At 39.5% G+C, this 122,514-nt stretch overlaps 1 protein-coding gene across 1 annotated transcript; it reads right to left on the bottom strand.

Annotated features, from left to right (window-relative positions):
- Window positions 1–12,905: 12,905 nt before the first annotated feature.
- On the bottom strand, window positions 12,906–114,932 carry MRC1 (mannose receptor C-type 1). Its single transcript, XM_070432422.1, has 30 exons — window positions 114,789–114,932; window positions 99,757–100,158; window positions 96,160–96,333; window positions 91,856–92,020; window positions 83,708–83,821; window positions 80,902–81,048; window positions 76,211–76,396; window positions 72,641–72,798; window positions 71,842–71,952; window positions 65,538–65,653; window positions 61,023–61,171; window positions 58,619–58,818; window positions 55,645–55,772; window positions 55,049–55,136; window positions 53,344–53,488; window positions 51,724–51,765; window positions 50,127–50,290; window positions 48,990–49,057; window positions 47,472–47,572; window positions 46,649–46,791; window positions 46,146–46,260; window positions 42,136–42,302; window positions 39,803–39,905; window positions 30,038–30,270; window positions 27,085–27,250; window positions 25,737–25,886; window positions 17,314–17,427; window positions 16,628–16,792; window positions 14,750–14,791; window positions 12,906–13,862 (listed from the first exon to the last, which is right to left on the bottom strand). Exons 1-30 carry the CDS (start codon window positions 114,847–114,849, stop codon window positions 13,603–13,605), a joined length of 4,377 nt encoding a protein of 1,458 aa, XP_070288523.1. The 5' UTR covers window positions 114,850–114,932; the 3' UTR covers window positions 12,906–13,602.
- Between the last annotated feature and the right edge of the window lie 7,582 nt (window positions 114,933–122,514).

Here is a 122,514-nt window from a genome sequence, read left to right as displayed (position 1 = left end):
ATGGTCACCATTCTTGAGTTGGTCGTCTGGGCTTTCTAACAGCTGAATTCCTGTTGATTGAGTGGTTGGCATCAGCTGGGTGGGCCTTGAGGCCGGGGCTCTTCCTAGGTTCACCCAGGAATGGAGACTATAATGTATACTAAAAACTTTTAACATATGAGCTCTATTTTGAGAGAAAATTCAGGTTATAGTAATAAGCGGGGTTTAACATTTACTACGATTAACATGGGTAGCTTTATAAAAATTTTATAAGTTTACTTTGTTTGTATATTCTTATTTTAGTTCTACTCCATGGCTAGTCAGGCTAATATAAGTAGTATATCACATTCATTCCTGTCACACAGAGATTAAGTGGAGTTAAGAGTCCAGAGTGGTCAGTTTAACAGAGGAGCAAGGAGTTGGCCAAAACCTTACAGCTGTAGATCCAGTGGAGACAGAGAAGCAAGGAGGGAACAGGCTCAGGACCTTGTTTCTGGAATTGGACCCTTGCTTTCTGACCCAGCTTCAATGAACAGGTCCTGAAATTGGCCATCCCTGCCCAAGTCCCAGTGTAGCACCTGCCTGGTTGCCACAGAACTAGATCCTGATGTGCTCTGACCAGCACTCACAGGACAGTGCCCCTGCTGTGACTTGGGGACCTTTTTCCTGGTTGCCCCGTGCTGATGTCCACCTGGAAGCCCCATATTTCCTGGTGTCAGATTTCCTATGGTTCCTGATTCCCTTGTAACAGAGGCCGGCGAGTTATCTCCCCCAGGGATTCTTGAACACCATTCACTAGTCTCAAGGGCTCCCAATACCTCTACCCTTCTAGCCACAAACCCCAAGACGCCCAAAGTGAACTTCCTCTTATTGTCACCAGCCAGTGCCAGCTCTGTTTGCCCCCAAGTTTGTTCCACCCTCACAGTCAAACCTACAATTCAACCACCAGCCAGGTTCCTTTTCCTGTTCCAGGGTGAGACAGGGATGGAGGGGCAGGGAGAAGCCCTGGATGTAGGCTGTAAGGCCGGCAAAGCCAAGAAGGGCTGGCAGGCAGATGATTAAAAAAAAGGAGTAAGAAGGAGATAAAATACTTAGCGGAATATGGCAGCAGCATCTTCTTTGCTTGACTTTGAGCTGTAGCTCTAACTCCAAGTGCCTACCCTGCCGCTTCCCCGGCAAGCCTGAAATCAGCCTTCCTTCAACATGGCTGCATTTGCAATCCAAGCACCTTCTGGGGGTAATGAGTTTCACATGTTAACTCACCAGCTGTGTAAAGAAGGAGCTAATTTACTCCTGATTGATACTCACGTGCCCGTTAACCCCCAGGTGGGGGCAGTCCCATGGGAGGCAGTTTCTCCTGCTATGCCAACTCTTATTGTGCTATCACAGGAAGATAGAGTGGCCGGGAGGCAGGAGGGAAGAGGGGAGGGGGGCACTGACCAAGCTGTCCTTCATTCAGTTTTGGCTCTTTGGCTGAGTTTCAAACGTCTTCCTCATGCCCACATAGGAATGTAGTTACATACCCACCCTGCCTTGACCTAGAAAGAATTTAAAGGGTCCCACCAGGAAACATGAAATACAAGACGGCAGCAATTTAGGAAGAGATTAAAGCAAGGGTAGAGCCGTCTTGTGTGTGCAGTGTATAGTGCAGGGCTGCCTGCCCGTACCGTTTGGCAGGTTTGGGCACTGTACAACTCCAGAGATCATCATTCATGTCTGTAGTCATTACAGATTTATGTATTGACTTTCATGACAATGTACTAAATTATCTTATTTATTTATTTTCCAGTAAATGTGTGCTCTGAATCCCGCCCACCCCTATGGGATCCTCTCTGGCAGTAATATGAGGTCCTACAACTCTGAGCTACCTCTGGGTCTCGCTTCTCCTTGCATGCCCCTTCACACTGACTTCTTCCCTCTTTCCAAGACACGGACCTCTCTAAACAATTCGTACAAAATGTTTATGAACATTGTGTAGTGTTTTTTATACCTAGGCACTGTGCTAAGCAATTTCACATATATTTTCTCCTGTAATATCAGTTGAACCTTTATTAATGAACTTCTCACTGTACATTTCCGAAATACCCAGGTTCACACAGTCTATAGGTGCTACCAGAAATCTGGGCCTGTGAACATCAAAGTTGGTGCTTATACAGTAAAACCTTGATATAACAGACTAATTCAGGTAAGGTGTTCATTAAAGCAGGTAGTCCATTATATAATAAAGTAGGTTTTACAAATGCATATATTAAAAGATTGACAAATTAGTTTACCTGTTTTTTTTTACTTATGTAGACACATTTGTGTAATTAAAATTAAGTATGAATGAAAAGTTTAATTTCACAGAAAAGTTTTCTATATGTATTACAGTAATTGTAATTTTTTAATACATTTTATTGATTTTTTACAGAGAGGAAGGGAGAGGGATAGAGAGTTAGAAACATCGATGAGAGAGAAACATCGATCAGCTGCCTCCTGCAAACCCCCTACTTTGGATGTGCCCGCAACCAAGGTACATGCCCTTGACCAGAATCGAACCTGGGACCTTTCAGTCTGCAGGCCAGCGCTCTATCCACTGAGCCAAACCGGTTAGGGCAGTAATTGTAAATTTATACTGAATAGGTCTGGTAAATTCATGCATTCACCAGTCACTGGAAGCAAGAAAAATGCACACAGCTGGGGGGCGGCTTAGCCCAGGTCGGAACATCAGTGGCAGCATTAAAACTGCTGCAGAAAGTCATGCCACGTGACAACAGAACCAATCAACTCACAATGAGGTGTGATCACCAAACATTCTTTATGAGCGATGACTATTGGCGTTAAATATGTAGATTATAGTTGTAGATGTGTAATACTTATTTATGGCAATGAAATGACTACAGTGTTTTTACCAACATATGGTCTATTTGCTGAAATTTGTTAAAAATAATAGTGAATTCATAACAAAAAAGAATAACCTGTTGATTTAATTATAAGCAAATCTTGGTTTAAAGCATTTTAAAATTAACAGGGTGTTAATATTCACATAAGACATACAGACCGGAAATTTTGTCCATTAAATCCAAAGTCCGTTAATAAATCGAGGTCCACAAACTTGAAGGTTTACTGTCCTACTAAGCAACTGTCTGTTGCGATACCATCCCGTGTTTTTATTTGTAAGTCCAAGCCTCATTTTACAGTGCAGCACGGGGCGGGGGGGGGGGGGGGGGGGGGGGGGGGGGGGACACAAAGGAATCAGCCAAGAGCCCATCATCAAGGAAATAGTCTTACATTTTGTTTATTGCTTTCTCCCCAAAGCCTCTTCAGCCCAAAAATTCTCAGAGAAAAGAAATTGAAGAAAAATGTAAGACTTTAAACCAAATAAAACCTTAGGCTCTCCTCTTCGGTGATGCTTATCAACAGCCTACTCACCAGACATTGGAAACAAATGCTACTCCCTCTCTAACCTATTTCTTATGGGGAGAAGCAGAGGGTTCCACTGAAAAGGCAGCTCCCACGGGCAAGGGACTCATGTGCACATCTTCTGATGGCAACATCCCTGGATTTCCAACAATTTGAAAATGCCTGTTGTTTTGAATTCAGACCTTTACAGTCTCTGATTTGGAAGCTAATAGTAAAAATGATTTCTAGAAGATATTTTATGTGCAATTTTCAAACAATATTTTTCTTCTCCTTATAAAAGTCATGATCACTAACTTTAAAAAAGCTGAGAAAATACCTGAATATTAAAAAATTGTGGCCTCTCCGCCAGAGAAAACAGATATTAATATCTGTCGTAGCTTGTCTTGCTTTATTCTTTTAACATCGTTTGGATCATGTTGTTACAGGGTAGGGGATTGAGTCATGAAAAAGTTACAGAATGTTACAATGTTATAGAGTAAAGGGTTACGGAATGTGTTGGGGGGTGGGGGGGGGAATGAGACATGAGAAATTGAATGTGCTCGGTGGGAGAGGGGGGATGTATGAGTAAGAAGTGCGTCAGGGTCAGTGGAAGAAGGATTGTTAGATTGTCTTAGAAAAACAATGTGTTATGATATGCTCCAGCCAGGTGTGACTGTTTAACCTTAATGGAATGCTTTGTAGTTAATTTTTCTTAACACTGTCTTGCTATAAAGGATCATACTGCACCCTTGGTCTCTACCACATGCTGCAAACCTTCCCAGAGGGGGAAGGTGGGGGCTGTGGTCAGCTGGCCAGCTTAATAAACGACTTTTAAATTTAAATTCTGAGTCGGTGGTCTATCTCGTTGAGCCAACCCATAATATTGTCATAGGCATTATTTTAAAGCTCATAGTTTTTACTCATTATATTGTCAGTCTTCCTAGAGATGGATTTATTTTATTAGTCATTTCAAAAATTCACCTTTCGGTTTGGTTTCAATGATCTTCATTAGAACTTGCTTTCCATGTCATTAATTTCTACTCTTTTTTGTTATTTTCTCCCTTAATTTTTTCTTTGTCTTTCTTGGTTCTTTCTGTGGCAGACTTTGCTAGATTCCACCCGGTATTCATTCCTCCTTATTCCATTTATTTGGGGCAGCAACGTGCCCAACTAAAACCCTTCACTTTTCCAGACTCATTATAAGTGAGGTTCACATGGCAGCGTTTGAGATCAATGTGAATGGAAGTTTGCCCGGGACATCAAAGAGAGGGCATCCTACCTGGAATGTAGCAGTGACACCCCATGTGGCCCCAGTGAGGTAAGGAGCAAGAGACCAAGGCTCCTCCCCCTCAAATTGGAGGAGCAGGAAGACAGGAGGAGGAGCCTAGGCCCTGAAGGTATCATCCAAGGCACTGGAGGATCCTGGCTGCCTGTGCTTGGAGCTCTGGTTGAGTGAGATCGTGTTGTCCAGTTTTCGGTTGACTTGCACCAAAGGCGAGCCCCTGTACACCTTGGCACAACAATGACATGTCTCGTCATCTCAGACTCATAAAAGGTCATCCTGATCCCTGTGGCCTGCTTTTGTTCACTGCCTCTGCTTCCCCACTCGGCACGTGGGGCTCCGAGTCTTTGCCAAGACCAGCACCCACTGTCTTGGTTTTAGGCACTTCTCTGAAATCTTGTCACCCCAGGGCACCATTTCAATGCAGCGAGTTAGTTTGTCGTCCTCCCTGGACCCAGTGCCTGTGAGAGTGATATTTCCTTCTTTCTCCGTCTTCTCCCGGAGATCCTTGATTCTCTCCTCTCCTCGGGGACTCCTGGCATAAGGCCACTGATGCAAGTTAGCGCTTCTAAAAAACAGGAGGAGCCTTTGATGTCATACAGTTCGGCCTTCTCTGTGCAAAACCCCTGACACAGGAACACGAAAATGTTAACTTCTGGTTCAGAATAGGGCAGGAAATGCGGAGATGTGGTGTTTTTTTAAATAAATAATCCCAGAATAGTTAATAGAAAGTTATCCTTACCATTTCTTAGAGAAACAGTTTCCTTAACAGTACATTTTCCAGAAATAATTTCCAGCAAACCTTTAATTCAATGAGTAATACAACTTAATTCAGCAAGCACAGGTTTAAAACCTGTTATGTGCTAGTTATTGTTATAGTTTGTGTGAAATACACAGATTTGTGGTATCAAGGCCCTGCTCGCACATGTGCTTGGTCTAAGGCGGAGACCCTGGCCCACCCCAAACAATCCCAATTCAAAGCGGTTAAGGGTGTGTTCTGTGTGGGAGAAGGAATTCCTTGGTCTGATTAAGAAGAAAGGGTAGTGCTTCATTTTTAGTGGACAAAATCCAATGAGAAAAATAACTCAATCCAGGGATTTCCATTTTAATTAAACTTTGGAGAACTGAAAGGAAAATAAAAAGATAATCTCAACAAGGGGTTTGTAAAGACTGGGAGCCAAAAAATGGGGCAGCCCCATCTTGGGGCCTTTGCACCGTCCCCACACACACTCTTCTGGGCCCACTCCCCTCCCCTCCAATGATCAATTTTCTAATCTCTCTCTCAGTTTTCTCAACCAGGAAGTGAAGATAACAACAGAAACTTACTTTCCTGAAGCTGTTGTGAGGATTTACATAAATTAAATTAAATGGCAATACAATTAACGACTTCCATACAGCACATACAAAGTGCTTGATGAGGGTTAAGTGCTGGTGTTCTGGATCCAGCATCTAGAAGGGTTCAGGAATCTGGAGAAGGTGCTGTGTGTAAATTAAATAAGAGTCCAGAGACGAAACATAATTTTGGAAGGCATTTTGGGGAGCCAGAGAAGACTTAGCTAAAGAAACTAAGTTCTAAGTTCTCCTTTGTCTCAGGACCCCTTGCTATTTATTAACACAATTTGTCCTAAGGCAAGGTAGATATACACACCAAAGGGTAGGATTAGGTACAGAATCCATTGTCAGATGGGGAAAATCTGCCTACGGCTGTTCAGGTGTTTGGCCAGTAGGAGGCAATAACATGTAGATTAAAATGCCCTCAGTTGCCTGGCAGCAAGCAATTATTTTATGCATCCTTTTCAGGTTTGGGGAAATGCCCTCAGCCATTTCCAGATGATTCTAGCCCTGCTGACATGCTGGAACTGGCTTCCGGCAGTTAAGCATGGTTTTATATATTTTCATGGTATTATACTCAGATATTTATTTAGTATCTTCCTATGTCACTATATGTTAGTGATACAGTAATGAACGGGACATGACCACTGCCCACAATCACAGTTTGTCAGAGGAAGAAAACCTGGCAAACAGTTCAACTGAATGCACCGAGGTAAGTGCTATGATAAGGTATGTATAGCATGTGCTGTGTGAATCCCTAACCACAAGTTGGGGCCCTGGAAGGCTGATGGCGTCTTCAGCATCTTTACAAGCTCTGCTAAGAGTACTGAGAGTGGCTTCAACCCGAGATTTTTTGTCATCAATCATCTGCATAATATGTCAACATCTTTGTTGAAAATTGTGAGGTTTGCTGTTCTCCATATGATAGGGGGGGTGGCCCTCAGCTCCATAGTCAGAATGGGTGGGCACTTGTTGTTGGCTCGACTCTTCATGCCCTAGTGGCGATCATTGCCTTAGACATGAATTCTTAGAGGTGATGGTGTTGATCAGGGGTCCTCAAACTACGGCCCGCGGGCAACATGCAAATACAAATATTGTATTTGTTCCCGTTTTGTTTTTTTACTTCAAAATAAGATATGTGCAGTGTGCATAGGAATTTGTTCATAGTTTTTTTTAAACTATAGTCCGGCCGTCCAACAGTCTGAGGGACAGTGAACTGGCCCCCTGTTTAAAAAGTTTGAGGACCCCTGGTGTTGATCATCCCTGTGATAATGGTTTTGGCCTCCAAGCTCAACCAAATCATTGTAGTCAGCTTCCTATGCTAGCTATGAAATAGCTTGCTACTATCTCCGGGGTGATGCCTTTTACAGCTGTGTCAGATGTTTGGGGAACTGTGATGCTACAACTGGCATGCTCAGAAGAACAGTGTGTGGTGTGTAACCACTTGCCCTTGGCTAGGTCCCAGCAACAGCTTTTGAGTTTGTAGCTTAGATTGTTGTCAATTCTGTTTTGTGTTTTTTTCACAGAATTTTACTGCTTGACACTTCAATATCAGAGGCAGTAGAAACTGAAATTGCATTAGTTGAAGAGAACAAAGTCAGAGCTGAAAAATGCATGAATTACAGATGTTGATAGCTACCGTGTTGTATCTATTATAGTCATTGAAACACCACCTTTTTCACTTTGTCATCTTTTCTGTGACCTCAAATTTCCTTTGGTTGGTTGATAGCGAAGGAGTGACTGTGGCTGTATCCACCAAGAACATGCTCTCATTGTCTTTAGGCTTTTGGGGGGCACGGGGTTTGTCTCAGCCCATGTGATATGTATTGGCTGGGATGCCCTCTTGGCTAAATCATTCTGCTTCTTATGGGAGAGGCAGTATTTTGTAAGCGGTTCTTTGATATCCTGAGGCTTGGCACTGGGGAATGCACTTGGTTGAAGATAGTCCAAAAGAATACAGCGGCTTGGATTCTCCGAAGATCAACCTCAGGAAAGGTTAGCTGATACTTCCTGGCTTCCCTAAACTTGATCCCTGCTCTTCTCTGCCTGCATGGAAACCTCAGAGTATTGATATTTTGCTGACTTTCAAGGAAGAAATCTGGCTTTTGGACAAGAGCAAGGAGGAACTAAACAGGCACAATGACTAGATACATCCTGAGGGGCTGCTCAGAGGAAAGCTGTGGCTTCAGAGGTCCCGGTTGGCCGAGGCCGCTGGAGATTGTGCCAGACTTTCTGTTTCTGGGCAGTGACTCCAGTCTGTGTCAGCTGCTCAGGCAAAGGTCCTAAACTGAGTCTTCTCCCATCATGCTCTGCAGCTTTGGATTTGCAGTCCACACTGGGTGGTGAGTGGCCCAGTGGATAAAGAAGGAGCCCCATTACCTTCTTTGTGACAAATACACCACAGCTGCTTGAGACCAGCACAGGTGTGTCAGCCGGGCTGCAGTCCCCATGGGGAGGAGGCTCAGAGCAGAGGTAGAGGGCTGGCAGGGCCCATAGGATATGCGAACAGACTCTTCTAACAAAACCATCCATGCATTATCTGTCTCATGTTCCTGCCTACTCACTCCTGGCAGCAAGGTCCCAAGAAAAGCCTCGAAATGTCCAGAGAAAAACCAGGTCTTCTGATTATGAGACCCAAGTCAATAACATAAAACATATTGAGACTGTCGGGGTTTGGCCCATCTCTTAGCCCAGTTTCTCCTTGAGGGAGTCAAACCTGGCCAGATGAACAGACTGTCCTATTCAGAGAAATAGGTTCCTAGAGACTCCATCTCCTACCTTCCCTTCTCCTCCACTGGAAATTCTAAGTCCCTTCTCTCTGTCACCTATGAGTTTTAGAATAAACCCTCAGGATGGCACGTGGCAGTCAGCAGAATGCACTCAGGATCATCTGGAATTCATTTGAACATGCGCCACTGTGCCTAGCATCTGATAGGTACTTAATCAGTTTCCCTTTTACCTTTAGAGCCAAGCTTGACTCTGATTTCCAGAAAGTTAAGGAAAAATAAGGGACAATTCTCTTTGAAGTACTTATTACTATGCTTCTCAAAGAAGTTGATGGGGTTTCTTCTGCTCTTTCACTTCTCAAGAGAATAAAAGGAATTACAGTTATGGTGGTCATGAGCACTAGGGTTCCCTTTGCTCGCTTCTATAAGATGAGCCAGCTCTGACCCAGGGAAGCTGACACTTTCATGAGATGGGAGTATCTATGAGATGAACAATTCTCTATTACTGCACACAGCATGGAAAAAATGGTTATTTTCACAAATATCTAGGGTTCTACCCAGAACCATATCATTTCTGGCCTTCCTCCTCCTGGATTATGTGTATATTTTAAGATTACATAAGAGAAATAAATCCTCAACTTACACATCCTTATTAATGGTGATTATAAAGGGGATGTGGGAACAGCACAGCCTTGGGAGAATGTCTTAGTCCACTCAGGCTGGTATAACAAAATACCACAGGCCTTCAAGACAATAGAACTTTACTTGTCACAGTTCTGTAGGCTGGAGGTCCAAATCCAGGAGTCAGCAGTTCAGTGTCTGGTGAGGCCCTCATTTCTGGATCATAGACAGTTGTCTTCTCTCTATGTCCTCACAGAGGCTTTAATCCCATTAGACTCTAACACAGCGGTTCTCAAACTGTGGGTCGCGACCCCTTTGGGGGTCAAACGGCCCTTTCACAGGGGTCGCCTAAGACCATCGGAAAACACATATGTAATTACATATTGTTTTTGTTGATTAATCACTATGCTTTAATTATGTTCAATTTGTAACAATGAAAATACATCCTGCATATCAGATATTTACATTACGATTCATAACAGTATCAAAATTACAGTTATGAAGTAGCAATGAAAATAGTTTTATGGTTGGGGGTCACCACAACATGAGGAACTGTATTATAGGGTCGTGGCATTAGGAAGGTTGAGAACCACTGCTCTAATGGGACTTATAAGGACTCTAATCCCATTCATGAAGGTTTCATTGTCGTGACCCAATCACCTCCCAAAGGCCCCACCTGCTAACACCATCACATATGGGGTTAGTTCTCAACATAGAAAGTTTGGGGGAGGTCACAAACATTCAGTCCATAGCAGAATATAAGGGAGTCCAGGAAAAAAAGTGCAGAAGTAGATTTTAGCATCTACAGTTCCTGGTTAATTAGCAGACAGAATGGAAAACTGCAGCTTTTGCTAGCTCCCATGCTATTTGGCTGTACTTCCTTTAACCCATGGATTATGTAAGATTTCTAACAGCTTTGGAAAATGCTATCTCAGTTTAAAATGCTCATCAAGTGTTCATCAAAGTCAGAGCCTGGTGGCACCAGACTCTCCTGGGTACTTGTTGAAATGCAGATTCCAGGACTCTGACCCAGCTCTAATCAGAATCAGAAGCACGGGCCCCAAAGACTCTGTATTTTGAACAAGCTCTCGGTGTGGCTCTTATCCCTCATCAAAGTTTGAGAATCTATGCCAAAACCCCAAATCAGGAGCAAGCCCAGAGAGTCTTGAACTCTCTTGCCCTTAAAGAAAAAAAAAAGTTAAGAAAACAACAACAAAAAATGTCCTGGCCCCTTTGTATGGTTCTTTAAATCTGCTAGAGAACTCTGTGTACCAGAGCTGTGATCAGAACCGTCAGGAGCAAGCTGTGATAGAAAAGGTTTTCACTCAACCCGCAGAGCTAGTTGAATGGGATCAATAACCTTTGCCAAAACCTAATCATGCAGAGATGCCATGAATAACTTTACTATTTTAAAGTCCCCACAGTACAGCCAGGATCTCCAGCCAATTCAGGGGGCTTTTCAAAGTCAGTGTCGATTGATTTGAAATACTGAAGAGACTCTTCAGTTATATTGTAAGATAATTAATAAAGAGAATGGAGAAAAGTGAATCATACGAACGTATCCTAGAATATGAACATACTAGAAAAGGATATAAAATTTTAGCTGATTTGACAGAAAATACCAACCCCACCAAAAATTGTAACATCCTATATAATAAAAGGCTAATATGCAAGTAGACCAAACAGTGGAACAATCGGAACAACCAAACAACCAGTCACTATGACGTGCACTGACCACCAGGGGGTGTGTGCAGAACATGGCGGGCGATGGCCCTGGTGGGATGGTGGAGCAGGTGAGCACAGGGCACCAGACCAAGGCAGGGTGCCGGTCGCTGTCAATGGGGCGAGCCTCTGGTGGTTACGGAAAATTCTTTGCTCTCACACACCGAGGTCCCACCTGGCACTTGCACCTGCTGCTGGTGCCAGCCCTGCTCACAGCTGCTGCTGGCGCCTGCCCCGATTGCCCCTGAGGGTTTCTCCACCTCCCCCTGCTCCTGAGGAGCGATTGGGGCAGCAGCTGTTACTCAAACCCACTGATGGCGCCAGCCCTGCTCACATCGCTGCTGGTGCCAGCCTCAATCGCTCCATGCTGTCAGTGGGTGCAAGTGGGGCTGGCATCGCCAGCATGTGGGAGTGGTGGCGGCAATGATAGTGGGGCTGCCAACACACAGGGGACAGCGGGAAATGGCGTGAGGGGCTGGACAGGGGTGCGGAGGATGGGCCACAACCCGCCCCTATGCCCACCTCAGCCTTGCGGCCCACAGTACCTTTCAAGGTGCACAAATTCGTGCACTGGGCCTCTAGTTCCATTATAAAAACAATGTCAACAAACTGATTAGTGTCATCAAATTCAATAGTATTTAAGATTACTCACTGCACATAAAAAAAAAAACCCTACAAAACACCTCAAAATCAGTACCCTGAAATATTAGTACTTGTATGTGAATGCAATTCAATAAAAGTTTTTCTATATTTCACCATGATCCTAAAAATTTCACCATATTTTCAGTAGGAAGTTGTTTAGGATCTTTTCTAAACTATCAAAGATATCTTAAATTTGTGATCAATCATTCTAAAGTCTGCATCATCCTTCTATTCCCTCTATAAAAATAATTACAAAACCATTACTATATAAAGGAGTGTGATACTTAATTTTATATCTCAATTTGACTGAGCCACAGTCCCCAGATATTTGGTCAAGCTTTATTCCCAATGGTGTCGTGAAGGTGTTTTATTTTTGTTTATTTTTTGTTTTTGGATGAGAATAACATTTAATTAAATCAGTGGTCTTTGAGTAAGGCCTCCAAAATGTGGGTGAGCTTCATCTAATCAGTTGAAGGCCTTAATAGAACAAAGAGCCAGAATAGTTCTGCCCACAGACTGTCTTTGGACTCCAACTGCAGCTCTTCTCTCACCCTTCAGCCTGCTGGCCTAGTCTGTACATTTTGGACTCATTAAGCCTCCACAATAGAATGAGCCAATTCTTTAAAATAGATTGATCAATAAATAGATGATACCGAAGATAGATAGATAGATAGATAGATAGATAGATAGATAGATAGATGATAGATAGATGATACATAGACAGGGAGAGAAAGAGGGAGAGAGAGAGAGAGAGAGAAAGAGAGAGAGAGAGAGAGAGAGAGAGAGAAACAACCCCTTGGGCAAGGAGGCAAGGATGAGCTGGCAATATGGTTCATGTGTCACATGTGAAACCTCTGATGTATTTCACAAAGGACATGAATCTTAAAATTATTGAGCAAAAGTAATTTGTTAAATTGAGAATAAGACATTTAGAGATCTAATTCCCAATAATAGTGCCTCTGATTGTTGAATTCTGAGCTGGGTCAATGTTTTGAGGAAGATCTGGGGGAACTGCGCAAGTCATTATGGTAAAATTCATTTTATACTTAGTGTTTTAGCACCCTCTCTATTCTAAAGAGATGAAGAGTTTAATTGAAAGAATTCCTCTACTAATAAGATGATTTATTTTAATGGTAAACTTAAATGTAAAGTAAATAGATAAATATAGCTTTTTAAAAAAAAAAAAATTTACACTTACCAAAATCACCAAAATACAAACCTTTTAAAAATAGACCTTGTCTTTGATGTTTATTTCACATTATCAAAGTACATCCAGTTATGCAAATTTACACTCTTATTTCACATGTTTGCATTCCTGATATACATATAACAGGACCAAGAACACCTTTGCAATATTGAACCTCAAAATCCTGCTTGGTGAAAACAACATTCTCAGCTGCCTTATTCTTCCTGCACAGGTACAAATACAATTCTAAATAATTGGAGTGAAAACTCAAGATTGGCAACAACAAAAAAGTGACTAAATTTTTATGCCACCTGAGGTTATTTGTACTTAATTTTTAAAATGGTCTTCTAATTCCTGAATTATTATTTAATAGGTAACATTTCTTGGGAGCTTCTTAAAGTATTTCAAGAAGCCTAGTTGTTTCTGGGATTCTTATAATCTACATGCAGTTGACAATAGTTATATACCAATGACGCTTAAATATTGGCATTATTGTGCTATGCATTCACCTAAGATATTGTTTAAGGTGGTAGTCAACCTTATCTCTCTTTTGTGAAAACATCTTGCTAGGCTAGAAAATGAGCAATTATTTCTGCAATTAGGCAAAGAAAAAGGACAGGCCAGTGCAACACAGTCCTAATTTTAAACAAAGTTATCAGATTGAATCAAAGACCTTAACATTTTAGTTATAATCCTATGAAATTCAAATATACCTAAATCACACTGCGGTTCTAGATGACTGCATGCTCATTCTGTTCAATGTTGCTCACGAGATCTTTCGTGTCACCAGTTCCTGTGCTCGGTCTACTGTTAAAATAGAGGGTGTTTTCAAAAGTGCTCTCCTGAGGTAAATGCACACGTCTCTTCTTATAAAACATATACGCCGCGAGGCCAGCGCCCACGGCAATCAGGAGGATCACCACAACAACTCCTCCTGCCACCCCGGAAGACGGCTTAGACGGCTTAGACGGCTCCATCTTCCTTGGGTCAGCTAGAAAGAAACAAAACCATTAGGAAGAGCGGGGAGGGAGGCGGAGGGTAGGATGCTATGCAGAAAACACAAGCTCCTTTTTTTGAAAAACTAAAATACATAAATATTCTTTCCAGTGACATTTATCCAACAGAAATGCAGGACATGAAAAGAGAATAGAGGATTATTTTAGATGTTAAGATTATTAGTCAGTTGCAAGAATTTTTTATTTATCTATGTAGCATAGAGCTACATAGATAAGCAATGCTTTAAAATATTTATACCTGTTTCAAAATAATTCAGACTGCTTACAAATACATTATATGAAGATAAATAGAATAGTAATAATAATGATGATGACAATAAAAGGCCAGTGGAAATATTAGGGGGAAAATAAAATGAAAGTAGTAGAAATCTGGGCTCATGAGTGTAATTAGTTAACAAACAGCACTCATGAGGTAATAAGGGGGTTGCAGCAAACCATAAATCTCACTGAGCTTTTTAGCAGCCAACCAAATGAGTGAAATAGGGTGCTACCTAATTCAAGTTATGTATAAAATTAAAATTAAAACCATTACTTAAAAAGAGAAAAAAGCCACAGGGATTATTGAGAGAAATTTCTTCTATGGGTTGTTATAAGGCAACTCTTCATAATGGAGAAATCAATGTCTTTAAAAACATCAGCGGTAAAACCACCAATCTGACTCCAACACTTGCTTTTCGAGAGCATCAATCAAGAGAGGCTGCTGCCATAATGACAAAGTTTTTATATAAAACCCAACTACTCATCTATTCAATTTAACTAACTACTGTCAGAAAGGAGTATAGGAAGGGATTATTATGGTTTTTTAAACAAACTATACTGATACATTACTAATGAGGAACTTGAAATTTCATAATGGCCTTACCTTTTTCTGTCATTAACGTATGGGTAGGCTCAGCATCAATAACTGTTTATAAAAAAAAAAATTTTATTAAATACTTATAAAATCCATAATAGTTGCATATAGATAGTATCATTTGGTTCACAGATACATAAAATCCTCCATGTTTGGATTATGGTAATATCACCATAATATATATACTATTTATTATATATTTTATATATATATATATATATATATATATATATATAACCTATATATGAGAGATAGATTTGATATACAGATATAGATTTATTTATATCTATTTATGCATATTCTATGCATATTCTATAGCAGTATCATACAGTTGTATGATGAGTTTGAATATATTGAAATATCTGAAAATACAAGGGTAGGAAAAAGTAGGTTTACAGCTGTAATACAAATAAATAATGCAATAATCCTATCTAATAAAGAGGGAATATGCTAATTGACCCTCACGCTGTCACAAAGATGGTGGCACCCATAGCTAATAAGGAGGGGATATGCTAATTCAGTACCCCGCCCTCAAAGATGGCGGAGCCCACTGCCACAAGATGGTTGGCAGGGGAGGGCAGTTAGGGGAGACCAGGCCAGCAGGGGAGGGCAGTTGGGGGTGACCAGGTTGACAGGGGAGAGCAGTTCGGGGGGACCAGGCCAGCAGGGAAGAACAGTTGGGGGGGACCAGGTCAGCAGGGGAGGGCAGTTAGGGGTGATAGGGCTGGCAGGGGAGCAGTTAGGTGTTGATCAGGCTGGCAGGGGAGTGGTTGGGAGCCAGCAGTCCCAGATTGTGAGAGGGATGTCCGACTGCTGGTTTAGGCCCGATCCCACCTAAACCGGCAGTTGGACATCCCCTGAGGGGTCCCAGATTGGAGAGGGTGCAGGCTGGGCTGAGGGACAACCCTCCCCACCAAGTGTATGAATTTCGTGCAACAGGCCTCTAGTTAATAAATAATAATACAAGAATAAACTGTTTCACATACTCACAACTATAAAACTACTATTGCCCATCCCTGTACGTCCTCCAATTTGCATTTGAGTCTCTGATACTGACCCTCAAAAATCTACCCAATCTATCCATACATGTATTCTAGGCTAGCAATTTTAAAACTAACCCATGGAGGCCTTATGTATTACAAAGCATTTAAATGAAAGTGAAATAAGACTCCAGCATTTCACCAAGGGGTGGATAGTATCTTAGAACAGAGTTTTAAAAGACTGAAGAACTACAAAATTCTAAAATAATAAAATCTACAGGGGATGGAGTGATAATTCATCTAATTCGTTTATTTAAATCTATTATAAAATTAACAATTTTATCTGTTGGGAAGGATATTATGTGAAGTGGGATAGATAAAAATATTATTAACATCCAGATAATATCACATCATGATATTATAACACTATTTTCCCAATCCCTGTCCTTCCATGGGCTGCCACTCGGTTTCAGTAGGAGGCTTACTCCGTCTTAGAAGAGTTATTCCTTAAACCTTACATGATTTAGTCTTATACATGACTTGCTGTAATAAATCCTGTTTCCCTTCCAGAACCTGGCCCCTTCTGGTTTGCCAAGGTGACTGTTTCACCCTTTTCTTCTCATGCCATAAGGTTTTTGTGGTCTGGCTCTCCAAACTGCTGCAATTTCACAAATCCATATTAATGGATATCCCATTATAAATCAAAACCATTTTGTCAGCTAAGCAGGCAGGGAGTGTTTTTTGCTCCTTCAGAGCTGCAGACCACAATAGACTGAATTTTTCACTTATGCAGGGGAGAGCTCACAAGGAAGCTGTACTCACATTATAATCCTACACCTGACATCTTAATATTAAAAAGCAATGGTATCCTGTGAACATATGTGCTATTGGGCAAATTCTTACTTACTTTTTGGTCTTTTACAAATATATCCTTTGTAGGAAGAACAGTGAATACTACTCCAAAATCCAGAAGATGCAACTAAAGAGGCACAATCATTTCGTTCACCAGTGGGCTCTCCCGCGATCCAGTTGACAAAGGAGAGTGGGTTATTGTTTATCCATTGCCACTTTCCTGTTTATCAAATGCAGCCAATAAAAACACAAGTTAAAAATAACCTATCTTAAATTAAGTTCAACTCATCCAAGTAAAACTTGTAAGCATATTATACACTATAATTAATAATTGTTTATAGTCAGACTTTTAATAGGCAAGATTATAAGGACTAACTATTTCAGGGAAGTAAACTGAGAATATGTTTTTTATACAGCTTTAGGTGAAAACTTATTCCTAATTAATACAAATATGAATACTTATCCTTCCCTAAGTTTTATTCTGGCAAAGACAGAAAATATTTTTAAAGCTTCTTAAACTAACTTAGCTACTGAACTTTTTTTAATTAGCAACTTTTAGGATAGCATAATATATGGGTCATTTAATATTTCAGTTCTTATATCAAATGGAAATATGTTTGTATATTCAAACTCTTTACAAATTAACCATTGTTTAAGGCAAGACTTTCTGGAATGGAAACCTTGTTTACCACACAATGGTTTGAAATAATTGTGCTTAAATAATCATCCTGCAAAAATTACCTTCCACATTTCTGTACAATCCTATCCAAAAATTGGTTTTGCTTTGAAGTGGCTCAACTCGGTATGACAGGAAACTTGATTCAGCAGCACTTTCAACAGAAACCAAAGAAGCACCTGCAAAATATAAAAGAACAAATACGCTGGAAGTACATTTAAGTAGCTGAAAATATTTTTATCATGATAGTATTTATATTAAGACCAATATAAATCATTCGAACATGTCCACTTAAGGGGAAGATTTTAAGGAGTAGACATTTGTCTTTTCAGAATTTCAGCTTCTATTCTGAAAGTACATTTTTTATGCATCATTTGTGTACACACACTAAGCGAGTTGTTGCGGGATGTGCAAAGGTGAGCAGGACATAGAATGTGTTAAGAGGGTTATGATAATATGGGTAGCTATGAGTTGAGAGTATAAAAGAATGCATTAAAATATAACATAAGTACAATATGCTATTGACGTGGCAAAGTGGGAGAAGATTTGTTTTAGGTGAAACAGCTAAAAGGCAGCATGGAGGAAATAGAATTTAAGATATTAAGGAGCACTGGATTTCAGGTAGAAACAATAGAAAATAACCCTAGGAAGGAAAAGAATAAAAGAAAAGACAAGGAAAAGAGGGAAGCAGAGAGCTTCTTCAGAAACAGTGATGGCTCACAAACACTGGAGTCCTCTATATTGGTTTATGGTGATATGATATAGCTAGATGATAGATGATAGATAGATAGATAGATAGATAGAGCGATCTATTGGGAGGAATTAGTAGTGTTAACAGATAGTGCAGTTTGGCTTGATTAATATGATAAGTGGGTGAAAAAAGACATGGGTTAGACCTCACTGCAGATGGCAGGAAATGGGTATTTAGGGCAATGTGGTAATAAAGATCATTTAGTTTTTTCAGGCAACAGAATGGTGCAATGTACTACAGGAGTATTAATCCCCCAGCTGTTATATAAAGGACTGTACAAAATAAAAAGAGGGAAAACTGAAAGACTGGTTCAATGATTATGATATTGACAACATACATTAGATTACGTCTGATTTAGTGTCAGCATTATATTTTATAGTAAATAGCTACTAGTATAGCTTTTTAATAATGACAACTAATATAATTTAAGCACTTCATGCCAGACATTTTGCTTCGGGCTTTATAAGCATGATCTCACTAAAATTTTACAACAACCTTATTAAATGGGTACTATTGGTACCCATTTTATAGTTAAATGAAATATAAATAAAAGAGATACATAGCATATTACGCTTTTATTATATAGGGTATGCTGCCTACAAAAGACACACTTGAGATTCAAAGACACAAATAGGTTGAAAGTAAGAGCATAGAAAAGATATGCCATGCAAATAGTAACTAAAAAAAGAGTTGGAGTGGCTATACCAATATTACACAAAATAGACTTTTAAACAAAACATACTAATAGAGACAAATAAGCACATTTTACTGCGATTAAAGTTTCAGTTCATAAAAAATATGTGATAATCATGGACAGATATGTACCTAACAATAAAGTCCCAATATACACAAAGCAAAGACTGAAAAAGCAGACTTCATCTGACTTAGGATTTAAGTCAAAATTCATAGGGAGAGACAAAGATGGCAACATAGAAAGCTCCTGAACTTTTCTCTTTCAATGGACACACCAAATGAACAGCTGCACATGGAACAATTCCCTCAGAAAAATCTAGAAACTAGCTGAGTAACTACTTCCTATTGGGTGACAGAGAAAATGTCCACATCTAAATGAATAAAGACTAAAACATACTTTCTCTATAAAACCTACCCCTAGCGTAGTGCTATATAATAAGGAGGGAACCCCCAACTTCCAGCTTCTCCATGAAATGGAGTGAAGGGTTTAGACCACACATCTAGCACCCCAAGTTTTAAAGCTCCCTTCTGAGGGACATTCTCCAAAAACACATTTTCTAAAGTCAATGGTACATGCAGCCACACAACCCATAATAAGACTGTAGACAATAAAGAAGCAATGCTTAATGGTACCCAAGGACTCATTGCAGCTACTCCCCCCTTCCCTCCTCCCAGGTTTAGCTAAAAGAAAGCAGTCAAAAAAGCCCATCTCCAAGTCTTTCCATGAAAGAGGATTGACCATATACTTTATAACCAGCTGCCCAAGGGTTTGACTGCTAATTTGCATGCATCTAGGGGCTAGCTGTGTTCTTCCATGGAGCCTGCAGGAGCTGAGGAACACTTCTGCCACATTTTCCCTCTGGCTTGCTGCAATAGTAAAACCAGGTCATCAACATCTCTCTGGAAGGAGCTTGTACACATACTTTCTCAACTGCTGCCTGAGGATTCAGCTTCTAATCAGCCTGCATTCCCCTTTGGAATACTGTCAGGTCTTGGCACACCTCAAATACTAGGAGTTACGTAAAGCAAAGCTGGTGGCTTGGACAATCACAAAGGTCTGAGAGACAAACAGGGCTTAACATCAGGCTGACTGATGAGGCTCATCTTCTGAATGAGACCAGTCTTTCAAGACTGGGAGAGGTCTTTCAAGATTCTGCACATTCATCTAATGTGCAGAAACTAATGCAGAGAGTCAAAGAAAATGACGAAATAAGAGAAGATATTCCAAACAAAAGAACCAGATAATACTCCAAAGTTATGTTAATAATACAGAAATAAGTGACTTACTTGACAGAGCATAAATCACAGAACTAAAAATTACAATCAATATACTAAAAACTTCAATAGTTGGGTTCAAGGGTTAACTAGATACATTGGGAAAAAGGGACAGTTAATTCAAAGAAAGGACAGTCAAATACATCAGGGCAAGAAAAAAGAAAAAAAAAGAGTGAAGCTATCTGAAGGGACTTGTAAGACAGTAACAAGTAAACCAATATAGAAGTCCCAGCAACGGAAGAGAAAAATAAGGGGGCAGAAGGCTTATTCAAAGAAACAATAGCTGAAAGCTTCCTTAACCTGGAGAAAGAAACATTTAGATCCAGGAAGCCTACAGAGTCCCAAATACAATAAATTTAAAGAGACCCACATTGAAACATATTATAATTAAATTGTCAAAAGTTAAAGACAAAGTGACATTCTTAAAAACAGCAAGAGAAATGTTACTTGTTACATACAAAAGAACCCCTATAAGACTGCAAGTGGGTTTTTAGCAGAAACTATGCAGGCCAGAAGAGAGTGGGATAATATATTTTAAATGCTTGAAGAAAAAACTGCCAACCAACAATACTCTACCCAGCAATGTTTTCCCTCAGAATTAAATGAGAGCAACTTTTCCAGACAAATAAAAGCTGAGTTAATCAACAATAAACCATCTTATAAGAATTGTTAGAGAGTTCATTACGCTGAAACAAAAGGACACTAATTAGTAATTCAAAAACATTTGAAAATATAAAATTCACTGATAAAGGTAACTATAAAGAAAAATTCAGAATACTCTGATATTAAAATGGTGGTTGGTAAATCACTTATAACTCTAGTATAACAGTTAAAAGACAAATGTACTAAAATGAATTATAAATATTAATAATTTGTTAATGGATACACAATATAAAAATGTAAATTGTGCCCTAGCCAGTTTCCTCAGTGGTTAGAGCATCGGCCCACAGACTGAAGGGTTGTGGGTTCGATTCCAGTAAAGGGCATGCAGGTTCAATACCCTGTGCCAGTCGGGGCACATGCTGGAGGCAACCAATCAATGTGTCTCTCTCACATTGATGTTCCTCTCTGTGTGTCTTTCCCCCTCCCTTTCATTCTCTCTAAAAATCAATGGAGAAAATATACTTGGGTGAGGATTAACAATAAAAACAAAAAAGTAAATTGTGACATCAAAAACATAAAATGGGGGGAGGAGTTTTAAAATGTAGAGCTTTTTTTTAAAATATATATTTTATTGATTTTTTACAGAGAGGAAGTGAGAGAGATAGAGAGTTAGAAACATCGATGAGAGAGAAACATCGATCAGCTGCCTCCTGCACACTCCCCACTGGGGATGCGCCTCAACCAAGGTACATGCCCTTGACCGGAATCAAACTTGGGACCCTTGAGTCCGCAGGCCGACGCTCTATCTGCTGAGCCAAATCGGTTAGGGCAAAATGTAGAGCTTTTGTATGCATTCATAGTTAAGTTATTATCAGCTTTAAATAGATTATTATAACTATAAAATATTTCATGTAAGCCTTGTGGTAACTACAAGGCAAAAACCTAGAGTAGATACACAAAAGATAAAGGAAAAGGAATCTGAGCACACTGCTACAGAAAATGATCAAATCACAAAGGAAGTGAACAAAAGAGAAAGAAAGGAACAAAGGAACTATAAAGCATCCAGAAAACAAAGAACAAAATGGCAATAGTAAGTCCATACCTATCAATAATTACTATGAATGAAAATTGACTAACTTCTCCAATCAAAAGATATAGAGTGAGTGAATAAATTAAAAGAAACAAGATCCAACTATATGCTGTCTACAAGTAATTCATTTCTTTATGGATACTCATAATCTCAAAGTGAACAGATGGAAAAAATTATTCCATATAAATGGAAAACAAAAAAGAGTGGGTTGGATACTTATATCAGACAAAATAGACTTTATCCAAACCTATAATCAGAGACAAAAAAGGTCATTATATAATGATAAAGGGGTCAATTTGTTAAAGTATGTAACAATTGTAAACACATGTGCACCCAACATTGAAGTACCTTGATATATAAAGCAAATATTAACAGATATGAAGGGATAAACAGACCTCAAAAAAATAACAGTAGAATACTTCAATACCCCATTTTCAACAATAAATAGGTCATGCAAACAAACAAAAATCAATATGAAACAATGGACTTAAACTACACATTAGGCCAGATAGACAGATATATAAAACATTCCATACAACAGCTGAAGAATACATATTCTTCTCAAGAACACAGAACTTTCTCAAGATAGATCATATGTTAGGCCCCAGAAAACGTCCCAATAAATTTAATATTGAAATCATATCAAACATCTTTGCTAACCACAATGTTATAAAACTAGAAATCAATTACAAGAAGAAAACAAAAATTCACATATATATGGAGATTTAAAAACATGCCACTGAACAATCAATGGGTGTGTGTTATCTATACTAATAAAAGAGAAACATGGTAATTAGCATACGACCGCTACCCTTTTCATTGGCTAATCAGTGAGTATATGCAAATTAACTGTCAGCCAAGATGGCGGCTGGCAGCCAGGCAGCTGGAAGCGAACATGAGGCTTGCTTGCTGCAGTGAAGGAGGACTCCAATGTTCCCCGCCTGCCTTGCCGGCCTCTGAGCCGGCAGTTTGAAACATTCTAACAAATATAGAAGCTAAACAAAAGGCCGGGATCTCAGAGCTGGAGTTATACATTGTTTTGATTATAGAATGCTCAGCAGCGGAAGCCTCAGAGCTAGAGCCAGAGCTAAAGCTGGCCCAGAATAAAATTACAAAAAGAGAAAAAAAGGAGCGGTTGGGAGCTTCAGTCAACAACCACCAGCCTGAAAGCAGCCCTCAGCTCCTCACCCAGACTGGCCAGGCACCCCAGTGGGGACCCCCACCCTGATCCAGGACACCCTTCAGGGCAAACCAGCCGGCCCCCAGGCCTCTATCCTATATAGTAAAAGGGTAATATGCCTCCCAGCACCGGGATCAGCGTAGCCGTGAGGCCTCCTGGCACCGGGATCAGCGTGACAGGGGGCAGCGCCCAAACCCCCTGATCGCCCTGTGGCTCTGTGTGTGACAGGGGACGGGGCCACAACCTCCCTATCCACCCTGCTCTGTTCGTGACAGGGGAAGGCGCCCCAATCCCCTGATCGCCCTGCGGCTCTGTGTGTGACAGGGTAGAGCCATAACCTCCCCATCGGCCCTGTCCTGAATGTGACAGTGGCAGCGCCCCAACCCCCTGATCTGCCCTGCTCTGTGTATGACAGGGGGCGGTGACCTAACTCCCCTATCAGCCCTACTCTGTGCGTGACAGGGGGCAGCGCCCCAACCCCCTGATTGGCCCTGCTCTGTGCGTGACAGGGGGTGGTGCCACAACCTCCCCATCGACCCTGCCTTGAGTGTGACAGGGAGCGGTGCCCCAATCCCCCAATCAGCCCCACCCTGAGTGTGACTGAGGGTGGCATCTCAACCTCCCAATCCGCCCTGCTTTGTGCATGACAGGGGGCGGTGCCCCAACTCCCCAATCAGCCCTGCTCTGAGCCCAACCAGGGGCTGCACCTAGGGATTGGGCCTGCACTCTGCCACCCAGGAGCAGGCTTAACCCAGCAGGTCATTATCTCCTGATGGGTCCCAGACTGCAAGAGGGCACAGGCCGGGCTGAAGGACCCCCCCTGCCCCCCCGAGTGCACAAATTTTGGTGCACTGGGCCTCTAGTGTATATACATAAAATGAAATGTTGCCCAGCCCTTAAACAGACAGAAAACCTGCCATTTGCAACAACATTGATTAACCTGGAAGGCATTATGCTAAGTGAAATAAGCCAGACAGAGATAGACAAATTCTGCATGGTAACAGCTTTATATGTGGAATTAAAAAAAAAGAAAGTCAAACTCACAGAAACAGAAAGTAGAATGGTCATTGGTAGGGGCTGAGAGGTAGGGGAAATGAGGAGAAGCTGGTAAAAGATTACAACTTTCAATTATAAGATGAATAAAGCCTAAGGATCTAATGTAAAATATGGTGACTATAGCTGATAACATTGTATCATATAATTGAAATTTGTTAAAGAGTAGAACTTAAGTAGAACTCACCAAAAAAGAAAAAAAGTAAATACAGTGTGGTACAAAAGTATATTTACAGTTGTTCATATGGAAAATAATACAATAATCCTATATAATAAAGAGCTAATATGCAAATGGTCATCATGCCCTCACGCTATCGTGCCATAATGGCTCAGACACTCAACACTGGGAAGAGAGGAATGGGGACCAGCCAGGCACAAATGAGCTCACAAGAGAGGAATGGGGACCAGCCAGGCTGCAGCCTGGGAGAGGGACAAGCAGCCCGCCCTGTGGTCCCAGGCGCCTGAGGCTGCGGCACAGGCAAAGCCACCTGCCCACGGTCCCCTGCAACTGCAGCCAGCCTGGGGGTAGCCGGCCCAGGTCCTGGGTGCCTGCGGCTGGCCAGAGGGAGGGAAGCCTGGGTCTCAGGTGCCTGCAACTAGCTGGAGGAGAGAATCCTGGGTCCCTGATGTGGGGCAAGGCAGAGGCAGTTAGGGGCAATCAGGTCAGCAGGGGAGCAGTTAGGGGCAATCAGGCTGGTAGGGGAGCAGTTAGAGGCGATCAGACAGGCAGGCAGAGGTGGTTAGGAGCAATCAGGCAGGCAGGCAGAGGGGTTAAGGGTGATCAGGCAGGCAAAGCAGGCGAGCAGTTAGGAGCCAGCGGTCCTGAATTGTGAGAGGCAGTCGAACACCCCCTGAGGGGTCCTGGATTGGAGAGGGTGCAGGCCGGGCTGAGGGATACCGCCTCCTCCCCCCAAGTGCACAGATGCTGTGCACTGGACCTCTAGTTAATAAATAACAATACAAATATAAACTCCGTGTTTCATGTACTCACAACTGTAGACCTACTTTTGCCCCCACCCTATATGTGAGATGATGATGTATTAATTAACTTGATGCTGGAAGTCCTCTCACAATGTATGTATGTCAAATTATCATGTGGTACACTTTAAATGTATTATAACTTTATGTCAATTTTACCTCAATAAAACTGAAAAATATAAACATAAAAGTCAAAAGTCAAGGTTAACTTTTGAATGGACCTGAGGGGAATGAGGCTACAATTCTTGCACACCATTGTTGGATGAAGAACACTGATTTAGGGCATAATCAAAATTTAGTAAAAAAAAAACAAAAAACACCGAAAACCAAACAAACAAAAAACAGTAAAATATTCAATGAAATTTAATTAAGTGAATTTTTAGACATACCCTAAAAAATAAACTTTATTTGACATTTTTATTTCAAGGGGAAAATTATTCACTTATGTCATGTCTACCTGAGTTTTCTTTTGTTTTTCTTTACAAATAAGATACCCAGATATAAATGCTTCTCTGTCAATGGCAAAGCAAAATGGTTCTTGTGAAACCTGAGCGTATTGGTGATAGGACATGAACACAATACTCTGAGTAACTGAGGATAAGAATCCTAACAGTTTAGTATATTAGGTCAGAAAGTAAGCAAGACTTGTTCAGCAAGTGATTGTTTTCTACAGAATTCTTTAAGATTTTTGAGGCTACAAATTAGAAATTACATTTGGGGAAGGCATGATGTTGACTGTCCTGTTACAATATAAATTATTATGTATTTTTACATTCCTTGTGCTTTTAATGCACAATGTTAGTCGTTTCATGGTAATCCAGAATAGATGGCTGTGGGATTTTCGTACAGTAACTATGGCACTTACCCATTCGAAGACATTCCAGAGACGCTTGGCCCCAGTGCCTCGTATACGAAGACTCAATATAGTAGCAGTGACCGTGGAAAGGAATCCATGCTGAGGGCTCTGACTCCGGGCATCTTCCAGGCAGTTGAGGAGGTTCAGTGGCAGGGATTTCTGTTAATAAAAAGACATTCAAAATAAAGTACAACCTGAAGTTTCTTTAATGTGTAGAGTAATATATCAGCTATGGGAAATTTCATTACCTATCATTATCTTTTTTAATATATATATTTTTCATTTATTTCCGAGAGAAAGGAAGAGGGAGAGAGAGATAGAAACATCAATGATGAGAGAGAATCATTGATTGGCTGCCTCCTGCACTGGACCCACTGCAGATTAAGCCTGCAACCCGGGCATGTGCCCCTGACCAGAATCAAACCTGGGACCCTTCAGTCTGTAGGCCGATGCTCTATCCACTGAGCCAAACCGGCTGGGCCTCTATCATTTTTTTAAAAGTTCTAATGGCAATCATTTGAATCTACCGTTTTGATTATTTGGTTTTCTTTTTATTTTACCTTCTTTTTTAATTTTAAATATATTTCAATATAATGTAGTAAGGCAGTGGTCGGCAAACTGTGGCTTGCGAGTCACATGCGGCTCTTTGGCCCCTTGAGTGTGGCCACGAAGTTTCAATCGCACTGTATGTGCATGCCCGCACGTGGTATTTTGTGGAAGAGCCACACTCAAGGGGCTGCAGTTTGCCGACTACTGTACTAAGGTATTGTGATAATCAATCACACTCATAATTAAGAAAGTAGATGTTAAGTTCAAAAGAACAAAATCACCAAAATTAATTTGCAAAGATAGTCCCCCTTCAAGACACTCTTTTTTGAGGGGTGTGGGAATCCTAATCCCTGTAAGCTTTTCTTAGTTATGACTGACATCTATGGTATAACGAAGTACTATAGTTAGAACTATAGGACTTTATCACCTTTATCCAATTCTAAGACTGCATTCTAGGACACTACCACCATAATATCACTGACTGATGAATCTACAGGCTATCAACATCAAAGTAATCATAATTCCCTAGGGAATGTGACATAGATGCAGAAAAAATCTCAATAATAAGAATTCAGAAATTTATAAAGAGCAAATAAACTCTTGCAAGGAAGGAAATTTGTATCTCCACTATTTTGATCTATGTACATTTGTTTATTACCAAGTCGGTCTTTTGTTAGGTAAAGGAATATGTTTTACCTTATTCTTAAGCTACCCAAGGCATGTTACAGTTTAATAATATCAACAGTGTTATATGGTAGCTTATTGAGAAAATTGAAAATCCCTAGATTGTTTTTGTGTATTCAATTACCATCTGATCTTTTGCAGAGAAAATAAAAACTTTCATTGCAATGTGCTGTCTTCCAGTAGCCATCAGGATCCAGATAAACACATGCTGTTTTCAGTTTGGGCTCATCAGTAGCCCAATTAGTGTATCTCACTCTCCATTTATCAATCCAAGCATATTCACCATTGGTCTGCAAGAACAGAAACAACCATTAATGTGAAGTCTTGCTTCACTGAGAATATATCAGAAGGACCAAGTGAAGAGTATATTTAAGACTATGAATTTGCAAAGAGCTTTCGACATTTAGGAATTTTAAAAAACAACATGAATCATTTCTACCCATTCAAATTCAATAAAAAGCCCTTCTTAAACAGGAGGCTACAATAAGTACATCCTTGGAAGATAATTTTAAAAACTGACTTAAAGAGCTATGTCATAGTCTATGAAATTCTTCTTGTTTGTAAGCTTTCAGTGCCAAACAAAAGTTTTATCTCCTGAACAAATCAAATATTTATTATATCACCATTAAAATATCAATAAAACTTAAGTAATTTTCATTGAACTCACGGACCCTGGAAAGAAACATTTCTTCTAATCTTATTGTTTGGCTGTTGAAACAGGCCAGTGACAAATGACTTAGGTAGGGTTCCATGGATAAAGAATAGAGGGACGTAGGTCTTGCCTTCTAGTTATGTGGTCTTTCAACTATAACTGGTCATGATGGCATTTTTTAAAAGCTAATTGCTTTATTCAATTTGCACACTTACTTTCTTATTAAATTTAGTCAAATTCGTGGCCACATAAAAGTTAATTGATAACATGAAAAATATTACTTATCAATAATATCCTTTTAACCGTCTAAAAGAGATTTCATATGTAATGTGTAAGAATACATGGTATATAACATTAACCAGAGAAAATAGAATTTTTAAACAATTCAAACAATTGTCTTATTTCTAAATGCATTATTTAATTTACCAAGGCAATTACCATAGATTTAATGAAAAAAAAATCAAAAGCCTATGTTATCTCAAGCTAGAATTTTGTAGTATCCTACCATGTTTAATCAAATAATCTATAATAACAAAAGCGTAATATGCTAATTAGACCAGACATCCTTCTGGATGTCCTTCTGGACAACCTTCCGGATGAAGCAGGGGCTGCAAGGGAAGCCCTGGTCCTGGGTGCCTACCGGCAGCCGGGGGAAGAAAGGCCTACATTGCACGAGTTTCGTGCATCGGGCCTCTAGTGCTTATATAATCATTAACTCCATAGATGTAAGGAAAACAATAGTATGTTTTAGTTATAAATACTTGTATAGTAGAAAGCCATTTAATCTTTCTAAAAACAAATAAAATTCTCATAAAAGAATTATGACTACATCTGTAAGAAGAAAATGAACGAATTATCAAATGAATTAATTACTAAAAATAGTCAACACAGACATAAAAATGTCTTGCTAAGTTTAATAACAGAAATCATTATGGAACTACTTACTTTTAAATATTCACTTCCCTACTTAGGAAGTACCCGTGGCATGAAGTGTAAATTTTAATCTCTGCCTCAGGACACTAGACGCTCTATAAAATCTGACACCAACCTACTTTCCAGTGTTATCCGCCTATGCTTTTCTTTCTTTTTGGTACTCCTCCCTTATGTTTCACATCCCAGACTACGTTTTACTTTTTCTGAGAAGCTCTCCTGGTCCTCTCTCATGGCCAATTGACCACTTTTCTTTCCTATTGAAGCATTTTTTATAGCCTCTCTTTGACTCTTCATGTATTATCTCTTAATTACTTCTTGACACCTCTGGTTCTTCCACTAGGAAGTTTGCTGGTTGACTAGCTAGATGAATAGATGTATGGACGGAGGGTAGGTGGATCACAGGGCATCAGAAACAACTCGTTTTAAGAATGTTTTGGCAATGCCATCACCACTCTTGGTTCTGTGGCTCATCTCTCACTCCACCCTATTCTCTGTCAACATGGAACACAGGGAACTGACTGCAATGATAGTTCTTACACATGGATGGGAGCTCCACAACTTCAGGACTAAAAACTACTCTGGCATGGCTTGACCCAAAAGATAAAAAAGATCCTCATCACCCAGGAATTATACCCCTGACCTGCTTTCTTAATTCCCATGCCATAGTTGCCATCGCCACATAAATTAATAAATAAAACTGTTTAGATGCAGAATTTAATTTTAAAAGCAAATTAAAAAGCAATAGGAGAGTTGTCCATCAATAGATGAATGAATAATGAAGATGTGGTACATATATACAATAGAATATTACTAATCCATAAAAAAGGACATTTGCAACAACATGGCTAGACCTAGAGGGTATTATGCTAAGGGAGATAAGTCACAGAAAGACAAATATTATATAATCTCACTTAGTCATATGTATAATATAACATACATTACAAACAAATAAAACCAGGAATAAACTCACAGATGCAGAGACAAAACTGGTGGCTGCCAGAGGGGAGTAGATCAGAGATGGGCAGAAAGGAGAAGGGAATTAAAAAGTACAAACTCCCCATTATTAGATAAGTCACAGGGATGTAATGTACAGCATAGGGAATAGAGTCAATATTCTAATAACTTTGTACAGTAACAAATGGTTACTAGACTTATTGTGGTGATCACTCTGCAAGGTATATATAAATGTTAATTCACTATGTTGTACACCTGAAACTAATATAATATTTTATGTCAACTATAAATCAAAATAAATTTTTAAAGCAATATAAGAGTTAATATAAGTTAGATAAGTCTTTGTTTAATTTCTGACATACATCACTAGCTTACTAGATCCTTGAAGGCATTGGATATTTGAAAGACTGGGTCTTGTTCATATACCCCGGCACAGTTTCTTATACATAACAACTGTTTCACAAGATCAATACAAAGAGAATCATATTCTATCACAATTTATCAATCATGTCAAGTCAAACATGTATCCACATCTTACCAAGTTACTGTTTAGGCCGATCCACACAGGTTCATTAAATGCTTGCATTTGCATCCATGCAAATGCGTTACTATAGGGATCTAGAATGCTAGCCATAAGAGACGTGTGAAGCTTGCAATAATTTTCTGCTTCATGCCATTGTAACTTTAGCTTCGTGAGAGAATAGCTACTTTCACCATACTTAATAAAGCCATCTGTTGGAACTGTTGCTGGAGAATTATGCAAGGAAGAGTCTGGAGTACAAAGATTAATTTCATTAGTATTATCAATAATCATTACTTGAGTGCCATCACTACACATCTACTATATTTCATACATCATAAAAACAATCGGAATAGCACAAATCCAAACCATTGGGTGTTAAAAATATTTTCATGAGCCATTTCACACCTAAAACAAAGCTCTATTTTTAGTCAGTGTGCCTGATTGAATTAAATAATTTCCAAACTGGGAGAAAAAAATGGCGGAGGCTTAGACGGACGTGTTGGTCCTTCGTCCCGGAGCAGATAGGGGCGAGCAGCTGAAACGGGTAACAACCAGCCCGATCAAGCTGGGGAGGTTCAGCTGAGAGACAGTCTGCAGCCAGGAAAGACAGAGAACTCCTGAAAAATGCGGATGGTTAGAGATTGAGGCTGAAACTTCCCCCTGGGCGCCAGCGCAGCGGCGAGACCACGCCATCTTGGGAAGCGGTTACCTACCGGCATCCAGAGATCGGCTACTAACCCAGCGGCTACTAACCCGGAGGCGGCAACTTGCGGGCGGCGCGACTGCGGGAGCCCAGAGGAGGCCTGCGCCCCTCCACGGAGGGGCGGACACTCCTGGGCGGCCAGCAGAGGCACAGCGACCACGCCATCTTGGGAAACAGAGCTGCTTGAGACTAGGATCCTGGCCTCAGCACCACCCAGTCTGATCTCAGACGCATACCAGGACCCTGCAGCCACTGGGGACAGAGACCTGTGACCACAGCTACAGACCTGCAGACACGGAAAGTTCGGAGATCCCTGCTGCAGATCCGTGAGTAGCAGAGCCCATCCCCCCTTCCCCCAGGATCGCGGGCAGTGCCAGAGTAACTAACTGATAGACCTACCCCTTGCCGGGGCCTCAGCGCTGCAGAAACTTTGGCCTGAAAGTGCGCGAGCACCTTAGAACTGATCCTATGCGCACTTCGGGCTTCAGAGCCCTGGGCTGGGAGCAAAAACGCGCACAGCACCAGGAACTAATCCTGTGCGCACTGCTGGCATCAGAGCCCTGGACTGGGAGCAAAAACGCGCACAGCACCAGGAACTAATCCTGTGCGCACTGCTGGCATCAGAGCCCTGGGCTGGGAGCAAAAACGCGCACAGCACCAGGAACTAATCCTGTGCGCACTGCTGGCATCAGAGCCCTGGGCTGGGAGCAAAAACGCGCACAGCACCAGGAACTAATCCTGCGCGCACTGCTGGCATCAGAGCCCTGGGCTGGGAGCAATCGCGCGAACGGGAGTTTGTCCGCCTATCACAGGCCCAGAAACCCCGTTTCTCAGGGCAGGAGGCAGCACCAAGCACCAGTGACTTGACTGTGTTTCTTATCACCTGCGCCTGAGATCCTGATTTCCTGTGCATTCATACTAAGAGCCAGTGAATCCAATTCCTGGTGCAAGGGCACACAGGGACCCTGATTCTCAAGGTGAGGTTGCGCGAAGCAACAGAGACTCTGATACTGAACTCTTGGGGAACTCTGACTCCTGGCGCAAGCTAGGGGGCTCTGCTCTGGTGCTAAACACGCGTCAGGGGGGCCTCTATTTCAGCACAGTGCAGGCAGGGTCCCTAATTCTAAGGGCACGCGCGAGGCCACATTGAGTGTTGGCAACACTGACACAGAGCGAGCCTGGTTCCCACCAACCAACAACAACCACACATCTTAGTGTCAGAGCTCTTCAGTGACACTAGGGTGGTGGGAGCCTCCCACTGCGCACGGCCCAGGCCCACGCAACTCAACCTTTGAACCATCAGGAGATAATCAGAATGAAGAGACGACACAATACCCAGAGGAAAGACAATGAAGAATCACCAAGAAAGGAAATTAATGAAGCTGAAGCGTGCAACATGACAGAAAAAGAATTCAGAATGATGGTTGTACAATTCATTCACCGGATGGATGAGAAAATCAACAACCTATGCAAGAATCAGGAAGAAATGAAAAGTGATATAGCTACAATCAAAAACACCATGGAAAGTTTCAACAGCAGACTAGAAGAAGCAGAAGACTGAATTAGTGAGTTAGAAGATAAGGCAGAGAAACAAGCTCAATCTGAACAGCAACTGGAGAAAAGAATTAAAAAACAGGAGGAGAGCCTAAGGGAGCTTCAGGACAACATGAAACGAAGTAACATACGCATAATAGGGCTGCAAGAAGGACAAGAAGAGCAGCAAGGATTAGAAAATCTATTTGAAGAAATAATGACAGAAAACTTCCCAGATATGGGGAAGAAAAAAGTTACACAAATACAGAGAGTCCCAGGCAAGATGAACCCCAAAAGACCGACACCAAGACACGTCATAATAACGATGGCAAATGTACAAGACAAAGAGAGAATCTTAAAGGCTGCAAGAGAGAAACAGAGAGTTACCTACAAAGGGTCCCCCATCAGATTATCAAACGATTTCTCAACAGAAACACATCAGGCCAGAAAAGAATGGACGGAAATCTACAAAGTGATGCAAAGCAAAGGACTGAATCCAAGAATACTCTATCCAGCAAGGCTATCATTCAAAATTGAAGGGGAAATAAGAAGCTTCACAGACAAAAAAAGTCTAAGGGAGTTCATCACCACCAAGCCAGCAATGCAAGAAATGCTAAAGGGACTGGTGTAAAAAGAAGAAATAAAAAGCCCAGAAAGAAAGCAGCCACAAAAAAATAGAAATGGCTACAAACAAGTACCTTTCAATAATAACTTTAAATGTAAATGGACTAAATGGCCCAATCAAAAGATATCGAGTGGCTGAATGGATAAAAAAACATGACCCATACATTTGCTGTCTACAAGAGACCCACCTCATTAGAAGGGACTCACACAGACTGAAAGTGAAGGGATGGAAAAATATCTTTCAGGCAAATGGAAATGAAAAAAAAGCTGGGGTAGCAATACTTATATTCGACAAAATAGACCTCAAAGTGAAGGCCATAACCAGAGATAAGGAAGGCCACTTCATAATACTAAAGGGATCAATACAACAAGAGGATATAACCCTGATAAACATATATGCACCCAATGCAGGAGCACCCACATACATAAGAAAACTCCTGGAAGGTATCAGGGGAGAGATCGACAACAATACAATCATAGTAGGGGACTTTAATACACCACTAACATCACTGGATAAATCCGCTAGACAAAAACTCAGCAAAGAAACAGCAATCCTAAATGACTCACTAGATCAGATGGACTTAATTGACATCTTCAGAACACTTCACCCCACAGCTGCGGAATATACATTCCTCTCAGGTGCTCATGGGACATATTCAAAAATAGACCACATATTGGGTCACAAGCAAAGTCTCCACAAATTCAAGAAGATTGAAATCATAAAAAGCATCTTCTCAGACCACGATGGCATAATGTTAGAAATAAACCACAATAAAAACAACCCAAAATACTTAAACACTTGGAAGCTGAATAGCATGTTATTAAATATTGATTGGGTTACCGATGACATCAAAGAAGAAATTAAAAACATCCTGGACACTAATGACAATGAAAACACAACAATCCAAAACCTCTGGGACACAATGAAAGCAGTCCTGAGAGGGAAGTTTATAGCTCTACAGGCCTACCTCAAAAAACAAGAAAAAATGGTAGTTAATCATCTAACTCTACAACTCAAAGAATTAGAAAGAGAGCAACAAGAAAAGCCCAGAGTGAGCAGAAGGAAGGAGATAATAAAGATTAGAGCAGAAATCAATGAAATAGAGACCAAAAAAACAATACAGAAAATCAATGAAACCAAGAGCTGGTTCTTTGAAAGGATAAACAAGATTGACAAACCCCTAGCCAGGCTCACCAAGAAGCAAAGAGAGAGGTCCCAAATAAACCAAATCAGAAATGATAGAGGCGAAATAACAACAGACCCCAAAGAAATACAAATGATTGTTAAACAATACTACGGACAACTCTACTCCAACAAACTAGACAACCTGGAGGAAATGGACAAATTCCTAGAAAAATACAACATTCCAAAACTCAATCAGGAAGAATCTAAAAATCTCAATAGGCCAATAACGATGGAAGAAATTGAAGCAGTCATCAAAAAGCTTCCAGCAAACAAAAGCCCAGGACCAGACGGCTTCTCAGGGGAGTTTTACCAAACTTTTAAGGAAGAACTGAAACCTATTCTCCTCAGATTACTACAAAAAGTCCAAGAGGATGGAACACTTCCAAGCACATTCTATGAAGCTAGCATCACCCTAATACCAAAACCAGGTAAAGACAACACAATGAAAGAGAATTACAGGCCAATATCCCTCATGAACATAGATGCCAAAATCCTCAACAAAATCTTAGCAAATCGGATCCAGCAGTACATCAGAAGGATCATACACCATGACCAAGTAGGATTTATCCCAGGGATGCAAGGATGGTACAACATCCGTAAATCAATAAACGTGATACATCACATAAACAAATTGAAAGAAAAAAACCACATGGTCATATCAATTGATGCAGAAAAAGCATTTGACAAAATCCAACACCCATTTTTGATAAAAACTCTCAGCAAGGTGGGAATAGAAGGATCATACCTCAACATAATAAAAGCCATATATGACAGGCCCACAGCCAACATCATACTCAATGGACAAAAACTAACACCATTTCCCCTAAGAACAGGAACAAGACAGGGATGTCCACTCTCTCCACTCCTGTTCAACATAGTCCTGGAAGTATTAGCCATTGCAATTAGACAAGAAGAAGAAATAAAAGGCATCCAAATTGGAAAAGAGGAAGTAAAACTGTCCTTATTTGCAGATGACATGATATTATACATACAGAACCCTAGAGACTCCATCAAAAAACTACTAGACTTAATACATGAATTTGGCAATGTAGCAGGATACAAAATTAACCCCAAGAAATCCGAGGCATTTCTATATACCAATAGTGAACTTTCAGAAAGAGAGATTATAAAAACAATCCCATTTACCATCGCACCCCAAAAATTAAGATACCTAGGAATAAACTTAACTAAAGAGGTAAAAGACCTCTACTCAGAAAACTATAGGACGTTGAAAAAAGAGATAGAGGAAGACATAAACAGATGGAAGAACATACCATGTTCTTGGATTGGTAGAATCAACATCATTAAAATGTCCATATTACCCAAAGCAATCTATACATTCAACGCACTTCCCATTAAAATACCAATGGCCTTCTTCAAGGATCTAGAACGAACTCTCCAAAAATTCATCTGGAATAAAAAAAGACCCCGAATAGCTGCAACAATCCTGAGAAAGAACAAAGTAGGTGGGATCTCAATGCCAGATATCAAGCTGTATTACAAAGCCACTGTTCTCAAAACTGCCTGGTACTGGCACAAGAACAGACATATAGATCAGTGGAATAGAATAGAGAGTCCAGAAATTAGCCCGAACCAATATGCTCAATTAATTTTTGACAAAGGAGGCATGAACATACAATGGAGCCAAGATAGTCTCTTCAATAAATGGTGTTGGGAAAATTGGACAGATATATGCAAGAAAATGAAACTAGAGCACCAACTTACACCATACACAAGAATAAACTCAAAATGGATAAAGGACTTAAATGTACGACAGGAAACCATAAAAACTCTAGAAGAATACAAAGGCAGCAAAATCTCAGACATATGCCAAAACAATTTCTTCACTGATACAGCTCCTAGGGCAGTTGAAACTAAAGAGAAACTGAACAAATGGGACTACATCAAAATAAAAAGCTTCTGCACAGCAAAAGAAACCATCAACAAAACAACAAGAAAACCCACCTCGTGGGAAAACATATTTGCCAACGTCATATCTGATAAGGGCTTAATCTCCAAAATTTATAGGGAACTCATACAACTTAACAAAAAGAAGATAAACAATCCAATCAAAAAATGGGCCAAGGATCTAAATAGACACCTTTCAAAAGAGGACATTCAGAAAGCCAAGAGACATATGAAAACATGCTCAAAGTCACTAATCATCCGAGAGATGCAAATCAAAACAACAATGAGGTACCATCTCACACCTGTCAGAATGGCCATCATCAACAAATCAACAAACGACAAGTGCTGGAGAGGATGTGGAGAAAAAGGAACACTTGTGCACTGCTGGTGGGAATGCAGACTGGTGCAGCCACTATGGAAGGCAGTATGGAGGTTCCTCAAAAAATTGGAAATGGAACTCCCATTTGACCCTGTGATACCACTACTAGGAATATATCCCAAGAAACCAGAAACACCAATCAGAAAGGATATATGCACCCCGATGTTCATAGCAGCACAATTCACCATAGCTAAGATCTGGAAACAGCCTAAGTGCCCATCAGTAGATGAATGGATTAGAAAGCTGTGGTACATCTACACGATGGAATACTATGCTGCTGTAAAAAAGAAGGAATTCTTACCATTTGCAACAGCATGGATGGAACTGGAGAGCATTATGCTAAGTGAAATAAGCCAGTCAATGAAGGAAAAATACCACATGATCTCACTCATTCATGGATAATAAAGACCATTACAAACTTTTGAACAATAATAGATACAGAGGCAGAGCTGCCTCAAACTGATTGTCAAACTGCAGTGGGAATGCCAGGGAGGGTTGGGGGGGAGGGGGGAGGGGATTAAGAGATCAACCGAAGGACTGGTATGCATCCATATAACCATAACTAATGGACATAAGACACTGGGGGGTAAGGGAGGGCAGGGGTCTGTCAAGGGCGGGGGGGAAAAAAGGACACTTATGTAATACACTTTGTAATACTTTTAGCGAAAAAAAAAAAAAAAAAAAAAAAGAAAAGAAAAAAAAATAATAATTTCCAAACTGTATTTAGAATATTAAGGTAATTATAAAATTAAGTTTCTAAATTAAAAAAAAAGCTTGCAAACTGAATGAGATATAGTATCTGGGTGAAATAAATGACACAGTTTAATCCCATCAATTAAATAATATCTATCATCCTATCATTCCTAATCTTTATTTTTCCATGTTGGTCAAATTTCAAGGTCAAGAACAGTCTTCCTCTTCCTCCCCTACTGTTCCACTCTATCCATGAATTTGCATCTATTTGTATCTCAGTGAGCCCTCCCGTGAGTAACACCCCTTCAAGAGACAGGTTTAAGTTCTGGAATAAAGCCATACATGAGCGCCTGCTTCATTTACCCTTGATCTCAGGATCAAGCTGTCCCTACTCGTGACTTCCTGTGCCTGTCACCCAGCAGCCCATATCTTATCCAAAATGACTTGGGGACTGGAGCCCTTTTAAGTCAGAATCATTTTGGCTTTCTGAACTTCCCTCTTCCATCTTCAGAGTTGAGTAGTTGGCAGTTGATATTGTGTGTCCTGCAAAGGCTAAAATATTTACAATTTGTTTCTTTACATGAAAAGCTTGCCAAGCTCTGGTCTAGGGTTCTAGATAACCGTGCCTATAGGTTTTGTCTTGGCCACTTTTCTGCCTGTTCCACTGTGTATCAGCCCAACCTACCATCTGCCTTGTTCTGCTCTACACAAAGGCCAAACTTTCTTGTGATTACACTGGGAAGGCAACAACTCCAATTCAGCAGGTGGCAGCAGCTTCCTCTTTCTTCTGTTGTTGCTGCCACCTTGTGTTGGTAGAATATCATTAAACCAAGAGACCTAGGCCAGGGTCCCTAAAATGTTACATTTCCCAGCTTGGGTTTGTCTTAAACGTTGTTGGGAAATTTTTGGGTCACAAAAAGTAGAAAAGGAGGCTTGAGATAGAGAAAAACAGCAACAACAATAACTAGACAACTTTGCTCATCTGTCCAATTTGCTTGTTTATGAAAAACTTATTTTAAAAAATCTAAAATATTGAGAGGCTAGATTGTGGGCAATATTTTATCTTCTTTATATATTTTGTATTTTATAAATTTTCAACAGAGAACATATGTATTTTAAAAGTTTTTTATTTACATATGTTTTATATTTTTTATTCATATATTTGTATATGTTATATATAGAGAGAGATTTTGAAAAATATGATAAATGAGGACACTATCATCCTAACCCCACCATTCAAATATAGCCACTATTCTTATTTTCATTGTCTTTATTTAAAAGGGAGTTCATAGCGTCTTGTTTTGTTTTCCATAATTGACAGTCTATAAAATGTTATGGTCTGCCTTTTTCACTTTAATACTTTAACACCTTTCCTTAAGCCTAAATCTTCAAAAATATTTTCATTGTTGGCAAATACTCTATCACTTACATTTATAATAACAAGAAAAAAGATTTTAAGTAAGCATGGGAATCATCATTCACTCCTAGAAGGAGCCTCTTCTCTTTGCCCAAATAGCAGAGGCACAGATGGCATTACTGGGCCTAAGACTCTGGTCCTGTGGGGCACAGTGTAGAGAGAGAAGGGACATGGCCTCTTTTTTTATAGTACAGGTGTTTAATTAAATTGTAATCATTAATGCAATAGCTGCCTCAATTTCGTTCAGATAATAAAAAATGATGACATAATGATAGTTTAAAGCCGATGCAATCGCAATTCTACAAGCTAATTAAGAGTGAAACTAGAAGACTATTAAAAATCGCAAAAAAGATAACATGTTATAGTGCTTAAAGTTTCTGTAACTGTTGGTGAGGCTTACAGCTAAATCTGGTACAGAATTCTTAATGACATTGAAAGAGTTCTTTTCTCAGCCCCATGGTACATATGGGTACTTTGATTCCGGAAGAAACTGGCTTGGGGATTAATAAAGGTTAGAATGTCTGCAATACTTTTCAATCATCAGCAAGTACCTGAAGTGATTTTCAGTCATCATCGGCATTACTCAGAGCTGGTGCTAGTTCCCTGATTCCCCAGGAAGTAGAAAAACATTTTAGTTCTGGAAGAAGTACCCTTTAACTCAAACTGATCCCCCAAGAGCTGTACTTAGGATGACAGCAAACCCCACCTCAACCCTTATCTCTAGTTGATTTTCTTAATTTCTGGCATTCTTCTTGTGTAGCTAGACATTTTTATTCCAGCTTCGCCAGAAAGCAAAATGCGTATAACCATAATCTTGAATCTCAGTAAATATCCACATACTCTGTTTTATTTTCATTTAACTATAGTCAGGCTTTCTAAACTGACAAAAGGAACACAAGTCATGTAGCTACATTTTTTAAGAAAGAGAACATATATGTATATATTATGTTTTGTGTCCCTGTTTATCAAATTATGCAAGTTGAAATGAGACATTCTTACTCTTTGTTTTTACAAACAAGTAGGCAAACATCCCAAGTTTCTAACAAAATTAGAAAGAGTTTTAACTTCACGTTTAATCCGCACAAAACTTTCTGGTAATGGAAGAGAGGGCACACTCATGATTTACAGAAAATATCACCCATTTTGTCTGCCACAGGCACGCACGGATTACAGTGAGAATCAAACCCGCCGGGGTGTAAGGGGATCCTTTTTTAAAAATAAGGCTTTAGTTTTCAGAGCAGTTTAAGGTTCCCAGGAAAAAAAAAAACGAGGGGGTCATTAAAAAAAACATATTTAAAAGCTCCAGCTCTTACAGGTGGGGAGACCGTAGAACTCACCGGGATGTGTCTGGCATATGTAGCCTCGCTTACTGTCACAGGTGTCGTCCATCCACTTTCCTGCCTCCTTAGACTTCGTTCCAATGATAACAACACAGTCAGCCTGCATATTTAGGGAGGGGGAGAGTGGGAACCAAAAATTATTTAAATCAATTCATTATTAAGCCAAAACTCCAAGTTTTAACATTGTCCTCATTCATTTACAGCAAGTTCAATTCATCCCTATTTTCCATGCCCTGCCCCAACTTTCCAGGTGGATCCCTCACAATGAACTCTTGCTATTTAACTGAAAAATCAAATAGAGTTGGATACATTTTAGATACAGTTCCGAGGAACTCTGCTCTCAGAAATTTCATTAATTTCTATATCCACAGCTAATATCGCTATGGTTGTCTTCTCCACCTCCCTGCCTCCACCCTCACTATCCCAAGAGTCTTGACTGTTAGGAACCCCCAATCCTGTATTTCAAAGGTTCTTCCCTCATCTCCATCTCCCTTCCGTATTTCTCTTCCATCATCCTAGTTCAGAATCTCTGGCGTAGTCCTGAAAACCTGTATACAATAAGCAGGTTTCCACCACAAAATGCATATGGAAAGTTCTCTCCCACTCTCTTTATCAAACTGTATTTCACCTTTCCATTTTTCAAGTCCTGAAACTGTAACATCACCATACATGTGTTTCGATTTCTTTCTCCTTTTTTTTGAAATATAAATTTTTAGACACTCTAAGAACAAGTCTAGGAATAAAATCAACAACAAGTAGCAATGCTTTTTAACTAAAGGGTGAGATTACTGATTTTGTTTGTGTTGTTTCTGCTTTTCTTTATGTTCTAAAAAACACTTGTACAATAATAATTTGTTTTTGCTTTACTTGAAATTCACCTCTCGTCTCAGAAATCTTGCTAAGCAAAACCTATCCCACTCCATTCTACTTTAATTTCTTCAGTAAGTTTTCAGGCCTCATTAATGTAAAGAGGAGTCAAAGGACTTCTCCACAGAAAATGACTTACCCGTCACCAAAATGTACCCACTCTGCAAATTAATTCTCATAAAGAAGTCATTTTGATCAGATCATTTTCCTGCTCAAGCCTTTCCCAAGGCATTTAAATTTCTCTAAATTCTGTTTTCCACCTTTCAAAGCTTACTCCTATTTCTTTTTTTGCATAAAACCCCTGCTATATCCAAACCACGTATTCCTGAACACACCTACCTTGTGCCTTTCTCTGGAAGACTTTACTCACCTTGCCCACCTAACAGGGCCTTCCCCATCCTCCCACCAAGTGCCCCTCGCATTACGTTTGAAACTTCTCGAGGAAAAGACCCCTAGCGATTCTTTCTCATATTCCTTCCCTCCACTCAGTGAAGGGCTCCACGGGTAAGTGTTGACTAATTAAACCAGTCCATCCAATAGTCAATTCCTTTCCTCCAAACTACTACCTGCTTTAGAGCTGGTGCTAATTATGCACTTGCATTTCTTTGCTGTCTTTTTTCTTACATAATACTTGTGGTCTAGCTTCAGTGTGAGCTTCTTTAAGAACAAAATCTTAATGTTTTTCACAATGCTCAGCGCGGTGTTTAACACTGATTAGTTGACTGTTCGATGATATGAGATTAAAAGCAGTAAAATAAAGAAGCAATCTTCTGTCTCTTAGGTTATTGTACTAAAGTCCTTAGCACCGTGTTTGGCACATAGTAAGCATTCTACAAACATTCGCTCAGTAATGATGATGGGGAGGAAGAGGACATCGTTAGAAGTAGTAGTAGCTTCCAGACTACACCCCAAACACTACACCAGCTTCAGGAGTTCGGGGCAGCTGCTAACGCTGGGTCCCAGTTCCCTCCTGCCTATCACCGAGGCCAGTGATGGCGAACCTATGACACGCGTGTCAGAGGTGACACGCGAACTCATATTTTTGGTTGATTTTTCTCTGTTAAATGGCATTTAAATATATAAAATAAATATCAAAAATATAAGTCTTTGCTTTACTATGGTTGCAAATATCAAAAAATTTCTATATGTGACACGGCACCAAAGTTGAGTTAGGGTTTTTCAAAATGCTGACATGCTGAGCTCAAAAGGTTCGCCATGACTGACTAGGCTCACCATGGAGCTGGCTTTCCTTGTCCCTCACTGCTGCCACCCTCACACTGAAGAGTTCTTAGCTGAATCTGTACCCCTTCTTTCATGGCTGGCTTGGTCTGAAACAGTTCAAATCTGCAAGAATGAATCAGACCAAGAAGCACTCTGGTTGATTTTTCTCAGATTAATCGAGAATATGATGACTTTAAACAAACTGATAGGGTATAGAGAGCTGACTTGAAAGTGATATTTACATCTTCATACGAAAGACTGCTCCTTCTTCCGCCGGGGTAACCTTTCCCCCAGTTGGTGTAGTGAACTCCTCGCCCATCCGTCCACAGGAACGTATGCTCTGAGTTGACATCATTCAGCCCAATCCAGGCATTAAAAGTGGAATCTTTCATATGATAGGTAAGAAATGCTGAAAGAAAGTATCACAAGATAATTTGTAATTTCGGCGGGAAATACTGAAAATATGGAAAATATTCAAAATACATTAATTTAAAAATATCAAGCATGTGAACAGTGTCTTCATTATTATTTAAAAGTGCATACCATGAAAACACACGCTTTCTAACCTTGCATTGTGTTATTGCTTCAGCTCGGGACTTTAAAAAGTTTCATACAATAGAAGTCGAGGTTTTATCTGGGCCACTACAGACAGCTGCACAGGTTGTGCCCTGCCCAAGGGCCCTGGGGCCCTGGGACAAGGGAGCCTAAAGTCTGCCCCACCCCCCGATCTGCGTTGCAGCTGCCGACAAGCCTGCAGAAGAGGTACATTTTCCTAATTCATGCCCTGTCACCTGAGTTAGCAGACATCCTGATTCCAGAAATAAAATAATCTGATTAGAACGACTAGGCACAGAGAGGGCTCTTCATCCAGAAAAGTTTTTTCAATGAACACTATTTATCAAAACAAGACACTTTGGACTGTCAAATGATCACATGCCTTGCCAAACCAGAAGAGCTGCCCAACTGGAACGCGCCCTGGGCAGCCAACTCCTAGGGCTCAGCAGCTGTCCAGGGAGTGTGCTTGGACCCAGAGGGCACCCTGATGCTAAGCACTCACATGATGAGGAGAGAGCTAGAAAAATTCAACGGATGTAGAACAAATATGGCCTCTTGTATCCTTATCAATCCCGGGGCAGAAGGGATGGTGGAAAATATCCAGAAGCAGTAAAAGGCTTCAATGTGCAAGCGCCCCTCCCGCCTCCCTGAGGCCTCCCCACGTTTCCCACAGCAGCTATCTTCTGGGCCGGGAACACCTGCCGGCACCTGTGGGCGCCTCGGCGGATACGCACCAATTCCACAGAACAACAATTTCTAAATATTTATGTGCAAACACGACTCCTGAGTGCAAATAGAAAACTGAATGACTAAGCACTAAAGTTACTAATAGAAAATGCAAAATACAGAGAAGCCTGCAGAGGCACAATTATCTGTTTATTCAAGAACAAACAATTCCGCCCTAACAGGTTCGGCTCCATGGAGAGAGCGTCAGCCTGCGGACTGAAGGGTCCCAGGTTTGATTCCGGTCAAGGGCATGCACCTTGGTTGCCGGCACATCCCCAGTAGGGGGTGTGCAAGAGGCAGCTGATTAATGTTTCTAACTCTACATCCGTCTCCCTTCCTCTCTGTAAAAAATCAATAAAATATATATTTTTTTAAAAAAGAACAAACAATTCCATAGAAAGCCCATTGCTCCGTGATTACTCTTTTGCAGAGTAGTAGATGCTCAGGAATGTGCCTATTTTTCAATTAATTAAAGGTTAAAAAAATTGTTTTGTCTTCTAACATTTTTCAGAGAGAGAGAGAGGAGAGCATGGGTAGATATTTATTTTAGTTTTATTTCCTAAAGAAGATCATAACTTTTACCCTATCCCCAACTCAAAATTAAATGTGGAAAAGCTCTACTGCCAATATTTCAGCACTGACTTTTTTTTTTCTGCCAAAAACCACAATAAGAATTCAACAACGTGTGCCTGTTTTGCCAGGAATAATGTTATTTTATGTGAAAATTGTTTCCTTCTGCACATCTCTATTACCCAGGTTCTAATTTTGTTATGCCAGGAATCAGCCCTTTGTGGTTAAGAGAGGGATCAATTATTGTGTTCCTCTGCTGGGTAGCAAAGCCCAAAATGTGGTAGGCTAGTTGGAGAAATGTGGATATTATAGTCTTACAATTTTTTTATTGTATGCTATGGTTTGACCCTCTTGCTTTAGTGTCTGGCAAGTTACTGAACTTGTCAAAAGTGCTCAGGGAACGCGTGGTTGGTTTAGCATACAACGTGTTCCAAGAGAGCAGTCAGCACATCGACGGAGCAAAATGAGCATTTGGGAGGGTGCCAAACAGGGTCTAGTGTCTTTCTTTCTTCTTGTATTTTTTGAGATAATACCATTTATACAGAATGTGATTTTAGACGCCAAAGAATCTTGGGACCAAAAAGGAATTCAGAAATTACTCAGACCACATCTCTCACCTACAACATTGCATCCATTCACTTGTACAACAAACATTTATTGAGCTTCTTCCACACTATGTACTAGTCAATAGATAGGACTCTATGGCATCCATTTGAGTACCTTTCAGTTTAAGCGTTTTCACAGCCCTTTAGAGAACATGAAGCAGCCCATCCAATCAGTTCTAATTGCTAGAACGGTCTCCTAAGTTTAAGCCTAAATATATTTCCCTGTAACTGCCACTCATTGGTTCTAGGCCTTCCTTCTGGAACCACATAGGAGGATCCTTGAAAAGCCACATCCTCTCTTTTCTAGGCTGTGAAACCGGCGGGGCCTCTCAAACATTCCTCACTTGCCACTTGCTGTGGTTTCCAACCTTTCATCAGTTTAGTCACTTTCATCTGAATAACCTCCAGCTGGTCAACATCCTCCTTAAAGAGGCAAGTCACAAATTCAACCTAACATCTATTTCAGATAAGGTGGCTCGGAGAGGTCCATGCAGAAGTGGTCAAGCACCTTTCATCTGAGAGCAGTGAATTTTACAACCTGCCATATGGTTCGGGTATGTTTTCTCCTTCAGTGCTCTTCTTCAGAGCTCTGGCTTATCCTTATATTTTATCAAAATACATTTCTCAATTTATTCAAAGTTTATATTCCAAAATCAATTTTATTGCATTATAAGTTATGTGGTAACATGACTAGAAAAGCAGTAAATGGGAAATCAGCAATTTCTCATTTACTACTAGAACGACTCTATTGCTTTGCTTCTTTGGGGAGCAAGCTGGTTTGGTGGAAACAGAATGGGATGTAAACTGGGAGACCCAGCTTGATTCCCAACCCTATTGTTTACTCAGCAAGCTCCTGATTCCAGGTTCTCTGAACACCACTTTCCCACTCACAAAGTGGGGTAGTGATACCTGCTTCACAGAGTTGTTCTGACAATGAAGAGGGACTTATATGCAAAACAAGAGGCCTACTGCATGAATTCATGCATGGGTGGGGTTCCTCAGCCTGGCTGGTGATAGGGGCCAATTGGGGCCGGTCAGGGCCGGCGGGGAGGGGGGGGGGTGGGGTGGGGGGGGGGGGGACTGTGGGAGGTTCCCCACCACAGGAGGTTGGCTGTGGGAGTGCACTGACCACAAGGGGGCAGCTCCTGCATTGAGCATCTGCCCCCTGGTGGTCAGTACATATCATAGCTACCAGCTGGTCATCTGGTTGTCTGGTTATAACAGTCGCTTAGGCTTTGATATATATAGATGTCCAGCATGGTGCCTACAACTGAATAAAATAAAATAGTTCTCACTATGGACTTGATTTTTTTCCCCTTTCTACTTTTTCCTATTGAAAACCACAAACTCATTTTCAATCACAATCCTATATAATAAAAGGCTAATATGAAAATCGACCAAACGGCAGAACGACCGGTCGCTATGATGCTCACTGACCACCAGGGGGTAGATGCTCAATACAGGAGCTGCCCCCTGGTGGTCAGTGTGCTCCCACAGGGGGAGCGCTGCTCAGCCAGAAGCTGGGCTCACAGCTGGCAAACGCAGCAGTGGTGGCAGGAGCCTCTCCCGCCTCCACGGCAGCACTAAGGATGTCCGACTGCTGGCTTAGGCAGGGAGTGGACCTAAGCTGTCAGTCAGACATGCCCTGAGGGCTCCCAGACTGCGAGGGGGCACAGGCCAGGCTGAGGGATCCCTCTGAGTGCATGAATTTCATGCACTGAGTCTCTAGTATTCCATAATTTCATGAAAAAATTACATGTTCAAATGCATGATTGAATGTACAATGGCCTGCATACCTTGCTCTCTTTCATTGCGTATGGATACCAGATTCCCTCCAAATCCTATGCAAGCTTTTCGTGCCTCTTGCCATGTTTTTCTTTCTTGTTCAACAAATCCAAAGATTTTGAGACACTGGGATGAAAGGAAAAAAATCCAGTGATTAACTAAAGATACTACTAAAAAGTCTACTGAACTACATCAAAATTATTTATAAAGATTATAGCTAAATATAAATTCCCTCACAACCAAATAGAGATCTAAAATATTGAGTAAGTTTTATTACAAACTTTTTTTGCAAACCTCTTTTCTCTTTTTGGACAAAGGGTACAACCATTTGGACAATATATTCATATATACTCGTAATTTCCATAAAGAATTTGACATGGGAATCTCCACCAATTCTTGCCTAAAAATTACTAAAATGATGAAGTAAAGAAAAAGCTAATTTTCAGCTGAAAGATTTGCATTGCCACTCTCCATAGAAGAATCAGTGTCAAGATTGCAACTCATTTTTTCTCACCTTGTTGTTGTAGAAACTCCAACCTTCCTTGCAACCTCCTGGGGCCGGGGGCGTGGTAGGAATCACTGTGGCATTGATGCTGCTGTTATGTCGCTGGCAGATGAAGGGATTTGGATAACCACAATTAATGTCATTCCAAAGCCCTGGCAAAGAACAAAATAGTTAAATTAGATTTGCATGTTTAAAAATGCATATATACATATATATTTATATATATACATATATGAAAGGTTCTCAAAAGTGGTTTAGACTACAACCAAACTTTAATTCATGCAAGTGACTCAAAAAGCCAATGCAACATCCTTTCACTCTTTCACTTGAACTAATAATAGTTCAACTTTATAAAGAGCTTCCTATGAGCCATGTACACACTTGGAATTACAGATATAGTATCTAAATAGCCAGTCACAGCAAATGGTAATAATGTTATAACAAACTCTCTATATACCAAACATTTATTTAGTGTTTTAGAAGTATTATCTTGTTTAATTTTCTCAACAGATAGGTTCTATCTTTATTCCAATTTAGAAGACAAAGACTGGAGAGAGAGATAAAGGAGATAAACATTCTGGGTATTTTCTTCAAATAAGAACATAAAAAAATATTTCATAAGATGAGAAGTGAGATGATTGTGTAATTTAATAGAATAAATGTTAAGTACCCCTTTGCTTTAAAAATTCAATGATTAGATGGCTAAAATTAGAACTCTCCTTTATTCTCTCTTCTTTCTGACTTAATTGCACAACCTTCTACTTTTAGCCTAAGGAGGTAACAAATGACACATCACACCACAAGCCAAACTCAAGATACGTATATTGTCTACCTGAATTTGCATACATGACTACACAGTTTTCATCGTCATTTGCAAAATTGGGTTCACCTGGGGCCCAAGCCACAAAATTCACTTTGCTTTCATCCATCCAACTGGAAAACAAAATTCAGGCATTTAATAACAGTCCGATCATTAGAATAACTAGCTACACTACAGCCTAGTGGAGGGAACAGGCAAGTCAATCAAGATGAAGGAATCACAGGATCCTAAGCTAATAGAAGAGAGGATTCTAGAGAGCCGTTCTAGAGAGAGGGTCCTAGAGAGAGGTTCTAGAGAGACTAGCAAGAAAACCCCAAAGGTGGTTGGTGCTTCTGGTACATTGTGCTTCTGTGGCAACCTGATGCTTTGGCTAGTCTGCTTTCTTTGCCCTTCCTGGAAGAAGCTGCCTTTCGCCTTGAAGTGGGAGAAGAAATGGAGATGCCCATTACTTTGGAAGTGGGTCAGAGCAAAAATCCTCCCATAATACTTCTTTTTATTTTTTATAAACAGAAATTTATTTCTCACTGTCTGGAGGCTGAAAGTCCAAGATCAAAGCTCTGGCAGATTTGGTGTCAGGTGAGAGCCTGCTTCCTGACTCATCTCCCATAGTACTTCTTAGGCATCATTGCCACGAACACAACCACCATGGAGAGGCTGGGAATGTAGAGTTTCTCATGAAGCCCGTCCTCTAAATTTCATGTTTTCTCTGGTTTATCTTAAGTGATATGGACCAATATTTATTTTAATAAATTATAGGAATTCAGAGACATTTAGTAGGAAAAGGACCAAGAGATCATTGAAGAGATCTCTCATGCCTATCCAAAAGAGATTCAAACATTTCTGATCTTTAAAAATAATAAGTGTGAGTTTAGGTCTCATTACACAAAAATGGCAATAATAGCCAGAGGGAACATATGTGGCTAAAACATCTGTGCATGAGCCAGAAAGACATATCTGCTCTTCAGACTTAGGAGAACACGTATATAAATGAACAAGCGAAGAAACCCCCCAAACTTACTAATTTCCTCCCTCCCATAGCTTTCCTGGCCCCTGTACCCTAGGGAAAATGGTAGAGTCATTTCTTTGAAGGGAAAGCGTCTCATGCAGTTAACATCGTTTTTCAAAGTTGTGATGTTAAAGCAGTGAGTGGAGGAACATAAAAGGACCCTTTAGTTCTGTGCGCCAAGGCGTCCAAGTGGAAATTGTAATTTTTAAAATAAATTCAGTGTTCATATGTATATAATACATCTTCTTAGAAGCTGATTTACTAACAGGTGACAGCATTCGAAAACAAAGACAGGTAAAGTTTTGCAAGATTAAATCAGATTTTGAGTTATTCAAAAATTAGAATGCTGAAGACATTTAACAGGATTATTTCTAATTCTTTTTGGTTTTATAAAAGATGCTTTTTAGGTTAAGAACCCTGGTGGATTTTTAAAAATGCATTCAGCAAAATAAAATCCTCAAAATAACTTAGGTGTTTATCCAATCACTATCTTAAGCAAAGTCATTTTATTTTTATTTACTTACGAAAACTTTCTATCCAAGCTGATCAATAAGCCAATAAAATATGCTGGCTGTGCATCCATCCTGTTTACCTAAAACATGGAAGTTTACATATAGTTCAATCTATATTTACATAATAAGAAAATTCTTACATAAAACCTATACATTAATGAAGCAACCAATTTGGAACTTTTTCAAAGGAAGAGATTCATATAGAAATCTTGTGGTATATCCAATGTTATGTTTTTCATAAAAATAAAAATAAGTGGGGGTTAAGGGGGGGATGAGGACACATTTGTAATACCTTAACTAATAAAAAAAAAATAAAATAAAATAAAAATAAAAATATGCACATTATATAACAACTTGCATTTATAAAGCAAATATCTAAAGTAGCTCTATAGTAATTAGGTTGTTGAAGGCCATCTGTTAAACAAAGTCACCATTTAGGATTATGTGTCTAAGGAAAGACTTCTTGATCCATGCATATATTTGTGCAATTATTAGAGAATTTCAAACCAAGGTATATCTACAAAGATGAAGATAAGTCAGACTACACTCTTACTACCTTTGTAATCAAATAAATCTTTATTTCTCATTACTGTTTAACTTTTTTTCCTGCTCTCTTTCCTATCCTTTTTCTGGCAACAAACAAGAATGCCATGAAGATTTTTAAAGAGAAAGATTGAACCAAGAACTCTTAGAAAAAAACAAATTACACCTTTACTCTTAGTTGACAAGAAAGATTTTTATATGAATAATCAAGATGTACTACCTATTAACCAATAATTTGGTCCAACTAAAGTAGATTTTTAAATTAATAATCAACCTGCACTATACACAAAGAATCGATATAAACAACTAGTTAGATATTACAATCTTTGAAAATCAAATGAGTGAACTCAAAGCCATGAAGTCTGGATCCTCACAAAGCCCAGACTACAAACTGTCGATGGGTTCTGTGATTCTTCACTGAATATTCAAGCAACAGGTCATTCCTTTCTATTATGGCCAACATCCCCACATTTATGTCTTTACCCTGACCCTAGAAGGTGAAAATTCATCACATAATTTAAAATTGCAGCACAGGGTACCAACTATAGACATTATCTTTGCTTAACACATGTCAGTGGTCCATTCTTAAATTAATCATTTTCTTACATATTTCCATAGAAACTTCTTTTCACTTTCACTTTGAATGGAAACAAGATCACCAAAATTCCTCTTGCAAAATTCTCGTGCATTGTCCATTGTTTCCGACTCTTTACTAAAATAATACTGGTAGTCTTTGTAAATAACCCACCCATCTTCAGTGACCGGTGGATCTGAAAAATTAATGGAAAAGGGTGATGGATTTTACTTTGGTGAATACAAGAATCTGGTATGTATGGTACACACAAATGAAAAGGGCAGAGTAGCTACTATATCAGAAGTGTCTGCAACTCCGAGAGCCCAGATTAAGCAGGATGCTTCTTCTAAATACAGACTGAAATACCTAAGGCCAGATTGCCCCTTGCCACCAACTCTGTACAAGCTCACTACGTTCTCTCCAACTAAGTTCCATGAACTGGTATCTCTATCGGGTAAAGCAGTGGTTCTCAACCTTCTGGCCCTTTAAATACAGTTCCTCATGTTGTGACCCAACCATAAAATTATTTTTGTTGCTACTGTTATGAATCGTAATGTATCTGATATGCAGGATGGTCTTAGGCGACACCTGTGAAAGGGTCATTCGACCGCCAAAGGTTGAGAACCGCTGGGGTAAAGGAACTTCCAGCTTTACCTTCATCAATAGGATCACATAGCTGGAAGGATTTACATCCAGGCACCAGTGATGTTCTGGATGTAAGAAGTGGAGGCCGTGAGAAAGCATCTTTTATCTCAATAGAACAAACAACTTGTAATGGATGGGACTAGGGTGCTTTCGTGTATAACAGGAAAACCAAAGAATTCACAAACCAGGAAGACTCCTATGGCTGTTGCCAAACCTTAAAATTCTATGATTCTGCTCTGGTGTAGGCTAAATAGAAGCTCCCAAAGATATCTAGATCCTAATCTCTGGAATCTGTGAATGTTGCCTTACATAGAAAAGGCACTTGGTAGATGGGACTAAATTAAGGGAGATGGAGAGACTATCCTAGATTATGTGGTTGGGCCCTAAATGTAATCTCAAGCATCCTGATAGCGGGAGGCAGAGGGAGAGTTGACTCCAGAAGAAGAAAACAATGTGACCAATGAGGCAAGATGCCACATTGCTGGTTCTGAAGATGAAGAAAGGGGCCAGGAAATAACAATGCCAGGAATGCGGCTCTAGAAGCTGGTAAAGGCAAGGGAATAGATCCCCCCTTTGAGCCTCTGGAGGGAGCATGGTCCTGCCAATGCCTTGGTTTCAGCTCAGTGAAGCTGAGTTCATATTTCTTACTTCCAGGTCAGGGAATAAATGGCTGTCACTTTAAGCCACCAAGTTTATGGAAGTTTGTTACAGCAGCCCTAGGAAACTAATACCTGTGCTAAAGAAGGAACGGTGATCTTGGATTTGATTTGTAAACATTCATTGTACTAATATCTGCTTGATATTTGTGTTCATGAACATCTGTCTGGAGAGAAAGATCCAAACTTGCATGAGATTTTCAAAGATATTAATAACTTCTGCTCTCCACCTTCTTAGGGCAAGTTTTGTTTTGTTTTGTTTTTTATTGTGAGAAAAAAAGAGCAGAGAAAAGCGATCAATATAGAGATCAGAAAATAAAACACCTACTGTCTTCAGGAGTTGGTGTTGGCTCGGGTTTTGGTGTTTGGCCTGGAAAACAAACAAAAAAATTAATATAAAGTATGCTGCCCTTCTGCTATTACATATTCTTCTAGTTTCACAATTTTCATATAACTAAATATAGCTAAATGTAGCTAAAAAATTAATTGTTCTCTTTTCTTTTCCTCCCCCTCCCTTCTACACTCCAATTCTCCTATCATGCTATGGAGGAGGAAAGTGAAGGAAAATAGAAGTAGGAGTGAAGAGATAAACAAAGTAGGTACAATAATGGCCACCAGAAATCAAAAGAAAGTTTTCAGGCACAGCAAGCAGTGTCATACAAAGGAAAGAAAAGAGAACCAGTTTTTTGAATCAGAAAGCCTAGGTTCAAATTCCAGACCTGGGTTTAAAATGCTTGCCCTTAGTTTTGTCAACAGTAAAAAGGAGTTAGTAATTATGTGTAAATAGCTGAGGTAAAATACGTGAATTATTTGTATTTAGAAGGTGCTCAATAGATGTTAATTTTATAGTCACACATATTATTATTATTAGCTATGAAATTACTTCAAATTTCATTATTTGAAATTACATATGAACTACTTATTTATAAAATATACTTTCTTTAAAGAATCTTATTTTTATTAAATGTATGTTTTACTAAAAGTTAAATAAAATAATTTTCTTTTCAAGTAGTTGTTGATATATCTGGACTCTGTTGGAATCTGATAAAAGGACTCAAGTTTCTCAGCTTTTGGTTTAATATAGTCAACATCCATAAGAATAAAAGTACCAATGACCCATAAAGAAACAAGACATAATAAAATCATTGGTAGCTAGAACTTTAAAGAAAAATCAGCCACTACTTATTCCTCTATTTTGAAAACACTAGTCTAAGCAGCAGTAAGGAAAATAGGCAGACAAACAGCAACAGTGTCTTGAGCAGTAGACTTGAGACAGTGGCCAAGGTTTCCCCACAGCAGAGGGCAATGTGGTTCCATTTATCTGTTTACGAAGAACTAGTTGATGTATATTTTGGTTCAAGGGTGGGTCTATTTGTGTGTTTTTTTTAAGCATAAGAATCTGGATCCTCTGACCTCCCTGCCTGACTTGGATGTGTGGACCTTTCTGAGTCAAGATCATGACTCATAGCATCACTGCTACTTTTTGACCAGTAGTCATATGGTGGATCCTCCAAATGGTGTCTGTTCTCTGTGTTGAACATTTCCTCGAGAAATCAATATTTCAAATATTCGGCCTTAGGAAATTTTTCACCTAATGTAGGTCAAAGGGTGACAATTCCAAAAAAGAAATGGCATAGTCATTGCTCTGCTCACGGGGTAGAACATCCACTCCTACCACTGAGAGACTGAGCCAGAAATCAGAGCTCATGGGAACTATTCCCAGGGACGTGACTCGAGTCTAGGATTCCCAGTGGCCTTTTGATCTTCTGTTCCTTTGGAACATTTATCTGTGTTCAGCGACTTCATTCTCATCCTGTGAAAGGATGGCTCCTGCCAGTTCCTTTATTTTTTATGTTGTTTGTTTGGTTCTGCTAATAAAGGGAAGTTATTGGGATGTCAGAAGGTTAGTTCTTCGAGCTAAGATAAAGGAAAGAACAGGTTATCATACCTTTACGTATCTGGCAAATCCAATTCTTAAGATGTTCACAGTTAATATCATTCCAGGACATACTAGGGTCACCTTTCAGCTCTCCACAGTATTCAGCATTTCCATAATTATTAGGTTCTCCATAAGACCAATTTTCATAGGAAACCTATGTTAGAAACATTATACACCCACCATTTATATCAGCCCAATGTCAATCATTTACCCAAACAGGAAAGTAAAGATATATTTATATTTTTAAAACCATTTACCTTTTTCATCATAGTTTTGCTTCTAAAGCAAGATTTATAAACATGAATGGGAAAGAGCTTTCATTACATGGAAACTTTTGAAGTTGAGTAGAATATGCTATTGATTATTAGAAAATTTTCTTTACTCTAATTAAACAGAATGGCTCTAGAGCAGGGGTGGGCAACCCCTGGCACGTGTGCCAAACATGGCACGCCAGTAACTTTGCTGGCATGCGAAACCCTCTCTTATAATCTTCCATTTACAATTTTTTTCTTAATATCAACTTTTTTATTTTTCATATAAATTCAGTGTAGGTGCATCTTAGATAAATAAATAATTTTACATAACATGTATACATTAAAAAATAAATGTATTTTTCATCATCATATACTGTGTTTTTGTCGCTCGAATGAATTCTATTATTTCTTCAAGGTTCTTCACATATGTACACCTTATGTGAGATATCAAGTAGGCGTAACATGTTCTCAAAAAATTAGGATTGGGACGCAGAAGAATTTTGAGTCAGAGATTTTGCTGGTTTTGGCACGCACTCACAAAAAGGTTGCCCAGCCTTGCTCTAGAGCCATTTTTTTATATTTAGAAAAAACTTGGCAAAGAGCTCCACTGATCAGTATAGGAAGTTCTTACATTTATAACCCATTCTTAAGGGATAATATTTCAGTGTGATGTTGGAAACTTTCTTTTTATTTGATGGTAGCATAAAGCATTCATTCTTTTTAAAAAAGAAACAGACCAATGACATGTTGCTAACAAAACTACCAAAGTTTACCAAAATGAACAGTGGAAATAATGGGGGGCTGGGTTTAGGTCCCCTGTGATGTTTTCAATGTGGAATCATAGTCCATAAGGTTTTAGACTAAGCATTATGATCTATTTTCCAGAGGTATGATATAAAGAATCCATGATCAATGGATCCATCAAATATACCATCTTACCCAAGTTCCTTGAGAAGTTGCTGGTGTAAGAGGAGATAGAACTAAAATCACACAAAAATATGTGATGACTAGTGTCCAAAATGCCAGCAAGTGCCCAAGCCTCTCACTTCTCCATTCCTAAGAATGGAGAAGTTTGACATAACCTAATGGCTATTAATAAAATATCAGAAGTTATTTCCAGACCTCCTGATCTATAAGAACACTTGATGTTTAAGAAGTTTAACTACTTGAATGACAATTTTTCATATCAAAATAAATACATTTTATGTAAACTACTACAATGAGTTTCTAATTTTTTTTTCCAACTAGCCAACATGATTACACCTTGGGTAAATAAGAGAACTATACTGGGGCAGAGACAGAATAATAATCCTAAAATAGCATTTACTTTTCACAGAAAAATGTCTCTAGCTATCATAATAAAAAGTCTTACCAAAAATGTATATTAAGCCAAAGGATAACATTAAAATAAATACTACATGATAAAGTAAGAAAATCATATATTAAATCAAATCACTCACAGGAGAACCATCACTCCAAGTAAAGCCTTCTGAAGGACTTTCATATGTCAACCCCAACCAAAACAGTTCGTGGTAGTTTCCACTAGCCCTGCAATATACAAGATATAAAGAAAGCTTATGCATGAAACAAGTTTGTTTAGCTATAAAGACTAATCAAATTTGAAAATTACACAGGTAAAGAGATTCAATGATTAAATATAAGCATTATTCAATAGATGTGCATTTTTGGTAGAACCCATATATATCCTAAAAACGAGCCACCCTTTGAGAACAAATAATTGTAAAGCACTGAAAGATAATCATTCGTTATTCATTTAACAATATGTATTGAGTGTCTTGTACTTTTATAGAGCCATTCATCACAGGATTTATCCTTAGAAAATTAAGGCATTCAGAAGTGAAACTAGATTTTAAAAAGCCCCCCCCCCAAATAAAAATAAATTATAAAAAATAAAAAAGGGCCCATAGATTTGGAATACAATATATGAACTCATAGCAGCACCATGAGCCAACAATTTTGGGAACATAAAATATTTCTCAACATAATTAGCACCAAATAGATAAAAGAAGAGTATTATATAGAAAAAGATACTCACGTTATTAATCGCCATATTGCTTGCTGTTCCTCTTTATTATTTATACTCGCTAGATCTCCACCCAGAGCTTTACAGAAATCTCGAGAGTCAAACCATGTTTTCTTCTCATGTAATCCTTTTGTAAAAAGCTAAAGAGGATATGGTTTCAGGAGTTATTTTGCACTGCATAGCTTACTAACTCAAGATAAATAATTATTTACTTTTGGTGAGATTTCCTTTACAGAAAAGCAAGACATTACAATGACCCCACACAACATAATTCTCTTGGCTAAAAATCAATTTATGAGTGAATATTTGGGCAACAAACTTTGGGTGATGATTTTGTTAAGAAAACTTTAAAAAATAAAGTTTGCCGAAACCGGTTTGGCTCAGTGGATAGAGCGTCGGCCTGCGGACTGAGAGGTCCCGGGTTCGATTCCAGTCAAGGGCATGTACCTGGGTTGCAGGCACATCCCCAGTGGGAGATGTGCGGGGAGGCAGCTGATCGATGTTTCTCTCTCATCGATGTTTCTAACTATCTCTCTACCTTCCACTCTGTAAAAAAATCAATAAAATATATTAAAAAAATAAATAAATAAAGTTGATAGCACATGAGGAATTAGCTTAAAATTTTAGAAGCTTTAGGCATATGGGCTAAGCATACAGCTCATCGTCAAAGACAAGGTTAATTTGGTTTAGTGTGAAAAGTAGCATTAAGATGGAAAGAAATTGAAAGAAAATTTTGATACAGAGAAAGTATACATGAATAAAGAAAACATGAAGGAAAATAACCTCCCTAAAATTGTGCCACAGCTTGCTATCCTGTTAGGCTTAAACAAGGAATAACCTGGCAGCCTTTCCACACTTTGTTGGCCGTGTCCTTCAACACCGCCTTGTCTTTTTTCCTTGTAGATGCATATTTTCACAACTACTGGCACACATGCTCTGTACTAATCTGTCAGAGCATCTAAAAAGGTGGGTTATAAGTTAAAACCAATTTAATATTTCAATAATTTAGGGAATATGTCATATTATCCAGAAGATTTCAATGAAAAGCAATACACAGTGACAGTCTGGGAAACACCTATCAGTATGCAATCAGCATAAGAGTTCATTGTCTCCACCGACTTTTACAACATTTATTCGTTGTTTTTCATGAGTCTTGGCCCCATCATCCAAGGCTTGTGGAAAAAGAAATTTGCTTCCAACCGACTGTGGCTGCCCAGCTGTCATCATGCAACCAAGGCAACCTTCACCTTGACCCTAACTCAAGCCATCTAGACAAAGGTGATCTGAGCAAGTTTCCACTTAAGTAATCCTAAGACTTCTGTGACTGCCTCAACTTGCTAGACTGTGATATAAGATTTCATTTTATTAAATCAATTTACTATCAGCTGAATTTTATTAATAATTCCTGTATCTTAACTTGTACAATATATTTCCAAACAAACCCTACCCAAAGCACCTCTAAAACCGTAGACTTTTTAGTGACGCACATCTGTGGATTTGTTGAATACACACCTGGGTCGTCTCCTAGAACCTTGGTTCACTTCCCAGCTCTGGAGAATTCTGCTGCTTCTCTCAAAATTCTGCAACATATCTCCACAGCCTACCACCCTCAGGCAAATGGCTTTGTATAAAATAAATTTGGTCTTTGTGTAGTAAGTCAAAAGTTTCTTAGCAACAACAATAAATATTGAATCCTCTTCTGTTTAGCCCAATATAGTCCCTTCTATATAAATTATGCTTTTAACCCAGACTGGCTAATCTGGATTGCATAGTTCTTCAGCTCTATTGCTACTAATGGGAGTTTCCCACCCAACTAGCCACACCCCTCAGATTAGAGAAGATTAAGCAACATCATTCTAACACACATTGATAATTCAAGTTCTTCATTAACCCTGCCTGTCCTACAAGGCATGCCATGGCCGTAGGCCATTCACAGGATTGAATAACAGAAGTCTTGAGAGTGTAACTTTAAACACTATTAAGCAGTAGATAAGTAAATTTCTCATTTAGTTAATCTTAACCTTCTCTAGAAAGAATAGAACTTACAAGAAAGAGAGGGGCAGGGGGAAGCCCCAAATAAATTCACTGGGGTTTTTCTTTGTTCATTTGTTTGGGTGAACTTGCTTGCATAAGGAGAAAATAGACGATCCAGCCCAGGAGTGTATAAAACAATTGCAGAATATCAAATTGTCATTTAAGGGACATGAAACACCCATATACTCCTACCCAGAAATGCCCCCATCTCTCAGAGGCATAATAACCAGGGTTTAAATCAGTACAATGGAGCATTACCTCTAGGATACCCATGGGACATTATTACAGATTCATTTATCAATTCAGTTAACTAAAAGCTTGGTCTGTAAAAACAGGACAAAAAGTGAGATGCAATGGAAATGAATGAGGGGGAGCAAAAAAAGTTCATTAAGATGAACAGAAATGCTAGCTCAGACTAGGGCCGGAAAGCCTGAAAGAGAGGAGAGGCAAAGAATGGGATGATGTAGGCAAAGCAAAAGAAGAAAGGCTGCTGTGAGCTGTGTTGTGCTGTAGGTTACTTTTGTTGGTCTAAATCAGCGGTTCTCAACCTTCCTAATGCCGCGACCCTTTAATACAGTTCCTCATGTTGTGGTGACCCCCAATTTCATTGTTACAAATTGAACATAATTAAAGCATAGTGATTAATCACAAAAACAATATGCAATGATATATGTGTTTTCCGATGGTCTTAGGCGACCCCTGTGAAAGGGTCATTCGACCCCCAAAGGGTTCTCGACCCACAGGATGAGAACCGCTGTTCTAAATGCAACTGGTCATTAGCATTCATCCAAGGAAAGCTCTTTACAAATAAACCAGATCAATACAGTCAGAATTCCTACAGGTGAAGCCTGAGCATGGCAGCATTTGGTTAGGTTTGGCTTTAATTTCTTAGCTGATTCTTTAGGCTGAAGGATATTCCAAATTCTTTATTAGTTTTGCAATTGCCACTTACCTTGAAACACAAGCTTGTTTTACTGGTGGTGCCCCAATCCTCTGGACATTTGGGTTCGGGTGTTGTCGTGGGCTCCGGTGGACGAGTCACTCCCTCTGCCCAGTGTTTGCACACAAATTTTGCCTTTTCTTCACATCTCAAAACATCCCACAGGCCCCCTGCGATCCCAGTTTTCATGGCAACACACCCAGCTTTTCTCCCTGCGTTAAACACACAGACTTCGCTGAACAGATGCTGCTGTAGGCTGGCCCTGCTCGCAAGAGACAGTACAAACCTGACTCAAATTGTGTGGTCAAACCTCCACGTGCTGAGGAAATGAAGAGGAGAGATCCCGTGGCATTTGGCAATTATGTGTGCTCTTCGGAGTCGTTATTTACCTTTCATTTGTGTGGCCTGTGACCCCAACTGAATTATGATCTCAAAGGTCACGGTTTTGATAACATTTTGTAGTTCTAACATCTGGCAGGGTGCCGCCTTTAGTAGACATTTAACGATACAATAATTTTTGCAGAATAAAATTTACTGCCATGGCAAAAATAGTAGTTCAACATTTCTTTTTTAAAAAGAAATTCTTTAAGGTCCCTTTTTTCCTCTAGGGTTCATGTAGATTTTCCAGAACAGAAGTTGTTACAGACTTGAAAATGAGATACAGCTGGGAGATTTTAGTTCAGTTTAGTTACTCAATCACCCTGAACTTGTTGCCTCATGTTAAAATGCAAATATCACTACCTACCTTACAGAGTTGTAATGAATTTTTTCATGGTAAAAGAAAACCAACAAACTACATAAAATAAACTGAGGACTATGTCAGGCTTACCAGATTATAATTCTGGTTCACAGTTGTGATTATTTCCAAATAAAATTAATTAAGACAGAGCTTTGAAAACATTAGGATTCCTTCTGCTTAGATGAGGTCATCTTCTGTCACTATTCTTTTAAAGGAAATTAAGTGTTTAGAGTAATTCTTAAAGTTCTGGGGAGGTACTAGTACATCTTTTTCAAAATATCTTCATTAAGATTTCTGACTCCCTATAGCTCCAGTTTAATCCATTTTTTGTTCTCTAAGAACATTCCAGGATTAATTTCTCCAAAGCCTATGGTTGAATGAACTCCACCTGCAAAATTAGGAGTTTGTCCTAGAGTAATAATTACCACTCTTATCAATATTTTTAAGGTGTGTGCTCAGCTCTTAATATATTGCCCAGTTATTTAAAGATGAACTGAAATCTTACTATTTTTCAGAACATGCAATAATTTAAAGAGAATCACGCTATCCAAAATACTGACCTATTTACCTCATTAAGAGCTGAGAATACAAATTAAATGAACTCCTGAAGATTAGGACTTGTTTGACTAAGTAGTAAATTCATACACTCGAGCTATTATTCCTTCTTTAGCTCTTTGCCCAGGCACAATGAAACATTCGCTATAAAGGATGTTGAAGTTCACACTAAATAAGGTTATATACTGTGATATCAGTGTATAAAGAAGGCACGGAATCTGTCAGAGGCTATTTCAGAAACTACCTGCTAGGGAAGCAAACCAGCACTTACAGGGAGGCAAGTGGTGTTGGCGCAAACAGCACAGATTTGGGGATTATACAGATTAGTCTAAATTCATGGTCGGAAGCTTTCCAGTCACATACATTTTTGAGTCCCTGTTTCCACGTCTTTAAAATGAAGATACTTAAACTTACCTTGGAAGCTTCTTATAAAGATAAAATCAAATCAAATGCATGTAAAGGACTAAGCAGGGCAGCACATACAAGATACAAAAATGAGTCCCAGTACAGTAAGCACTACCTTGTTCTCCACCAAGTCAAGCACACTATCGCTATTCATAGTTGCACCGAGATGGTTTGGAGCCCTTTAGTATAGTTGTAAGCCTTCAGAAATAAGTTAACCATTTGAAACATTTGTGACCATTTAGGATTTCATAAATATTTTTCAAATAAGAGCAGTACCCGATAACCTAGCAGTTTTCCTTAGACCATTGCAAACTAATTGGAACTTTATATTTAAAAAAAAAAGCCTTATCCGGTTTTCTCAGTGGTTTAGAGTATTGGCCCACAGACCTAAGGGTCGGGGGTTCAATTCCCAGTCAAGGGCATGTACCACCACTGCAGGTTCACTCCCCACCCTGGTCAGGGTGCGTGCAGGAGGCAACCAAACGATGTTGATTTTTCTCGCTCTCTCTCTCCCCCCTCCCACCTTTCTTCCAAATTGCATGAAAATCAATGGAAAAATATCCTCGGGTGAAGGTTAAAAAAAAGTAGGACAGAAGAGCAAATACAGAAAGCACAATTAATTCACATAGTCCATTTGGACAGGTAGGTAAAGAAGTAGGTTTTGCACGATGGACGTGTGCAATGAAAACAAACCTCCGACCTGAGCCCTGCACATACCTGGCATTTCAAAGTTCCAGTGAGTGTACTGAACCTCCTCCTCGATGGTCCACTGGAAGGTCCCTTTGTTCCGGACGTCAGAAAGGCCTGTCCAAAAGTATTTCTCAGGCCTCAATCCAACCCAACTAGTGAGGAAGGCTTGCTCATATCTAAAAAGCAATAGTAACAAATACATTGTTTAAAATAGTTAAACTAAATTTTGCAAATATTTATGTAAACTCTAATTATCAACATGAAAGGTATCTCATTTCTATGTTTGGGCTATGATTTGGTTGGTAACTCAAACCTATTTTCTTTTTTTTGTTTGTTTTTGTTTTTTTTGTTTTTTTTGTTTTTTTTGTTTTTGTGATTAATCACTATGCTTTAATTATGTTCAATTTGTAACAATGAAATTGAGGGTCACCACAACATGAGGAACTGTATTAAAGGGTCGCAGCATTAGGAAGGTTGAGAACCACTGGGTTAGGGGATTGCCTTCAGCCATTCAGCCAGCAGCAGGCAATATTTGCTGATTTCCAGCCCTTGCTGAATATCAAAGTCCATCAGCCTTCTAACAGACTTCTCGCATTTATATCTTTTTTTTTTTTTAGCTGCATTTTACTTTATTTTTTTTTTTAATTTTTCGCTTAAAGTATTACAAAGGGTATTACATAAGTGTCCTTTTTCCCCCCCGCCCTTGACAAACCCCTACCCTCCCTTACCCCCCAGTGTCTTATGTCCATTAGTTATGCTTATATGCATGCATACAAGTCCTTCGGTTGATCTCTTACTCCCCTCCCTCCTGCCCCCCAACTCTCTCTGGCCTTCCCACTGCAGTTTGACAATCAGTTTGAGGCAGCTCTGCCTCTGTATCTATTATTGTTCAAAAGTTTGTAATGGTCTTTATTATCCATGAATGAGTGAGATCATGTGGTATTTTTCCTTCATTGACTGGCTTGTTTCACTTAGCATAATGCTCTCCAGTTCCATCCATGATGTTGCAAATGGTAGGAGTTCCTTCTTTTTAACAGCAGCATAGTATTCCATCATGTAGATGTACCACAGTTTTCTAATCCATTCATCTACTGATGGGCACTTAGGCTGTTTCCAGATCTTAGCTATGGTGAATTGTGCTGCTATGAACATCTGGGTGCATATATCCTTTCTGATTGGTGTTTCTGGTTTCTTGGGATATATTCCTAGAAGTGGGATCACAGGGTCAAATGGGAGTTCCATTTCCAATTTTTTGAGGAACCTCCATACTGCCTTCCATAGTGGCTGCACCAGTCTGCATTCCCACCAGCAGTGCACAAGTGTTCCTTTTTCTCCACATCCTCTCCAGCACTTGTCGTTTGTTGATTTGTTGATGATGGCCATTCTGACAGGTGTGAGATGGTACCTCATTGTTGTTTTGATTTGCATCTCTCGGATGATTAGTGACTTTGAGCATGTTTTCATATGTCTCTTGGCTTTCTGAATGTCCTCTTTTGAAAGGTGTCTATTTAGATGCTTTGCCCATTTTTTGATTGGATTGTTTATCTTCTTTTTGTTAAGTTGTATGAGTTCCCTATAAATTTTGGAGATTAAGCCCTTATCAGATATGACGTTGGCAAATATGTTTTCCCACGAGGTGGGTTTTCTTGTTGTTTTGTTGATGGTTTCTTTTGCTGTGCAGAAGCTTTTTATTTTGATGTAGTCCCATTTGTTCATTTTCTCTTTAGTTTCAACTGCCCTAGGAGCTGTATCAGTGAAGAAATTGTTTTGGCATATGTCTGAGATTTTGTTGCCTTTGTATTCTTCTAGAATTGTTATGGTTTCCTGTCGTACATTTAAGTCCTTTATCCATTTTGAGTTTATTCTTGTGTATGGTGTAAGTTGGTGCTCTAGTTTCATTTTCTTGCATATGTCTGTCCAATTTTCCCAACACCATTTATTGAAGAGACTATCTTGGCTCCATTGTATGTTCATGCCTCCTTTGTCAAAAATTAATTGAGCATATTGGTTCGGGCTAATTTCTGGACTCTCTATTCTATTCCACTGATCTATATGTCTGTTCTTGTGCCAGTACCAGGCAGTTTTGAGAACAGTGGCTTTGTAATACAGCTTGATATCTGGCATTGAGATCCCACCTACTTTGTTCTTTCTCAGGATTGTTGCAGCTATTCGGGGTCTTTTTTTATTCCAGATGAATTTTTGGAGAGTTCGTTCTAGATCTTTGAAGAAGGCCATTGGTATTTTAATGGGAAGTGCGTTGAATGTATAGATTGCTTTGGGTAGCATGGACATTTTAATGATGTTGATTCTACCAATCCAAGAACATTGTATGTTCTTCCATCTGTTTATGTCTTCCTCTATCTCTTTTTTCAACGTCCTGTAGTTTTCTGAGTAGAGGTCTTTAACCTCTTTAGTTAAGTTTATTCCTAGGTATCTTAATTTTTTTGGTGCGATGGTAAATGGGATTGTTTTTCTGCCTATTTTCTTATATTCATGTGTCATTTATATTATACAAAATTCACTAAGAAAATGTGATCCTATGAAGAAAAAGTACCATACAGCTGAGTGAATAAAATAATTTAAAGATACTCAAACATGTCTCTCTATTCCTCATCAGCCCCTCTGCCCTTCTCAAAATGTAAGAGAATTCTGAAAATGCAAAGGAGAAAACTATAGCATTTTAAGATACATTGTTTAAAAATCAGTCCACTTTTCAAATATTTCAAATGTCCTGCACAATTTTTGGTTTAGTAAGTTGAGAGGCCGTGATGTAATCAAGGATGATATAATGGGAAAATCTGTGTGGATTTCCCCTTGAATTGCATCCTCATTCTCTACTCTCAGAAACAGAAAATTATCAAGAAATACAGAGAAGCAGAGATTCAATCTCTAGAAAGAACTGGGAGCGGAATCACAAATTCCAACATTTTCTCTCCCTCTGCATCTCAGCTGTGTACCCGGCATAATACAATGCGGTTAGTAAAGGTATTGAAGTTTGTCTTGATGGACAAGCACTAGACAATGAGGTCGCAATGTACGCAAAAAGCTCTTTTGGGAAGATAAGAAAAGTGGTGCCCAAAGTTTCCAGGAACAAAGAGAGGTGTGGATGACTCCAGAGAGAACAGAGAGGGAAATGCAAAGAAAGCTACAGTAACAGAACATTTGCTTGCCCCAGGCTGAATAATTCCATTCCCTAAACTGAACAAGCACCCCTCCAAAAATTAAAGTTCCGAAGTCAATTTTTCTTAAATTTCTAAAAATCAAGTCTAACCACAGAGGCAGTGACCGCCCCTGGATATAAATATCATAGAAAACACAAAGAAACGTACGCCTAAAACACAAAGTATAGGGAAATCTCTGCTGCAATAGACCCAAGGATCAATGACAGTGCAGATCAGAACATGTCCCCACCTGACTTAAAGATGTGCAGCTCATCTCCTTGTCATAAGACGAGAGTGCCTATGTTCTGATTTCCAGATGTTAGCATTATATCAGGGGCTACACTGTATTAGACATTTAATTGTACATGAAAGAAGGATGTAGGTTGAAATACAAGTTCTTTTACAAAGACCATCCAAATCCTATCACATCTTTCATTTGTATCAAAAGATTTTTAATATCAATGGCATCCTCTACATTTTATTGAGTCTGCTTTAAAAGGCCACTAAATACAAGTTATTGAACTAAAACTCAATATTTTACCTCTTTACTGCAAATGACATGGACATTTTAAATTTTCTTCTAAGTTTCTCCTAGACTTATTCCAGTGCTTTGCAAAGAGAAGGGGAAGTGACTAAACACTAAAACCTTAAAATGGATGGGACTCTAGAAGTCAAAAGTTATATAAAACCCTCTATATCCGTATAATTTCTTTGGCCTATAAGTCTAGTAAACCTAGCAAAGAAAAGAAGAAAATGGAAGACTGGGAAAAATGAATAAAATATTCAGTAAACCTCTCTGCCCTCTTTTTTGGTGGGAAATATAGTAAAGATAGAAAGTGGGATTTTTGAGCTGAAATTTTGTACTTATTTTTCCTGATATATCAGAAAAAGTTATGTCTAAATTACATTTATTAGAGTATTAAAAAACAGTTCAGCATATTGCCTTAGAGTACTAAAAGTAGCAAAATATTTTATAATGTTTGCAATGAAGAATTCAAGTAAGGCCTGATTGGCATGGCTCGGTGATCGAGCATCACCCTGTGAACCAGGAGGTCACGGTTCGATTCCCGGTCAAGGCACATGCCTGATTGCAGGCTTGATCCCCAGTGTGGGGCGAACAGTAGACAGCCAATCAGTGATTCTCTCTCATTATTGATGTTTCTATCTCTCTCTCCCTCTCCCTTCCTTTCTGAAATAATTAAAAATATATTTTTAAAAAAGAATTCAAATAAGAATATGATTGTTTAATCTTCTGCTTTTATAAACCATACATCATGATTCCATGTAATTTACTTAGAAATTTAGAGCACATTGATACCTGGGATTTCTGGAAACTTTTTGTTATTTGACATTTTTAAATAAAATTAAAATTATTCCATACCTGTCTTCAACAGTTGTTAGGTAAGCATTCTCTTTCACACAGGTTTGGTTTGCTTCTGAAAATGTTGAAAGTGTGTGTCCAATCATATAGCAGTAGAAGCCGTGTCTTTTCCAGCCCTATTAATGATATCAAACAGATTATCACATATTTATTGGATAATATTATTTTAATAATCCCTCTGTAATGAGATAAACAATAGAACTAAAAGAATACAAATTTGAATAATTTGAAATGCAGTGAAAAGCACTTACATGAATAAAGAAATCAGTAGTGTGTTATTCCTCATATGACAAATTATGATACAAAGTGGGGGGAACAGTCATTCTCTCTCGTTCTGAGCCACCCTCCAACAAAATGATTCATGAAATGTTTACCAAAGCAACTGAACAGAATGGCTAAAATTTCAGTTTCAGAATAGATAACCACAGAGAATAATTTGCAAAATAACAAGCCTTGTTGTCATTTGAGGTCAACAGTAGGTGGTGAGTATAAAGCTATATCATCTGGTCACAGGCACCAAAAAGTAGTAGAAACCTAAAAGTTGGAATAGAAAGTTCACCAGCTGTGTCTGAGGGCTGTCCAGAGTGCATCAAACCTAGGTTAAGTACTAGAGCCCAGGGTCTGGGGTTTTAATGTCCACACAGCTTAGGACACTGTCCATCAGCCCACCTGACCCAGGAGATGGAACTGAAATCTTTGCATACAGATGATATCCATTAAAGGTAACTCCTCTGAGAAAGGAGAGCAGAATTCTCTGCCCACAAAACAAGGAAATAACAGAAATTCTTGTCATATGCCTGGGGCTCTAGATGCAGGAGAAAATAATTCTTCTGTTTGAAAATGAATATAAAGTCTGTGCCACAGATGGGTGCTGGTCCCAACTATACACTATTCACACTGTATGAGAACTCACAGCCAAAAAAAAAAAAGTAAAACTTGGTCTACAAAAAGATAAACTCCTAGATACTCAGAGAAGTAAATGCAAAACTACACAACGGAAATATTTCTACATGGCAGGTCATGTAAGACCATGCGATTTGAAGGTTAGAGTGGACTAATTCAAAATCAAAAATTACAAATCATGTGAGAAAATGTCTCCTTTCAAAGGAGAATTAATAATTTAATGTAATAAAACATCTGGAAAAATATAAAAATAAGTATGTTTGAGGTTATTTAAGTGACAAAAGAAGAAATAAAATCAATAATGGAAGATCAAAATGCTATGAACAACAAACAAGAGGATTTGAAGGCCGGGGAGAGTTGGGGGGCAGGAGGGGGGGTGGTAAGAGATCAACCGAAGGACTTGTATGCATGCATATAAGCATGACCAATGGACATAAGACACTGGGGGGTAGGGGAGGCCGGGGGATTGTCAAGGGTGGGGGAAAAAAAAGGAGACATATGTAATACTCTTTGTAATACTTTAAGCAATAAAAAAAATGTGAAAAAAAATAGGATACAAGAAAAGAAAAATATAAAGTTAAGAAGTAAAACTTCAAAATTGAAAACAAACCAAATTTCAGAAATTAAAATATAACAAAAATAGCCTTTCTTTTCAGATGGTTTTCAAACTGATTATTAAGGAAAAGAGAGATTAACAAAATCATAGTGCATTTTGAGTGGGATATTCAAATATCTGCCTTATGTTGTACAAGGCAACTAGAGAATTATAGTCGACCATGGCCATTCTCTACATAAACAACATTCAAATAAAATATTCCTCAAAAAAAAAAATCTTACTGACCAGATTAAATGTCAAAACAGGGTTTCAGAAAGATTAGCAAATTGGATAAATGTAGCAGAGGAATGAAAAGAGGTTAGAAAATATATTGATGAAAATAGAATGAGAACATCAATATAAAAGAAATGTCAGAAGCACTGAATAAAATTAATGACTGATAATTGTTAAGAATTGAAAGGTAGGTACAAGTCCTCAAAATGAAGAGGCAAACAGACCCAATAAAATCAATCCAAATCTCGACACATTGTACTAAGCCTGAAGAATGACAAAAACAATGAAATCTTAAAATCAACCAGAAACAAAATACAGATGACCCACTTTTTGAAAAGGAAGGATTAATCTAATAACAGTCATTCCAATGGCAAAAATAAAGGCCAGGAGAAAATAAAACAATATATAAAGTAATATCAGAAAACAGCTGTCAATCTAGAACTCTAAAATGACCTGTCTAAATTATTGTGCAGGGAGAGGATAAATTCAAGAATTTTTCAAACAAGATAGAGAATTTTCCTCTCCCAGATCACCAGTGAAAAAACTCCTAAAAGGTTTACTTTGGCAAGAAGGAATTTTAAATCAGGAGGAATGAGCGGGCTAAAAGTCTACACTGAACAAAGATATCAATAAATGTCTTCATAAATCCAAGTCTAATGTACAAATAGCAAAGATAGCTAATTGGTGGTGAAAAGTTAAATAATGGAATATAAGATCTGTAGTTAAGTTAATAGTATTGTATTCATGTCAATTACCTGGTTGTGATAATGTACACTAGTTTGATAAGATGTGATTATTGGAAGAAACAGAATGGATAGTAGAGGGAAATTCTATGTGTTCTTTTTTTTCAATTTCTTGTGAGTCTAACATTTTTCAAAATTAAAAATTTTGTAATGCTTAAGTAGAATAATAATCTTCATTTTGTTCAGAAAGAAGAGAGAGATACTTAATAACTTTAACTTCAAGTCAGGAATGCATGTTAAAAACATAAGGTTAACCATTTAAAAAACAAAAGTAGAATGTATAATTCCCAAATGTGTAGAAGATAAAAATGGAATAAAGATATTCATTGAACCAATGGGGTGCAGGGTAGGAGATGGAAGAAAATAAAACTGAATTGTCAACAAAATAAAGTGCAAATAAGATGGTAGAAACTAATTCTATATAATAAAGAGCTAATATGCTAATTAGACCAAACAGCCAAATGACCATCCAGACGACCTTCCAGACAAAGCCGAGGCTGCAAGGGGCTGCAAGGACTGGCCAAGGCTGCGAGGGCCGGCCGAGGCAGCCGGGGCTATGAGGGCCAAGCCCCTTGCACAAATTTTGTGCATCGGGCCTCTAGTGAAAATATAACAGTATGTAAAACAAATTTAAACTCTAAGTTTGCCAGTTAAAAGCATAGTACCTCAAATTAGATTAAAAATAAAAATATAGCTATATGTTTACAAGAACAGGCCCTAAAATAGAATGATTAAAAGCAATTAGTTGGAAAAAGAGGTTCTAGGGAAATATCAAGCAAAAGATATTTTCTGTAACAACATTAGTATCATTTAAAATTAACTTTATGATTTAAAAAAGCATTATTATGAATAAAGTAATTACATAAAGAACTGATTCATCAGGAAGATATAACACAGATCAAAGTATCTAAAGCAAAAATTGACAGAACTACAAGGAGAATATTTTGTCAAGCAGACAAAATATTAGGAATATAGACTATCCGGATAATATAAGTGCTAAATTTTATCTAGTCAACATATATTATTTTGTTCAAGCACACATAAAATATTTACAAAAACCAACTATGAATAAGATCATTAAGAAAATCTCAACAAATAACAAAAACAGCACCTTTATATGCTCACAATGCAGGGAAATTAAAATCAATAGTACCTCCCAATTATTTAGAAACTAGAAAACAAACTACTACCAAAACCCTCATCACTATCAACATACACACCCATATGCACACGCACGTGCATGCGCACACTCACACACACACTTCTAAATCATTCCTGGGTGAAAGAAATCTTAATGAAAATAAAAAATATTTATAATTGAATCACAATAAAACACTACATAACAAAACATTGTGGCTGTTCCATAGTTTCAATTATACCTTTCACTTCTGTAAGCATTCATTTTAATATTGTATCCATTAATTCCATCATCTAAAGCTCCTGATGGTATCCTATATAATAAAGACCTAATATGCTAATTAAACCGAACAGAAGAACAACCATCCAAACGAAGCCAGGGCTGCAAGGGCTGAGCCTCTTACACGAATTTCGTGCATCAGGCCTCTAATATTTTATATTTTTGAATTTCAAACTCATCTGTGGGATTCCTGGTCAGCCTGGAAAAAGAGATTTCTGTATAAAGAGAATTCACACTTGCATCTGGCAGACATCCTGGAGTATTAGCAACGCAAGACCACTTTATGTTAATTTCTTAGCTCAATTTTTCCCACACAGGTAAGCAATGAATTGAAAACTGAATCCTGGATCAGTATTACAGCAGGCCCGTGATTTTGAATTCTTAAAAAGACACCTACACCACCACCCAGTGCCCAGGCCCAGACACAAAAAACTGTCTTATATTCTTTTTTTTCTAGTGGACTTTTTTTCTAGTCTTCCTAGCCCTTGGAGGAAGTCATTGCCTAGAGCAGGTGTTTTTAAACTGGCCAAATTATTTAATATCTCTGATCTTCAGTTTCCTCTTCTATCTAATTAGGAATATAATGTGTCCTTTATAGTCAATGAGAGCATAATAAGTGCACTCAACAAACAGATGCTTCTTTCTAAAATATTTTTCTATTACCATCCTAACGATTAAATTGGATTACATCAGCTTACTAGAGGCCCAGTGCATGGATTCGTGCACCAGTGGGGTCCCTCTGCCTGGCCTGTGGGGATTGGGCTGAAACCAGCTCTTTGACCTCCCCTGAGGGGTCAAGGATTGCAAGAGGGCGCAGGCCAGGCCGAGAGACCCCACTAGTGCACGACTGGGGCCGGGGAGGGACTGTGGGAGGGCTCCAGGGCGTGTCTGGCCTGTTTCACCCAGTCCCGATCAGCCAGACCCCAGCAGCAAGCTAACCTACCGGTCAGAGCGTCTGTCCCCTGGTGGTCAGTGCGCATCATAGCAACTGGTCAAACGGTCAAATGGTTGGAGGGACAATTAGCATATTAGAGAGATAGCTATAAGAATTAATTGCTCTGGCTGGGTAGCTCAGTTGGTTAGAGCATCATCCAGATATCACAAGGTTGTGGATTCAATCTCCAGTCAGGACACATACAGAAAACAACTAATGAATGCATAAATAAGTGGAACAGCAAATCAATGTTTCTCTCTCTCCCCACGTCCTCCCTCTCTAAAATCAATAAATAAAATTAAAAGAAAATATTTTAAAGACTTAATAGACTGTATTTATAACTTTGATTGTATAGAAGTAATAAAATTTAAGTATTATTGTTTATAGAAAATTATAATATACATATGCATATGATTAGGCAAAGACTATATAAGTGAACTGGGAATGAAACCAGTAGTGAAAGTGCAGTGGGCTGGTGACAGGAGACTGGAAGCTAGTCTTGCCTCGGTGTAACTCTAATAAAGTTACCATTTCTCTGAACTGAAAGTTCCAGAATGCAAAAAATTAAAAGGGGAATTTTGTCACCACTAAGATCCTTTATAACTTCTAAAAGACTGTGATTTTCTGCTCCAGGGTGCTTCATGGTTTATTTGTACAGTATTAAATTATGATTCATGAATTCTCAGCCTGTTGGTGTATGTTATAAGATAATTTGCTCACAACATGATACTCTTGGAAAGAAAACTCATTTCTGCTTTATTTTTATCCAAGAGAAGCGAGAAAGGCAAAAAGCGGAAGATGAGCCACTCAGCAATCAGGAAAATGATAACCATACATCCTGGATTTTGTAGTTTCTTTTCACTTTTACATAGATCATTTACTTTAACCTCAAAGAAAAATAAGACCACAGGGAAGTATTGCTAACTGTTATACAGGTCAGGTTGACACACAATAGGAGTGCATGGCTTTATTCAATAGTTTAAAGCAGTTACTGCTGGCCACTAGCAGTTAGAGTTTAGATCTCCTGCCTCTATGGGGAGGAATCCCTACTAGAAGTAGCTCATCAGAAATATTATAAATGGAAAAGTGAGTAAGGATTGGTTGCTATCTGCAACTTAAGGTTTTCTACTGGAAATGTCCTTGACAACTCATAGGTCCTAGTCTGCCAATACCCCGATGATAACTTGCCCCATGACCTGCCTTAATCTTGTTACCCTGTCCAGGCTCCATTCGGTGTGTCATTTGATTCCCCGTTCTCTTTCCTCCAATTCCCATGGCATTCTGAAAGTTGCTACTGACCACACACACCCCATGTTAACTGTCAAGAAGGCTTTAGAGAGAACAATGATACAAAACACTAACAATAAACCATTACATTTTTAAGCAGTTGAAACACTTGGCCATCTCAGGCAAAAATAAAGCCAAGTATGGCATATAATATTTGCTGATCTCAAGTTATCGGGTGCTTCTGTACTCACTTTCCGGCAGCCTGGTTCTACTTCCACTATTCCTGGCCCGTGGGCTTGTGATTTCATCTTACAGATGTAGCCCAGGGACCGCTCGCAGGCCCGGTCTGCCCAGTACCCGTCCTGCGAAAAGCAAAGAGGAAATCTTAATGACTATCAGTTGTTTGACTGTGACGCTATTTTCTCATAACTGTGCCTCAGAAAAGAAAAAACAAAGATTTGAGGTTATTAAAAGAAAAGGTCACCTATGAGAAGGAGAGGTAAATTGACGTTTTACAAGTAACAGCAAATTTTACCCTGACTATAAAGATGTAAAGGGAGATTGCAGCCCCAATATGTGTTTATATCTTAGCTATCTAACCCACAGTTTTGAGGGATCTTTTCATATTTGGCTCCTCCATATCGGCAAAGAAGAAAAACAAACCAATGTAGCTCCTCAAGTACAGATTCAAGGCTGTGGACCCCAGAATAGGCCTAACTAGGTCTATAGCTACTAGGAGCAATCAGTTGAAAGGAGAAACAAAGCTCTGAATTGATTAATCAATTCACCATTTAGAACCCAGCACAGGAACAATATATGAATATTAGTTATTGGTTAATTTCAACCTTGACTCAAAAGTTTCTATTGGGCCTCTTGAAAATTTGACTGCTAAACAATTGAGAGAGATTTAAGAAATTGAATTCGAATTTTAGTTCAACCTTGATCTATGTCAATTAACCTAGACTAGAAATAATCTAAACAACCATATGTAATAAGTGGGGAAAGCTTCCTGTGGCTTTTGTTCGCTATCAGTTATTAAAGTTGCCTCACCTTGCCTTTCATCACAACACAATCTTCCTGCCTATTGTTTTCATGGCTTGGTTCTCCATGAAGCCATTTGGTAAATGTCACTGGGGTCCCATCACTCCATTCAAAATACATTTGAATCTTGAGGTCATTTAAGCCAATCCACAACTCATCATTTGGCTCTAAACAAGAAGAAAAACACAGAAGTAATTTGCACAAAGTTTGCATTCCAAAGGTCAGGAGGTTATCCACAAGGAAAGGCCCTCTGCTATCAACAATACTTCTAGTCTGTTGGTTCTGTAACTAACATGAAGGACCGTTGTCTTGAGTGTTAATCTGATCCACATGCTGTAGTGTAGACTTAGATGTGAGCTACAGCTGGCATTGTCAATTTTAATTGTGTGATGTACAGTGGGGCCTTGACTTACGAGTTTAATTCATTCTGTGACGGAGCTCGTTAAGGAGCTCGTTAACTCAAATTACTCTGTCAACTCAAAGCAAAAAATCAGCCGAGAGACGGCTCGTATCTCGGAAAAACTCATTAGTCGGGACACTTGTAAGTCAAGGCCCCACTGTACTCTTTACAAAGTGAATGAGACTGTATTCTTTTGTTGTGCTACTGCAAATTGTATCTCCTAAGAGTTGCAAAAATGAAATTGGGGTGGGTCTATCATTATCCTCTATCTCGTGAAGCTATTTTTTTGTTATAAAAAATTTATAACAACTGCACTCATCGTATTCGAAATATGGCATTTATTTACATATAAATCTACTTGACTACCATTAAATCTTGTCTGTTTCAAAATAATAACTATTAAAAACCACATTTACTTTATTGACTGTGCTATTAACAAGAACATTTTATTTTATTGACGTATTGTTGTCAAGTGAAAATGATCTATACAGTGAAAAGATGCATAGACTGAGGAGTTGGGCTGTGTCCCAATATTTGGCACTTATTTATTAGCCTATAAATACAAATGAATCTGGAATTATTTTCACCATTAAATACAAGAAGAACCCAAATAGCAAATAAAGGTTAAAACAAAAACAACCAGGACTAGATATAAAATGTGATTATTTTGTTTTAAAATCCTATAATTTTCATGACTAAAATGGGACAATATTGAAGGCCTGGGATTTAGTGGCTAAAAACAGATACAATTCCAAATTTAATAAAATGAAAGAATACACAATTCAATATCTATTTAATTGCACTACTGTGAATTCCATCCTGAGTGTTGATTTATGTTCTTTAAGCTGTAAAATAAAATCACCTGCCAAAGGATTTTAAAGATGATTTTGTAGTAGAATATGAGAAAAATGCCACACTGTATAGGAATTTCCCTAAACAGTTTATCTCTTCCTCCTAAAGTTGTCACTCAACTTTGCTTTGGAGAAGTTTCTGGCTGGCCTAGCGCCAACACCCGCAGATGTTTCCAGCACCATAGAGTGTGACTGACATTGTCATCATGATCCCTTTTCCTTTCACCTAATTTGGCAGATCATAATCTTTTTGAGCAGCCCAATATAGGCTTCAAAATGACCTCATGTACCCACACCTCAAGGATTTAGGTTAAATACTAATGAAAACCTAACTCCCAAATACCACAATTATAATAAAGTATTAAGAGTTTTCTATAAATATTTTTCTCACTGAACTGTTCTCCCCCTCCAGCTTTGGTAATTCCAAAGCACAATTTTGATCCTACAAAAATATGTAAGATGTAAGTGTAAAGGTGTTAAGCTGATTCTTATAAATCAGTAGGGAGGCTGTTTTAGTTGCTATAGTCATAATTTATATGTGCAGGTCCCAATTTACCCACTGTCTTTCCATGAGTCACATAAAAGATATTTCAACTAACTAAAAAAAAGGTTTCCTAGACTTCTGTTTTTGTTCTTTTGTTGTTGTTAATCCTCACCCATTTTTTTCCATTGATTTTTAGAGAGTGGAAGGAAGTGGGAAGTGAGGGGAGGGAGGGGGGAAGGGGGAGAGAGAGAGGGAAAGAGAGAGAGAGAGAGAGAGAGAGAGAGAGAAGCTATGTGAGAGAGGCACATTGATTGGTTGCCTCCCTCACTCGCCCTGACTGGGGTCAGAGATCAAACTGGAAACCCAGGTACTTGCCTTGACTAGGAATTGAACCCTCACCCTCCAGTGCATGGGCCAATGCTCTAACCACTGGCCAGGGCAGGCTTTTGATTTAGAAACAATTCAATTTTGTAACTATTCTTTATTTTTATTAATATTATTTTCATTGTTTTAAAGAAATCGTTATGGATAATAAAAAGAGGTTTCCTAAATAAAAATTTACGAATTCTCAAGCTGAATAAAAGCAAACATTTGTCATCCAACTTCCCCAAAACTATATCAATAAACACATAAGGTTCTCCCATTATTATATCATATTACATAAAGTAGAGCAAAGTTTGCGTGTTAAGCATCTTAACTAATCTGTTTTCCACTGATTCGTTTGTAAACTTTATTACTTATTATAAGTATCATAACTTATGTGTCATGACACTATTCAGATACATCAGTTGTAAGTAAATTATCATCCAGGTAAAGAGAGAAGAGGTAGATGGAGAACAATCAAGAAACCGCTTGTAGGCTGCAGCAGTCTGTCAGCGGGCCCACTAAGCCCAGAGGTAAGCAGAGGAAGTTTGGGCACAGGTGCCAGGAGTACTAGGGTTTGGGGGTCTTTTACATCTTTCTCTGAAACTATGTTTCTACTTGTCAATTGCTTTTCCTCTTCCCTTCCCCCGACTCCTATCCACTGTCAGGCAGCGTCAGGAAGCAGTCCCCACCATCACCACCATCCATTTCCTCTTGTTTTGTTCGCTGGAAGCTAGCAGCTGCAGCCATTCAAGTCTCATCAGTGGAAGCAGAAAATGATCATCATTTAATCAGCAAGTACCGAGGAAGCTCATCACCATTAGGTTCTTCCTCACCCTCCTCTTCAGGGTAAGACTGAATCCCCAACTCATTCTCCCCACTTTTTTAAATAAACTTTTTCAATTTTTGAAAACTTTACAATATCTTAGTTATGATGTTTTCTATACATTTCTTAAGTGATGTATCTAAAATGGAGACATAAGTTTCTTTAAAAGATTGAGGCCAACATCCAATAAAATATCCTATTTCTTGCACTGCTCAACATTCCAGCAGCATAAACAAGTCCAAAGTATGAGATGCTTCATTTAGAGACCTGGCTTGTGAGATAAAATATAGGCCTTAAATATATATATATATATACACAAATAACTACAGAAAATGAAATACTGTGAGAAATTTAAGGTAGACCGCTCTGAATCCAGATTATATATAGAAAAATAATATTTTTTAAAGTATCCATAAAGGGATTACATAATAAAAGAAAAATAAATCCAATGAGCCCTTAGTGATAAAAATTCTTTAAAAACATATACAATTTTTACATTTTAGGCATGATTCATGTATATTATTAAATTTATTAAATTGATCACTGAAGTATTAGTTTGAACTTATTATATTTCACATTTATGACTAAACTTTCCAGAGATAAGCAGCGAGTGGGAAAGACTCAGGTCAAGCAAATTACTGATGGGAGTTCTTACCGTAACCCAGCTGGGAGATAATGAAGTCAAACTCCTCGATGGTATGGATGCTTGCCAGATCACCACCTTCCTTCCTACATGCGATCAAGGCATCTCTTTGGATTTTCTTCTCTTCTCTGTGAATCTTGTAACAGTTACCTATGTATGGCCACCACTGAGGGGGACAGTTAGTAGGCACATCACTTTCTAGAAGAAAAAAAGGATTTGGAAACCATTTAAAAGGGAAGGTGTTGGAGTTTTTATTGTAATAACATAGTCTACCATTCTATATAGAAAACAGTTCACAGTTATGGACAAATAAAAGTGAGATTATTTTTTACTTCTTGCCATTCACAAAAAAACTACATTGTGTTTGCTTTAAAACTAAAAAGTATGTGAATGCATATTTCATTTTTTAAAAAGCTAAATGGGAAATCTCTTTTTTTTTTTTTAATTGTACTGCCCTCACCGGTGTGGCTCAAGTTGGTTGGAGAATCCTCTCACACACCAAAAGGCGCAGGATTCGGTTTCCAGTCAGGGCACACATCCAGGTTTCGGGTTTGATTCCCTATTGGGGCAAGTGTGAGTGGCAATCAATCAGTGTTTCCCTTTCAGGTCAATGTTTCTCTCTCTCTCTCTCTCTTAAACAATGCATTGTTTAAAAGAATTCAATTTATCTCTATTCTGTGAACATCAGGGAGCCAGGCATTCCTTGGAGAAGCACTATCAGGTAGGCAAGAGAAAGAGGTGTTGAAATGGAATAGAATGGGTGGGGCCAGGGGGCCAGCAAGGAGCTTCTGAAACTTCAGCAGTTTGAGTGGCCACCGAGCCTCTGAACCAACCACTGCCAGTGACTTGCTTCCAAAGATGACATGGAATATTGTGGAAATCACAGGGGTTTGATTCAAAAGTCTTTCAGGCAAAACCTGAATTTGCCACAAGTGTTTGATCATGGGCAAGTCACATCACATAAGCCCAAGTGTCCATATATGTAAAGCATTTCTAATAATATTAATATTAATGCTAACATTAAGCTATCCATTCTCACCATTTCTGAGTTAGGAAACATTTGAGATAATGTGACTGAAAGTTACAAATGTCACACTTTTACTATTTAATTAAACCAGGAATAGTGGCCAATATCCTAATTACTGGTGCTGATAGATTATGGTCAAGTTTCATAATTTTGATTACACATTACAAAAATATATTATAATATATTATAGTGGTAATGAGCTGAGGGAGGTAATACCTTGGAAGACAGAGACTCACCAAATGCATCTATGTCTGTGCCACAGGGCCTGGCACATGGGAAGTGTAGTGAGTGTTGGTCAAGAGAAGGAACTGAAGTTATATCTGATGTACAGCAGGTTATAATGACCATTTTACAGATATTATTTCAAACAGCAATTTAACATCACACTTGGCTTAAAGAGGGATTATGTTACCAAGTGAACGTCAATTTATATGTCTAAATTTGATATTAACTGTTCTCAAGTGTGCTGCCTTGGTAAATGTTCTATATAGGGCACCTCTGCTACGTGTTTAATGTGTCAGTCCGATTTTCTCTTAAAGGCTGGGACGATCTGCCACATCTTTGGTTAAGCCCAGGTGCTGTGCACAGTAGTCATTCAAGTCAATAGGTCGTTATAATGACCAAACACTCTATTATTGTAATAGAAAAATGCATATTTTCAAAAATTCTCTCAATGCAATAAATTCTCTCAATTTGCACACTTCCGGAAGTGACCAAAAAGAAAATACGTTAGTATATCTCTGGAGCCCCCTGGTGGGATATTTTAATTTTGCTGCCTATGACGCTGAAAATAATGTCAGCAAATGCTCAGGACTTCTAACCCCGAACAGATGAACTTTTAAAAATCTTTTAAAACATGAAATCAGGCCGTGAAAGAGAGTTCGGCCGGGCAGGCACAAAAGATGGCTTGTTCCTCTAGAGCAGACCTGTCCAATAGGTATGTAACGAGAGCCACCTACACAATTACAAATGTCCTAGTTGTGATGTGAAATAAACATGAAAAGAAACAGGTAAATTAAATTTTTATAATATATTTCATTTAACCCAATTTATCCAAAATATCCATTTTAACATGCAATCAATTTTTAAAAATAAACAATGAGCTATTTCACTTTTTTTGCTTAAAAAGTCTTGGAAGCCCAGTATGTATTTTACATTGCAGCACATGTCCGTCGGAACTAGCCACTTTCATGTGCTCAATGGCCACATGTGGTTAAGAGGCTATTGAACTAGAGAGCGCAGCTGTAGGGGCCCAGGAATTATGGGCAGATAGGGTGATGTTGCAAGGACCAACAGGGTCTGAGGTGGAATCCTTGCCCAAGAGATCACCAGTCAGGTGCTGTATAGTTTGATCTTTGATATGCTTTTCAAAATCTGGTTTACTTGACTTTATAGATAAGATAGCATGATTAACCCAGGAAGTATATAGAGAAATTTAAAAACCACTGGGACGGGAAGTGTTAGCAAGTGATGTAATTTGAGGAACAGTAGAGAAATGGGAATAATTGACTACGTGTTTGACAATATGAACCAATGCTCATAGGAGGAATGGGTATCCATATTCCCACTTCATAGGTGAGGAGCCTAAAACTGAGGGATTAAGCAACAAGGTCAAGTTACAGAATTCTGCCTCCTGTACCAGGGAAACTATAAAACAACCATTCTCCTCGTCCCCAGAGGGGCACTTGCAAGTCTTCTGAAGAAGAATTGTACCAGCTCTTCCAAGGAGGAAGAGTCACACTCTCTCTCCCCTGGGAGCAACAAAGGCGATAAAGTACAAGAATGAAGGAGGTCTCCCTGAGGCAGGCCAGAGTCATAGTGGTGACCCTGTGAAGTGTGATCAGACCCAATAACCGGGACCCTCGTCTATGTTCACCGGAGATCTTGGCCACATCTCCATCTACAAATTGCAAGCACAGCTACTCTTTGATCAGCAACTTCACTTCTAGGAATTATCACGTGTATGAAATTACATGTGTATAAAGTTATTCACTGAAGGACTGTTTGTAACAATAAAAATTGGAAGTAAACTAAGATCCATATATAGGGCACTTGTCAAAAAGTATATATAAAAATATATATATTCTCTCTCTGTGATGGCTTATTGCACAGCCATAAAAATTCACACATAATTTTTATGCACTATATAGAATGATGTCCTAAATTGTCATTAAGTGAAAAAAGTAGAGAATATATGTATAGCATGCTTCCATTTGTATGGAACAGATAAAAATCATCATAGACATATTTGTTTATATATTCATAGAATAATTAGATGAAGATATACATCCAGAAACAGTTACTCAGGGATGGGATGTGGGAGTTAGAAGTAAGAGGTTGGAAGAAAATATTATTATTTATTTTGTACTTTTTTATTCTCTAGCCATGTCAATCATATTTTAAAATAAATAAAATTGCTTTTAAAATTCAAGGAGAAAAACGTTAATGACACACAGATTTCCCAAGCACAATACTTACAGATATATATATGTGTGTGTATATATATATATATATATATGTGTGTGTATATATATATATATATATATATATTTCTTTAAAGTACTGTGTTCCTACAAAAATAGCTGTTAGTGAAAAATATGTACTTTGTTTGCTTTTGGCCAATTTGTAGAAAGAATGCAGTCTTGCCTTAGTAGTTTAATTCTTCCATAAGATTATGATAGTGAGCATAATTGAATTTTTCCCTCTGTTGTAGTCTATATGTAAAATTTAATTATTACTTTCGGGATGTTATATTCCATTTTTGTGAAGACTTTAGTGTACAATGTTAATTTGAATAGCAGTAAAGCCCAGATAGACCCTAAATAGTGAGGACATTAAATATATATATATATATATATATATTGCAACCTTAGCTGGTTTGGCTCAGTGAATAGGCAGCTGTGGGCAAACTACGGCCCACGGGCCGGATCCGGCCCGTTTGAAATGAATAAAACTAAAAAAAAAAAAAGACCGTACCCTTTTATGTAATGATGTTTACTTTGAATTTATATTAGTTCACACAAACACTCCATCCATGCTTTTGTTCCGGCCCTCCGGTCCAGTTTAAGAACCCATTGTGGCCCTCGAGTCAAAAAGTTTGCCCACCCCTGGGATAGAGCATCGGCCCAAAGACTAAAGTGTCCTGGGTTCAATTCCAGTCAAGGGCACATGCGTGGGTTGCAGGTTTGATCCTCAGTAGGGGGCATGCAGGAGGCAGCCGATCAATGATTCTCTCTCACCATTGATGTTTCTATCTCTCTCCCTTTCCCTTCCTCTCTGAAATCAATAAAAATATATTTTTTAAAATCTTTCAGACATATATTTCCTAGCTTGGATTCTGATTTTGTCACATGTGCATGTTTTATATCACCTTTGAATATCTTTCTCCTCACCTATAATGTGTGAATAAGAATACCTAACTCACAAGGCTGCTGTGAAGATAAAATTCTAACTTGTGTTCTGTCAAAGGCTTTGCACACGCCTGAACCCCACAGCACGCTCAGAAAATGGCGGTGGTCAGGAGCAGGAACCAACAAAAAGAAATGTTGTAGGAATGTCATTAAGTTGACTCCATAAATTATCCACGAAACCTGTCCTTTCATACAGTATGACTCACCTATAACTTTCTCGTTAAATTACAATATTGTATGTGCTTCAGATCAAATAGATCACTTACCTAAGGGAATAACAAAAGGATTCAAAGTTGCGTTGCCCTTTTTACAGATGTAGCCTAGTTTCTGAGCACAGTTCAGATTTTCCCACATAGCATTCTTCCCAGGATTTAGTGACACACAGCTTTGTCCAGGTTCTGCTGATGGACTTCCTTTGGGGAAAAGAAAAAGTAAAATGGGAGCGTTACAGGTATTACAAGTTAGATAGACCCCTCAGCCCCGGGGACTAATGGCTCCCCATCCCATCTGTTGCTAAACATCCACAAATAAATGTTTATTGGCTGCAGAGTAAAAACCACATTGGGTGTCTGTTTTCTTGTTGGATCATTTCAATGACTAAAATTTTGATTATGCAAATTTACTTTTTAAAATAACTTCTTTTCATAATATCAAATAATAAAGCTGGACCTTAAAACCTGAACAATCTTCATCTTGGGTTATGGATGTATAATAGAGATGAACCTAACCAAAAAAAAAAAAAAAAAAAAAAAAAAAAACTCTATTAAGCACTGTCAATACCTACCAAGAAAACAAAGTCAAGCTCACCGTGAAGACCAGACTAGAGCGTTTCTGGACATGGGAAGACTTTCTCCAATTAGAAAGAGGAGACAGAAAAGAAAGACGATGGAGAGGAGAAAGACAAGGGAAGGGTTGCTGGAGGCACTAATGTGTGCTGAAAAGTGCACCCAGAACTATGATTCCAGATTTTTCAACTTAGCCTGCAAAGAATAATTTTAACATCTGACCCCGTATCCCATTTTAATCAGGAACTGATTGGAGAACCAGATAAAGGCAACTTTGTTAACACAGGAGATATAAGCTAGTTCCATTGCACACCTGAAGACAGGGTGAATGGGCCACACTTTGTTAATTACTGCTTTCTGACTTTTGACATGTATATAACCTGCGTCTGGACCTCACTCTCCCTTCCTGTAAGATGGGAATCATGTTACCCGCTCCAGAAAGCCTTTGTCAAAATTTTTTGAAAGTTGCCTGAATAGCATACAAAGAAAAAAATTGTTAGTGATAAGGATGTTTTTAAAATGTGTTAATATTGTGACAAAACTCACAATATAACTGACTAACAGATAAGGTGTCAGTGTCAGTACTAGAAAGAAACTTTCAAGAAACAATAATAAATTTTATAGCTATTGGTTAATATGTTGACTAATAAATCATGTTATGCATTTATTTATCAGTACAACATGATGACCAACTTTAATATATTAATTAGTTGTCCTTAAATGGTTACCATAGTTATAGATTTGAATTTATACCCCTACATCACCAAATAAGTGTATTTAAATAAATGTGTTACTTGGTCATAACTACTCAATTGAATACTTGATTGAATACTTTAAATAATAAAAATTGCTAATACCCCACAAAGTTTCTAATTCTAGTTGAAGAAACTCTCATACTATTTTGTAAGGTGATTTAATTTGGACTTACTTCTCAGGAACTTGATTTAATAAGGAAGCTCACTTCTTTTATTTTCTTATTAACATCCTAATTTCATTGCTCACCTTCACTAAATTAACCTCCAAATTTCCTCACTGAACTCTCAGAATGAGGGTGGCTAAGTATTATAATCACCAACCCCCAAAAGAATAATAAATAAATGACCTGTCCTGCCCAATGTTGTACAATAATTAAGCAAGAAAGATGAATAAACTCATCCCCTCATAAATGATTATTTCTGTCTATTGATCTGATTGACCCCAACTGGTATTCTCCTGTTTAATTTGGCTGAGTGAGTAGGCAGACAAATCAAATCCTCACCCATAAAAAAGGACTCCTTCTGTTCTTTTGCAGCAATGTTCACTTCCCATGCTCTAGAAGAAGAGAGCTGATACTATTTTTAGAACTCTAGTGACAGCCTTTTACCATCCTGCATTGAAGGTTATAGCTCATAGTAAAATCTAAGCAATTTAAACCAAAATAGATTCTCTAAAAATTCTCTCCCATGTTTCAGCATCTATTTTGAATATTATTTTACTGACTTTTTTTTCTTTTTAATAGCATACCTCAATAATACAAAAATTGAGAGCTTGTTATCTAAACCAAATGCAAGAGCCACTTAATGGCTTTAAAAACAAATGTCAAAAAAAACAGCACATCAGTTTTTTTCCATAGCAGAACCTGTAAATGAAGGTGTGACCTATAGGTTATGCCTTTCCCACGTGCATGGCAGACATCACTAATTGTTCTTTGCACTCTTTCTGAAAACCAAGATTGATATGGGGGTGGGGGTTCAGAACCATGCTCAATGGATTGCCTCATGTAACTTCTAACACTGGATGGTAATGGTGAATAAGAAGAAATTTTTTTGTCATCATTGGTCATCTTGTTTTCTCTGAATAATTGATGTATATGTGGAACATATTTATTATTTCATCTCCTTTTTTGTTCTGTTACCTGTATGTTATAACAATGTAGAAATAATTAGTTCAGGAATTTTCTGTCCTCCAGAAAATTAAAAAGCTGTGAAAGGCTTGGTCATCTCCAAATGTTTTATGCCTAGCAAATCAAGAAGATTCTTAGAACTCATACTGTAACAGAGACTTGTATTGATTTGTGTGATAATCCTGCCTGACAAGTCCTCATCCCAGGAAGCTTGTTTAATCTTACAGTTTTAGTTTATTCGAATATAGTTGGCAGATTTCAAATCAAGGTGAGAAATGAATGGAATCTGATAGTCTCCCAACCATTTATTCTCTTTTAGACCTACACATGAGATGATGAAGGTCCCCATGGTATCAAGAAAAATTAAGTTTAGATTAATTCAATCACAGGCAAGTTTCATCCTACCTGGTAACCAGTTTAAATAGCGGAATGGACTGCCACCACTCCATTGCCATCCACTGTTTGAACCCAGACTGTTAAGTCCAATCCAGAGTCCTGAAGTCAAGGAATTGGTGAATCCTATACAACAAAAGCAAAAACAAAAACAAAACTCATATTCAGAAAAGACAGAGAAATTAAATTCAGAAGTAAGCACTCTTTAAGGGATATATCTATCCTTTGACATTCCTCATCTGCTGTAGGTATCTCTGATACCGCTGTAATTAGCTAGTTATTAATAACTAGAAGCACAGTGTACAAATTCATGCACCAGTGTGGTCCCTCAGACTAGCCTGAGGAATCAAGCTGAAACCAGCTCTCTGACATCCTCTTGGAGTTCCAGATTGTGAGAGGGCATGGGCCAGGCCTAGGGATCCCACCCATGTACAATCAGGGCTGGGGAGGGATGTGGGAGGTTGGCCAGCCGGGGAGGGACCGCAGGAGGGCTCCAGGGCATGTCCAGCCCTTCTCATTCAGTCCTGATCAGCCAGATCCCATCAGCAAGCTAACCTACTGGTCAGAGCATCTTCCCCTGGTGGTCAGTGCACATCATAGTGAGTGGTTGAGTGGCCTTAGCATATCATTAGCGTATTACTCTTTGATTGGTTGAATGGACAACCAGACAACTGGACACTTAGCATATTAGACCTTTAATATATAGGATAGGAAAGGAGCAGAATAGGAAGGCCAGACATTATAGGCATATCATTTGGGCAGCTTCACCAGGAAGCTGCAGCTTTGCACTCAATGAGGAAACCACCTTCTATTCCTTGCAAAACACTGGGGAAGGGATCCAAAAAAAGGGAAAATAGACACATGCCCAGAAAACTTGGTGTGACACAGAAAAGGTACTTGCCTGCCAATCACACCTGGAACAGAGATGGTTGGCCAGAATGAGCAGTGGCCACTGCAAGCATGGGAAAATTTGGAAACACATAATCTTCTAAACCAGTGGTTCTCAACCTTCCTAATGCCGAGACCCTTTAATACAGTTCCTCATGTTGTGGTGACCCCCAATATCATTGTTACAAATTGGACATAATTAAAGCATAGTGATTAATCACAAAACAATATGTACTTATATATGTGTTTTCTGATGGTCTTAGGCAACCCCTGTGAAAGGGTCGTTCGACCCCCAAAGGGGTCGCGACCCACAGGTTAAGAACCGCTGTTCTAAACAAAGGAATTCTCTCTCTTGTTGCTCATATGCTCTTGGCTCACTCTTGGCTTCCTTGCATTCACCTGTGATTCCTCCATAGCCATGTTTACCTGAGGACCCTATATGCAATGGCCTGATGAACTACAGTGGGAAACACAAAGTAAGCTAGCCTGATGCTGGATTGGACTGTGCAGACATGGAAAGGGAACTCCGGACACGGGCTCTGATTTTAGCTCTACCGAAGCCCCAGATACAATTCTTCTACGACTGGGGAAAAGGAAATGGGACTTTGGAAACCCAGGGGTGTAATTCCATAGAAAGAAAGCTTTCTACTATACATCCTCCTCCCATGGGGGCCTCCGGAAATGCTCATTCCAGGGGCACCCCAAAAACCCCATTCCATGAGCAACTGGGGGAGAAGAGGCCCTCTCCTATCCTGTAATACTCTTAGGCTTGTTTTGAAGAATTAAATTAAGTATTAAAATAAGACCTGACACATAGTATGAGGCCAATAAATGTAAGCTACTGCCATTTTTTAAAAATATATTTTATTGATTTTTTACAGAGAGGAAGGGAGAGGGACAGAGAGTTAGAAACATCAATGATGAGAGAGAAACATCGACCAGCTGCCTCCTGCACACTCCCTACTGGGGATGTGCCCACAACCAAGGTACATGCCCTTGACCAGAATCGAACCCGGGACCCTTGAGTCCGCAGGCCGACACTCTATCCACTGAGCCACACAGGTCAGGACGCCATTTTATTATTATTATCATTATTATTATTATTATTATTCCATTCAAAGTCAGTTTGGCAAAAAAAATGTGATTTAGAAACAAAACTCAAACTTTGTGTCAAATATGTCACTTAAAGCCAGTGAGCATCAGCCACATTTTTTCTTTTCCTCTGATGATCTTCTGTAATTTTATGAGACCAAGTTTTTTTACTATGACATTATTTTCTGTGACATTACTATAGAGAGCATCAATTCCACATGCTAAACATTTTGATTATTACTTTTTCTGAATGTATTATCTGAAATAGTTCTATGCCTACTTTTGAACTTAGTTATAACAGAGGCTGCATTAATGTCCACTATTACATTGGCAATTTTTTTCTATATTGAGGCCCAATTTGTTTTTCAGCCAGCAACAACAGAAACTGGCAAAAACAATCAGAGCAACCAGCCAAATTTCACTTCCTATATCTTCTTTCAGTTCTGTAAATCCTAATCATGCACAAATGTAGTTATCATTCTGATTCAGGAATTGAGGATTAAATGCAGTGTGCCAACATTTTTGAGGTTAGAAACAGAAGTGAGGATGATGAAACGATGATGAGTGATATAGGAACGGGCTGCTTGGGCAGAAGCAGTTAGCCCTGCAGACACTGTGCATTCAGATTGTCAGTTTAGAATAAATTTACTGGAGTAAGGAGTGTTGACATATAATTAAGGGTTCTATTTAGTGCGTTGGGGACCACCAGATCCTTGATTACTTTTTGTTAGTGAGACCCAGGCAGAGTGAAATGGGAAGGAAGCACTGAATTCCAAATCAGCCACTTTCTGAACATGAGACATTAGGCAAGTATCTCATTTCTATTCCTAGTCTGTTATCTCATCTACAGAGTGAGGACAATAATATTCATTGAGGAGGTGGGTGTGAGCTATAGAAATAAAGTCATGTGTCTGGCACACAGTAGCTGCTCAATAAATGACAGGTCATTTGATCTCAGAGTCATAAAATGGGCTTACACTTTTTAAAAATATTTTTTATTGATTTCAGAGAAAGGAAAGGAGAGGGAGAGAGAGAGAAAAAAACATCAATGATGAGAGAATCATCGATCAGCTGCCTCCTGCAGGCCCTCTACTGGGGATCTAGCCCACAACCTGGGCATCTACCCTGACCAGGAATAGAACCATGACCTCCTGGTTCATGGGTCAATGTTCAACCATTGAGCAACACTGGTCAGGTGGATTTACACATTTTTTAAAAATGATATTTACTCCAAAAATCCTCACATAAAAGAAATCTTATCTTAAAAATATAACTATTGGGGGGGGGGGGGTGTTGTTGTTTTTTTTCATTTTAGTGGCATGTTTCCCAAAATGGAGTAGATCAAAATCCCCATTTACACCACTATTTTCTAGATTCTTCCCTGATCTATCCCAGTAAATATCAAACATCATGAATATCTCCCCTCCAAGAAAAAAAATCTGCTTGTTTGTTTTTTAATTCTTCATAACCCACCCCCCCTCCAGCCCCACTAATGCATGATATTGTTGATTTGGAGAAAAGCCGGAAATGTTAAAAATATGCTGACTAAAATTCAGCGGGGGTGGGTAAGATTTAAATAAGAATCTGAGCTGAACTCAGCCTCTGAATCTCTTGGAGCTTGTTTGCTCTTCTGAGGGACACAACAATTTCCCTCATTGATTAGGGAAGCATTTCCTGCAGCTGGAGCCTGACAGTGGGGCCAGGCACCGGGAATGAGTCTAGAGCTAGGCAGAGCTGTTGTCCTGCCAACATCACCGCTTTCCTCTGTGTAACTGGGGAAGAAAGTTAAAAAGTAATCTGTGTCCGGTCCTTTGGCTTCCCAAAAGCCAGAAAACAAGTTAAACTTGAAAGAGTCAAGATAACACAACCCCAAAACAAATTCCTTAAAATTTTTTTTTTTAGAGCAGCCAATTGAAATCATTTCAACTCTGATAGATTTTTCTTTCACTCAAGCAAGTGTGCAAAAATAACACCAGGATTGTCTTAAATCATCTTTTCTCTTCCTTAATCATCTACATGAGTTTAGTTTTGTCTCTTTCTGTGCTTTATTCTCCTTATTTTTATACATGGTTGTAAATATTAATCACCCTGATCCTTTATCCCAATATTAGAGACACCCAAAACACCAATCCCAAGCAGAATTATTAAGCAGCCTGAGGCATATTCTCATCTCCAAGTTTATGAATGCACACAGCGAGGTCAGGTTGCTTTTCTATCGCCAATCTCCTTAATAATAACTGAAAGAAAATGGGGAGTTGCTGCCTAGACTGAAAGGAGAAAATTAATAAATGTTACCCTTGCTGCTCAAGGATTGCAAGAAATACTTCATTACAGTGGAACAGTCCATGATATAGTGCTCAAAAATGGACGAGGAATAGATAAATATTTCTTACCCAGTTACATTGTGTTTGTGTATTTCACAAGGTTGTGCTAAATAAATGTATGTCATAATTTCCATCAAAAACGCAATAAACATCTTCAAATTCAATTAAAACGAATTACTTATGGGAGAAATGTGTCCTCGTTGATGAAAAGTATCATCTGAAAAGAGTTGGAGAAAGTGAAATCCTAGAAAATGAGGTAAGGCTGGGACCCTGCTCTAACTCTCCCCTTTAACAAATGAATTCACGGAGGCATAGAAGTCTCAGGTGACCTCACCAAGGTTCTCCAACTGTTAGGTAGGAAGTTAGACTTGAGCTCAGGGCCCTGGGGTCCTGAACAGCCAGCAGACAGGTTCAGAACCAGGCGGTTCTTGGCACAAACTCAGAGGAAAAGGACATGACCTCAATGCAACCTTACTAGCCCTGGACTAATTACAATAAAATTTTCATTGCAGTTTTGACCCCCTACTTCGTGGGGTTTTTGTATGCATTATGGATAAGGGCATGCCCAGAAAAAATGAACTTATGTAACCCTTTTCTGTCAATCATGCTTGCATGCAAATGAAAGGAGACCCAGAAAATCTCTCATTTAAACCATATAACCCAAGATTTCGGGGCCATTGTCTCTCTCAACTGGCTTGCTCCTCGCTTGGAGTATATCTCCAATAAATCCCACTTTGCTTTACTTTCATGTTTGTTCATCTTAAAAACGTTTTCTGGCCCTAGCCAGGTTAGCTCAGTGGATAGAGCATCAGCCTGCAAACTGAAGAGTCCCAGGTTCGATTCCCATCAAGGGCGCATGCCTGGGTTGTGGGCTTGATCCCCAGTGGGGGGGCGTGCAGGAGGCAGCCTTTCAATGATTCTCTCTCATCATTGATGTTTCTATCTCTCTCCCTCTCCCTTCCTCTCTGAAATCAATAAAAAATACATTAAAAAATGTTTTCTGCGTCGATGAGAAGAACCAAGGTCCCAGCCTGTAACCTCCATCAGTAACACAGCTTCACAGTGCTGGGCCCAGGCCGCTGGCTCCAGTCCCTGCTCTTTACCCTCCACTCTGCTGCCCGGTGACCGGTCAGATGCAATTTGTAGGCGCTGCTGATACAGCAGATACTAACGCAGTGCTTTGCCAAGTGTGGTCGCCCAACGACTTGCCCCAGAATCATCTGGAGGGTTGAGAATATGCAAAGTCCTGGCCCCACATCACACCTAATGAGCTAGAATCTCATTGCACCAGGCACCTTCACTTTAACAAGGTTTTCTGGTGATAAATAAGCAACTTAACATTTAGGAGCTACCACTCTGACTGCCCGCTTGCCATAAACGGACCATGTGTCCACATATGAGGCTGATGGCTAAATAATATTTTGATTGGGAAGCATCATTTGTCAGTTAGCAAACATTCATGGAGACTCTTGCCCTTGGAAGGTTCTGTGTGATGCCCTTTGGGGTAGGGACAAAAATATTCACAAGACATTCCTCATTTTCAGCCATTTACCTGCATGATCCATTCTCCACACAGCCTTCGGTTTTTTTCTTGATGGCACTTCATTTGCATTTATTTGTTAGTTTTCTTAGTTGTGTGTATTTTCCCCATTGGACTTTTAGCTCCAAATGGACAGCACTTGTCTGGCCTTGGTCACCACTGTGTCACCAGGACCTAGCACAGGGGTGGGCAAACTTTTTGACTCGGGCCACAATGGGTTCTTAAACTGGACCGGAGGGCCGGAACAAAAGCATGGATGGAGTGTTTGTGTGAACTAATATAAATGCAAAGTAAACATCATTACATAAAAGGGTACGGTCTTTTTTTTTTTTTTTTTTTTTTATTCATTTCAAAAGGGCAGATCCGGTCCTCGGGCCATAGTTTGCCCACTGCTGACCTAGCATAATGCTTTTCCCACAGATACTAGCCATCTTGTTGAATGAATGAATAAAAATACCAAATGAATGTATTTATAACTTTGTAGGGGAAGCGGGACATATATGGAACTAACTGCTATAGAAGCAGTAATCAAATGAGAGAAATGTAGATGGAAATGGAGAAGCACTGCATTTCAGCTGTATAAAGTTTGTGAAATTCTAGGTACAAGAAATGGCATGAGGGAAAATGTGGAAGTGAGAAAGTATGGCACGTGGATGAGGAATCCAAAACTTTTCCTTCATCAAGGCCAGGAAATGCATGAAGGAGAAGAGTAGTCAGTGGGCAGATGACAGCCATTGAGTTCCAGGCAAAAGTGTTGTGAATTGTTTGATAAGAAAGGAGAAGCCACTAAGGGTTTTTCACAGGATCAGAGATATACAGGGTGTCCCCCAAAAATGTATGCATCCTTTAACAGTTTATAGCTCAAGTTTGAAAATGAAATATATTTTAATAAACCCTGCCTTTATAATTATTCAAAGTGTGTGTAGACATTTTGGGGGACACCCTCTATTAGTCTAATAGCAACTGGGGAGAGGGTGGGTATCTGGAGCAAGGAATTGGGGATGCTTTTCTCTCACACTCATTTCTGGTCCTAATCTCTCTGTTCCCCAAGAGGATTATCAAAACTCCATCAAATTCTTTCATTTCAAGCAAACATTGGCCTTTTTAATCTTCACAATCCTATAAGAACAGAAGCTTTAAGAACAAAAACCACAGCCCTTAACCAGTTAGGCTCAGTGGATAGAGCATCGGCCTACGGACTCAAGGGTCCCAGGTTCAATTCCAGTCAAGGGCATGTACCTTGGTTGCGGGCACATACCCAGTAGGAAGTGTGCACGAGGCAGCTGATCAGATGTTTCTCTCTCATCGATGTTTCTAACTCTCTATTCCTCTCCCTTCCTCTCTCTAAAAAATCAATGAAATATATTTAAAAAAACAAACAAACAAAAACAAAAACAAAACACACTACATCGTGGAAAGTGTCATTAAGACCTGCAAACCACTAGAGAGTCTGGGAGTTCTAGGAAGGGGAGACAGGGAGGACTCAGCTTCAGAGCCGCTCGTGGCGTGCCCCTGCTTGTGGCAGCATTGCATTTAACACTGTGAGCTCTGTAACGCTAATGGAAGATCTTGGGCTCCAGGTTAGACCTTCAATATTTGACCAGCATGGTATCCATGTCTTATGTCCAAGAATCACATCACTGATTAATTGTGGCAGCATCTACTATGAGCCTAGATCAGTGGTCGGCAAACCGCGGCTCGCGAGCCACATGCGGCTCTTTGGCCCTTTGAGTGTGGCCCTTCCACAAAATACCACATGCGGGCACGTATGTACAGTGCGATTGAAACTTTGTGGCCCATGCGCAGAAGTCAGTTTTCGGCCTGGGCGAGTCTATTTTAAAGAAGTGGCGTTAGAAGAAGTGGGGGGTGTGGGTCGGCCAGCCGCGGGATGCGCAGCGCCAGGGAGGCGCCAAATATCAACAGTACTTAAACTATATACGTCGATTAATAACAATGTACCTACCTGTATAGTTTAAGTTTAAAAAATTTGGCTCTCAAAAGAAATTTCAATCGTTGTACTGTTGATATTTGGCTCTGTTAACTAATCTGTTTGCCGACCACTGGCCTAGATTAACACCCAGAGTCCTTATCAGCAGGGGTTCTGTCACAACTGATAGAACAAAGTTGGCTCCTGGGAACAAACCTTACTTACCCTCCCAGAGTCTTTTCAAGATGCAAATCTGTCATACCATCTGCTTCCAGACTGATTCTATCATGATGTCTATAGTCAATTGTGTTGTCCGCTTTTTAGTTAAACTTTACCGAAAGAAAATAACCATGATCTTTACTTACAAATTTTTCTTTTCATGTCATTACCTGTCATGTATGTTTGCTCATGTATTTCTGTGATGCTCAAGAGTTCGGCACTCTGTTGTTGGCAGCTCTTCCATGCCTGGTGCCAAGTTAAAGCAGATTTGGAGTTTATCTGGTAGGAAACACCAGTAAGTGGATCTTTGTTCCATAAGTTTTGACTGCCTTCGACTGTAAAAGAAGTCAAATGGAATTGGCTGTTAGGCCTAGGAAAGATTTTCAGTGAACAATATTTTTTTAAAAATCCTCAATGCATTATTGCCTCAAGCCTTATATTGCTTTTCCTTTTTTTCTACTTATTTTTAAAGTGCCTATGATATTTTCTTCATTCTTGAAATGAAGAGGGGCAGTTTTCAAAAGCTAAACCACATCTAATCCTTTGTATGTGCCTAAAGAAAAAAGGGGGGGGGGCATTATCTCCCTATTTTTCCATTGGCAGGTTTGGGATCCGATGAATTGGGAAGTGAGGCAATTGCAAAAACTAAGAATAGAGATACCATCTCAACTTCCTTAATCTAAAAAAATGTAAAGAGAGAAGAGAAAATAAGTATATGTCTTCTCTCAGAAAGTGAATATATTGCCTGCGCATTCTAGTTTGGTCATTTTAGTCCAAAGACACAGGCATAAAAAGGAAGGTTGTGGCTGCCCGGCATGGCTCAGTGGTTGAGCATCGACCTATGAACCAAGAGGTTGCAGTTCGATTCCCGATCAGGTCACATGTCCAGATTGCAGGCTCAATCCCCAGTAGGAGGCATGCAAGAAGCAGCCGATCAATGATTCTCATCATTGATGTTTCTATCTCTCTCTCCCTTCCTCTCTGAAATCACAGCAGCACAGGATTTTTTTTTTTAAGGGAAGGTCATGAACTCCATAGATCAGCTGATCTGAACTTGCTTTCTGCCCTGTCATTCACCAGTGGTTTGACCTGAGTTACACTGTTAACTTTTGGAGTCTTACTTTCTCGTCTCTAGAATACAGTCAATAAAGGTAGCTCCTAGCAATAGTAGATGCCGAGTGTTAACTTTTCTTCCCTCAGAGTAAAAAATAAATATCTAGCTTATTTTTCTTATGTTATTTTATGATTTCTAATGTATTCTATAAACCTGGTTATACTATATGAAAGGTCAATAATATAGGTAGATAAATTTGATATATAGCCTTTTACTTACATTTGGAAAATTAGTCAACAAGTGAAATATTTTGTGTGCTTCATGTTATGAAAATTTCTCTTTTGTCTTTTTAAGAATATAAAATTATACTTACAAGTCATGTAGAGTAATAATCTTTTCATTTATTTGCAAGGAAGTGAGAGAGGGTTATGTAACTTCTCAAATTATCTGAGAAGGATTCAATTTGCTAAGAGATTAGGCAGTTTTCCATAAGCACATAGCCTGTGCTGCTGTGATTCTTTTTATTTGACGGGAAGTGACCTTTATCATGCATGTACCACATACTTTGATATGAAACTTGTGGTCCCATGGTACACCAAAGAGGAAGAAGAGCAAATCAAAATTTCAGTCAGGCAATAGTATAGAAATGTCTAAGATGTTTTAAGTATAAAATCAATACATATATTTATGTTAAAAATAAGTTTGAATTAGTGATATTAAACTTAAATTAGCATGGTGTGAGGCCTTATTATTTTAAACGTCCAAATGGATTCTTTTCCACATGAGGTCATTCAAATGAGACTGAAGTTTATTTGAAGATGGAAATGTTTTAAATAAATATTTTTAGAAACTAGAGGTTTTGTTTATAATATAGTAAAGAAATGTGAAATAGCAAATAAAAGAGGGGATTATTTTCTTATCCAAGAATGGAGAAAAGGGATATAAGTGACCAAAGAAGAAAATGCAATTTGACTTTCCTCTTTATTTAAATAAAGAGTATATTGCATTTTAAATCAACGAATTAAAACCTATTTGTCACAGAATGTATAGGTTTGCTGACTATACGTCTCCCCCAATTCTTCAAATTCCCACAGTAAAACTGCACAACTGATTTTGAAAGCTAAAGTTGAAAGCTATGAAGACTTGAGAGAACAGGATCTTTTTTCTTTTCCTGTTCTCATAATATTTGAAAATAAGTGTCTAAACATTACAACGAACAATACAAAAGATATATAGCAACTATAACTAGGTCAACAAGTTTCATTTTTCTGTATTGAATCTATTGGTTTTAAGATTAATATAAAATATAATGTTCTTTTAAAAGGAACACAAAGCAAGGAAAATGAAATAGGTTAGGAAATCGCAAAGCCCTTTTAAAAAGGCATGAAATGTATAAAATTTGCTTTAGATTTTTAATGCATATTGAAAATCAAATATTTTATTATTTTCTATAGCTATTCTACTTTTACATTTATAGGAAAAATAATTTGGTTTGAAAGACATAAATTACAACTAAGAGGACTTAAAGATTATTCTAGAACATACTCAGGATACACTGCCAACACATATCTATCCTAGGTGGTGAGCTTTCTTTGTGATTAGTGACTGGCCATTTCTCCTCCATTAAATGATTAAATCATACTTGCAACCAACAACCTCTTTGTCAATACCACTTAGGTGCAGGATGCTATAGTTGGAACATTGAAATCCATACTCCTCAGAAACTCAATAATGACACATTTAGAAAATACCATTCTTACTCAGTAAAGGAGAAAGACACTCCTCAATCACTGAAAAACAAGTATTGCTTTATATTAAGGGAAATACAGCTCCATTTTGCTTTCAGACAAGAAGATTTCTAATATCGAAATCAGACACCTATAAACCTTTCATGTTAATCAAACCTTTAAAGGTTGCTAATAAGAGAGGTGAATATGCTGGTCTGGTGTGGTTCAGTGGGTGTGTCAACCCATGCACCAAGAGGCCGCCTGTTAGATTCAGGCTTGATCCCCAGTGGGGGCCATGCAGCAGGCAGCTGATTGAAGTTTCCATCTCTCTCTCCATCTCCCTCTGTCTCTCTAAAGAAATCAATAAGTAGTTTTTTTTAAAAAGAGGGAAGAAGAGAGAGGTGAATATATTTACCTCACTCAAGAATGTGAGAGCAGTGTCACTATGCATGGGATGCCTGTGAGCTTTGTTTGGTCTTCACCCAGAACAGAGGGACTGAACACAGAAGAGAATTGCCATACATGGAGGTGACAAATTACATTTATTTTTAATGAGATGCTTAGGGACTAAATCAAAACAGATACATAAGCACCGTTCTTGAAATTCTGGCTTTCACTTGACAAACTAAAATATTTTTATACATTGGGCTGTTGTTCAATGATGCTTGGAATAATGTGATAGCGTGTGGATGTGTGGTCCCAAAAGTTGAGGTGTGAGTAATGCTATTTCAGTTCAGATGGCCTCACACCATCCCAGACCACATCTGACATTCTTCCCCTGTACCGACCCCTTTACAGATGGCAGTAGAGAGAATTCTGAGTAATAGCAGAAACCAGGAGCTGCTCTGATCCATAAAGTCTGAATTAGCAAGAGGTCAGAGGGGAAGAGGTTTAGGAGGAAGAATTGGAAAGGGGCATCTGGCAGCAGAAGGAGGATGTGGGGTGAGGGGGAAGTAAAGCAAAAGAACGTATGCTTTTCCTTCTTCTTCGGCCCCATCCCTGCCTCCAAATACAATTCTCCCCTTCACTCACGCCAACCTGCTGTGCTCTTCCCTTATAGATTCTTGAGCGTGGAAAGAACACCAAGAATTCTTACGTTCTGTTCCCTTTCCACTTTTGCATTTCTGCAATAACCATGTAAATTTTCATTTTAAAAAACACTTTCATTTGATTCGTTGCTGTGTTAAATACTTTTCTTAGTTAAGTTTAAGAAGAGTATCATTACTACCATTTTTCACAGTGAAGAAGCCCTTTCCATTATATTCACACAAAATTCATAGCTCTCTGTCTCTTTCAATCAAATCACATGCTTCTGACATGGTTTACGTTCTGTTTTTAATCTATGTTTAATAAGGGTGCATCAATGAAAGTTTGGGGAATGGCATGTTTACCTCTACTATTAAGTATATATTGAATTATATGCAATATAATTTGCCCTAAAGTCTTAGAAAGTTACTGACAGTAAAAGCAGATGTTGAGAGTCGGAAGATCTGTGTTCTAATCTTCAGCTAGTGGGGCACTTCCTCCATTATAAAGTGGGGACAATGACATCTATAATGGTTTGTGGTAGGGCATGAGGCAATAATTCATGTGAAATAACCTTGGGGGAAAATGTTCTAGATAAATGCAAGGTGTTATCACTACATTGCAATACTAAGTGTACAAAACTTTTCTTGATGACAAAATTACTTACATTTCAATGGACAATATCCAAATAGCTTATCTGTGTCATAGTCTGCAGTGGTTGAACACCAGTACCATCCTTTCGATGAGCCATTTTTTGTACAATCCGCATACCACTTGTCTTTGAACTTGAATGGGAATACACAGGCTGCTCCATTTGCGTTGCCCAGTAGTGAGTACATGACTAAAAGAAACACATTGACTTGCACTTAGAATATAAGTGATTCTTCTGAACATTGACTCTTCAATAAGAAGCATTCCAAAACACTGGTCTTACTCTTCTGATCACACTTGGTGTCCCCATGGAGGGGATTCCTCTTAATTTCTCTTCTCTCTCTACCCCAGCCTTTGCTGGGTATGTATAATAGTCTGTTACTTAGAAGTAACTCTACCACCACTTCATTTCTGCTGTCTTTTGGAACAATTTTCCTCTTTCCTCTTGCAAGGCAAAAGTAGTCAGCTCAAGTGACACCAGCTTTGGCCTCTGCCTTTCCTCCAGAACAGAGAAGAGGCCATTCTTCTTCATGGTGGGAAGCACAGAATTATGAAATCTCTAGATTGAAAATGATCTTATAGCTGTGTCACCCACGTACACAATTCATACTGAAATCCCCTGCAATCACTTTCTGCCAAGCCAGCCTCCACTTGAGTTCCTCAACAGTGGCTATAGGAAGGGCAGGGATTTGAGCATAACTCTAATCCTCATTACTCAAAACCATTAGATACCATTTACAATCAATATTGTCCTTTTTAAAAACTGAATTCAAACATATCAAAAGAAGAAACTCTGGGTTCATCTAGAAAGGAAATTTGAAAAAATATATAAAACTATTGGTCATGGTTTGGCTTAAGCCAAAAGGATTAGAAAAGCTCAAATCTTCATTGACAAGCAAACCATTCACCTCACTAAATTCTCCAGTATGTTCAAAGTTTCCAACTTTGTAGGAAGAGTCCCTTTAGGAGATGACCCTCTACATTGAAGTGTTTAGCCTCTTTCCACCAGTTGATATTCAGAATTTGTCCCAGGTAAGCATACACTTTTCTTAGTTAAGTCTTGTGGATTCTATGACTGTAGAAAGTTCTTGAAAGACATCTTAAAAGTAACTTACATAATATAAAGTACATAAAATACATAGAACAGCACCTAACATATCAAGAGTAAAATAAATATAAAATTTTTACCTCCTTTCCTTTTCCTTTACTCATACTTCTTTAAAACTAAGGATATTTTCAAATACCTCAAGATTACTTTTTTGTCAATTAACTAATTTGACTTTAGTCCTTTTCCCACTAAGTTACAGGACTAGTTTTCCAAATCACATATTGTATAAGGAACATGCTGGTTTCAAAAATAATGATGCCACTCTTAAGCACTGGGGTACCTGTTCCTTCATATGAAGAAAACCTGTGAAGGCCACCTCAGGGTAGTTTTACTATTCACTAAATTAGCCTAGGAATTTTAGTGCTGGATTTATAGGTGTCAATCAGAAATGGCCTTTTCAGGACTAACTTGATTTACTTATCAAAGTTCTGATGAGGCCAAAAGAACCAAACTGCACTCCAGCTAATTCACTGACAAATCATGTGACTGCAGTCAATTCACTCTTTCTCTTGTGGTCCAAACTTATAGACAACCCTGAGGTCCCTCTAAGTCTACAATTCTGACTCTGTTATTCTAAAATAATACCTGGTCTCAGCCAGTTTTCTTTAGAAACTCAACATACACTCACTCCACATTATCTTCAGTGTTCGTACATATTCCAATGAATAGATTCCAAGATCACTCTGAAGGGCTAGATGTTCTACCAGGAATATCTTAAGTACTGGGAGACAGTTGTGGAGTATACAGGGTGTGGCCACTGGGCCATCTACATCCAACCACTTAGGTGTTCCTAAGAATAACACAATATATTTTTAGGCCCTTCCCTCAATATGCGAGCTTAGAATCTGAGTGGGAAGGGGACCTTGGAATCTACATTGTCAGCAAGCTCTTCAGATGATTCTTAAGCCGACTGAAGTTCAAGAACCACTATCCTAAATCCTATGCATATTTTCCTCAAAGCAAACAGAAGAATATCTAGGGGATGGGGCTACAGAACTTCAGTGATATATTTTAAAATAAGATAAGAAGTCCGATACCTTAGCGCCAATCCAACTTGTGTTGAATCTCTCAGTTAGGACTATTGTCCTGTCTGGAATTTGACTCAGGCAAGTCTGGTTCACCCTTATTCTGCCCTGTAATTTTCCATCAAGTTTCTCCTGAAAGATTGTACTACATAGGTGTCACTATGTAACTTCTAAACCTACCTTGTGTTCAATAAATGTCTTGGGTAACTTCTTTCTGAACCCTCCTTCTCCCTCCTTATTTTCTTTATATAGAAGGAAAACTGGTAAATTATCACCTTACAAAGATCTAAATTCCTCTGCCCTGCTTGGAGACGGTAGTTAGGTTCAACTTCACAGCCTCGGCACATAGGAGTTTTGGAAACTGGTGCTCTCTTGTCCCCACAGGCAAGTGCTTTCTCTGGTCTTGAGGCCCTTCTAGATAACACTTCACCATAACTGAGTGTCCAAACTTGGAATGTGGCTTAACACCATCTGACTCGGGAAGCCCTTCTAAAGGGCTTCCAGTTCTTTTTTTTAAAAATTTTTTTGTTTAGTCTTGTCTTTTTCTGTGCAGCCACCAGAATGACATTTGGCCAAGGGAAGATGAAATACTCTGATTTTTATTTAACCTTCACGAGCTTAATGAACAAACTACATATGAAATTATTTCGTGCCCCACTGGTGCTACTACTTTATAAAATAGCTGACTAAATATGCTGCATGTTAATTTACAAGTTAATGCCTCAGCTTTTCAAATCTTCTCTAAATTTTTGCGGTCTGTAAATACACGTAAGGTGGCTAATCAGAAACACTTTGAAACCCAAACTGTCAAGCGATGCCAGTATTTCATTTTAGGCAACCTGACTTGATAAAGAACTTTGTTCCATGGGTCACTTCTCCAGGGATAGCTCACACCAAAGGAAAAGAAACATTGTTAAATTAATTCATCATTACAACTGCATAATGTCAAATGGGAGGCTTTCAGTCAAAAATTCATTTCTAAAAATTGTAACCCATTGTTTACAAAGAAATCTTACCTAGGCCTGGCTGGAGAGGCTCAGTTCCTTGGGCACTGTCCCAGGCACCGAAAGGTTGCCAGTTTGATTCCCGGTCAGGGCACATGCCTGGTTTGGGGCTCAATTCCCAGTAGGGGGCATGCAGGAGGCAGCTGATCAATGTTTCGTTCTCACATCTATATTTCTCTCTCCCTCTCCCTCCCTCTCTCTATAAAAATTAATTTTAAAAAAGTTTGAAAAAATATTAGCTAAAGTTTTTAAAAAGCCTCTCCATTAATTACAAAAAGCTAAAGCGGGGACTTTTTACCAAACTTATTCACTGTCATGTTCTCAAGAACACCAACTTAGTTCAAAAAACAAAGGTAATCATCAATATTTCTAGTAGAGGCTTAACAAAAATATGCTTATATTTTTAAATTAGCTTCCAACGGAGAAGATGGAAAAAAATTGACAAAAAGGTTAAAAAAAAAAATTGTGCTTCTTACCTTCATAACCTCTAGAACATAAATCATCTGTGGTCCCATAGATCTTCCATCTGCTCCATAAACCGGATCCTTTGTAAAGCATAATGTTCTTTTCTTGTCTATTGCCATAGTTAAAAAATAAATCTTCTCCCTCGATTCCCAAAAGTGTGTCATTTTTGCATTCCCATTTCTGAAATTCGCTTTTTGAGTCGCAGGCATAGAGAGTGATAGGAACCCAATCCGTTTTTGATGGCACCCCCATGCATAATTTAAAGGCAATGCTCATAATCTGGGATTCTGACACCCATCGGAATTTCTGTGCTTCATTGTCTGGGTTGCAAACTGCTGTTTGGACCGCAGTGGGGCTTATTGCTTCCACACAGCGCTTGTGATCTTCATTATATATTAAAAACTGCCTAGTATCTGTTAAAAAAAAGAAAGAAAGGATGTTTAAATAGATACATGTGACAAAGACAGTATTTTAGGTAAAAAGTTCCCAATATTTAGATTCCCTTAAAGACTTATGGTCATAAGAAGAGGGTGAAGTTGGCTCTAGCTGAGCCATCTCAGCTACCTCTGGGGGATTCCTGAGGCTGGAAAGAGAGGCTGAGTTGAGGGGAGCACATGGCTGCTGGCCATCATCCATTATAAGGAACATTATGAAAAGGCCTGCCTTAAATGCGTACTAATTATAATGGAGTTAACATAAACAGTAGGTAATAGGAAAAGAAATAATACCCATCAGAGAAAAAAATCTGGATAGGAATACAATCCTATATAATAAAGAGCTAATATGCTAATTAGACCGAACAGCCAAATGACCTTCCAGACGACCTTCCAGACGACGCCAGGGCTGGAGGGCCAAGCCCCTTGCATGAACTTCGTGCATCAGGCCTCTAGTAAGCTATAAAGTTAAATGCATGTATATCCTGGAATAGAATTTTGAAGTCTGAGTCATCCCTACCCTCTTTAAGATAAATGAAACTTATGCATAATTATTCTAATTATAACATTAGGGAGGTTTTTTATAACTTAAAAAATAATTTTACATTAGAAAATTTACTTTCATTTTAGGTCCAACAAATTTTTGAACTAAGGGCTTTCTCATAACCTAGGTCTGGGTAACTAGAGAAATTTTTTGTTTTGTTTTCCTTTTCAGGGTAACTTAGAGACCTACCATCTAGAGATAAGTTGGAATCTGTATATAATTTTAGCTTTGATTCACTGGCACACTCATTCTCACCTTTGTGCAATAAAAAGATACAACAATGTATCTAAAAGTATAATAATTTGTGCCCAGCTAGTGTGGCTCAGTGGTTGAGTGTTAGCCTATGAACCAGGAGGTCACTGGTTCGATTCCCAGTCAGGACACATGCCCAGGTTGCAGGCTCGATCCCCAGTAAGAAGCGTGCAGGAGGCAGCCAATCAATGATTCTCTCTCATTGATGTTTCTATCTCTCACTCTCTCTCCCGTCCTCTCTGAAATCAATAAAAATATTTTTAAATAATTAAGTAATTAAATAAAAGTATAATAATTTAAATAAATGTTGTTCTTTCCATTAAGGTAATATTCATAAGACTAACTTTCCAAATATCTATCGTTTATGCTTGTGATTTGGGGCTGGCAATTTAAATAAATATGTATAGGTGGTTTATGCTTATAATACACTTCTGCTGGCTGGCAAAACTCAACTTCCCCTTGCCAAAAATAAAAAAGAAAAAGAAAAAAGGTCTGGTAAGCATTTTTTTTCCCCTTAAATCAAAATTGAATTTATGTAAAGGTTCTTCTTTTTTGGTGTTTATTTTTTTTAAGAATAGGCAAATGAAAGACACTTTTAATTGTGAGACATAAATATAAATTATACACTTTACCATTCCTGTGAAAATATCTGAAGTTTTACTAAGTTCCTTCTACTTAAATGGTTTTTTTTTCAAAATTGGCTGGTAGTATTACAGATTCTTGAGGAGCTAACTAAATGAACTAATTATTTTAAATCAAATCATGCCGTGAAAAATAACATAGTAATAATAGTACCACCAGCAGATTCCTTCACTGTTTACATAGCACTTTATCAGCCATATTGTATTTATTGGCCTCAACACCCCTCAGAGGTTAGCACCACTGACACTGCGAGGTCAGTTCTTGAACCACCAGCTCAAACCTTACAATGGATCTTTGCCTCAAATGACTATTTTCTCTTGCCACACTCCTACATCTGTTCTTGTCCCACACCTGTTAGAGACCTCTGCCTCTGGGTTCCTAATTCAGTGCTACTTCCTGGGATGGGTTCCTCATTTCTGTTGGTTTTATTTCTTGTAATCAGGGTTCAACAAAAACTGAATTCAGAACATCTGTTTCTGTTGTCTTCCTTAGATTTGACATATGTCAACCCCCATGCAATGCCGGGCTGAATCCCCTCCATCTAGCTCAACTCCTGCCCAGGTCTGATATCATTTTGTTGTTGCCCATGTCCGAGCACAGGGATTTTCAACTTTTCCATCTCATGGCATGCATAAAGTAATAACTAAAATTCTGCAGCACACCAAAAAATGTATTATATTTTTTGCCAGTTTGACAAAAATGGTTATAATTTTTGATTTACAAAAAAATAATAACAGTGATGGTCTACCCTTTTTACTCCAAAGTAACTTACTTTAAAAAATCGGGTGCCTCTACTTGTATAGAAGGATTTCTGGTATCAAGAATTAACCAATCAGATACAACCTTATTATGGGACATGACCAATAAGATGCAACTCTGTTATATGACCTATATATTTATGGTTTAAGACAGGGCATTCACCCTAGATGGCTATTGTGCTGGCTTTGGCATTTTTTTTATTTGACCATCTACAGCAAAAGAGGTCAGTGTCCCCTGACTGCATAGTCAGGTAGTGCATGTTTTTAAAAATTCTGTGGCACACCCGTTGAAAATTGCTGTCCTAGCATGACAAAATGAGTACCTTTCTTCATTGGCAATAAAGTTAAATTTTTAATAATATGATGTTTTGTTCACAGTAAAAGAAAAGAAATCAGAAAAATAAAAGGTTCAATTCCTATGATAATTTACCACATGCAAATGTAAATCTAGGCTCTTCTAATCTAAAAAGGTAATAAATTCTGAAAATTTTGTCATATATATCTATAAACTCAACTATACTGTCTTTAAATTTAATCTGTTTGCTTTTCCACCTATTGTTTTCCTATCTAGACTTATCTTCCACTTTTCAGAGTAACATCTCATCATCAATATATCTTCCACCTCATACTTTTAGTCACTTGATTGTATTGTCAAGCACCCAACACTTATTAACCACCCAGATTCCATCAACCAACCAATTGATAATCAGCCATTAAAGGAAAAGGTGCTTGAAAGTCTTTATGCACAAACAGTACTCCTCTTTCAGAGGTTTTTTTTAAAAAAAAAAAAAAAATATATATATATATATATATATATTACTGATTTTTTACAGAGAGGAAGGGAGAGAGATAGAGAACTAGAAACACCAATCAGCTGCCTCCTGCACATCTCCCACTGGGGATGTGCCCACAACCCAGGTACATGCCCTTGACCGGAATTGAACCTGGGACCCTTCAGTCCGCAGACCGACTCTCTATCCAATAAGCCAAACCGATTTCGGCTATTTTGTTGATTTTTTACAGAGAGGAAGGGAGAGGGATAGAGAGTTAGAAACATCAATGAGAAACATCGATCAGCTGCCTCCTGCACGCCCCCTACCCAGGGTGTGCCTGCAACCAAGGTACATGCCCTGGACCAGAATTGAACCTAAGACCCTTCAGTCCGCAGGCCAATGCTCTATCCACTGAGCCAAAGCGGTTAGGGCAGAGGTTTTTATACTTATTTGACTTTTATTTCATGTACTTAATTTTCATGTGTAGTTTCATCCTAATTTTAATCTAAATATGATGGTATTTAATGCACAAACATTCAGTATTCTCTTTCTCATGAATGGTACCATCAATCCACCCAGGTCCATAAACCAAAAACCTAGGAGTAATCCTGGATTCTCAGTTTTCCTTTCCTTTCTACTACAAAAGCAGACTCTATTGGCTTTACCCCTAAATATACTATGTTAATTGTATGTGTTAACTTGGCTAGCTCTCAGTACATAAATTTTTGGTCAAACTCATCTAGATGTTGTTGTTATGATATTTTTGTTTTGTTTTACTTTTTAGATAAGGTTAACATTTAAATCAAGAAGGTTTGAGTAAAACAGATTCTCCTCCATTCTATGGGTAGGTCTCATCCAATCAGTTGAAGGCCTTCAGAGAAAACAGACTGAGATCCCTGAAGAAGAGGAAATTCAACCTCTAGACTGCCTTTGAACTTGAACTGATATATCACCTCTTTGCTGAGTTCCTAGCATGTCAGTCTACCCCTGTAGATTTTGGAATAGCCAGCCTCCATGATTGCATAAGCCAATTGCTTAAAAACACTATCTCTTGAAGGATAGACAGATACACACACACACACACACACACACACACACACACACACACACCAGAGTTCTATTTCTCTGGAGAACCCTGAGTATGAAGAACCATATCCCCCAATCCAGTGGTTGGCAAACTGCGGCTCTTTGGCCCCTTGTGTGTGGCTCTTCCACAAAATACCACGTGCGGGCGCGCATGTACAGTGCGATTGAAACTTCATGGCCCATGCGCAGAAGTTGGTATTTTGTGGAAGAGCCACACTCAAGAGGCCAAAGAGCCACATGTGGCTCGAGAGCTGCAGTTTGCCAACCACTGCCCTAATCCATTCTTTCCCTCCATCTCCACTGCCACCATCCTAGACCACTCCACCATGGTCTTGCTCTGGTCTTCTTGTCTTTGAAATGAAATTGTCAAAGAAGATAACGCCAAACCTCCCAGTTTCCTGGGTAAGATTGATCTAACTTATCACCTGACTCCAAATTGCAAAACAATTGGCAAAACAAACTAATGTAACAGGTGGTTTCCACTTAGCTATACTTAGATTTCTGTCTATGCAGTCTCTTTAGCAGATTGCCTGTGATGTGAACACTTACTCAGTAATAAAATTGATTTCTTTTTCTTCTACCTTTGTGGAGAGGTTTCCTAGGTTGGGAGGAGATTTGGTTTTAAACGCCATTGTCCCAACACTTTAAACCCTTGAAGAGTGTACTACTGCACACAGGAGAAAAATAACCAGCCTCCACATCACAGCTCACCAGCGGGGCAGGATCCAGCTGGCCTCCCCCTCTCCCCTAGTCGCCTCCCTCTCCCTCTTTCACCTCCTACAGCCACAGGGCCTTACCGTTCCTCAAACACCACTTTCAAAGCTTCATATCTCAAGTTCCCGCTTCTTGGACGCTCAGGAATGTCCCAGCTCATGTGTTAAGCTTAGCAAGCTGGCTGTCCTGATTTTGCTTTTACTTTCTATATAATATTCATAATCATCTTAAAATATATCCTTTTTAAAAAATTTTTATTTACTTATGTTTTATCTGGTCTCCCTGATGGACTATAAATTCCATGAGTAGAGAGACTTTATCTTTCTGGTTTAATACTGTATTCTCTCTGTTTTGGAGCATAATAGTCTCTCAACAAGTAATAGTTGAATGAATGAAAGAGTTTTTTATTAAATCTGAAGCATGTTCCCCAGTAACCCAGATACATGATTTTATTTGATAATTGATTACTGATTAGCAGTCTATTTAATATTAGTTTTCCCCCTGAAAGTTTATTTGTACTGAAGAGCAATTTATAAATGTTTGTACTTATAAAAGGAGTACTTGGAAATGAAAAGCTTCTGTTTCAAAACAAACTTATCTATTCTTGTTTCCTGTATTTATCTTTAACACTAGGAAGCAGTGCAAGTTTGATATTGCCTTTGCCAGACAATACAAGGAAATGTAAAATTATCATTTTATGTTCCTACATTCATACATTATTCTTCTCCCCAACTAGACAACAGCTTTTATCACTGTTCCTGTGCACCGTCTCTGACCAAAAAGCAGCCTTGACCAAAAAGCAGCTGGTGACCTTTTTGCCACTATGAACCACATTATTGTTTTACACGGGGGTGGGCAAAAGTAGGTTTATAGTTGTTTGCACGGAAAATAATACAACAATTAAAAATAGTAATATAAGAATAAACTGTGTTTTGCACATTCACAACTGTAAACCTGTTTTTGCCCACCCCATATGTATAAACATTCTACATTTTGTTTATGTTAATTATGCTGCAATTAAAATATTGCAAAACAAGCTGAGCAAATGAGGGCAGTTGGACAGCAAGATTAATTTATCTGCAATTTCATTTACGGACTAAAATGTGTGTTTCCTCTTTTTTTTTAAACACACATCAGACATTTATTTACAGAATTGAAGAGAACGTCCTTCCGCCTTAACTCTATCTTGCTAACCTCACACGTATCCTTCAACACGTGTGTGCCCGGTGGCATGCTGGTGACAAAGCGAGAGACAGCTTCCCTGCCACCGTGAGCTCACACTGTGGTTAATTCAAGGGCAGAACATCAAAGGTCAAAATACATTGAGGCAAGAAGCAATCCATTTCAACCCAATATCTCAGGTTCAAAATAACTGGCATGCAGTAACATGGGTGTGAATTTTCTTTTAAGTGGGTTTTAAATGATTCCATAACATTGAGCAAGTAATTAAATTGCCAAACTTACCACCAAAGAAGATTATTAGGTTATTAAAGGGGACCATTTGGATATATGCTATATTCCCTTATACATGTTTAGATTTTCCCTGTCAATAAATAAAATGCTGACATGAGTAAAAAGAAGAAAATAGCTTCTGGACGATAAAGAAGCTGGATAAGAGTAAAGTAAATGGGTGTTTTGTGGCAAATACTGTCAGAATTCCACTGTGTCTTCTTGCCTTTTGCTGTTTTCGTGCATGCCAGTCCCAGTCCTCAGTGACAGCACTACACCTCACCGCTGGGCCCGGGGGCATTATCTGGCCATCAGAGCCCCCTGTAACCACACACTGTGGGGACAAGAAGAATCCGAGAACTAATGCCACCTACAAGTAGAGAAGCCCTTCGCCAGTGATCAACAGGAGTTGATGAATAAACATTCAAGTCCTTGCCCTCAGGAGGAATGACTCTGAGGCCCAGAGCACCCAGCAGGGCTCAGCTCCAGTGTCCACAGGGGTCACTGGCCCCTTACCAGCGCCTTCGCTCTGGTCTCACTGCCCCCTCCTCTTCCAGTGTTTCCTGGGACCACCTCCCAAATAAACCATTCACATTGTTGTAAAGGGTCAGTCTTGACCAACCCAAACAAAGAAATCTGTCTCTGAGCCTGTCACTGTATGTAAAACCCACATATATGTCCCCAGAGATCTGAAATTAAGTAAAAGACAAATATTTATCAAGTACCTAGTACATGCAAACAAAAACAAACAAACCAAAAAACTATGCCCACTGCTGGGAGCAGAGGGAAACCTGGGATCACAGTGCTAGGTTTTGCAATACTGAACAAAAGATTAAAGGAAAATTTGAGAGTTATTTTATTTTTCACTTCAATCTATCACTAACTCATCAAATATTCAGAGAACCTACTATTTTAAGTCACTGCATTTGCCCATCTGGGAGGTACAAATCCGAGAACTAATGCCACCTACAAGTAGAGAAGGGGTTGTGACCTCAAGGAGGAAAACAGGAGCCAGGAGTATGAAAACTGCCAACTTCCCGCCTTCCTCCCTAAAGATAGGAATATCTACACCCTTCCTGGGTTCCTTCACTCCCACCTCAGTAGGTCTCCCTCAGCCTCCTGTTCTTTTCACCTGTGTCCTGGATCCCATTCCCTCCTGCCTCTCCACTCACTATCCTTTCTTTCTCTCCTATATCTTCAATCTCAAAATGCCAGCTTCTCCCCCAATTTTAAGACAAGCAAAGCCTGATACTACGCCACTCTTTCTTCTTCCATTCAGAGCCATTCTAACTAATTAATTAATCTTTATGCATCATGTCTCAATGCAGCCGGCCAGTGTGGCTCAGTGGGTTAGAGTGTCGTCCTGTGCACCAGTAGGCCTCAGGTTCCATTCCCGGTCAGGGCATGTGGTTGCAGGTTCAATCCCTAGTCCTGACCGTGTGTGCAGGAGGCAACCAATGGATCTCTCTCTCTCTCTCTCTCTCTCTCGCTCTCTCTCTCTCTCTCTCTCTCGCTCTCTCTCTCTCTCCCCGTCCCCCTCCCCCCCCCCCCCCCCCGCATCCCTCCCTCCATACCTCCTTCCCTTCCTTCCACTCTCTGAAACCAATGGGAGAAAATATCCTTGGGTGAAGATTAAAAAATAATCTTTATGTATCATTTCAACCTGATCATGACATAATCAGAGCTTCCCTGCTAACTGGCTGTGTGACCTTAGTCAAGTTTCTAAACTACTCTGTTCTTACTTTTCTCCCATCTGAAAAATAAAGGCGAAATAACAGGACCTGCTGGTTGTTGTGAGAATTAAATGAGATCATCCAAATAAAGTGCTTAGAACATTTCTGACACAAAGAAATTCGCTTGATACATGTTAGTTCATTATTATCATTAACTTGGAAAGTGTGAAAGGGTTCAGAACAGGATGAAACTAGAGAAAACAGAGAGCTTCGCAGCAGCCCAGACAGAGGGACAGAAGGACAAGGACAATGGAGAACCAGGGTTTCCACCCTCAGGACATAGGTGATGCGATGGAGAGAGGTATGCTCTTCGGGGTCAGCAAACTTGTGGTCAAATTCTGGTTCCACCATTTACTAGCTATGTTGCCTGGGTTACATGAATCATTCTGGCCTCAGTTTTCTCATCAGGAAAATGGGGACCACGATGCTTTCTGACAGAGTTGCTGTGAATTTCTAAATGAAATAATTTACATAAAGTGCACAACGTGCCATTTGTATGTAGTAAACATTCCAATGTTAATGCCCTCCCTTCCCTGTCCAAGTGAAAAGTCTAACACTTGATAAAGTGACTGAGTCCTCCCTCCACCTACTGTAGTTTTGAAGCCCATTATATCTTTCTTGATCAACACACCCAGCTGGTGAATTAGATCTGCTGCTGAGCCTCAGAGCCAGAAGACCATGATCAAGCATGAGCTCTGGTCCTTCCTGGCTAGTTGACTGCTAAGCCTCAGCTTTTTCATGTAGGAAAAGGTAGCTAGTAATACCTACCCATCCCACCTCAAGGGGTTGTCGTAAGGATCTGATGAAGGATCTGAAAGTGATTAATTCATGTGGTTAAGGATCCGAAAGTGCCCTGTGACCTTTATTTGGTTTGTAATTAGAATACTTTGTCTTCAAATTATTTCTTCTTTTGATGTTAGTTTCAATTCCTTTGGAAAGGATCCTTGGCTTTTTATCTCCGTCTACTCCCGCTTTTGTTCAACCTGATTTTCACTGCTCTCCTTTAGGGACCAACCTAACCATACATTTTTTTTTTCCATCCAACTATGCTTGATGATAGCCAAGAGGCAAGATGTCACTACCGTTCTCATTGTGACATCAGTTTTCTCTCTCTCTGCGGTGACGATACACACTACTTCAGAAGCTGCTTTCCTAGGTTCGACTCACCTTGTGGCCTCTGAGACCTAGTTCTCCTTTAGTCGCTCCAGGTTCTGTCTCAGAGGCCAGGCTGTAGGTTGTGAGCATTGAAGGATAACTATGATCCCACCTCCCTGTCTTTAGTTGGGATTGAGCACTTTTGATTATTTAAAGTTCACATTTAACCTGTGATGACTTTCCTACTCAGAAATTAGGTCCAACACTCTTAGAAGACACCAAAATGCATGCAACAAAGCAATTATTTTACCAATATCTGCAATATCCTCCACACACAGATTATAGAAAAATCTGATGTAGTTTGCAACAATAACAAGAAAAACAGAAAAATATAAGAGTAATTACAAATGAAAGATGACAAGAACTTGGTTTTGCTCAACAACTGCAGAAAGAAGAGAGAATAGAAATAAAGAAAAGTAGAAATATTAAAAGGAAAATCTTGTGAACATTAAAACTAGTAAGGGAATGGCAGTGGGGAATTATTTCTTGAAGAAATCCTACATTGATATTAAACCAATCAATCATGCATTCAGCAAATATGAATTGCTTCTTTTTAAACATAGACTGTGTTTATTATTAATTTTTATTTACACTAGAGATGAGAACATTAAAGTTCAGACGTGAAGTCACATGACTAGTCAAAGAATTGCAAATCTAATGCATCCTCTAATTCTAGATAGCACTCTCCAATGTGTGTGCTGACACAAAGCAGATCCATCGCCTCTTCCATATAAAAACTTTGATATAACTAAGGACACCACAGATACACTGGTTTGCCCCCTTCCCTGTTTAGGTCATATCACAACGGATTATCATGTTCAGTTCTGGATGTGTTCAGGGTCTGAACTCTAAATTTTATGAAGGAAAGTTGAAGGACCTGGAGGAAGAGAAGCATTGCTTCTTTTAATAAAACTCTCCATTGGAAGTCAGGATTCTGAGTACGAAACCGGTTGCTGCACTAACTAGCTGTGAGACCCTGGAAAGATCACTTCACCTGTCAGGAACCCAATTTTTTTAACCATAAACCAAGGAGGCTGGATGCAGCATGGGTCTGGGCTACAGATCAAATTTACACTATTTTTTTTTCACTTTCACCAGTGAGAGCCTGCTCCTGGCATCTCTCCCCACTGCCCCCAGGGACACCACATTGGTAGTTTGAAATCAACCATGGTGGGAGGGTTACATCATGGAAATCGGTAAATGCCACAAATCAATGCTTTTTTTCTTCTGAGAACAAACTGTTAAGTTTACCAAAACATCATTGCCAATGAGCCAAACCAGGCCATTTCAAGCTAAACTTCTCTGCTGTGGTCCAATCTCTGCATCTAAGTAACTTTCACTGTATCTCTACTTTGATTATATCCCCGCCGAGATCCAAACATCAACACTGAATGCAGTTCTTTGTGCTAAAAAGATAGCAGAGAAAGAAGAGTAAGAAAGGGGCCTGTTCAGGCAGCTCAGTGTTGTCCAGATACGTCAAGGTTGAGGGTTCATTCCCCCGGTGAGGGCGTCTACAAGAATCAGCCAATGAGCTCTGGCCAGTGTTCTCAATGGTTAGAGCATCCTCCCGTGCACTGGAGGGTCATGATGTTCGATTCCTGGTCAGGGCACATATCCAGGTTGTGGGTTTGATCCCATTTGGGGTTTGTGGGTGAGGCAACTGATCAATGTTTCTCTCTTTCTCCCTCTCCCTTCCTCTCTCTCTAGAATCAATGAAAAGCATATCCTCAGGTGAGGATTAAAAAAAAAAATCAGCCAATGAATGTGTGGAACAACAAATCTATGTTCTTTCTCTTTCTCTCTCTCTCTCTCTCAGAATTAAAAAAAGGGGCGGGGGAGAGTGGCTCCTGTTAAGCTTGGCCTGCTGGGTGTGGCATGGATATTCACGGTGCTGATGATGTGGGCTGCTCTCAGAGATGTGGGAGAAAGGGTTTTGAATGGAAAAGAAATTAACCACAAGGAAGAAGGGAGACCTTTCCGTGGGTTTTCTTAATAAATAAAGAACCAGGGAGGGGTTCCATATACCCGACCATCTCCTGCTAACTAAGCAGGCATTCTGTTTTTATTCAGACACCTCTGATCATGTGCCACTTAAGCCAAGAAAAGGTAGAATAAAAATTATAATCTCAAAAAAAAACCAAAAAACTGGAAGGGGCTCCCTTGCCCATGTTTGTTTGTTTGTTTGTTTTTTATTCTCTAACTAAACAGATGTGAGCACTTCCCTGGTACTCCCATATTTATGCCTATCAAGAGGAAGACATTCATCAGAGTAAGGTATCCTGCTGTCTCAAGGAGGGAAAAATTCCTAAGCAAATTAAGGAACACTTTTCCCCCCAAAGCATTAACAGTCGGTTTAAAGGAAAATAGGGGCTGTATGTGTGCTGCCCAGTGTGGTATCCAGAGCCCCAGGGGTCTGCAGCACACTTGATACAAGGCCAGATGTGCTCTAAACTGTAGAATACATCTCATGTTTTGAAATTTTAATTTTTAATGTTGACTAAAAATATTTTGGATATATTGGGTTAGATAAAATATATTCATAAAATCAATGTCACTTGTTTCATTTTACTTTTTAAAAAAGTATGTTTTTATTGATTTTTAGAGAAAGAGAGCCAGGGAGAGGGAGAGAGAGAGAAACTTCAATTGGCAGCCTCCTGAACATCCCTCACTGGGGATGGAACCCACAACCTGGGCATGTGCCTTGGCCAGAATACAACCGGCAATCTCTTAGTGCAGGGGACGATGCTCAACCAACTGAGCCACCCCGGCCTCTTTACTTTTTCTAATGTGGCAATGTAATGTGGCCTATTATGTTTCTATTAGAGGCCCGGTGCATGAAATTCGTGCAAGGATAGGGTCCCTAGGCCTGGCCAACGATCAGGGCCAATCTGTGGGGTGACCGGTGGAGTGATTGGGGTCCCCTACTTGCACCCACCTTGTCTGGCCTGGCACCACCCACTCGCCAGCCCTGCCCCCTGCCACCACTGCCGGTCGCCTCCCTCTGTGGGGCGACTGGTGAGGCCTGCAGGGTGGGGACAGCTCCTGTGTTAAGCATCTGCCCCCTGGTGGTCAGTGCATGTCATAGTGATCAGTCATTCCGCCGTTCGGTCGATTTGCAAATTAGGCTTTTATTATATAGGACCAGAGGCCCGATGCATGAAATTCATGCATGGGTAGAATCCCTAGGCCTGGCCAGCTATCAGGGCCAATCTGTGGGGGATGCCTCCCCCCCACCCCACATGCCTTGGCTGGCCTGGGGCCTGTGGGCTGGGGACAGCTCCTGGGTTGAGTGTCTGCCTCCTGGTAGTTAGTGCACATCATAGCAACTGGTCATTCTGCTGTTCGGTCGATTTGCATATTCAGCTTTTATTATATAGGATTGCACTGAGCTGAGTTAGAGTCTGGGCTCCAGACACAGTCCTCGAACTGGTCATCCAGCTTCTGTGTGAAGACGTTTAGTGACAGGGAACTTTCTCCTAAGCAGACTCTTCCATTGGAGACAGCGCACCCTTGGAAGATATATTAACCCTCCTGCACAAACAAGCTTTCAAGATGGACACTGATGTCTAATCCCATGCTGCGGTCTCCCCAGCACGGAGCTGCTGGCCTTCAGCACCACTTACTGACTGAGGTCTGAATAGCTTTGCCGCCAAGCTTAAGGTGAAATTATCTCCTCAGGCTCTAGGAATCTTTTCTCAGCCTTGTTTCTTGGGAAACCTCTTCTTAAATACTTAATATATTGCTTCATTAGACAATTAATTACTACTATGGGGGAAAGGTCACTGCTTTCAATAGCTAACACTCATTGAACAACGGATGGGGCAGGTATATTAATAAGCTCCCCATGTTACCGAAAGGGAAACCAAAGCACAAAGATATTAAGTAGCTTCCTGGCAGGGTGCAAACCACACTGCCTTCGCCTGTTTTCATAATACTACGACTTAATGCTCATTACGATTGAACATTTTCCGTGATCAAATACTCTCTCCCTGAAAAGCTTCCCGATTATATGGGAGCTTCCTACTTACTCATGTCCCCCCAGTCCTGCCCCCACCATTGCAGCAGTGCGTGGAGTGCCATTGGCACAGTGGCAGTCAGTGTTGGTAGGTTTGAGAGAAATGAAGGGGAGTCAGGAATCAAATATTCAGAGTTGAATCCCTCCTTATCTCAAAAGAGTACTGGAAACTTTCTAAATTTTTTATACCAAAAAAAATCATGAGCTGATGAAACAACAATAGAAAATTAACATTAATTTTAGAAAGAAAAGCCCCATCCAGGCAATGAGTTTGGAAAGTTATCTTTAATCCTTAAAGCCTGTGTTTTCTAAAATGAGACAAATATCTTCTAAATGTCTATTTTTTATTATAACAATCTTAAATAAAAACACATTCATATCTATTTTCATTAGGTATATAATTTTTTAATATATGATTTTGAATCACAAGAATATGCATTATTTAATAAAAATCATTTATGATCAGAAAGAGAGAAGAGAACTGGGAGTAAAATCTCTTGCAGGCGCTCTCGTTCTGAAGTTTTAGCAGGTTAAATGTAAAGCAGTGACTTTCAACTGGTGAGCTGCAGGAATTTTTGGAACACGCAATACTTGACTATTTAGTTAGGGGCACTGACCTCTTTTCCCTTGGATTGCCAAACAAAAAATGACAACAGGCAACACAATAGCCATCGAGTGTGAATGAATCAAATTATACCTATTTTTTTTTTTTTTTTGCCAGATAGGCAAAAATGATACTTTTTGAGGTGCGGCAGAATTGTAGTAGTTTTTGTGTGCCATGAGATGAAAAAGGTTCAAAATCACCGACCTAAAGAAATAGAAATGATGTCTTTGAGAATTTGAAGAGCTCGTGAGGAATCACTAGTCTCCAGGGAAAAAAAAGAAGAAGAAGAAGAAGAAAAAAAAAAAAAGGAATAAATCAGTTTGAACCACTTGGACTCCAGATAAGGATGAACTTTCTAGCAATAAAAACTATGAATGATTAATACGGTTCACAGAAAAAAAAGAAGACAAATTGTGGAAATGACCTGGAATGTCTGTGGGGGCAGATCTGTGACCCTGTCCTTAGCTCTCCGATGAGGACAGACACCAGAGCTGCACCTCCTTCAGCCAGAAACACCCAGATGTTTGGGGTTAGACAGGAATATTGTGAAATGAAAATAGCTGCACAGACTCCAGAAGGACTCCCTCTAAGGATACAGCAGGGAAGGAACAAGGTTGATGAGAGGAGTCAGGAGCAGGACAGGGGTTCCCTGGGGCTCAGGGCACCTCTGGCCTGAGAAGCAGCGCCCCTGCCCCTGCCCAGGCCCCAGACCTGGCCTCCAGGCAGAGGCCACAGGTTCCCTGCAGAGCTGGGCGGCTGCAGAGCTGGTGGCGCAGGGGAATTGTGCTCTCCTCCTCAGCACAGGTATCGAAAGGAATCCGTTGACAATGACCAAAAAGAAAAAAAAGTGGTGCCATAGACCCAGGCCACCCAGAGCCACTTACCCAACAGCTGCACAGCCACTGGAATGAGAAGCAGCAAAGTCAGGAGCAGGGGCAGCCTCATGGCCCAGGGTGTGTCCTGTCTTCCAGTGATGGAGAGGAAGGCGAGCCCAAGAATCAAAGCCAGGAGGGTGCTGGGTCGCCCCTTCCCCTGCTCAATCCTCAGAGCAGCCCAGCTGGAAAGAAGGGTGGAGGACGCTCTCACTTTTAAAGGGCTTCTCAAATTAGGGAAAACCTCCAATAAGGAGATATCCTGTCACATGAGGGTGGTTGGAAAAAACAGGAATTCAAAGTTACAACTTTGCTTCGTAAGCGAACTTCTGAGGAGAGCAGATAGAGAGGAAGGGGAGAACAGGACACATGTGGGAGAAGTGTAAGGAAGAGGGGGAGGTGAGCGGGGGATGGGAGAGAGGAGGGAGGGGCCGGCTGGCCGGCGGGAGGCAGAAGTGAAACAGCTTGGGCCCTCACAGCCTCTGCCATGGGGCTTGTGGACAGCACGCTGGAGGCCATTACCTGGGCCGGGTAGGAGGCTCCCTCAAGAGAACAGCTGAGCCCAGGGTCCCTGGGCAGACAGCCCCACTCTATGGGGACAGAAATGGCAGCAGCTAAAACGGAGTTTTGGGTAGAAACATTTTCTTAGTGGCTGAAACCAATAGCCCTCATTCTCCATGTTCAGTGCTTGTGGGTATCTTTTTTTCTTAGAAAGCTTCAAGAGAAACCGATCACATATAGCTCTGTTCCTTTAGCCAAGAGAAGAGGAGAGGAGAGGCTACACCTAAGGGAATTGCAATAATAGCCGGGAGGGAGAAAGTTCTAGAAGTCTTTCTCTTGAAAGTTCTGGAGAAAGTTCCAGAGAAAATATCACAAAGGATTTGCAAAATAAAAAGCTTTGCTGTCCAGCCTCACCCAGGGGATTCTCTTCAAGTGTGGAAGTGCCCTCTTGCTAGCAGGAAATCTGCTTGTTTGATAAAAAGACATATATAGTCATTACATCACAGGTGAAATTCTTCTTTTTAAAAAAAAAAAAAAAGGTAACAAATTTATCATTAAACACAATACTAACCCCTGAACATCTATTTTGTTATTTTTCAGAAGTAAAACATGAATAAGAACATTTTGAACCAGATATTAGGAGATAGGCAACCCACAACTAGAACGTGGGAAATGTTGGCAATTCAGAAAGAAGCTGCTGCAAGTGTGTTTTCTGAAAGTTTAAAGAAGTTTTTCAGGTGGAAAGCTCCAAGATTCACTGTCTTTATGCTAAAGTTATAAAGTTTTCTCCCTCATAAGAAACATGTAATTCTCTCACTGGTTTGTTGTTATTGTTGTCATTGTTTTTAACATTCAAAGTTGAAGATGATTCTGACAGGAGGAAAAAAATGGTGAAAATGTAGGACGCAGGGCAAATTGTTTCTTTTCATTGAGCCTATGCTTAACTGACAAAAAAAGTTGGTTACAAAACAGAACAGATGAAACAAAAAACGTTTCTTTCTTCACTTATTTATCATGAAAGAAAAAAAAAGTATTTTGAATGAGCCATTCATGGCTTTTACAGGTAAATAAGTTGCATAAATTAAAATTGTTTGGCCTAAATTGGATTTATGTCCACTTCAGAAGCAAATACAATTTAATTGAATTTTCTCTATACTCATATTCAGGGTGTTTTCGTATTATATAAATGTGTCGTATGACCAACTAGAATCAGTGGTACGATCTCACAAAGAACTTTACCCCATGACCTTGACTTTACTGAAATAAAGACTTAGAAGAGTGGCGACCAGTTCATTCCACCTAAACAACTACTGAACTGACAGGAACTGCCTGAAGTAACTATTTTGGACTCTGGACTCTAGTAGAAAACTTGGGGCATCCGGTAGAGAGCTCAATGGAGAGCCTGGTAAATGTTGGTGATTTTCAAAATTTCCCAGTGGTAGTGGCTACCATCTTCCATTCCCCAACTTTGTGGCAGGTAGCAGTGAGGGTGGCAGAATGTTTCCTGGTGCAGCTTGCTGGAAACAGGGCAGACAATACAGATCTTGTCCTCCAAATATCAGAGTTGGGTGTTCTGGAAGACCCTATACTATAAAACTTTTGGGGGTAAAGCATTAGGAAAAATCTTATGAGACTGGATTTGGGAATGTTTTTTTTTGTTTTATATGACACCAAAGCACAGGCAATAAAAGAAGAAGCAGATAAGTTGGGCTTTATCAATATCAAAAATTTTGTGCATCAAAGGTCACTATCAAGAGAGTGAAAAGAGCCCTAACCAGTTTGGCTCAGTGGATAGAGCGTCGGCCTGCGGACTGAAGGGTCCCAGGTTCGATTCTGGTCAAGGGCATGTACCTTGGTTGTGGGCACATCCCCAGTGGGGTGTGTGCAGGAGGCAGCTGATCGATGTTTCTCTCTCATCGATGTTTCTAACTCTCTATCCTTCTCCCTTTCTCTCTGTAAAAAATCAATAAAGTATATATATAAAAAAAGAAACTGCCATTGTTAACATGTTAAGTGTATCTCTAAAAAAAAAAAAAGAGAGTGAAAAGACAATCCATAGAATGGGAGAAGATATTTGTAGATCATATTACTATCCATTCTATATCATAAAAGGCTAATATGCAAATCGACCAAACAGTAGAATGACCAGTTGCTATGATGCACACTGACCTTCAGGGGGCAGACACTCAACACAGAAACTGCCCCATGGTGGTCAGTGCACTCCCACAGGGGGAGCGCCACTCAACTAGAAGCCCTGAGCCAGGCTCATGGCTGGCAAGCGCAGCAGTGGTGGTGGGACCCTCTCCCGCTTCCACGGCTGCACTAAGGATATCTGACTGATGGCTTAGGCCAGTGATGGTGAACCTTTTGAGCTCGGCTTGTCAGCATTTTGAAAAACCATAACTTAACTCTGGTGCCATGTCACATATAGAAATTTTTTTATATTAGCAACCATAGTAAAGCAAAGATTTATATTTTTGATATTTATTTTATACTAAAGGCCCAGTGGACAAAAATTTGTGCACTGGCGGGGGGGGAGTGGTGTCCCTCAGCGCCACTTGTGCCCTCTCGCAGTCAGGGACCCCTCGGGAGATAACGACCTGCTGGCTTAGGCCCACTCCCGGGTGGCAGAGGGCAGGCCCAATCCCTAGGTGCAGCCCCTGGTCAGGCTCAGAGCAAGGCCGATTGGGGAGTTGGGGCACCGCTCCCTGTCATGCACAGAGCAGGGCGGATCGGGAGGTTGCGTTGCCACCCCCAGTCACGCTCAGGGTAGTGTCGATTGGGGGGTTGGGGCACCGCCCCTGTCACACTCCAGGTAGGGTCGATGGGGAGGTTGCAGTGCCACCCTCTGTCATGCACAGAGAAAGGCTGATCAGGGGTTTGGGGCACTGCCCCCTGTCACGCACAGAGCAGGGCCCATCAGGGGGATTGGGGTTCTGTATCCTGTCACTCACAGAGCAGGGCCAATCAGGGGTTTGGGAAGCTCCCCCCTGTCATGCACAGAGTAGGGCCGATGGGGGAGTTGGGGCACCGCCCCCTGTGACACACAGAGCAGAGCCGATCAGGGGGTTGGGGCACTCCCCCCCATCACACACAGAGCAGGGCCCATGGGGGGGTTGGGGCGCCGCACCCTGTCACACACAGAGCCACAGGGCGATCAGGGGGTTTGGGCGCTGCCCCCTGTCAAGCTGCTCCAGGGGCCAGGAAGCCTCGCAGCTCCGCTGATCCCAGTGCTGGGAGGCCACGCTGCTCCACTGATCCCGGTGCCAGGAGGACTCACAGCTCCGCTGATACCGGGGCATAAGGCCTCATGGCTCCGCTGATCCCGGTGCTGGGAGGCATATTACCTTTTTACTATATAGGATAGAGGCCTGATGCATGGGTGGGGGCCAGCTGGTATGCCCTGAAGGGTGTCCTGGATCAGGGTGGGGGTCCCGCTTGGGTATCTGGCAAGCCTGGATGAGGGGATGATGGCTGTTTGCAGCTGGTCACACCCCCTTCAGGGTGGGGGTCCCCACTGGGTGGCTGGCCAGTCTGGGTGAGGGGCTGAGGGCCGTTTTCAGGCTGGCAGGTGACTGAAGTTCCCAACCTCTCCTTTTTTTCTTTTTTTTTTATTCTGGGATTTATTTACCTTCTATGGCTGTCACTGGAACTGAGAGACGGCTTTAGCTCTGAGGCTCAGCTCCAGCTCTGAGACCTAGGCTGCTGAAAGCAGGTATCTGGTTTGTTTGGCTTCTATAATTGAAACACTGTTGCAACTCCAGCTCGGCCGGCTGGCTGAAAGCATGGGGTTTGTTTAGCTTCTATAATTGCAACATTGTTTCTTAGAGTGCAGCTCAGAGGCTGGCAGCCGCAGGTGGGGAACCTTGGCTTCCTCCGTCACTAGAGCAAGCAAGCCTCCTTTTCGCTTCAGTTGCCTGGCTGCTGGCCGCCATCTTTGTTGGCAGTTAATTTGCATATCACCCTGATTAGCCAATGGGAAGCGTGTCGGAGGTACAGTTAATTACCATGTTTGTCTATTATTAGATAGGATATTCAAATGCCGTTTAACAAAGAAAAATCAACCAAAAAAATGAGTTTGCGTGTCACTTCTGACACACACGTCATAGGTTCGCCATCACTGGCTTAGGCCCACTCTCCGTGGAGAACAGGCCTAAGCCATCAATCAGACATCCCCGAAGGCTCCCTGGCTGTGAGAGAGCGCAGGCCGGGCAAAGGGATCCCTCCCCTGAGAGCACAAATTTCATGCACTGGGCCTCTAGTAACATATAAAGGAGTTCAACTCAACAGCAGCAACAACAACAAAGCAAAGCATTGTAACAAAGCAACCCTGGTGCATTGCTGGTAGGGATGTAAAATGGCATAGCTATTGTGGAAAACAGTTTGGTGTCTCCACAGAAAGTTAAACATAGAATTGCCATATGATCCAGCAGTTTCCCTTCTAGGTATATGCCCCAAAGTACTGAAAAGAGAGACTCAAAGAGATATTTGTACACCTTTGTTCACGGTGGCACTTATTCACAGTAACCAAAAGATAGAAGCAACTCAAGTGTCCATCAGACCCATGAATGGATAAATAATCTGTATGTATATGTATATTGAAATATTATGTATAATATGCTAATTAGACCAGATGTCCTTCTGGACAACCTTCCAGATGAATCTGGGGCTGCAAGGGAAGCCTGGGTCCCAGGTGCCTGCCAGTGGCCAGAGGGAAGCCCGGGTCCCAGGTGCCAGAGGGAAGCCGGTGCCGGCAGCTGGGGGAAGGAAGGCCTACTCTTGCATGAATTTCATGGGTCAGGCCTCTAATTTAGCCATAAGAAAGAATTCTGCTACCTTTTACAGCATGTACAACCTTGAAAACATTATGCTAAGTGAAAGAGACCAGACACAAAAGAACAAATATTCTATGATTTCATTTATACGATATACATAGAATAGGCAAATCCATAGACAGAAAGAATAGAGGTCACCAGGGACTGGTTGGGGGGAGGGGGCAGGGCAGAGAGTGAGCACTGTTGTTTAAAGGGTACAGAACTTCCGTTTGGGATAATAAGGTATTCTGAAAATGAGTAGTGGTGATAGTTACACAACATCATGAAAATACTTAAAGCTACTGAATTGTACATGTAAAAATAGAAAGAATGGTAAGTTTTATGCTATGAATATTTTGCACAATAAAAATAAAATACAACTCTCAACCATTCTCTTTATATCCTTTTTCTATGTTTTGGTTCTGGTTTTTGCTCTTTTGCTTAGTTATTGATGATGATGGTTGTTTTTAGCTAGTATTTTCTTCAAGCTAAAGAAGTATGATTATAAAATAAAGAAAATCTTCATTTTTTTAAATTTTTAAGACAATTACTGAACTATTTCATTTCCTCCTAGTCAGTCTCTGACGCAAACATGATGTACTCACACCCACTCAATTCCATATAAGATGAACTTAGAGAACTCTTTGTTTTGAAATAGTTCCAAGAAAATTAACTCAACAAATTCTGTCATTTTAACCAGTAAACTGGTGATGAATACACAAATTTGTTTAGTTCAAGGAAACCTAGTTTTTAATGGACAAATTTGCACAAATGGTATCAAGATAATTTTGACTCACTCAGAAACAGAAGATATAATGAGGCAGCTGAGTGAAAATGTAAAACTTAAAAGACGGAACACTTTTCTAAACTGAATTTAGTTGTATTGGGGTGAAATTGGTCAACAAAACCATACAGGTCTCAAGTGTACAGCTCAATAAAACATCATCTACACACTGCATCTGGCGCTCAGCACCCACAGTCAAGTCTCTTTCCACCACCATTTATTCTCCCTTTGCCCATTTCCACCTCCTTCCCCCTTCTCTCTGGTTATCACCAACCATACTGTTGTCCATGTCTATGCGTCATACATATGTGTGTGTGTGTGTGTGTGTGTGTATACTTTTTTGCTTAATACATTCATTTTTTTACCCAGTCCCCCAACCTCTCTCACCTCTGATAGCTGTCAGTCTGTTCTATGTATCTATGCTTATGTTTCTATTTTGTTAAATTATTTTGTTGATTAGATTCCACATATAAGTGAAATCATATGTTATTTGTCTTTCTCTAACTGGCTTATTTCACTTAGCATAATAATTTCCAGGTCCATTCATGCTTTTGCAAAAGGTAAGATTTTCTTCTTATTTTATGGCTGCATAGTATTCCATCGTGTAAATGTCCCACAGCTGTTTAATCCACTCATCAAATGATAGTTGATTGGACTATTTCCAGATCTTAGCTATTGTCAATAACGCTGCTATGAACATAAGGGCTCATATATTCTTTCTGATGGGTGCTTCAGGATTCTTAGGATATATTCCCAGAAGTGGAATTTCTGGGTCAAATGGAAATTCCATTTTTAATTTTCGAGGAAACTCTACTATTTTCCAAAGTGGCTTCACCAATCTGCTTTCCAACCATGCACTAGGGTTCCCTTTTCTCCACATCCTCACCAGTACTTGTTGTTTGTTGATTTATTGATGATAGCAATCTGGTAGTTGTGAGTTGATACCTCATTGTAATTTTAATTTGCAAATCTCTAACGATAAGTGACATTGAACATTTTTTTCAGACATCTCTTGGCCATCTGTATATTCCCTTTGGAGAAGTGTCTATTCAAGGCCTTTGCCCATTTTTAAAATTGGATTGTCTTCCTTTTGTTGAGTTGTATGACTTCTGTATATATTTTGAAAATTAAGCCCTAATCAGCTGAATTATTGGTGAATATGTTCTCCCATACAGTGGGCTTCCTTTTCACTTTGATGATGGTTTCTTTTGCTGCGAAGTTTTTATGTTGATGTGGTCCCTCCCATTTGTTTACGTTTTCCTTTCTTTCCCTTGCCCTAGGATAGTGGTCGGCAAACTCATTAGTCAACAGAGCCAAATATCAACAGTACAACGATTGAAATTTCTTTTGAGAGCCAACTTTTTTAAACTTAAACTATATAGGTAGGTACATTGTTATTAACTTAATTAGGGTACTCCTAAGCTGGCCTTTGCTAAAAATGTCCTCAATCTGATTGAGGTACGTTCACTGAGGTTGACCCCTTCCAACTCTCCCATCCACACTCGTCTTGTATACTTGTTTCGTCTATCTCAGTGGTCAGCAAACTCATTAGTCAAGAGAGCCAAATATCAACAGTACTTCTTAAAAATAGACTCGCCCAGGCCGAAAACCGACTTCTGCGCATGGGCCACGAAGTTTC

This window comes from Myotis yumanensis, unplaced genomic scaffold (genome assembly GCF_028538775.1).
Source record: "Myotis yumanensis isolate MYYU_CA2020_CCGP unplaced genomic scaffold, mMyoYum1.0.hap1 SCAF_1, whole genome shotgun sequence".
NCBI classification, from domain to species: domain Eukaryota; kingdom Metazoa; phylum Chordata; class Mammalia; order Chiroptera; family Vespertilionidae; genus Myotis; species Myotis yumanensis.
The sequence above is the reverse complement of the archived record's forward strand: the minus strand, read 5'-3'. Positions and strand labels throughout refer to the sequence as shown.

Coding starts and splice junctions, on each gene's coding strand:
- MRC1 (XM_070432422.1), bottom strand. CDS start 114,849: ATGAGGCTGCCCCTGCTCCTGACTTTGCTGCTTCTCATTCCAGTGGCT. Junction 83,822..91,855: donor TGAGCAAACATACATGACAG/GTAATGACATGA, acceptor TTTGTTGTATAG/GATTCACCAATTCCTTGACT. Junction 65,654..71,841: donor TAGAACCAGGCTGCCGGAAA/GTGAGTACAGAA, acceptor TATCATTAATAG/GGCTGGAAAAGACACGGCTT.